Source organism: Onychomys torridus, chromosome 2 (assembly GCF_903995425.1).
Source record: "Onychomys torridus chromosome 2, mOncTor1.1, whole genome shotgun sequence".
Classification (NCBI taxonomy): Eukaryota; Metazoa; Chordata; class Mammalia; order Rodentia; family Cricetidae; genus Onychomys; species Onychomys torridus.
In genome coordinates this window covers 65,719,951-65,863,414 of record NC_050444.1, presented here as the reverse complement: position 1 = coordinate 65,863,414, position 143,464 = coordinate 65,719,951, and the positions used below count along the sequence as shown (strand labels likewise).

Here is a 143,464-nt window from a genome sequence, read left to right as displayed (position 1 = left end):
TGGCCCAAAAGAAAATGCCTGGTACAGTGCTTCTTGTGCAAATGTGAGGACTGGAGTTCAAGTCCCCAGAACTCCTTTAAAAGCTGAGTGGGCATGGTGGTGGTGGTGGCCTGCACAGGTGACACAGAGGCAGTGAGTCCTCTAAGCAAGATGTGAGCTCTGGGTTCACCAAAGGCTGCTTTGATATATAGAGAGCAGTGGAGGAGGACAGGCACCCCACCTCACGCCTCTCTACCCATGTGCACATGCACCTGTGAACTTGCACACACACACTCACCACATATGCAAAAAAGATAAAAACAGACAAGAAATACAACAACATAAACCAAGAAGGAAAAAGATGAGTTTCAGAAAACAGTAGAATTCAGATAGCAGAGAGTTTAGGGGAAGTGGACAGTGGCAGGACCAGAAGCAGGCAGCATATCCAGGAAACCACTATCTAGATGAGCTGGGAAGTGTATATTGGTGGAAATAGCCCTGTTGTAGAAATCTGAGTTCAGGGAATTTGATTTGAGTCTGACCAACATCCTTTCCTTTAAGGACTCACTCTTTATTCAATAGTAATCTTTTTATCTGAACGGTGTTGGGGCAGCTGATCCACCCACCTGATGGGCACAGAACTCAATCTCCGTGCTCTGGCCCCACCATCAGGATTGGTTCAGGGATGGGCATGGCCCCAGATAGGGATACTCAGTGTTTCCCTGTACTTCTTCTGGGGCTACTAAGAGAAAAGCAAAAGGGCTGGAGAGATGGCTCAGCCATTAACAGCACTGGCTAAATACCAAAGTTCAATTCCTAGCACCCACATGGTGGCTAATGACTATAACTCAGGACTCTGACCGCCATTCTGGTCTCTGGTGTACATATAAACATACAGGCAAAACACTGATGCACATCAATAAATAGATAATGCTTTTGAATGCCTTGACTCCAGTTTCTGATATTACCAACTCCCTGCCCCAGGACAAAACCACCATGAATAGTCACTGTAGTTTATTTGTAGGGATAACCATCAACACATGCATAATACTAGAAAAGTGAATGCTGGTTTAGCAATAGGACATTGTTATGTGCAGCCATTAAATGGTACAATAGACACCATTACAGAACAATGCTGTGGTAAAAAGGTCTTCAAGTATTGTAAGTAAAGGCAAGTCTTTAATCCCAACACTCAGAAGCAGAGGCAGGAGCATTGCCACAAGCTCAAGGCCATCCTGATCTATACAGCAAATTCCAACCCGGCACAAGCTATATAACAAGATCCTGTTTCAACAAAACTGAACAGAGGTTGATCCTAACTGACATAGCTTATAATGCTGCTTCCGGAATTCTAAATAGCTTTTCTCTGTGTGACCAGCAACTTTATTTTATCTTATTATTCTTTTTTAGATTTATTTTATATTACATACATGTTTGCTTTCATGGATGTATGTGCACCACACATGTGCCTGATACCCTCAGAAGTCAGAAGAGGGCATCAGATCCCCTAGAACTAGATTACAGACGGTTGTAAGCCACCATGTGGGTACCACCACTGCTATGTAAAACACCATGACCAACTTGGGGAGGGAAAAAGTCTTATTTCATCTCACAGCTTGTAGTCCATCCCTGAGGAAGTCAGAGCAGGAACCCTGAGACAGGAACCAGAACAGAGACCATGAGGAATGCTTCTTACTGGCTTGCTTAGTTTACTTTCTTATATACTCTATACTGTCCACGGATGGCACTGTCCTCTGGCTGGGCTCTCCCACATCAATCGTTAATCAAGAAAATGCCCCACAGACTTGCCAACAGGCCAATTGATGTAGTCATCTTAATTACACTTCCCTTCCCCAGATACATCTAGGTTTATGTCAAGTTGGCAAGAAAAAAGAAAAAGAAGGGAGAAAGGAAGGGAGGGAGGGAGGGAGGGAAGGAGGGAGGGAGGGAGGGAAGGAGGGAGGGAAGGAGGGAGAAAAGAAAGAGCGAGCCAGCACATGGGTTTCCAGGATGAACCCACATTGTCAGGCCTGGTGGCCATTGTGTTTAGCTTCTGCGCCATCTTGCTGGCCCTGGAAACACTTCTGAGTTTACCGCTATGAAAGTGTTTGTCTCTTTTGACAGACTGACAGGCTTCTCTTCCTCAGTTAACCCAAGCTATCTAACTCATCATGCATCTCTCTTCACCTCAGCTGTCAATAAAACATGACTTACTTTCAGTGGTAGGTCACAGCAACTCTTCCTACCGGTAACAAGCTCCATGGCTTCACTGTCCACCCTCCTACACACCTCTAGTTGTGGATTTCCCGCCTCTGGAATGTCCTCCCAGTTCAATCCACGGTGACATACACAACCACACCGTCCAATTACAACCCAACCTCACCGCCTTCCTCCCCACTCACACACGAACCCTCGCTGCTGGCAAAGCCCTCACACCATTTCCCAATGTGTTTTGCATCTTAATGCCTGAGCACTTTCCTTTAATTTTGTCTTCAGTTGGCTTTTACTGACTTTTATAATCTACTTATCATCAGTCTATCCTAAATGCTTTAAAACAAAAACAAACAATAAAAACAAAGACAGGGTCTCATGTATCCCAGGTTGGCCTCAGACTCACCTACATACCTGGAACTCGGTATATACATTGGCTGGCCTTAAACTCACAGAGATCCACCTGCCTCTGCCTCCTGAGAGCTGGGATTAAAGGTGTGCACCACACCCAGCAGCCTCCTCTTCTTTTTAAAGAGCCAGGCCATGTCACCTCCTCCATGAATCCACACCTATTAAACCCAGACAGACTTAATTTCTCTCCTGTTATAGTTTCTATTCCCCTCTATTAGGGCACTTAGCATGTTACATTGTAGTTGTTGCCAGGTGCACTTAGCATGTTACATTGTAGTTGTTGCCAGGTGCACTTAGCATGTTACATTGTAGTTGTTGCCAGGTACACTTAGAATGTTACTTTATAATTGTAAAAAATAAAAATAAGGCCAGGTGGTGGTGGCACACGCCTTTAATCTCAGCACTCTGGGGAGGCAGAGCCAGGCGGATCTCTGAGTTTGAGGCCAGCCTGGTCTACAGAGTGAGTTCCAGGACAGGCACCAAACTACACAGAGAAACCCTGTCTTGAAAACACCACCACCACCACCACCAACAACAACAACAACAACAATTTATTTTTAAAAAATGAAAAGTTTGAATTATCTGTAGGTTTATTTATGCAGAGGAACAAGACTGGTCAGCACCACAGAAAAAGAAGTGCTAAACTGAGCAGAGCACAGTGGCACATGCCTATGAGCCCAGCATTCAAGAAGCCGAGGCAGGGGAATCATGCTTTTGAGGACAGACTGGTCTCCACAGTAAGATTTTTATTGTTGTTGTTTTTTTAAAGCACCAAACTATAAATTAAATATAAAGTTCTGCTTTTTCCTTTTGAAAAACATCAGGCGACCTGGCAGTGGTGGTGCACACCTTTAATCCCAGCACCCAGGAGGCCGAGGCAAGCAAATCTCTGGCCAGCCTGAGTGACAGAAGTGAGTTCCAGGAAAGGTGCCAAAGTTACACAGAGAAACCCTGTCTCAAAAAACCAAAATAAATAAATAAATAATTTTAAAAAGAGAGAGAAAGAAAGGAAAGAAAAACATCAGGTATCAAATGTTTTCTGGACAAACTCACAGGCATGCAGGCAGTGTGTCTCCTGAGCGCGAGGCCCCGACCCTCTCCCTACAAAGCAGTCCCAGTTTGCCCTATTCCAGCAGCTGAGACTTAGGGGCTTGGAGTCCCCACCTCTGCCTCAGCTCTCCACACTGCTGTGTAGATGTGTAAGTTATTTAATTTACAGAAACAAATGACTAGTCCCATGTCTGGCCGAGGTCTCTTCTACACAAATCATGTCCTGGGAGAAGCTACATCAGTTACAAATCCAGACAGAAGGGAAAGAAGCAAGAGCAGTCTGATAATCACTTTGTACCTACCCAATTTGTTTCATTTAAACCCAGTCGCTAATGATCAAAGGCGAATTATTAGACCATTAGGCTAATTAATAAAACAAACTCTCTAATCTAAACCTATTATTTGTTTGCTTTAAAGTTAGTATTTCTCTTTCCTCCTGGCTCTCCTTTCTGTGTCTGTATTCTTCAGAGCACTTTGCAGGAAGATTTCCCTAAAGACTAAAATATGTTTACAAGTTCTCTTTTGTCTCGAGTCCAAACGTCTTCACATTTTCCAGTAAAACACCCCGTGGCTGCTGCCCCATCCATTACCACGGAGGCAGAGGAGAGGGTGCAGCGTGGACGGGCCCATGCGCACCACCCCACACCAAAGCTCAATGAACTTTCCGTGGAATCTCAGTTCACAGCAAGTCTATGGCAGGTTGCACGAGCGAAGGATTGTTAGTGTGGAAGTTCTTTTCATTGTTTGACTCCATTTCTTAGAAGCCTGCTGTGTGCGGAGGAGTCTGCCTCATTAGTAACTGTAGAGCCTCAGTTTTGTTGTTGGTATCTTGTTTTTTGTCTGATCCTGATTCCACTGTAAATCATCGTTCTCTGGGTCCCTGGTTCTCATCCTCTTCATTACTTAGGCATTCTGTTAATGTTAGTCTAATTGAGCTGAGCTTAGGGCCACCTGGATCGCCAGTAACCGTCAGGACCCCACGGTCTCGCCATTACCCTGTGGTCATAGAGGTAGACTGTAGATTTTCCCAGTCAAAGCCTGGCAACTTTGTCACAGCACCAGAGTACCTATCCTTAGCCACCCAGCATCCCCAAATGAAAGAGATTAGGAGTACCACATTGGATGAAATTAATTTTAGTTATTTAAAATGAAAATCCACAGACAACTTAAGAAACCTAAGTGCCATTTTGATTTGTATTTCCCTCTTGGGGATTTAGCTCAGTGGTAGAGCTCTTGCCTAGCAAGTGCAAGGCCCTGGGTTCGATCCTCAGCTCAAAAAAAAAGAAAAGAAAAAAAAGAAAAGAAAAGAAAATGAAAATCCAACAAAAACGTGCCCAAAGCAGAGGACTCTATTTTTTTTTTTTTTTGGACAAGGTCTTGCTATGTAGCTCAGGGTGTCTTACATTCACAATCCTGCTTCAGCCTCCTTAGTGCTGTGCCTATAAATGTGTACCCCCACGTCCAGCTAATTCTTAAGACTCACTTACACAATGATATGGGATGGTGCCAGAGACAAAAAAAAAAAACAAAAAAACTATAATTTTATTGGGAGAGCTATTTCAGAATTTGAAGAAGGCAGAGACAGAAGAAGAAAAGGAAGCAAGGAGGTATCTCAGCCTTAAACATGGCCTTTGGACCAAGAAAGTGAAAGGCAAGAAATACTCTGTGGTTCAGGGGATCAGACCGGGGGGGTTAGGATAGAATGCAAGGGCCTCTATGGGACTCTGAGAGCTGGAACTAATTACCCTGGGTAAGTACAGAAAGGGAGGCCTGGAAGGTGGACGGCCTGCCAATAACTATGGCGGTCTAATTATGCATGGCGCTCTATTACATGAAAGAGAGTGGAGGCCAGTCCAATGACCTGCTCTCTAAACCAAGGCTTCCCAAACTCAGTCTGCAGGGGAATATGGGATTCTTGCTAGAACTGGGATTCCAGAGCCCAGGCCCTGGAGATTCCGATAGAGTAGGTAAGTGGCAGGGCCCAGAATTTTCCATTTCAGCACCTGTCCTGGTAATGCTGCCATTGCTATTTGAGGAGCAGCCAATCACACAGGCCACCTAGTGCTCCCAACTCAAGGAAGTAGCCTGTTTGGAGGAACGGCCCACACCCACCCCCTGAGCTGGCTGCAGAGGGGAATGGACATCACACACCACCACTTCAGTTTTCTCTTCTCCATGCCTTACACCCACAGTGTGTTCACCTCTGTTTCCTTATACGTCTCCCGATCCTAAGCCTGGCACGATCTCTTGCCAGCATGTTTCAGTAGCTTCCTCCATGATCTCCTAGCACAGTGGTTCTCAACGTTTCTGAGGCTGTGACCCTTCAATACAGTTCCTCACGCTGTGGTGACCCCCAACCATGGAATTATTTTCGTCGCTACTTCACGACTGTAAATTTGCTCCTGTTATGAATGGTAACATAAATATCTGTGTTTTCCAATGGTCTTAGGCGACCCCTGTGAAGGGGTTGTTTGACCCCTGACCCACGGGTTGAGAATCACTGATTTAGAAACTGCCTATAGCTCAGGAGTGGTAAGCCATGTGCTAGCTTCATTTACTTATGTTAATGTCTAAGACTAAGGAAATGGGGACAAGCCCGAGACTGCCACTTCTCTCTATGGTTCAAAGCAAGACACAGGACCTCCCTCATATGACTCCCCAGCAGAGAGTTCTCTGCCCGCATCCCACCCACCCAACGTCTCCACATCCGAGAAACAAAACCACTGGTGTTAGAGATGGAAGCGGCTTGTCTGCCTGTCCCTGAGGATCAAACCGAGGAAAGCAGTGACAGTTCTCGAGCTGAGTCATTTCTCACATGGGACTAAGGGATTTCACACTGCAGCCATGGGCTGGTCCTCTCCAAATCAGCGTATGTCGGTGTTCTAGGCTCTGAAAAGGGAACCAGGATGTTTCCGGGTAAGAAATTTGAAGTTTAGACCTCAGGTATTTGCCAAAGCTATTAACCAGGTATCACTCCAGAACATGGAGTCCTTCGATGAGTCAGATTAAAGACTCCCCCATTTGACCCAGGGGACTGTATTGTTGGAAGGTAGAGAGTTTAAGCACACAAACCATTCAAAGTGGCGGTGGTGGCGCACACCTTTAATCCCAGCACTCAGGAGGCAGAGGCAAGCAAGTCTCTGTGAGTTCGAGGCCAGCCTGGGCTACAGAGCGAGTTCCAGGACAGCCAGCGCTGTTAGACAGAGAAATCCTGTCTTGGAAAGCCAACCAACGAAACAACAAAAACAAAGTGGGAACGAGAGAGGTCATGCACGGACAGACTGTGGAGGAAGGGAGAGTACTTGGAATTAATCTCAAGTCTCTTCGATGCCATGACCACTGTCTGAGCAGCCCTCAGGGCCAGACCTGGGCTGGCAGGGTGCAGGTCAGCAAGAACAGAACAGGAACAAGGCTCCAATCTTTTTTTTTTTTTTTTGGCTGGAGCTGAGGACCGAACTCTACCACTGAGCTAAATCCCCAACCCCGGCTCCAATCCTTTTAGTGACTTATTTGAAAAATTATTTTAAAAGACAGTGTTATATCCTCCTTCTTTTCAAGGTGACTTTGACTGAACTAATTTACAAATAAAGTGAAATTCAACAGTTCAATTCTGCTCCCAAGCTTGGGGCTCACCTTTCATCACTTAGATTTGATGACTGACTTTTATCATCAAGCGTGTGATCACTACCACAGTGTAAATCCCTCTGTCTAAAATCCCCAGGAGTCAAGAAGCTCTGAGACCTCAGTGTATACGTTAGGACGTAACCGAGGACTCTGACCAGTCTCCATCTGTGCCCCTTTCCTCCCTCACATACATACATATCTAGATATATCTTCTCACATTTATAATTAAAAGCCTTCAATATTTATTCTTTTCAAATACTTGTATTTTTAATTAGCATACAATTAAGTATTAAGTTTCATCATGTCATTTTCAAATATAACTTACTTTATTGGCCCTCCCTTCTCCCCCTCCCTCCCCCCTTGCACCCCACCACCCCAGTAGCCATTCTTTGCTCTCACGGTCCCTGTGTTCTCTTACTTCCTTCCTCAACAGTGTTTCCTGCCTCTCATGGACCCTTTTCTAGTTTCATGGCCTATACCCAGATGCATACCCACAAATGCACATGTATAAACATTAAACTTTTGGGTTCACACATGAGAGAGAATATGGGGGGGGTGTCTTTCTGGGTCTGGGTTACCTCACTCAATTTAAAAATTCATCCATTTCCTGCAAGTTTCACTATTTCATTTTCATCTGTGACTGAATAAAATTCCATTGTGTACATGTTTCACATTTTCATTACCCACGCATCTGTTGGTGGACAGCTAGGCTGATTCCATTTTCTTGCTTTGTGAATGGAGCAGCCACTAACATAGATGCAAAAGTATCTCTGTTGTAAGATACAGAGTTCTGTAGTTACATTGCAGGAGTGGTACAGCAGTCACATAGTACTTCTATTTTTGTGGGGGACCCCTTATATATTTTTTTTCTCTTACTCTACACCATGACAACCCTGTAACTATATTACCAGAATCCCTTGCCAAGTGAGTTTGGCCAGTGAAAGGAGCCAGTGGGATAGAAAAAAGCAAAACCTAAGAGATGCAGTATTGCTTAGTCCCTCTTTGCCCTTCCCCCACCTCAGCACCTGCTGGGGGACCCTCCTGCTGGACGCAGCTCTCACTGGAAACCAGGAATGCTGTTCCTACTCTTGCTGTCTAAGTTAGGGTTTCTATTGCTATGAAGAGACACCATGACCATGGCAACTCTTATAAAGGAAAAACATTTAATTGGGGTAGCTTACATTTTCAGAGGTTCAGTCCATTGTCATCATGGTGTGACATGGTGGCATGCAGGTAGACATGGTGCTGGAGAAGTAGCTGAGAGTCCTACATCTTTACTTGAAGGCAACAGGAAATGGTCTGAGTCACTGAGCGTGGCTTGAGAATATATGAGACTTCAAAGCCCACCCCCACAGTGACACACTTCCTCCAACAAGACCACACCTACTCCAACAAGGCCATACCTCCTTTTAGTGCCACTTCCTTTGAGGGCCATTTTCTTTCAAGCCACCACACTTACTAATCTCTGGGTTCCTCCAGAGCCCGGGGTGGTGCCCTGGACCCTGCCTAGGCCTCCAGAAGTAGTTCCTTCCTTAAAGTCTGCTGAATCACCTCAGATTCTTCATCCCATTGAGACTGAATTATAGACACCTTTCAGAGCCCTAATCCATAAAACTAACCCTATTGCCCAGAGAACAACTGTGCTGGTTGGTTTTTGTCAACTTGACACAGCTGGAGTCATTTGGAAAAAGGGAACCTCAAAAATACCCCATCAGACTGGCCTGCAGACAAGTATGTAGGGCATTTTCTTGACTGCTAACGGATGGAGGAGGGCCCAGTCCATTGTGAGTGGTGCCACCCCTTGGGCGGGTAGTCCTGGGTGGAGCTGAAGAAACAAGTCAGGAGGCAATCAATGTTCCCGCATCATCTCTGCTTTGGTTCCTGCCTTGAATTCACTTTGTGATGGACTACAACTAACTATAAGGTGAAATAAACCCGTTCCTCCCTGAGCTGCGTTGGGTCAGCATTTTATCACAGCAACAGGAGACTAAATGTCCACAGTCACAGTTCACTGATTCCTCACTTTTAACCTTGGTCACTCCAGCATTTATTGGCCTCCATTGTACCTTGGGCCCTGTATGTCCCAGATCTCGACCTCTGTGATGGTTTGTCTCCTGACTAGCTCCCATCTCTTGAGGCTTTCATCCCCATACCATCATAGCCAGCTACTGGGCTGAATCTCTGCCCCCCATTCTGATCACACTGGTCGGAGTGCCCACAGGCCAAAGCTCAAGGTCCCCAGCACAGGCTGCATGGTTCCTACCCATCTGTATCCATTTCCCTGTGTTTTGGCGCCTCTGACTCACAGCTCCCACCTAAACAAGACCTCTGTTTTTAAGGGGACTGTGGGAGGGAAGAAGATTCTTAAGGGAGGATGGAGAAAGAGAGGGGTCAAAAGAGTTCATGCAATAAGAAAGCAGGACTACCAGGCGGTGGGGCCAGCTGGAGCAGGAGAGGGGATGGAGTAGGGCTGTAGGAGAGCAAGTATGACACTTGTGTCTGAAGACACCACCATGAAACCCACTAACTGGATGCTAACCTAGTTTTTCAAATCTTCATTTTTGTTCATGTTTTATGCCTTCACCTACCTCTCCTCTGAAACTCTCCACACTCTGTTTTCTTGTGCGCATGCCCGCACGCACGCACCAGCGCGCACATGTGAACGCCAGAGGTCAACACCAAGGGTCCACTTCTATTGCATTCCAACTTGTTTTTTGAGACACGATCTCTCATCAGATTGTAGCTTATCATTTTGACCAGGCTGTCTGGCCAATGAACTCCAGGGATCCGCCTGACTCCCAACCACCCCCCAGCACTGAGGTTACAGATCCTTGCCACCGCACCCCCCTTTACGTGGGTGCTGGAGACCTGAATTCCTCATGGACCCCTCATGCACCACGGGCACTTCGCTGACTGAGCCTCTGGATGTTTGTTTCTATTTTCTTACAGAGCTAACCACTCTTCATCACTGTCTCTAGACCCCTTTCTTACCGCACCAACCATGTTGAACTTCACAGCACGGTGTTCTGTGTCCGTCTGTCCCACATCCACTCTAAGCGTCTTTCCCTCTTGTCTGGTAGATAGTGGGGCCTCCAATGGTGCACACACACAAGGCGGTGCAGAGCCGGTCTCAGCTGGTATGTCCCCGATAAATGCACGCATGAGTGCATCTAATCTAAGAGCTCCTCAGCACCTGCTGCCGTGTCTACCGTGTGGTTAGGCTTTTAAATATCTGAATGATGGACTGACTAAACAAGATAATGAATACTAAATGGACTACATAGGATCTGTGTATTTGCCTATTTTACACCACTATCTGACTATTTAACATGATATATAATACACACACACACACACACACACACACACACACACAATCATCTGCCATTGGGGAAAAAAAGCTCTCTTTGAGAAAAACAGTACCACATACATAAGCGTTTTTTAACTAAATGTGCCAAAGCCAAACAAGGGCCTGGAAGAGGTTTCTGAAGGGCAAGTAAATGTGTGCGGCTTTGAAATATCCTGCTTCTTTCCCATTTCCTATCAGTCAGTCCCATCCTCTCCTTGCATCCAATTTTGTTTAATGAGGCTACTGCAATGTATTTATTTTTGAGTGATTGAATTTAGAAAGACATTCATCTAACACGCGATTGCTGCTGCAAGCTGAATGGCTGAATCATAGCAGGAATGATGGCATTAACCGGAGGACAGCTGTTTCCTATCATCTCTCACGTAGGAAGAGCTCAGGCCAGGCTGGAGTTCCTGCCTCGGGGGCAGGATAGAACTGACAGGCTCTGAAGCAGAGGTTGGATGTGGGGGTGCACACCTGAGATGCTGGAGCTTGGGAAGTGGATGTAGGAGGGTCAGGATTCAAGGTCAGCCTCGGCTACAGAGTGAGTTGTAGGCCAGCCTGGGCGTGGTCCAGGAGACCCTGTCCAGATAGGAGCAACAAAGAAACAAAGGCTTCTGGACATATGGCAGGCAGCCGATGAAAGTTCCACAAGGGACTAAACTGGGATTTTCAGAGTGACCCATGATGTGTGAGGGTTGTTACTGATGGGGATGCTTGAGATAATCTAATTATGTGATAGCTTGATAAGGAAGCATTTGGGCAGCCATTAACCTCTTGGTACGTTCCCGAGTCTGCTGTCACTGTTTGCAGCTATTTAAGAACGATGTGGGCAACACTGGTGCACATTTGCATGGCACCGTATGGCTAACCACAAGCTTCCTCGCATTCCATCTCGAGATAATTAAGCAGCCACCCACATGCCCAGAGCTCACAGCCTGAGATGGTTTGCTGGTGTCCCCTACTTCGTGTGTTAGAAACTTCATCTCCAATGTCAGGGTGTTGGGAGCTGGAACACTCAGGAACAGATGAATGTCCTTATTGTGAGTTTTCCAGAGAGCGGAGCCAAACTGTTAGGAACGTGGCTTCCCTGTTCCCTGATGCCACTGTGTGTGTGTGTGTGTGTGTGTGTGTGTGTGTGTGTGTGTGCCTCTCACTATGACTCAGCAGCGTGAAGACCCTCACCAGAGGCAGAGGAAGTTGATTTCTCAACTTCCAGAGTTGTAAGAACAATGTATTTTCTGTATAAATTGTCAAGTCTATGATATCCGGTCACAGCAACAGAAACCGCACTAAGATGGGCAAACTGAGTGTGGCTCCCAAGGAGCTGAGGATCCCATTCCCAAAGCAATCTTTGCTGTCTTCAGGCAGGTACTTCCTCCCAGGCTCCAGAAATCCCCACAGCCCACACCTTCTCCTCTGCCAGGGTCTGTTCTTTCTGTATTTTACAGCTTGGAGCTGCTGCCCTCATCAGCCTCTAGCAGGAGCCCCAAACTGCTCCAAAATCCTGGGAGTGTCAGCCCGTTCCCCTCACTGGCAGGTTTGCAAAAACATGAGCCAGGCTTGCTCTTTCCTGGTAAGTTTCCACAGCAAGAGTCAGAGCTGTCTCCTGGGCCTCAGCTGCAGGCCACACAGCTCAGACTCCCAGTGGTCCTGCTAACATGATATGGGCTGATGTATGTCCCTTACATGCTGGGACCAGGAATGCCCTTGGCACACTAGCTGCTGCCTCCAAGAAATCCTCTTTTGGCCTTTGGCATAACCAGGATCCATGAGAATCATGTAAGCACGTCTGGCTAAATCTCGCTCAGAGGTCCCCCTGCCCGCTGTTTTGAGGATCTCATAGCTGTTGTAACCCACGTCCCCACAGAGAATCCCAGTCTAGTGGTGACGGGGCTCAGTGGATCAAGGCAAGTCTGGTGACCTGCATTCAATCCCTAGAACCGACAGAAAAGTAGGACAGCCAAATCCACAAAGCTGTTCTCTGACCTCCACTAGTGGTGGCATGTGTGCTCCCGTGTGCCTGGACACACACACACACACACACACACACACACACACACACACACACACACACACTTTTTAAAAGTAGACTTTCAGTCTAACACCCTGCCACAAGTCCCTCCTTATCTAGTGACTGAATGGTGATGGTCTGGCCTAGTTCAGGGTTTACCCGTTCCCTACCTCTTTTCTCACCTTCCTGAGACCAAACATTACATGTGAAGAACCGCTACTTCCTTCTCTCCCCATTTTTCCTCTGCACGAATTTCTGGCTACCATTTCAGATCCATGTGAGAAAGGGTTTGCATTAAAACAAACAAACAAACAAACAAACAAAATAGATAACAAGCAAACTGAATAGAAAAAAATCCAAATTGATAATAAATAATGAAAATGTTGGATGTCAGTTCGTCTTAAAAGCATAGGGGTTTGGTTTGGTTTTTTCATAGGAAGTGTGGAAACAGGTCCTTTGAGAGGCAGTTTCCTCAAAGTGCTGTGGCAAACACACTCTGCAATACTAAAGGAGAGAAAGCAGTTGATCTTGTACTTCTGGTGTGCAGGCCTTGAGCAGGAAACAAGCTGAGGAAAGGCAAGGTCAGGAGATGATTTCATTACTGCTAAAAACACAGCATTCCTGTACCATACTGCTGCATAGTATAAACACAGACACACACACACACACACACACACACACACACAAAGTATTTACTGAGTTTGAATAAATTATTGCAAATGAAAATGAAGCTACAAAGCCACAGCCTCAGCAGAAAGGACGAGAACAAACAGAACAGGACTCGTTTCCTTGTTTTAGTCACAAAGTGTGTGACCAGAAAACTTCAAGATCAGTTCAATCTCTTTGAAAAAAGGGGACTAGCCGGCAGTTACTGATATATCACAACTAACTTGTAATACAAATTTCTTGACATGCATTTCCTGAAAATGACCCCAATGACCATTTTCAAAACAAGGAGTTTTGACAATCAGATAAGTAGTTCATGGCTTCCAAGTGACTTTTTGTTTTGTTTTGTTTTACTTTTTAAAAACTCCAAACATTGTTGTAGTAGGACAAAATTGCTTTGAGGCAGAGGCTCTCACAGAACCAGAACCTTACAGTTTTAGCTCGGCTGGCTGGTGAGTTCTTAGAGCTACCTGCCTTTGCCCTCCAAGGCTGGGGTCACAGGAACATGCAACCATGTCGGACCTTTTACAAGGGTGCTGAGGATTCAAACTCGGGTCCTCATGCTTGCACAGCAATTGGTCTTAGCCACTGAGTCATGCCCTTCGTCCTATGTTTATTTTTGAGACAGTCTTGCTTTGCAGCCCTGGCTGGCTGGTCTGGTACTCACAGCAATCCTCCTGCCTCAGCCTTCCACTTGCTGTGATTACAGATACACACTCTGATTTCTGGATTTTCTGTAGCATTTACATTCAATCACATGGGAGGATACAATAAAAAGCAGTGGTTGAGAGGAGTACCAGTGCTCTGAGAGTTCCACAGACAACTGGAGCATCTTTCTCAAGTATCAGGTAACAGTTATTTACTTAACAGAGCCCTTAAATAATTACCTCAGGCAAGTTTTTGAAATAATCATGATGACCAATAGCTGTCAGCTACGTAGGTTTGTCTTTATGTCCAGCATTAGATTGGGGTACTTATGGGAATGTGTTATTTAACTCTCACAGTAGTCCCCGTGAAGAACGGAATGTTTTCCTTTTACACATGAGAGCCTCCTGGACCCACCTTCACCTGCGGGCCTGGGAGGGGGCGTACTCATAGCAGGCTTGGCTCTCCAGGATGCCACTGCTGCTTCCACAGGCCACATACTCCGACCTGGACGCACAGGGTGACTGTCCCACAGCCGTTCTGCCGCTTTGTGCAGAAGTGGAGGGGACAAAGAATTGCACCCTCTTCTGGAGCCCTTGGGGCCATTGGCCTGGTTTTAGACCTCCCACAGTCACCATGGCCCCTGTTTCAGCTGCAGCTGTCTCTTAACCGTCCCCTTCCTGAGATGTGTCACAGCACCAGTTCTAGACGTGGCATGAGAGTGACAAGTGGCCCAGGAATACGAGGTTCCCCCTCCTTACTATGCAGCCAACAAACACCTTCAGTCCACCAAGCTAATCCACCAAGACAGTGTGGCAAGGCCCCACCTGACTGCAGCTGCTTGGTTTCAGTTTGTGCTCCTCCGTCCCTGCAGAACACACTTCTCTTCCTTTCCTCTTTCCTCCCCCACAAACATCTGTTGAGCACCTGTGTGTCTCATGCGCCAGGTATAGGGACACACAGGGATGGTGGCTTGAGCCTGCCCTCAAGGATCCTCAGTCTGGTAGAGAAATCAGAAAAATAAACATAGAATTTGCCTTTGCCTGGAGTTCTAGCTCCTCAGATGGTTAAGGCAGGAGAATAAGTTGATCCAGGAGTTCAGGCCAACCTGGACAACATACTGATACCTCATTTACAAACACATGCATTCATGCATACATACGTTAAGCATTTGACAGCCGTGCTGAGTTAAGGATTGCACAATGGAGACAAGTGACAGGGTGAGGTGGCAGGAACATTCGCCTGAGAAAAATGAAACCGTTCCCATTCTTCGCTGTTTAAAATAAATTCTATCCCCACTCCAACCTGAATTATAACCCACTTTGGACCTCTGCCGTACAACTCTGCGGCATTGTAGCTTGTATGAGTTGCCTTGGGCTAGGCTTATCTCCCATTCCACTCTGTGCGTAAGTACTGTGCTGAGCTGAGCTGGGCGAGAGGAGAATGGCAAAGCCAATCCCAGAACCAGAAAGAAAGCTGTGCCCCAGGAGAGACGGATGAACGGTAAAGTGGAGGACGCTGTGGGCACAGATACAACCTTCAGAGGAGGCAGACACCATGGGATGCTTAGGTGAAGAGTGGCAATCCAGACGAGCATTGGGTAAAATAAAACCTCATGATGCTTCCCGGTAAATTTGAGAAGGTGAGAAGACCGGAAAGGAGCAAGACTGAGGGAGAGGCAGTACGGCATCACGGCTGCTGTACGGGGCCTCAGTATGACAGAACTCGAGGAAAGCCTTCCTAGACTCATTGGGGTGGATAATGCGGTTGGTAATCTATCTACATTTACTGCGTGGGCCGTGGTAGCAGCAAGTGGGAGAATTAAGTGGCCAACTCTGTTTTGCATGGATTGTGACTGGGAAACACAACAGGGAGAGTAGGAAAGGGTCATCTCAGCTGTCCAGGTGTCCGCTGTGAAAAAGCTGCTTTCTTTCTGGGTCCTGTAATATCCAGTGCTGTTTCCTGTCCCGGTTTCATACATGTCTGTGAAAATGAAACCACATTAAAGAATCGCTTTCAAAGGATGCATTCATGCTCTGCAGGTGTTTTATCCTTGCTGTTTGAACCTTGTCACCTAAGTCATCCAAGTTCAAGTCACAGGACATCCCTGCCCAAGCCTGTCATTATCCGGTATTGTGTGGCTCCTTAGAAAAGCCGTCAATTGCCTCATGTGCCATTTAAATTGGTCTGCAGCTGTCTGTACTGACAGACTTGGTTTCCTTCCTGGAGTCGGCTGGGACTGCCCCACCCTGTCCAGCGAGCTCAGTCATCTGGAGCATCACCCACAGGCTGTGAAGATTTCCGAGCACGCTGAGCTCCAAGGTATGCAAAGAATGGGCTGTCCTAGGGAGTTCTAAAGACAGAGGTCTTCTGGAACCCTCTACAAGGCAACTGTCCAGTGAACTCATGGTCTCTCTAGGCGAGCACTTCTAGGAAGGGCTGAATAATCTATAGGGGCTGCCTAAGTGTGACCAAGAGTTCTGGGTGAGGTCTTGTGTGTGTGTGTGTGTGTGTGTGTGTGTGTGTGTGTGTGTGAGAGAGAGAGAGAGAGAGAGAGAGAGAGAGAGAGAGAGAGGAGAGGAGAGGACAACTTTTGGGAGTCAGTTCTCTCCTTCCACTATGTGGGCTTCCAAAAATTGAACTCAGGTAGGCTTGGCAGCAGGTACTTTACCTGCTGAGCTGTCTTGCTGGTCAGGGTAGGATCTTTAGTTAAGGTGGGGCTGGCAAGAGGATTCAGTGGGTAGAAGGGCTTAGTATGCAAGCCTTGTGACCCAACCTCTGTCTTCAGAGCCCACGATGGAAAGAGAGAGCCAACTCCCAAAGTTATCCCTACACACACACACACACACACACACACACACACACACACACACACACATATGCACGCCTTCACTTACATAGATATCATACATACACCCCTACACACATAGTAATAATAAAATAAACATTTGAAAAATGGTCAAGATGATGTATTTGGCAAGTGACCCACCTCAGAAAAGGAGCTTAAAATTAGGGAGTTGATGCAGATGCAATCCCTCCTGAATCCACTCAAGTGCTTAGATTAAACTAAAAACATGACTTGAATTTAACCAAGATAATGGCTAATTTTTCCGAGCATTTCCTGTGTATACATCACTGCACCCACACTGGCTAGCATATTTTCTAAGCACTGTCCTTATATATTACTAAACAGGTCTAGTCCTCACAATAGCCCTGGAGAGGGCATCCTGCCATTAACCCATGTTACAAATAAGTCTTCCCCATACCTCATGGCAGGCAGGTGGTGGTGTCTGAATTTGAACCCAGGTAGTCTGACTGCCACACTGTGAAATGAAGCCCCCTCCTACCTTCTGAGTTTAGAGTGCCTTGTGCTCTCCTCACACTGACCATCAGGACTGGACAGTTTGAGTTCTTCCTGTAAGTGGCCCGGGGTGACCTGTGAAAATGGTTCCCTGCTCTCTTGACCCAGAAAAACCTATAAAGTCATAAAAGCATGCAAATGAAGAGGTTCACATCTTCATGTTCATTTTAAGGACACTTGCGAAACTGCCCAGGCCATCAAGGCCATGCGTATCGGAAAAGCCACCGAGTATCTGAGTGATATCACTTTAAAAATCCATGTTGTGCTATTCTTGAAGTGTAACTGTAGAGTTAGTAGGAATGTCCAAGCCAAACAGTGGGGCTGCCCTGACAGAGTGCTGACCTTTTGCTGTACACGCTTTAAAATGCAGAAGGTAATGCTGATTCTCTAGTCACTGAAACTCTCCAGGGGAGCCAAGCACCCAAGATGTGTGGCTGACCTTAAGATGCATGGTCAGGTTCACCTCCTGGTGGGCTCACCTGCCTCCCTGAGACAACCTTACTGAAAACCCACTGTCCGGAAAGAGGAGGCTGAACCGAAGCGAACTACATCCCCAGGGAACTGCAGAGCACAAACCTGCAGCACCAGAACAAATTGCACAAAATAAATACAAAGGAAAGGAAAAAAGGGAAAAAAGTTCAAATTATAACATCTTTTTTTTTTTTCTTGTAGACTTGAAGTTATTGAAGATCAGCACAGCACAGTGGCAGTATCTTGAGTTTTTTTCTCAAAACAGACCTGCCTTGGAAACCCAGTCCCATCACATATCAGTGACCACATTATGCTACTGAACACCTAAAGGTTTCCATTAGAGGTAAGAAATCCCCTAGCTTGTTGCAGGCAAAATGAGGTTCATAGTCCTGCATCTGGTGCAGCATGGGAGTTCAGTGCTGTCTGGAGAAGGCAACAGAAGACGTCCTAATTTATCCAGAAGTGATTAGCGGGTAAGACCTCTGCATCTAGGAGCCACTTAGCCTTAGCTTCACAGTAACGTATACTTCAGGACAATAAAACTTTCTGTCTCTCTCTCTGGCTCTCTGGCTCTCTCTAAAATAGGTCTCCTTATGTAGCCCAGGCTGGCCTTAAACTCATGACCCTTCTACCTTCCCCATGTTATTATTGTACCAAGTACCACGCCACATGGCCACCCCACCCCCAACTGTGGTCTCAGATGGAACAGATGCTCCAGTCTAGGATTTGGTTCTTGTTCCTACTGTGTCTGGCCCTGCTGCCCTGTGAGTCCACTTTTGGGGAACAAGGGTAGGACTGCACCCTGTTAACCAAGCCCTAGTCTCTGTAATAGTTTTCATGCCAGGTTTCAACACTTCACACCTGTGCTTGTCCTTCCTGTGGCCATATTCAATGAGTGTTGTACTTTCAATCGTGGAATTAAAACAAACAGACAAACCCCCTTAGCTGTGTGTCAGCACATGCCAGTAATCCCAACACTCAAGATCCTGCAGCATGAAGATCCTGAGTTTGAGGCCAGCCTACACTACATAGTAAGACCCTCCCTCAAAAGCTAATAAACAGCCCGGTGTGGCATGCACCTTTAATCCCAGCACTTGAAAGGCAGAGGCAGGGGGATCTCTGGGACTCTAAGGGTAAAATAACTGACATGAATGTTTTAATTACAAAGAAACAGGTGAATGGAATGGGATACGATCAGTGAAGTTCATAAAATTCTGACAGTGCTAAGTAAGATTGTCCTAAGCCACATGGGGCTCAGAGAGCCCCAGAATCTCCAGGCTGCAAAGTGTTAGCAGTTAGCATCAGTGAGCGACTTGGAGAGAATTAGAAATGAGATTGTCCTTTGAAGGTTAAGCTAGGGCATGGACACACAATGGATTAGAGCAGGTATCGGCTAAGTCACCTTAAAGAAGCCCTGGTTCTCCGACTGGGAAAACTTGGTGAACTTGGAAGGAAGGCTCATTCAGAAGGAGGCTGACTAGCCATGAGAGCATGAGGTCAGAGCAGCCATGGCTCAGCAGATCCCACGAAGAGCAGCTGAGTTCCCAAGGCACTCTGATGGCAGCGGAGGTAATTCTGAGACGAGTATCTTCTTATTATAGAGATGTAAGCCAGATGCCTCAAAACATTCTTTCAGTGTTTCCCCCGCTTAAATCCAAACTTACCAAGCAAACTAATTAGAGTTCTGATTCTCAAACTCTGGCTTCAGGTCCACCTACAGGACATGAATACACAAGCCGGTGGATGTGGGCGTCCTTCCCCAGCTGAATTTCTAACTGTGACTTGGCAAGTTGGCCAGTAATTAGAGAAGTGTTCATGTGGCCTGCCTACAGAGCTGAATGCCTCTTCTTAAGACTGGAGCATTTGACATCTTCGGCAATCCAAATTTTCTTTCCCTTTAGGAAGTTGGTCTTCAGGATATAGACAGCAACATTGGAAACTTAGACCACTGGATACTGGTGAATCACATCTCTGAGCCTCCTTGGCCAAAAGCCAGAGTCTGGATCCTGTGAGGTCATGGAGGTGAAGTCATTGGAGTAATATCCCACTGTGAAGCCTTTGGGAAACCATTCCAACTGACCTTTTCCTGGGGTCATTCAGTCCGTATCAGCATCCACACTATTCTTTGGGGGTATACAACAGAAAGAAATGAACCTTCCCTCCCCACCAATTAGCAATCAAGAAAATGCCCCCACAGACTTGCCGACAAGCCAATCTGGTGGAGGCATTTTCTCAACTGAGGTTCTATACTCCCAGATGACTCTAGCTTGGGTCAAGTTGACACAAAACAAACACAACAAACAGCAAAACAAAAAACAAGCAGCACTTGCATTTTCTAGCTTACGTTTAAATGCTGCAGTAAGGACATAGTCCCCAAGGATTTCCAAATGAAGGCCTCGGTTCTGTTCAGGACATTCTTCTTTTATAGGAAAAGCTTCCTGGAAGTCAGATTCGTTCAGTCTTTCATTTAATTCAGCCACTTAACAGTTATTTCCAGAATGCTCATATGTGCCAGGAAACGAGATTCAACGGCAGAGTCTGGCCATAGGGAAAGAAGTCAGTCACCAAAGAAACCATCGACTCCAGCTGTGAGAGTGTCATTGCACACAGTGTATGTGGTACCCTGAGATGACTGAAGTTGCCTTCCCAGGACCAAAACCCAGAGGAATGAGCTCAGAGAGAATGCTCTGGAATGCTCCCAGTGGCCCTGGTCACTGCGCCCACTCAGTAACTACTGTCCTGTCTTCAGATAAATACCAGGAATAAATTTACAAAGCTCTTTCCTCGGACTGTTGTCTAGCCCAGGCAGACCGCTCCTCATACACTAACAGCTCTCAAAGTAGGATGCAGTTTGCTGTCTTTCAGCTTTCTTAATCAGAGTTATATTCCTACTAGGCCATATAACTCCTCTGTTTGAAACTAATGTCCTAATTTTATTCTCAAAGAGAATTTGCACATCATGTTCAAGGAATTCTTATCTACCATCTGTGAGAAACAAAAATCTTTGTCTTGTTAATTGCTGTATCCCTGGTGCTATATGGATGCCTCACAGTAGATGCTCAGGACACTCACAGGATGATGTAGGATGGATTGGTATAGGATGAAAGCATGTAGGATGGATGGATGTAGAACGGGTAGATGGATTTTATTGTCTCATACAGAAGCACTCTAAAGTACAGAACTTGCCTAGGTCACACTTAGGATCCTCTGTCACTTTATCTGCCAGCATCCTCCCCATTCTTGGCTAACAGCTGCCTCCCCACGGCTCCTGGATTCTCTGAACCTGTGACAGAAACTCCTCTGCCCCAGGCTAGCCCCTCTGACACTGGTCACGGTGGTTAGTTTCTCTGGAGCCGCTTTACAGAGAACAGCATGCCAGTGTGGACTCCAGCATTTTGAAATACTTTGAAGTACTCCCCACATACTTCAATGGAGGACACACCCCTGTATAACTTTGTAAGGTATTATAAACTCCCTCTGGGAGTCACTGTGCAAGCTGGTTCTCTCTGTCAGGAACCCAGGCCGGAACTGACAATGATAGCAATAATTAGTGTTTACTTCACAATTAATTACCCTTTACCTGTTGAGCCACGTAACACGACCTGGATGTCGGTGAGGGTTTCCTGGCCTGTCCATGGTCAAAGGAATAAGGGAGAAGATCTTAAGGGTCCATGTATGTCTGTCACAGATGCTGTGAGGAGTAGAGTGAGGAGGTTTCAGTACCTGGAGAGCCATGACCCAGGCTGACACATCTGGAGTCCCCACTGGCCCTTCTTGACTGAGTGCACCACTTTGGGTCAACCTCATTATAACCAGAAGCCTGAAATGCTGCATTTTCTAGGACAGGAGGTCATGGGAGTGGTCATGAACCTCAGACATTGAGGGTGTACAAGGTACAGCTCTGCTCTAAGCTCTGTGTACTGAATTATGTCAAAAGCTATCCCCAAACAGAAGCCAGTGTTAGCTGGATAACTTTTTGTTACACATAGATTTTATTGTTGTGGGATTTGCCCTTGTCTTCTTAGAACGGGTACACTTGGCTCATAAAACAGTCTACTAAAGAAAGTGCATGGATTTTATCTTACGGATTTCATTTTTATTGTAAATACACAAGGCATTTCCAGTGATTTTTCTTGCAAATCTTTTCTTTACATTGGATTTTCAAATGTAAGGCTTTCTCCAAGTGTTGATTTTGATCTTTGTTCTCTCTCTCTCCCTCCCCCCTCTTCTCTGAGTATGTGGATCTGTGAGTGTGGGTGTGTATGCTTGAGACAGTGTTTATGTAGCCCAGGCTAGCCCACCATTCCTTACATAGCCCAGGCTGACATCATCAGGTGTTCTGCCTACCTCAACCTCCCCAGTGCTGGAATTATAGACATGAGCCACCCACCAGGCCTGGCCAAGCAGTGATTTTAGACATTTGATAATCTGGTGACATTCACATCTGGACTTCTCCCAGAAGAAAACACAGAATCAAGCCAGAGAAGTTCCATAGGTAAGGGTGCTTGCTACAAAGCCTGACCACCTGAACTTGGTATCTGAAATCCACACAGTAGAAGAAATCAGCTCCAGCAAGATGTCATCCAACCTTCACACACATGAATTTTAAAAGAAAACAAACTTATGTATGAGCAAAAGATTACATACAACTTCAGGTTCTGTGAACCTAAAGCTAAGGACATCTAATTTCTCATGTATGTTGTTGATGGGAATGAAAATTAGTAGAAAGGTTACGGAGGGAAAGTTGGCATTACCTACCAATATTATAAGCACACACACCCTTTGACACAGGACCTCTACTTTTAGACATTATCCTGCAAATACATTTTCATGTTGGCAAATAGGTCTGCCATGAAGACACTGCTGCAACATTATTTGTTATAGAAAAAGATGGGAGACAAACTTCCTGTCTCTCAATAGAGGACTGGCCAAGTAAATGTCAGCATATCCACAGACTAAATATAATGTAATGAATCACTCTTCTTTTAAATAAAGTTTTAAGTGTGTGTGTGTGTGTGTGTGTGTGTGTGTGTGTGTGTGTGTGTGTGCCTTTGGAGGTCAGAAGTGTCAGTCATTTAGACCTAGAATTATAAACAATGGGAGTCTCCCAATGTAGGTGCTGGGAGCTGAACTCATGTCCTTTGGAAGAGCACTATTCACCCTTAACCACTGAGCCATCTCTCCAGCTCCAATGAATCTTTTTTTAAAAGTGAAAAAATGGAGACTAAAGAGATGGATAAGTGGGTAAAATCAGTTGTTGCTCTTGTAGAGGACCCAGATACAATTCCCAACAGCTCCAAGGGATCCGATGCCCTCTTCTGACCTCCAAGAGCACCAGGCAAGCACACGGCACACAGACACGCATGCAGTCAAAACATTCATACTCATAAAATAAAAATGAACTTTTTAAGAATGCAAAGGTTACACGTGTATTGTTATGACATGACATCTAAAATATCCATGCATTCCATGTCTTGAGATGGTGACCATAATGTACAGAAAACATGGTCTACTGAAAATACAAACTCCATGGTAAGAGCCACAAACGTGGACATTCTAAATTGTAGGAAATAGGCATCATATCACCCAGTACATTCATGATAAAATCATATATCTCCTACAAATGTGTATATATGATGTAGAAGAAGCATGAAGTAATAGAACTGATCTTGTACAGGTCTTACTAACAGATTTACTTGGGAGTCACTAAGTCACACAAAGCAGAACTTATCTAAGGGAGCATTGCCTCTATAACACCCCAAAGACAAGCAGTGTGCTACCCAGGTCTGTTAGAAATGCAGAAATTTAGGATGCCAGGATGCTAATGTTTATTCACCAACATTGACCTCCACTGAATCTCCATTTCCATAACGAAGGAGACAGCCCTTACTTAAAACCAGCCATTGGGCCCAGCCCCAGAGAGCATACCTCCACAGGCAGTTCAAGGGGGCAGAGTCACAACCAACATTAAGCCCTGGTCTGCCGTAAAGCCCTCTTCTTGAGAAAAACACAATTCTTTCAGGTGGTCAAGATGACCCCAGGCGACAACTATCTGAAGAACAACACTGGCGTCTCCTCTCTTTAGAGGCCAGGCTGGCAGTCTCCGGTCTCTGCTTAACTTGTTCAAAGGAGGCAGCACATGCAGAATGCAGAAGCCTAAGGCATAGGGAATTCTCTATTCAAGGCTGGCCCCTCTTTGGGCTTTTAGCCAGAGCTGGACACAAGCCGTATTAAGGGATTTTTTTCCTTTATTCATCTCTAAGTACTTGGAGTGATTTCTCACTGGGAAGGTTTGTCGAAAACAATACTGACTATATTTGTTAAATCTAAGTCCTGCAATCAAAGCTTTAGGGGTTGCCATTTAGTTTTTGTGTAAAGTCACGGGAGTCTCACTTCCTTCTTTTATTCAGGCATTCAACAAGGTGAGTGCCCTTATACGCTCACTGCTATGCACTAGATGCTACTCTGGCCACTGGGGATATCATGGTAAGGAATAAAACAAAAATCCCTGTCCACGCACCAATTCTACTAGAGAGAAGCAGACAATAAATAAGAAAAATATATGTTGTGTCTGAAGGTAGTCAGTTTTGGGGAACCAGGAACAGGAAACCTGTAAACCAAATCGGGTATCTGGGTGGGCCATTCTATTGAAAGTGACATAGGAATTAAGACCTGAGGGCGGGGGTGGTGGGGTGGGGTGGGGTGGGTGGGGGTGGTCGGGTGGGGGTGGGGTGGGGAGAGGACTAGTTCAAACCCTATGGCTTTGGGAGTAGAGAGATGCAGGCAGAGTGACAGAGAGAAAGCAGAGGTGACAATTCTGGGGACGGGAGCAGATTTGGCTTTCCCAAGGAAAAGTCAGACCAGAGTTTCTGCAGCCAGTGAGCAAGACAGAACGAGCTGATGAGGTCAGAGAAAATTGTGACTTTCCTCTGAGTCAGATAAAAGTCCCGGAAGGTCCTGAATTTGCATTTTAACAAAATTCCCTGCCACCATGATGAGGATAGATTTGGAGGGCAAGAAGTAGAAGGAAGTAAGAGAAAGAATGGTTGAGCCAGGCTAGGAGCTGGGGGCAGGGTGGGGGTAGGGCAGGGGTAGGAAGGGAAGGAAGCTGTCCCAGTCTAGATGTAGTTTGACAAGATTTGCTGACCAGATTAGAGGTCGGGCATAGGGGAAAATGCTGAGTCAAAGATGACTGAGGTTTTGGGGCTCAGCAGCCTGGCGACAAGAATTAATTGCCATTGGCTGCATGAGGAAGTCTGAAGAGCTGTAGGTTTGTTGGAGGCAGGAGAATGAGAAAGGAAATAGAAGGAGTCAAGTTGGAGTAGTTTTAGTTTTTGCTGTGTGTGTGTGTGTGTGTGTGTGTGTGTGTGTGTGTGTGTACAAGCCACTCATGTGCCAGGGCACTCACACAGATCTCAGAGGACAACTCTCAGCCATAGATTCTCTCCTTCCGCTGTGTGGGTCCTAGGGATTGAACTCAGGTCACTATCAACTTGACAGCAAGTGCCTTTGTCTGCTGAGCCATCTCACTGACCCACGTTTGGGACACTTCCAGCTTGTAACCTCCAAATGAATGTATACACAGAGACATTATGTCGACAAATAGGTGTTTGGCCAGACATTCTGGTGTAAGGTTGAGGTGTAATAATATTCACCTATAAAACTGGGGTAATAATACGTAATACCCATGCCATAAGAATTATGGGAGAAATAAATAAGAGAGTGCCTAGAAATGTCTCAGAGCAGGCAAGGCCTAGAATGCAAAGATGTCTAAAGTGCATTTGAGCTGTTTTTATTAGAATTTAAATACTCTCTGAATTTCTGCCCTTACTATAAAGTTAGAGGTCTACTTGCCCTCCGGGTTTAACAAGATTGTTTTTTGTTTTCCTGCTGACAGGTCCAGGGAATGATTTGTAAATGAAAGCAAGAGTCTCTGGGGTCACCAAAGCGTCTGCAGAATTGGTTTCCAGGTTTCCCAGTTAAACTGCGGAAGGGTTTGCACGCAACTGTGGTCTTCACAGGGAAGTTACAGCAAGCTTCCTAACAACGAGCGAGTAACTTCATTGACCCAGAAATCATCCCACATTTGGGAGAGGGGTGGAGATGGAAAATGAGACCGTTCATTAAGGGAAAACGGAATACTAGCAAGGACCCTCGCGGGGAGATATTCCCAGCATGCTCCTGTGGCCTGTGTGACACAGGAGATTGAAGAGGAACAAAGCCTGGGAAGCCACTATCTTGTCTAGACTTCCATCACTGGAGATGCTATCTCAGGCCACAAATTTATCTAGCTCCTTTTAAAGTTGCTTCACAAAAGCCATGACCGGGGTTGTCCTGGGATGGCAAGCTTCTCGGAGAACTCACCCTGAAGGCACATGCCCTTGCTCTTTATTCACTTCTTCACTGCTCTTTAGTGGTTTCGTGTTGGAAAGATAGACAAAAGCTGGGGTTATTCTATTGTGCAATTTAAGATCTTTGGAGCCAATAAGAGCTTTAACATCACCACCTAAACCACAGGGTTTCTTATTATTTTTACATCTCTTTGAGTTCTAACTATAGATGCATGACCGTGTAATTCTCTTCTATGTCTGTGACAGGCATAAATAATTGTCTACTAATAATCCTGTTGTCTGCATCTATAGTCGAAGGAGAAAACAGGCTGCAGTGGTTCAAACAATGCAAAATGCTTCTGTAACAAACGGACGACGGTGTCACCAGATCACAGGCCCTGACTGGTGAATCAGCATACAGTACAGACATGGACAGAGAGTGATAGCAAATAGGAAAAAGGATTCCTTCCCAGAATCTTTATTGTCGTCCACCTTAAAGGTTGCTTCGTAAACGGAGCTGATGGCTGCTAACGAGGAGGCCTCTACTCAAGGAAGAGTCACAGGAACCAGTCTTGTTCCTCCTCCCCGATTCTTGTGTCTAATGAGCTCTACATTCCTTGTGGAGAGTTTGGTGGTGGCTCCCCGAGAAAAAGCCTTCCAGCCTTTTCCCAGGAGGCAGAAGAGACAGACACCTCAAGAAGTAACATTTTGGGGCTCCAGAGCCTAGTAGGATATGAGAGAACTTAGGGTCCCCCAGATCTATGATTCCCTACAGCACCCCGATCCGGCTTCTCTCTGACTGTGTGTCCCACAACTCCAGACTGAAGAGAGCTAAAAGATCCAAGAGCTGAGCATCCTTAATTGAGCCAATGAAGCTAAAATTGAAGACAGAAACAGTGAATTTGTACCCTATTTCTGTGTAATTGATTTTAAGCAATGTTCCCATACACGCTGAGGTAGGAAAGGAAAGAGTACCATTTGTATGCAGGCCTGGGGGTGACAGTGGAAGAAGCTAGCAGGAAGCATGGAGACCCCAGCATCTTTGTATCTTCAATTTTCAGAACTCAGGCCTGCCAGGAGAAGACAAGTGTTTTTGTTGTTGTTCATAAACAGTATTATAAGAATCCTTGTTCCAGGATGTTCATCCAATGGACCCGAAGTTTATCCAATGGACCTGAAGTTTATCCAAGCCGTCTCTAGCTTTCAATTAGTGGTCAGTGAGATAAACATGTAAAACTCCACTGAAGATAATAATGCGACCTAGAATTAGTCTCATCTGCCCATACAAACCAGGAGAGAGGTCCGAAGGACATTTGCAGAGTCCTACAGCAAGAGTAGGGTACAGACGGCCCTATCTAATTCTGCACTTGTGCCCAGTGTCCAGTGCATGGGCTGGGGTAGAGTGAGTTCCCAGAGTGTGCTGTACAATGACAAGTTGCTTCCCCATTTCCCTTGGCTCTGGGTTCTTAAGTGCCCATGGTTTCCTCTCCCTTCTAGTGCCTTGAAGGGAAGGAAATGCTGCCCATGACCCTCCATCATCATGTTAGACTAGGGTTCTGCTGCCAGCCCTCAGGGACTGGCGAGCAATTTTTTATCTCCCTAGTGTATTGCTGAGCCCAACAGAGCCTTCCATAACTCCAGGTGCTAGGTCAGGAACCAGGTTGAATTTCCTGGGTTCTGTTCAGCTTGGGAACATTCAATAAGACCTCTTACCTTCCAGCCTCAGGCTGTGTGCTAGAGACACAGAGTTTGAGTCAGATATAACCTTGAAAGGTCATGACTTTCGAAGTATAGTGATTAGTCACCACAGCTCTCCAATTGAACCACCTAATCTGTATCCTACCTCTACAAGTTACCCCATTGTCCAAGGGTGAACATTTAACCTTTCTACCCCTGAGTTTTCCACTTGTGAATACTTCCAGAGTACCGTTGTGATCACTATAGTCAATGACTTTGAACCATGCCTGACATAGAGTTCTCAGGAGTATTAACTATTACTCTTTGCACGTTTTGGCTCCTCATTCTGGGACTTCAAGCTTACTCCATTTTCTTTCACTCTTAGTTCTAGCTGCCACCCCCACTCTACCCCCACAAACACACACAGGAACTTTTATTTTGCTTCTATTCCACATCAGTGTTGGTCCTCTAAAGACACGTGGCCACCCTAACATTTGGCTGGTGCTTTATTTACTAGAATTCAAATTCAAAACCTTCAAGACAGGCGGCAAATGACTCACATGAATCATTGTGTACTATTTTTCTAAGGAACACCAGAACTGAAAGGAGTCGCCCTAAGCCAGGAGCCAAGATTCCCGAGGAAACCTTTGACCTTCATGTATCCAGTTCTTTCAAAGACATGGAAATTCTGGTTCCAGGGAACAGAACAAATCTTCTCAGAATTGTTAGACCATGATACTGTCCATGATGACTAATCCATGTTGTCTTGGAGGTCTTAACTAGCTGGTTAAGACCTAGTCACATAGTTAGGCAGATATTCTCTCATTCCTTTTCTTTGTGAGACAGAAAATCACTATGCAGCCCAGCCTGGCCTGGGACTCGCTATATAGTCCAACTTACTGAGATTATAGTCATGTCACTATGCCAAGCTAAATGTTTACTTTTCCTTGTACTTCCCAAGAAACCTTTAATGTACTTGTCAAAACCATGACTACTGTCCTTTAAAAACTTAGAACACCCACAGGCTGAAGCTGCTCTGGTCCTGGGTCCAAAAATGTGAAAGTCAGTATACAACAGAGATTCCTGCACATTCGTGTTTATCATGACTCTATCGGCCACAGTCAAGCTGTGGGATCAGCCCACTTACCAGTCAACGGGTTAAAAAAGTGTAGTGTATATACACACAAATTGGAGTTTTAGGTAACCATGAAAAAGAATGAAGTCATCTTTGGGGGAAAAAATGGATGGAACTGAGAAACATGATGTTAAGTGAAACAAGCCATCCTCAGGAAGACAAACACCTCACATTTTCTCTCCTTAGATAAAAAAAAAAAAGAAAGAAAGAAAACACATGGAAGGAGAAGATGGACTGTTAACAAAAGAAGAAAGTCAGCAGAAGGCATCACTGGAGAGTGATGGGGTGCATATGATCAAAATAGTGTATAAAATAAAAAACGAAAACCATTATTTTGCACAATCAATACACATCAATAAATTATTATTATAAAAATAATTAAGACCCATCTTTTAAGCTCCATGTAACCAATGATAAGGTAAATTTCAAAATAAATGACCCTGTTTAAAAATTCTAAATTTTTTAGAATTCTAAATTTCTATAAGTCGGTTGTCTATATCCTCAAGCTACAATTAACCACAGTTCACAGTTTCAACAGTCAACAGTCCAACTGAAGAGCACTCTGCCACGCACCAGGCGATACACCGCATCAATATGCAAGTGAATAGTTTCAGCGTTCAAAGTAAATGCTTAAAACTCTCAACTGATACACATAACAACTTCCCCCAAACATGGTCGTTATAGTACATGCCACACATCTGCCCACTCCAGCCCCTGGAAGTGATAGACTCCAGTTAGGTTCTTAAGACACCATGACGAGCATCTGTCCCCACAGCTCCCCACTTCCAGAATGCCTAGCATGGTTTCCTATTGCTGAAGACGTCTGCCAACCTGGAGCCAATGGTCCAGTTGCCACAGGTTCCCAAGACACACTTACTTGCTTGCTCCCACAGCTGTCCACAGACTTCACGCCAATCGCCACGCATAAATCCTGGAAGGAACTTCAGAGACTGCCCAATCTTCATTTTACAGACACAGACACTGGAACCCACAGGAGGGAGATACTTGGCCAAGGTCACGCAGCCCATTGATTCAAGGGCTGAGGATAGAATTGCCCAACTGGCGATTCACCCTGTGTGTCATCCTTCTCCCAACCCGTTCTTCTGCTCTCCACCCTCGTTGGCTTTCAAACACTTGACACACGGTCCACACCCTCCCGGGATATGCCAGCAGCCTGCCAGTCTCACATGGAGTGAACAACCCCAGCTGACCTGGGGCTCTTTACCTGCAAGGGAATGAGTGTGGATGTGTAAACACTGTGTAGGGTTACGAGAGATGTTGTGATCTATCCATCACTGTGTGTCTGCCAAATCTGTCATGCTGACAAGCAAGCAGTGTCTACCTGTTGTTTATGATCTCTGAGACTTTTCAGTTCTTCTCCCCTATAATTTCCAGTTAGCTTCCAATGAAAACTTCAGTACTGCCCCCTCCATCATTTGATGTAACAGCAGACATTTACTTAGGAGACACTGGGCACTTATCATTTGCTAAGCACTATGCTGGCTTTGGGGACACAAGAATGAGAAGGTATTATGGTGGGTGCTTTCATATTGTGACAGGACTAGGCATAAGTCCTATAGACACACAGAAACCATCACAGGCAATTGTATGGGAAGGCCAGATTCTTCTATCCTCCCCCTTATTTTCCTCTTCCTCCCTCCTTATCACCTCAGCTTCTTGCTTCTGTTTCTTGTGCTTCTTCTTTTTAAGATATTTTTAAAGATGGGGTCTCACTATGCACCCCTGGATGACCTTGAACTCACAGAAATTATACCTGCTTCTGCCTCCCAAATACTGCGATTAAAGAAGTGTGCCACCACACCAGGCTTTTAAAAGATTTTTATAAAACTTAGAATGGCCTAAGATGTGTGGCAAAGCCATGAAGGTAGGTCAGAGAATCCTGTGTACCCCTCAACTTGGCTTCCTCTACTATGAATATCTTATATAGAGGGGAACAATTTTTTTAATATAACTTCTTTGTTGTACATTGGTGTGTTAGTATCCTAGGACTGGAGTTACAGACAGCTGTGAACTGCCATGTGGGTGCTGGGATTTGAACCCAGGTCCTTTGGAAGAACAGTCAGTGCTCTTAACCACTGAGCCATCTCTCCAGCCCCCAATTTTGCTTTTTTAAAAATAATATTTGTTTATTTTACACTCTCTCTCTCTCTCTCTCTCTCTCTCTCTCTCTCTCTCTCTCTCTCTCTCTCTGTGTGTGTGTGTGTGTGTGTGTGTGTGTGTGTGTGTGTGTGTGTGTATAAGGAGGTTAGAGAGCAATTTCAGGACTCTGTTTCTCCTTCCTCCATGAGGGTCCCAGAGATCTAATCCATTAGGTTATCAGTAAAGGCCATTACCTGCTAAGTGGTCTTACCAATCCTGAAGTATTTTATATAGGACAAGGGCATTCAGAAACTTGTATTTAGAAATTTCATGTAGATCCCAGAGTGGGAAATGCACCAGAGGGGATAATACAGAGGAGTACCTGTGGGGTAGACTCAGCTAAAACCACAGCAGAAAGAATAAGAACAGAATGACTTCTAGACTTACTAAGGAGGTATAATTGATAGAAAATAGAGGTTAGTTAGAGGGCCTAAAGGTAGGGGATGAATCAAAGTCAACCAGAATCCTGGGTTTAGGAGTGAGTAGCAGTGACAGTTATTAGGCTATTCGACTGTGGTTTGAATGTGCCCCTCCCCCCATCAATTCATGCACAAAAAATTAATCCCTAAAGCAACAGTGGGATGTGGGGCATAACAGGAGGTGTTAGGTGTGTGACAACTCTGTTCTAGTGAATGAGTGAATGCCATTATAAGCAGGACTTTCGGGAGGGGCCTCTCTCTGCCCCTCTACCACACCTTGGTGCAAGTACGCAGCAAGCCTACCAGGCCAGGTGCCCGTGCTTTGATCTTGAACGTCTGTCCAAGATAGAACAAACACCTGTTCTTCCTAAATTACATAGCTTCAGACATTCTGGAGTAGTGGCCCTAAATGCACAAAGATGGAAGGGAAGATGATTGGTTCCACATGGAGAAGGTGATGTGTGGGGTGTACACGCGGACCAGCGGACAAGACTGTGAAGTCATGTCATCAGATGAGCCAGGTATGGTGACAGTCCCACACAATTCAAACACTTGGGAGTAGAGGCAGGAGGAACAGGAGTTTAAGCTTAGCTTGGCTACATGAGATCCTCATCCAGAATAAATCAGCAAAGACATTGGTTGTATAGGCAGGTCTGTGTTTCTGGAGAGAAATGAGCTAAAGCCATTTGGTAAATCACTAAGGATGATAGTTGAAGCCAGATTGAACTGTGTGTTGGTGTAGAGAGGAAGACCTAGGAAAGGACCTAAAAGAACACTGTCATTGAAGAGATGGCTAGGGCAGGTATAGAAAGGGGCTGCAGAGCATCGAGAAAGGTTGAAAAGATCAGAGGATGTGGCATCCCTCGCGTAAGGAGAATATTTTTTGGAAAGCACTGCATAACTAGAGGTGTCAGATGCCAAAGACAAGCCGAGAGCCTCTAAGTCCCTCGAGGTAGCAGTTTCAGAAGGGATGGAGCAGTTTCAGAAGGGATGGAACTGCAAACCAGTCTGTCTTTGGACTGCAGACTGAATAGAAAGTGAGGACTTGAGACTGTCGGCATCTGTCATTCCTTCAAATTTACTGGGAACTAGATGACAGTGATAAATGGGACTGGAAACATGCTAATAAATATTGTTGGTGTAAAAACAATTCTTGTTCCATTTTGAGTGTGAACTGAGCCATGATTTCCCTACTGAAAAATTATTTCTTAGTAGTGCCTCTCATTTATCAAGTGGATACCATAAGTCAAGCACTTGAAAGACCTTCTTTTATTGAGCCCTTTCAACAGCACTTTGACTGGGGACCATCGGCTTCTGTTACAGATGAAGAAGCAGGATCATAGGATCATATTTGACTCAAGCTTTCAACGTCATGGAAGGGCTAGAATGGAGACACAGCCTTTACTCCAGGAGTCTACCCTTCCACTGCAGGATCACCTGCATTTCATAGTTTGAAGATCAGGATTAGAATGGGTGGCCAGGGGATTCCATCTATCATGGGAAGGACTGTGGACTGAAAAGATGGATACCCGGGCACACACTTCTTGTTCCAGGACAGTTGCTGGGTAGGAATGAAGAGTTTCTGGCTTTGCATCCCAGAGTCCCAAGTAAGTCCCCTCTGAGGCTGTGTGTGCATGTGCACCGATGTATGTAGGTGAGGATGGAGATCCAGACAGCTCAGAGTATATGGCTCCATCATTGTTAAGTAGAAAAGTTAAGGTTGTAGGCTGGAGAGATGACTCAGTGGTACAGAGCAGTGGTTGCGCTTGTAGAGGATCTGGGTTTAATCCCAGCATGGTGGCTCACAACTATCTGGAACACCATTTCAGGGGATCTGATGGCCTCTTTTGGCCTCAAAGAGAATCAGGCACACAGTTGGCGCACACACATATGTGCAAGCAAAACCCTGTAACACCTATAAAAATAAACAAAAAGTTTAAGAAGGATAAGTTAAGGTTGTGCATAAGGGAAAATCCCAAAACTGTACAAGGATTTTGCTAAATGTAGTTTATTCTGGAGACAGCGTGTTTTAAGGAAGATTCCAGCCACCTTACAGAGCCATGAGGGAAGAGGAGACAATTTATGGCAGATGGTTAGGAGGACATACCTGGGGCTATTGTGTGCATGGTATGGAGAGACAGACAGAACTGTCCTAGAGAGCTGGGGAGTCCCCAGAACTGGAGATGCTCACCCAGAGGCAGGGGTGCTGAAGTCTGTAGCCAAGCACCAAAGACAGCCTCACTTTGTGTTCCCAATCTGAGCCTGGAGGTGAGCCTCTGGGGACATGTGAGGTACACATGTTAAACCTGGCCTTTGTTCTCCCCGATGGATTCCAAGTATTATGAAACGGAATGACCAGCATGCTGCTCCCTTCATGGGCTGTACAATATGCAGCAAACTGACTCTGATAGGCCAGGGAGTCGGGGGGGGGGGGGGGGGGGGGGGGGACAATAGTGGCTGTGTGATTATAGGAGATTGTTTTCTTTCTTACTTAATTCTATATTGTTATAACATAACTATGTGGGGCTGGAGAGGTGGCTCAGTGGTTAAAAATACTTGATGTTCTTTTTATTTTCTTCAATCCAAGGGTCTCACTATGTAGCTCTGGCTATCCTGGAACTATGTAGACCCAGGCTGGTCTTGAATTCACAGAGATCCACCTGCCTCTCCCTCCAGAGTGCTGAGATTAAAGGTGTGTGCCACTACCCCTGGTGACTTGCTGTTCTTACAGAGGGCACAGGTTCAGTTCCCAGCACCCACATGTGTTTTCACAACCATCCAAAACTTCAGTTCCAGTGGATCAAAACCCTCTTCTGGTATCTGAGAACAAGGCATGCATGTGGTACACATACATGCATACAAATTTGCCAAACACTCATACACATAAAATAAGAATAAATATATCTTAAAATAAATATGTACTTTTTGATTTAAAAATGAGTGATGAAAAGCATCATATGGGTTTTATATAATTATTTTGTTATAGATTAATAAAAGCAATGAAATTTAAGGTCATAGTTTGAATTGTCTTCATTTTATTTTTACATGTATAGGTGATTTGCCTGCATGTATACATGTGCAGCACAAGCATGCAGTGCTTGTGGAGGCCATAGGAAGGGGTAGGATCCCTAAAACTGGACTTACGGATGATTGCTAGCCACCATGTGGTTGCTGGGAATCAAACCACAGTTTTCTGGAAGAGCACCCAGTGCTCTTAACCACTGAGCCATCTCTCCAGCCCCAATAATACTGTTTTTTAGTGTGTATGTGTATATGTGTGGTATATGTATGTGTGTATATGTGCCTGTGTACTTATGAAGATCAGATGTCAATGCTGGATGTCTTATTGTTCTCCTATGTTTTTTACATTTATTTTTTATTTTCTGAGAACAGCTTGTGGGAAATAGTTTTCTTCTTCCACTGTATATCAAACCCAGGTCAGCAAGTTGGGGTGTAAAAACCCTCACTCACTAGGCCATCCTGCGGGCCCTCTTCACCTTATTTTTTGAGACAGGATCTAGCATGGAACATGGAACTCACTGTTTCAGAAAGACTGTTTGGCAGTGAGCCCCGGGAATCCTCCCTCTTCTCTGCCCCCCCCCCCACTGCTGGGGTTCCCGACTCACTGCATCCATCCTTTACAGGGAGCTGGACTCAAGCTCCTGGGCTTCAGGGTAAGTTTCCTTTACCCAATGAGGCATCTTCCCAGTCCCAGGGGTCGTTCTTTACTTCTGTAGATGACTAGAGTTTCCATAAACCGCGCGCGCGCACACACACACACACACACACACACACACACACACACACAAAATGAAGTTTTGTTCAGCATAAAGAAGAAGGGTGTCTCTTAGGACAATGGGTGGAACCAAAGACCCTCTGGTTAAGTAAGATAAGAAAGATTTAGAAAGACAAACGTGAAACTTCTCTCTAAAAATACATACAAATATACATACATACATATACACATACATACATACACTGATACATAGATACAACAGGAAAGTAGAAACTGACCATTTTATTTGGGCAAAGGAAGGAGCTAGTTTGAGAGTGGGCACAGGAGAGAGTAATGGGGAAAATATCGTAAGAGTAAACACAATATTTAAATGAGTATCATTATGAAACCCACTGCTTTGTATGATGAATATGAACTAATAGGGCTTTTTTTTTTTTTCCATTAAAAAGTATGCTGGGCAGATCTCTGTGAGTTCGAGGCCAGTCTGGTCTACTTAGCAAGTTCCAGGCCAGCTAGAATTATATGGTGAGACCCTGTATCAAACAAACAGTGAAAACATGACCCAACAGATGCTGACAAGCTTGCTGAATGAGTTTGATCCCCAGGACCCTCAGGCGTGGCCGCAATGGCACTTACCCACTGGGCCATCCCCCTGGGGCCCTGTTTTCCTTAGCCGAACAAACTAAGTTTACCAAAGATGTAAGAAATAAGTTCTTATATAGAAATATAATAAATACAATTTGGAATAAATTTCTTTTGGGAACTATTTCTTTCAGCCTAATACACACATGGCCATTCATTCACTCACTCAATGAATAGTGAGTTTTTTTTTTTTAAACAACGTATTTATTTCTATTTTATGTGCATTGGTGTTTCACTTGCATATATGTCTGTATGAAGGTGTCAGATCCCCTGGGAACTGGAGTCATAGACAGTTGTGAGTTGCCATGTGGATGCTGGGAATTGAACCCGGGTCCACTGGAAGAACAGCCAGTTCTCTTAACTGCTGAGCCATCTCTCCAGCCTCGGATAGTGAGTTTTTATCACATATAAGCATCTGCCTTCAATGGTTGGAGGACTTGAGAATGACCAGTAATATACTCCTTACACTTGAGCAGCTTCCAGGCTTCTTGGAAGATGATCATAAACTTATACATCATTCAGGTGGTGAAGGCCTAACTATCAGAGTGAGGGCAGAGTATTTTATAGAGAAGATGTCAGTGAGGTGAAGTTCATCAAAATTCACTTCATTCTTTAAAGTTCAAAAGGACCCTTTCCTGGAAATGTTAATCTCTCACGAGGCAGTAATTTCTGGAATACCTTATCTATTGGGTGAGGATTTGAGCATCTATCACAGAGCAATCTTCTTGTTGCTGATGTTTGAAACAGGGTTTCATTATATAGCCCCAGCTGGTCTGGAACCCACTATGTAGACCAGGCTGTCAGATCCACCTTCCTTTGCCTTCTGAGCACTGGGATCAGAGGTGTACACCATCATACCAGAGCAGTAAAATCTTTAAACATTTTTTATTATGTTTGTTTGCTCATTTATTTATTTATTGTTGAAAGCACCAGTATAGGGATCAGAGGACAACTTGCAGGAGCTGTCTTTTTGTGATGTGGGACCTGGGTCATCAGTCTTGGCAGTAAGCACCTCTACCCACTGAGCCCTTTTGCCGACCCCACACAGCACTCTTTGAAAGTCCAAGCCTCTTCCTTGTCCTGAATTTTTTTCATTCATTTTTGAGTCCTGTGTAGACTTCAAAGTCAAGTCTATTTTTATTATTTTTATTTTGGTTTGGGTTTTCTTTGTTGTTTTTTTTTCCAGGTTTGTTGTTAGATTTTATTTTATTTTAGAAGCATAAATATTTATTTGTAACAAAGGAGTTTGTGTACTGTGTTGAAAATCTACAACTTCTTGCTAAATTCACATTTGCACTTCTCTTTTAAACAAACATTTATACTCATTATTTTATACAGATATGGATATGTAAATACAACATCAAATTCAGTGGTCCTTCGGCATTTGCCACTTAAAATTTGAAACCGGAAAACATTTTCTCTGTAGAAAATAGGAAAAATGATAACATTTCCCAATAAGCCCTTTTAAGCCAAATGATAGCTGAATTATATATATAAATATTGATCAGATTCTGGGATACAGAAGAGACCTATCTTCATCTGTTCTGAGAGCTATGATTTACTTAAGCTGTGTAAGTGAGATTCCTATTCATCTTCCCCTTTAGTGTTTGATTTACGGCAAACATTTTTCTATAGGCTAATCCATAATCTAAAAAGATTTTAGCCTCCCCTCCTGAATGTACAGCCAGCATATCCTTTCATCAGCTTGATCCTTTCATCATACAAATTCTTATCCTAATAGTGAAATGTTTCACTAAAGCTTGCCCAGTGATTGGGCAAAACCAAAACTTGTTATAAACCACAGTCATCCTAGGGTTCCCCCTGCTAGGTAGCCTTCCTGGATCTGTGGGTTGAGGTCTGGTTGTCTTTTGCTTTATATCTAGTATCCACTTATGAGTGAGTACATACTGTGCTTGTCCTTCTGAGTCTGGGTTACCTCATTCAGGATGATATTGTCTAGTTCTTTGACATGAGGGTCTCATGTAGCCCAGGATACCCTTGAACTTGTTGTGTAGTAGAGGATGGACTTGAACTCGTAATCTTCCTCCTTCTATCTCCTAATAGTAGGAGTAAAGGAATGCCCCCACCACACACAGCCAACGTCTGGGGAGTGATGGGATGTGCTCCTCCCCTGAGGAATGAAGAAGAACAGGAATGGAGTGGAATAATAACCTAGTCCAGATCAGCTGCCATCAGGGGTGTGGGAATGAGGAAAGGGCTACTGCTTCTGGGTAAGCCTGCTGCTGGGTAAGCCTGCTGCTGCTGGGTAAGCCTGCTGCTGGGTAAGCCTGCTGCTGCTGGGTAAGCCTGCTGCTGGGTAAGCCTGCTGCTGGGTAAGCCAGCCTGCTGCTGGGTAAGCCTGCTGCTGGGTAAGCCTGCTGCTGGGTAAACCCTGCCTCTCCAAAGATGGAAAGAGCTCTCATTGTTTCTATTCTTATCTCCTGGGGGAGAACTGTCAATGAAGGTACTCATACAGCAAGATCTGCTGGGAGGAAATACAGAACTAGAGGTCAGAGACCCACCCAGGTCACTCTTCCCTTGACTAGCTCCTCTCTGGGCCCCGTTTCCCTGTGTGTGTTAAACAGACAAGTTGAACTTGTACCCAAAGTCTATAGTTTTCTATCGACCACAAAGCACAGGCTCATTGAGATTTTATATTGTGTTAATTCCTCAATCAAGAATCATCACTGAATCTCTGGCTGTGCACATATAAACTTCTCCCAGTGATGGAAATGAAAACACTTTATTCTCTTCCAGTTTGGTTGTACACTCCAAACACTTACACGAGAGCTGTCTGGGAAATTGAGTCAAAGGAAATGGCTCCTAAATCCCCTCTGGGATCTAAATGGAAAACAAGACAGGCTATGACATCAGCTGCTATTTCCTCTGTGATCAAACTAAAGAACACAAATATCAATATTAAATTATGTATGCATACTTCTTTATTTTTGCCTCTCAGGCACATCACAGCAAACCCTCTACTCTTAGCCTTTAGTTCATTATATAGAAAGAACAGGAAACATGGTGAGCTTGAAAATACAGCATTTTAAAGATTCAAGCAACTTCAAAGATGAGACTTCAAGCACTCAGCATCCAGATGAGGAAAAACTATTGAGGAGTTGAAGATGTGAAATGGCCCCATCCAAGGCTGACTTCTGGAGGCATCCTATTTCTTAATCTGCCTCACCTAAATCCACTGTGATTGTATGATACCCCACCTATATGCCAAATAAACAGATATATAAATAAGCACTATTTAAAAGCCTAAAATGGGGAGCCTGGTTTTAGGGGTGTCCTCCAAGACAATTAGAGGGGCCATGCCAAGGGAAAAGGCCAAGTTCACCAGGATGAACATCCTTGATGTAGTCCCTAGACTAGATGTAGACTAGTAAACCAGCTGGCTGAACAGGTCAATTGTTACCTGTCGTCACTCAAGATGGAGGCACCAGACCTTCCTAAGGCATCTTTATAGGAATTACATTACCCTGGGGCTGAAGAGGGGCCTCAGAAGTGAAGAGCACTTGCTGCTTTTGCAGAAGACCTGGGTTTGGTTCCCAGAACCCATAAGGAAGCTCACAACCATCTGTACCTGCAGCTCCAAGGGTTCAACATCTTCTTTTGACCTCCTTGGGCACCAGGCACAAAGATCCATGCAGGCAAAACCCTCAAAATAAAGTCATCTGTTTTGGATTTGTTTTATTAATGTGGTAAACACCATAACCAAAAGCAACTTGGGAAAGAAATAGTTTATTTCAGTTTACAGCTAGCTGTAGTCCATCCCAAAGGGAAACCAATGCAGGAATTCAAGGCAGGAACCTGGAGGCAGGAACTGAAACAGGGGGCATGGAAGAGTGCGGCTTACTGGTTTGCTCAGCCAGCTTTTTTACACAACCTAGTACCAGTTGTCAAGGAATAGTACTGCTCATAGTAAGCTGGTCCCTGCCACGTCAATCATGAATCAGAAAAATGCCCCCACAGACTTGCCCACAGGCCAACCTGATGGAGATGTTTTCTCATTTGAAGTTCCATCTTCCCAGATGACCCAAGCTTGTGTCAACTTGACAAAAATCTAGGCAGCACAGTATCTGACCATAAGTGATGATATATTGACATTCATGCACTCCAAATTATTCTGCCCCTGGTGATACAATCAGAATTCCAAATGCACAGATTGTTAGAACTGGAGGGTACTCCAGAGCATCTAACCATATCTCTCCCCTTCACCACCAAAACACTGAAGTCGCAACAAGAAAACTTGTCTCTGATTACCTGGGCAGTGGGAGCATGATCTCTCCAGGTTCCTTCCGCAACACTCACTCAGAGGGCTAGACTGGAGCTCTTCCTTGGGAGTCAGCCTCTCCCACACCAGAACTGCCTCTGCTAGTCCATTGTATGAATTATAGATGCAAGCTTACTAAAGCTTGAATAAGCAGATGAGGGTTTTTCCTCCCTAACCCCAGAGTCTTACACTCTGTCAGTCAGGAAAGTGGATAGATCTGCTGACACTATCAATTGCTCTCACTGTGAATTATTCTTATTTAACCCTAAATTCATTGTTGCTATGCAGCGCACCCTCAAGAAAAGACAATCTAGTGTTGAATTATGTGGAAAATTCAGTTATCTGATTCATGTCTGAGAACTCGAACAGTGCATTTGATTTCCTCTCATCTGTACAATTTAATCAGATTGAATTTGGCTCACACTTACTGTTTTCCAAGATCTGCATCACAATATGTAAGGATAAGCCAACTCCAAAAAGGAGGATACAAAAAACGGTTGGAGAAAGGTTAAAAGCTCAGTCTCTGGGGTTCTAGACGTCTAACTAGGTATGAAACTCACTAGTTGATGACCTTGAACTCTGTTGTTTGTTTGTTTGTTCTTTAGGGGGCTTGTTGTTTATCTTGGAGTTGTTTGGTTTTTGAGACAGCGTCTCTGACGCAAACTTGCAGTGGTTCTTCTGTCTCCTGAGGGCTGAGATTAAAGATGTGAGACATCATGAGCCTCTTCTTTCCACCAACTCTGTGCTGGGATCACAGGTGTGCACCACTGTGCTGGTTAGTTTTTGTCCTCTGGACACAATCTAGAGTCATCTGGAAAGAGAAAACCTCAACTGAGGAACGGCCTCCACCAGATTGACTTGTTGGTGGGTTCGTGGGAGGCATTGTCATGACTACTAATTGATGGGAGAGGGCTTAACCCACTGTGGGCTGTGCCACCCCCACCCCCCACCCCCGCAGATGGTCCTGAGTTGTGTAAAGAAGGTAGCTGGGGAGGCCCAGGGCTACCTGGTGGGTAAGGGCTGCATCTTTCTTGGTCTCTGGTTCAGTTCCTGCCTCTAGGCTCCGGCTTGAACTCCTGCCCTGGCTTCCCTGGATGATAGACTGTAACACTTTAAGTGAAATAAACCCTTTCCTCCCCCAAGTTGCTTTGATGGTGTTTATCACTACAGAAAACAAACTAACAGCTACCACACGAGGTTTATGCGGTGCTAGGACTCGAACCTAGGGCTCATGCATGCTAAGTAAACGCTTTGGCAAATGAGCTATCTTCTCAACTAACGTTTTCAGGCTGCTGCGTTTTAATTTACAAATCTAGAAATGAAGATCATAATGTGCAATTCACGAAGTACTGTCTTGGGTACTCCATAAATGCTAGCTATTAATATTTATGGTGGTTCATATGCACACACCTCCCTACTGGACAGCATAAAACAACTTTACAGGTGGCACGCCTGATTCCAGCCCCGCGACTATCTAAGAGACAGTCGGGATCCACCAAGGCTCCGAGATTTAAGACTGCGGCCGCCCCCTTCTGGTCCTCTTGCTTCAGACGCACGCGGGCTGGGTGAGGATTGTCCCTCGCAGGTTCCTGTCGCAGGACGGAAACGAGGGGTGGGACAGGAAGTGGAGTCTGGCTCAGTTCGGGTGCAAGGCGGCCAGCCACTGGAGGAGAGCAGGGTGCAGCGCCTGCAAGCTTTGGAGAAAGAGCCGCAATGTTCCGGATCGAGGGTCTCGCGCCGAAGCTGGACCCCGAGGAGATGAAACGGAAGATGCGCGAGGACGTGATCTCCTCCATTCGGAACTTCCTCATCTACGTGGCCCTGCTGCGAGTCAGTGAGTGTCCTTCGGGGCTGTGGCCGTGAGGCCACGCGTCCACCCCACCCCTGCACGCGCTCCTGAGTCCTTGAGCTGAGCATCCTGGGGAGAGCAGGGGCATGCATGTCCAGGGCGGCGCAACTGCGTGCCCTCAAGGGGTCTGCGAGTCCTGAGACTGTGCCAAGTGGTCGTGGTGGCCCTGGGCACGTGGTTAAGTCACCTTTGCTAACCCGACGCTTGTGCTTAAGGACCTTCAGGTGCTATCCCTTGAGCAGTACCCTCGTTTGACAAACCTAGAAACGGTCCCTGGGAAGTGGCTGACCCAAGGTCATTTGGAGATTCAGAATAAACCTGACGTGGAATCCCGAGCTCTTAACTCGGTACCAGGCACTTTCCTCCGGTGCTTGCCTTTGAAATCTGAAAAGATTTGCTTTCTTTGTGTTTGTTTGTGCAGAGGGTGAAGTAAATAGTTGGTTTTCCTTTTTCTGAAAGATGGAAAGAGAAGAGCGTCTGTAGAGCTACTGAGATGAGAATACCTCAAGTATTTGACTTAACCATTGACAAAAAGTTAATTTCGTTACTTGATCTCTCTTCCTTGTGCAAGCGAGAGCTTGAGTTCAAGGAGCACATCGGGGTTAAAAGACAGACTGACAGATTAGAAAGTAGATGGTTCACTGGGCTAAGGCACTTGCCGCCAAGCTGGGCAACCTGAACTGGATCCACATGGCGGGAGAGAGCCATTTCCCGGAAGTTGTACTCTGACCTCCACACCAAGGTATGCACAAACGCGTGCAAACATCACAGAATACACACAAGAACGTGGGTTTTTTTTTGGGGGGGGGCAGTGTTCAGATAGGATTTCTCCGAATAACCCAGGCTGGCCTTGAACTCTGAGATCTTCCTGCCTCTGCCACCCTAGTGCTGGGAATAAAGGCGTGCCCAGTTTAAAAATCTTATTGTCAGGCAGTGGTGGCTCACGCCTTTAATCCCCCAGCACTTGGGAGGCAGAGGTCGAAGGCCAACCTGGTCTACAGAGTTGAGATCCAGGACAGCCAGGACTATTTCACAGAGAAACCCTGTCTCGGAAAAACAAAACAACAACAACAACAAAAGATTTAAAAAATATTAGTTCTCGCCAGGCGGTGCACACCTTTAATCCCAGCACTCGGGAGGCAGAGCCAGGCAGATTTCTATGAGTTCAAGGCCAGCCTGGTCTACAGAGGGAGATCCAGGACAGGCACCAAAACAACACAGAGAAACCCTGTCTCAAAAATAAATGAATAAAAATATTAGTTCTCTGATATAACAGGATTAACTGACCCTCGAGTTCTCAATACAACACACTTCTCATAGCTCAGTGCTTGTTTGCATATAGTTGTCTGCCCTGTAGGTAGAGGCAGGAATGGTTCTGTAAGGCTTTCATTTGTCTGCCTGTCCGTGTGTGAACCATATGCCTGCAGGTGCCTGCACCATCCAGAAGGGGGCGTTGGCACCCTGGAGCTGGAGTTAAACAGGCAATTGTAAACTGCCAGGTGAGGATGCTGGATCTGAACTCAGGTCCTCCTTTGACAGCAGTCAGGCTTAGCTGCTGAGTCATCTCTCCCTTCTGTGTGTGACTTAGTATTCCGGACAGCTCTTGGTACACCCTTTACCAAACCAGCGCTGTGATGGAATGGCATGGTAACAGGTACAATCAGAGGAAGCAGTGGGTGCCGGCCTTGCACTCACCTTCCCCAGGTTTCCGTCCCTGTACCTTCCGGTTGTTCGTGTTCCCAGGACTGGGAAGTGAACCTAACGCCCCTTTGTTTCCTCTAGGATTTTGTTCTGTTTAGGCTGAATAAATCCCCAGAGCTAGAGGTATACCTTGGTAAAGTGCTTGCCTGGATTGTGCAAGGCCCTGGGTTCAACTCCCCATTTGGTGAAATAAGGAAAAGGTCCCCACAGTAAAGGACTGTGGAGTTGTTACAATCCTGGAGGAGAGCGCAGTAGGGTAGGGTGTGCTCTACGACCGTGGTGATCCAGTGACACTGAGTGGGCTGCTTTGCAAGGCCGTGACTCCCTTTGGTTTATGGTAGAGAGAGGCTCGATCACCATTTAGGAGTTGTTTCCAAGACCATATTTCGTAAAGTTTTTTCTTTTACACCCCAGTTTTATAATTTTGCAGTACAGCCTGTGGACTCATAGAATAAAACCTACTCTGGGGTTTCTCTTTCAGCTCCGTATATCTTAAAGAAGCTGGACAGCATATGAGGATGGGGAGTCACATGGATGCATGGCATGAAGAACCTGGCGACAGTCTCTCCTCCTGTCTGCAGATGAATTGGCCCAGGAAGCTGTAAGACTGATGAAATGGACATAAAAACTCTACTTGTTAAGAACAAGTTGAGCTTTGGGAACCGACCTTCATAGCTGAAATATAGAACTATTTGAGAAGTGCACAAAAGATGTCTTGTGGTCACGGTGTGCTCAGGCCTGTGATAGCCACCTCTGTGAGTGTTGATGGGATTGTCAAAGTGTCGAACTCTAAGGGGTTGGGTCTGAATGGCACTGTCTCTCGGCAGTCATTTCTGTTTACAGCTTCTGTTTCAAGTATATTTGTGAAGAGTAATGAAGTCCGCATACACCCACAATGACATCTGAGCACAGAACCGTCAGTCTATATTTTTAATAAACATTCTGATGAAAAAAGCTTGGGTTTTGGGTTTTTTTTTTCCCCACTTTTTGCTGGTGATGGCCATCACTAGTGAAACTGCTGCAATATTGAGACTATTGCGCCTATGGCGAGTTTCTTTTGAACTGTATGTAGCATTATGCTTCTTTGCCAAAATCTTAATCAACTACAACTTACTGCTTGATGCTGAAAATGCAAACACAGTGAAAGAAAGATGCTGTAGTTTAAGATCAAATAGTTCTCTGGGTTTGTTGGCTGAAGGGGGCAGTCCTCCACAGCCTCAAACCATGCTCACCTCTTTCACTGATATATGTGGGGTTTGTTTTTAACATTGTTTTTCGTTTATGTATGTATGTGTCTGCCTGCGTGTATGTATGTGTACCAGGTGGGTTCCTGGTGCCCGTGGAGGCCAGAAGAGGGCACTGGGTTCCCAGGTGGTTAAGAACTGTCATGTGGGTGCTGGGCCTTCTGTCAGACCAGCGACATTCTTAACCACTGAGCTATCTCTCCAGCTCCACCAGCGTGTCTCCTAGTAACATCACGGTGCTGTCATGATTTCTGTTTTAGTTACTGCCCGCCCGCTTGCTTGCTGCGGGGTGTATTGCAGGGACATGGGTTTCTTTCAATTTCCTATACCCATCATGCATGCTTGTCACCTGCCTCCTGTGTGCAGCCTTGTGTGACTGTGGTTAGTTAGTCCAATGGTTTTTCTGTTCCTACAGATTTCCCCTTTTAGCCCCTAGATTTAGTTTTCCTGTGAACTTTCCACTAAACTAACTTTTCACCAGGTACCAAAATTGTTTCCATCATTTGGTGTGATCAGGCACCACGCCTTCGAGTCTTCCTTAGGGAGTCTTCCCTGGAGCCTTGCTGTTCCTCTCTGGACTGTGTGTGGCTGTAATTTGGGAACAGCCTTTTCTTGTTCCGTGTTGGGTTCTCATTTGCTAATGTTTGTTTTCATGGAGCCCTGACTGGTGGATAGGAGTAAACGTTTTTAGACCTTTCTGACCTGAAAATTATCTTTTTACAATCACGTTTGATTCTTTGCTGAATATAGAATTTTGGCTTGGAACCTTCATGCTTCAGGATTTTAAGGCATTGAGACATTGGCTGTGGGTTGAATCTGAAATCCGAAACCATTCTGACTCCTGGTCTTTCTGTGAGGCCTAATTTTTCTCTCTGAGAAACAAGAATCTCTTGTGCTATTAGTCTTTCATTCCACAGGGACACACTTCAGTGTGTGTGTATTTAATTCACTGTGCTGGGCACTAGGTCACCCAGTTAAAACTTTAAACATACCATCCAGTAGTTCTCATAAGTTTTGAGGTGTGTTTTGTTTTATTTTGTGTGTTTGTGTTTGTTTGTTATTCAAGACAGGGTTTCTCTGTAGCCCTGATTGTTTTGGAATTCACTGTGTAGCCCAGGCTGGCCTCAGACTCAGAGATCTGCCTGCCTCTGCCTCCTGAGTGCTGGGATTAGATCCTTGCACCCCACCCAGCAATTTAGTGTATTTTTATTGGTGGTTTTCTTCCATTTTCCCTCTTCTCTTTGTAGAACAACATACAACTTTTGTGTTCTCTTTGTCCTTCATGTCTGTTGTCTAAAGTGTCTTTTGTCCGCTTTTCTTCATGATAGACACTTCACTTTTGTTAGACTGAGTGGATGGGGCTTGTTGGCCTTAGGCTCTTCCTAAGGGAGAGCTCTTCTGAGGTATTTAATTGGGAGGCAGGTCTGTGTCCATATCTTTAGGTATTAATATAAAATACCGTTCCTAAGAGAACATTCTTCCAGTCTTGTCCATGAAGAATGAAGGCCTTGCTAGGATCCTGGCAGTCAAGTGATACAGGAGGGCTGCTGTGAGGTCCAGAGCAGAGGGGATGGCCGTCTTGTGGAGGTTACTTAGCCTCTTGGGTTGCAGACCGCATCAGATAACTTAGACCTTCACTGGCTAGTTCTTAGTTTGTCTCTCTTCATTCTGCCCACTTGCAAAGGCACCTGAAACTACCAGTTCCCGAGGCGTGGGGATTCTGTGCTGTGGGATTCTTTTACTTTTCCTTCTGCTGGCTTTTTGCTTTCCAGATTACAGCTTTTTGAAGCTGTTTTGTCTCATTTTCTATCCTTTGAGATTTTAACCTTAAAATGGACAAAAACCTTTACTGTTATCGAATGGAAGTTCAGGAGAGAGTGGACATACTATATATTTATTCCTGTGTTCAGTCCATCATCTTTACCCAGACAGAATATATGTTTTTAACCATTATTTGGTGTTGTATGTAGTCACTTACATCCACTCCCCAGTTGCAAGCATGCAGTGTGTAAGACCATGGTTGTGAACACTGCCCCTGAAGTGGGGTAGATTTGGCTTTGGGGCCTGGTTCTGCTGCTTGAAGTGTATGCCTTTGAGTAGCTGAACCTCTGAATTAATTCTCAGCTGTGGAGTTAGGGTAGCAGACTGCCTGTCAAGGGGAATAACCTGGCACTATTACTTGGCACCTAGTAAGCAATGATTATTGATGGTTAGTCTTAAGTTCATTCACGTTTCCAGATGTGATGAGGTAGCATGCTGGTCCTGATGTAGTCAGACTTGAGGACTAGACACTAAATAGGAAAGTGTGGTGGCACCCACCTATAACCCAACAGGAAGGATTGTAGTTTGAGGCCAGCCTAGGCTGCTTGAAAACAAACAACAAAAACCACTTAAATTTATTATCAAAAAATAGCCTTGACCAGTCAGTATCTTTTAACAAATAGAGTTTAGGTTCAAGTTTCAGTGTGGTATCTAGAATAGCTTGCCAAGTCTTAGGAAACTTTTAATATTTGTGCGTTTTTCTTAGAGAAAAAGTATGGTTGCTACCAGAGATTATTGTATGTTCAGGCTGAAATTAAAAAAATGGGCTGGGTGGTGCCAGCTCACACCTTTAATCTAGCACTTGGGAGGCAGTCACAGGTGGATCTCTGAATTCAAGGCCAGCCTGGTCTATAGAGCAAGTTCCAGGACAGCCAAGGAAATCCTGTTTTAATAAGGGGCTTCTTTTAGAAGCGGAGCCTTGCTGGTAGGCAATCCTGGTGAACCTTGGACTTTGAATTCTGCTACCTCTGTCTTCCAAATCCTGGAGTTACAAGTGTGTAGTCCTGTGCCCAGACTGTTAGTAGCTTTTTAAATTCAGGCTATACCTACTGGGAGTGTTCAGTGCTTAGACTAGACGATTCTGAAATAATATATTAGAAAATAGTTAGGGGCTGGAGCATAGCTCAGTGGTTAAAAGCACTGATGCTCTTACAGGAGTCTCAGGTTCAATTCTCAGCCCTGCGTGGTGGCTCTCAGCCTTTTGTAACTCCAGTTCCAGAAGTTACACTCTAATGACGTCCCTGGACACAAGGCCTACATGTGACGTACACATACACATAAACACCAATAAGCATAAAATAAATACGTTTTTTGTTTTTTTAAGAAAGAAAGTATTTAGACAATGTACATAGTTGGAGTTTGTAAAGAGCAGATTGGCATTTTGTAAACTTGAAATTGAGGATAGTGGGGAAAATGGGGAACAGAAAACTTAACTCCTCCTAATTACTAAGGGGACAGGGCTTCTACAGCTAACTTAACGCTCTGGACTGCTGACAGGGCAACACTAAGAAAACCTTTTTCCTTTGCCCCTGGCAGTTACCGTTGAAATGGCAATAGCTTTGAAGTCGTACATTCAGTAGGCTTCGGTTGGCAAACATGAGCGTGCATTTGGAGTGAAAGGGGCAGAAATCTGAACTATTTGTTTGCTAGATCCAGAGAAATAACCAGCTGACATTTGACTATTATTTTGTCCTGTCATGATTGCTTCATGAATTCTGCATACGGCTCAAGCCATCAAAGAAACCACAAATGTCAAGACTGGCTAACTTGACTGCGTTGGGTCAAATGGTAACGATTTCAGGCCTTCCAGTCTGCACGGGCTCTCCTGTGCCAGGCTGGCAATTGTGACATGAAAGCAGTCAGACTGTTCCCAGTCACAGTCACACTTCACAGAAACAGCTGGCACCCGGCTAAAGTAAAGAGCATGTCACTAAATCACAGAGCTGTGACGTTAGAGATAAGCTATTTAGGGGTTGGGGAAATGGTTCAGTGGATAAAGATGCTCACTGCCAAGCCTGACAGCCTGAGTTCAATCCTTGTAACTGTATGATGGGAGGAGAGAACTGACTCCCACAGCTGTCCTGACCACCACACATGCCCCCGTGGTATGCACACACATTCAAATTCACGCAGGTACGAATAAAAGTAATTAATGTTTTTAACACTTTAATTGGATGTGTTTGTATGAGTGTGTGCACATGAGTGCAGTGCCCCTGGAGGTCAAAGGTGATGGATCCCTCTGTAGCTGGAGTTTTAGACAGCTGTGAACAGCCTAATGTTGGTGTTGTAACTGAACTCAGGTCCCCTGAAAGAGAAGTATACACTCTGGACCACTGAGCTGTCCATCCGACCCCAAATGTAATGCATTTTTACAGGTTGAACTATTTACTCTCTTGCTGGTTACATAAGGAAAATGTTTGTTATGGAGCCTGGGTTTACAAAGCACCAGAGATGGCGAATTCATTCATCCCAAGTTACCGAGCTGGTACTATGGACCCAGCATGGGCTAGGAGATGGGCATGTTGGACAAGGAGGCTGCCTTTTGAGGTCCGTTACCCACCCCTAGGGGACTGGATATCTGAAAGACCTAAGCTTGCTGGAGGCTCTGGAGAAGCTTCCCTGAAGAAGTGGCACCATCGGAGCCCTGAGGTTAGTTGGGATTCTTTTAGGGAAAGGCTAGGGAAGTAAGTAGTGGTTAGGAAAGGATGGTGCTGGAGGACAAGGTTCAGAGTTGCCCACTTCAAATGACATTGCACGTAAAGTGAGCCTGAGTTTGAAAGAGGACAGACGGATGCATGAGCAGAACATACCCTGGTTCAGGTGTGCCATGGGGAGGGAAAGGCTTGATAATGCAACCTTGAAGTAAGGCAAAGATGATGGCTTCATTTTCATACCGAAGTTGAAGTGTCTGTGAGTTGGATATATCAAGTGGGCATTTGCATGTTGTCGTAGGGTTACTGTGGCTGTGATGAAACACCATGACCAAAAACAACTTGGGAGGAAAGGCTTGGCTTGGCTTCTGTATCCTGAACCACAGTTTGCTGGGGGAAGCCAAGGCAGGGACTCAAACCAGGTGGGCATTAGAGGCAGGGTTCACTGGCTTGTCCAACCTGCTTCCTAAAAAGTGTTACTCAACCTGTGGGTCACAGCCCCTTAATCTATGACTGTCTCTACCCTTTCTCTGCTCTCTCCCAAGCCTATGTATATTTTTAAACACACTGTAACCCATTTAGAGTTTTTTTTTTTCCAATTTGGATCTGTCTTTGTTGCATATTTGTAATCTTTTTTAAAAATTTTTTATTTTTTATTTTTTTTGAATGAGCAAAACTTAAACTCGCCATGAGGCTTAGTTCATGGAATGCTGGTAGAGCTCACTCTGGCAGAGCTTGCTGGGAGACTCGTCTGTGTATCTCAACAGACATGAGACTAGAAAGCCGAGTTTGGCTCCGTTTTTTGTGTTTAGAAACTTTTTAAAGCTTTCTCAGGTCTTATGTGGATGTAGGTGCCAGATGTTTGGGTACCATTTGTAGGTGGAGTTTTCTTGTCCCAGCAGCCACTCCCAAATAAATGACACGGAGACTTAATATTAATTATATAATTGCTTGGCCAGTAGCTCAGGCTTGTTACTAGCTTAACTCTTATATTTTAAATTAATCCATTTCCATCTCTTTACTTGCTGTCATGTGGCTCATGGCTTGTTACCTCATTTTGTACATGTCCTACTTCTCTACACCTGCCCCGAGACTCCTCAGACCCTGCCCTCAGACTCTGCCCTTCTTCCTTCCAACACTCTTTCTGCCCAGAAAATCCTGCCTAGCTGTTGGCTAACCAGCTTTTTATTAACAATGAGAGCAATACATATTTACAGTGTACAAAGATTGTTCCACAGCATGTCTCCACTGTTTCCTCAGTACAGGGTACACATTCCTTAGATTTTCCATAACTTTACTTCTCTATGAGGTCTTTGTCGAAAGGGGTTTTCTCAGCAAAGCATTATTAACTCTTTTGTAGACAACAGGGTATTTCAGTTTGTGAAGACACAAGCCTTCACACGTCTGTGCATTACTCTTTTTTTTTTTTGTCTTTCGAGACAGGGTTTCTTTGTGTAGCTTTGCGCCTTTCCTGGATCTCACTCTGTAGACCAGGCTGGCCTCGAACTCACAAAGATCCGCCTGGCTCTGCCTCCTGAGTGCTGGGATTAAAGGCGTGTGCCACCACCGCCTGGCCGCATTACTCTAAATTTTATGTTACACTTTAACAATTAAAAATTACAGCTGGGGTGGTAGTGGTACTGCTGGAGAGATAACTCATCAGTTTAAAGCACTTGCTGCTTGCAGAGGGTCTGGGTTTGGTGTCTGGCATTCACATCAGGTGTTCACATCAGGCTATTAACTCCAATTCCAGAATACCTAGCACCCTCTTCTGGTCTCCACTGGTACCTGTGTGAAGATGGTGCATAAACATAAACTCAGATACACAGATCCACATGAACTAAATCTTAAAAAAAAATTAGTCTCTGCTGTATGTATACTCCATCTTCCTCCTTCCCTGCTTTATCTTTATCAATATCATTGAGTATAATTTTTCTTGTTAATTGTATGTCTCCCCTCACTAAAAATATGCTCTATGAGAGTAGAAGTTTCTGTCTACTGTGTTCACTACTGTATCCCAGACCTACATTTGTTGAATAAAGGAATGAGGGGATGGGGAGTGAGCAGGGTTAGAGAGATGATTCAGGAGTTTAGAGCACTTGTTACTCTTGCAGAGGACTTGGGTTCAATTCCCAGCATACACGTGGTGGTTCCCAACCATCTCTAACTCCAGGTCAGAGTAACCAATGCCCTCTTCTGACCTCTGCAGGCACCAAGCATGAATATGTTGTACATACATACATATATACATACATAAAATGAATAAATCTAAAATAAAAAAAAATGAAAGTGCAGAAGCATGAAAGTCAGATGACCATAAGAAGCATCTCAGAGGATGCTGATGGCAGGGTTAAGATCTGTCATGACTTTGCAGTCTCTGGAGATGGAGTTTTTCCTCCAGCTCTGCTGCCCAGAGGCAAACCTATAGAAGGCGAGTTGATGCAGCCATGATTGAGGCTGTGATGAGTGGATGACATGAATGGACAGAGACAGAGCACCTAAGGTAAAGCTCAAGTCATCTACACTGTGTGAGGAGGGAAAGCAGGGAGCTAATGGCCAGGAAGGAACTGACTCAGTCCTGCTTGGGCAGCTGCAAAAGCAAGGCCCAATGGGCAGGTAGGTGAAGACCCTTTATACCCTGAGTGAAAACCTTCAGTACAGAGAAAAGTTTCTGTTCTGAGAAAGGCAGGGCCCATTCATTGTTTGGTTTCTCACAGAGAGAAGAGTTGTTTGAGGCAGTTACCAAGAGAAACAGTATGTTAGAATCTATTGGGTTCACAACTGAGTGTGTATGTGGCAATTTAGATAGGACTTATCTGACCTACCACTAAAACTATGCTGTTCATTTAGCAACTGTTTCATATAACCAAGAGCCTGATTTTATGGGACTGTGCTGGAGCAGTGGGGAGATATAACACAGCAGTGTGAGCTTCCATGGGGCTTTTCTTTTGTCTTTGCATGGTGCGGTGTACATATGTATACATGATTATGCAGGTGCACAGACCTATACCAACCCAGAGCAGGGTGTCAGGTGTCTTTCTCTCTCTGTCTTGCTGTCTTGAGATGAGATCTTTCACTGAACACGTTTTCTGCTGCAGCATGTGCAGCTATTCCCAGATTGTTCTGTGAGTGCTGGGGATTTGAACTCAGGTCCTCATGATTGCAAAGCAAGCATTCTTTCCCACTGAGCTATTTTCCCCAGGTTTCTCTGATGCTTTACTTACTGAAACTCAAGTGGCATTGCTTTTAATTATTTAATCCATGGGAAACAAGTACTATATGATCAGATGATTGCTGGGATAATCTTCACTGTGTGAAGATTTGATTCTGTCCTTCCTCGCCTGCCTAAGGCACCTTCTGACTGGTTTAATAAAGAGCTGAATGGCCAATAGCTAGGCAGGAGAGGATAGGTGGGACTTCTGGGAGAGATAGGAACTCTGGGAAAGAATCTGAGGTGTGGGAGATTCGCCAGACAGACTCAGAGGAAGTTAGACCATATATGGTACTGAGGAGAGGTAACGAGCCATGTGGCAGAATGTAGATTTGCATAAATGAGTTAATTTAAGCTCTAAGAGCTAGGTGGGAACAAGCCTAAGCTAAGGCCAAGCTTTCATAATTAATAAAAAGTCTCAGTGTCATTATTTGGGAGCTGGCAGTCCAAAGAAAGATGATAAAGATAGTGGAGAAAAAGTTTTGGGAGTGCAGCAGATAAGAATAAAAACTCAAAGTGGTCGCTCATTGATAACTCATTTCACATTGGCTCCTTCCCAGTCCCATGTGAAAATAGCATAGCAGATTTCATTTTCCATTCACTTGGTTGTTTTTTGAGGTTGGTTTATGTATCCTAGGTTGGTTTCAACCCCTCTCTGTAACCATGGAAGATGATCTTGAACTTCAGATTCTCTTGTTTCTTCCCCCTCCCAAATGCTAGGATTACTGGCATATGCTACTGCACCTTGATTTGGCAGAGCTGGGGATAGAACTCAGGTCTTCCTAAGCAAGCACTTTACAAACTGAGCTGCAGCCCCAGCCTTGTCTATTTTAACTATTCGTTTTTCTTTGTTGAAAAACTCTATTGCAAATGTACCTTTGCTGTGACCTACCTAGCGGAGCTTCTGATCACATCCTATGGATAATAAATAGGCACCAGAGGCCATATACCTGCAAGTCAAAGACTACCTACACAGAGGGAGTTGGAGGGGTGATTATACACTGGTACACCGGGTGGTAAGCTTCCCATGAGAGGAGAGGTTCAAGTCAATAAAGAAAACAGCACCTGTACTGTTACGTAAGTTTCAGACGTCATGTGCTGAGGTGCCTTCCAAAACAAACCACACGCTGACGTCACCTGGGGAGCATTGAACAAAAGGCCTATCGAAGCAGAATCGCTGTGGATGAGACCCAGAAATCTGTCTTTCATAAGCATTTAAGTGATCTCATTGGCTCAGGGTCTGCTCTGGATAACTGATACATTTATATTAACTTACGATCCTTTCAAGTTATAAAATTACATGACTGTTCAGGACTGGGAAGCAGCAGGAAGAATGTTAGTGGTTGTGGATTTCATGTGTAAAATCGCAGCATTGCTGGACAGGGCTGCAAACACCCGTACTTCCAGCATGTGATAGACAGAGGCTGCTGGGGGTTCCTGCATGTTTGAGGTCAGCCTGAGCTGCATCGCAAGACCCTCTCTCAAAATAAAAAGGTCCTCTGCTCTGGCAGATGCTTCAGGACTAGCCATCTGGCCACAGGTGAGTGGGGTGGTTAATGCTGGAGGACCAGGAACCAGGCTTCCGGAGGACTGACTGCAGGTGCATGGCCTGCAGATCTATCTTAGGTGCTTGAGAAGCTGGGAATTTTTGTTGTTGTTGTTGTTGTTTGTCTGTTTAGGCGGGGTCTTTCTACACAGCCCTGGCTATCCTGGAACTCACCATGTAGACCAGGCTAGCTGTGGTCAAAGTCACAGAAATCTGCCTGCCTCTGCCACCTGAATGCTGGGATTAAAGGTGTGCACCACCGTGCTTGGCTGAAAAGCTGTTTGTTTCTAATACATCTCTTTATTGTGTGTGTGCGCGCGCACACTCGAGTGCAAACACTTGTGGAGGTGAGAAGACAACTTTGTGGAGTTGGCTTTCTCCTTCCACCACCACGTGGGTCCAGCTGAACTCAGAACCTCAGGATTGTGAGCAAGCACGGGGACCCGCTGAACCATCTTGCAGGCTCTGGAGAGCTGTTTGTACACAGGAGGGGGACTGTCTTTTCAAAGAGTAATTCTCTAAAAAGGCAGAGTAGGAGCACCATAGTGAAGCTAAGAAGAAGGGTGCCGTCCTGAGTCCACAGCAGTGACCAAGACAGGCCGGATTGGGGGCAGTCTTTCACTTGAAGTTAATGCGTATACTCTGGGAGAGGGCTGGGTGCAGTAAAAACACTTGCCATTGTCTTTTCCCTGTTTCCAAAAACTAAGTTCTGTCCCTCATTTCTCTGTTACATCTTAACGAAAGGATCGAGTAAACGACAACTTGAATTAAAGGGGAAAAATACTGACTTTGTGGGTGCAGCCTGACATCCAGGTATCAAAAGCCATCACTTAATGGGATGCTTCACATTCACAAGTATTTCTCTCATTGCCTGCTGTACACCAAGCATCAATAGGTAGGAGGATGACTGAGCGAACTCAGCCATTGACTTAGGGTTTCTATTGCTCTGGAGAGACACCATGACCACGGCAACTCTTATAAAGGAAAACATTTAATTGTGTCTGGCTTACAATTTCAGAGGTTCAGTCCATTATCATCATGGAGGGAAACAGGGCAGTGTGCAGGCAGACTTGGTGCTGGGGAAGGAGCCCAGAGTTTTATATCTGGATCAGCAGGAAGCAGGAAGAGAGAGGGAGTCACTGGACTTGGCTTGAGCATCTGAAACCTTAAAGCCCACCCCCAGTGACACACTTCCTAAAGTGCCACTCCCTATGAGTCTGTAGAGGCCATTCTCCTTCAAACCACCACAGTCGTGGCCTCGACCTTAACAGGCTTGTAAGGCGGAGAGAGGGCTCAGTGGTTAAGAGTAATTACTGCTCTTGCAGAGGACCAATATTTGATTCCCAGAACTCACAATGATGCTCACAACCGAATTACTCCAGTGCCAAGGGAATGACATTTTCTGGCTACAGGCTCCTGCATGCATGGTTGCACATAAATTCACATGGGCAAACACACACAGATAATACATTTTTTTTATAAAGAGAGGCATATGCCACGCTTTTAATCCTAACACTTGAGAGGCAGAGGCCTGTAGGCGTATCACTGTGAACTCAAGGCTACATAGTGAGACACTGTCCCAAAAAACAAAAAAGAAAGAAATGTTTCATGGAGTCCAGCAGACATTAATTATATCACCACCCCCATCACTTCATTGCTGATTACCTCATTATGTAAATACCTGTGAGAACCAAGTGCAAGCAGGTAGGAGAGCTGGGACCCTCTTTGGTTGGGAAAGAAGCCGAGAAAGCTCTGTGCAGAAGATACAGCAAATGTGAGCCCTTAGCACTTTGCCAGAGAAAGAAAGGAGAGCGCTTGAGAAAACTGAGCCAGTGGTTTCTGAGGAGACAGGAGGCAGTGTGGCTGAGGCCAACTGTGGAGTAGAAGAGCAGGAAGCCCCCAAGGCCTTCAGAAGTACACTGATTCCTGTTTACATGCTTCACTCTCAAGTAGAGTCCGTGCTGACATCTGCTGGCTGGTGTGTGCACTGCAGTTCCAGATTCCACCGTACAAGAATCCACAGTAAACCATCACCAGGCTGGCTTCAAACTCACAGAGATGCACCTGCCTCTGCCTTCTGAGCGCTGGCATTAAAGGCATGCGCCGCTGCCCCCGCCGCCGCCACCACCACTACCACCCGACTCATGGGCCTTTCTATTAAAGACTGTAATAATAAATTTGAAATGAAACAGTCTTTCAGGCCAGTGAGATGGCTTGAGAGTGAAGAAGGCACATGCCGCCAAGCCTGAAGACCAGAGTTCCACCTCCAGGGCCTGAATGGTGAAGGAGAGAACCGACTCCTGGTGGTTGTCCTCTGACCTCCCACCACACACCACAGCACCCCCCCCCCCCCCACACACACCACATACACATACAAACACAAAAACATGAGAAGGGAAACAAAGTTAAAAATCACCATACTCTTCCCCTACCTGCTTTGTGGCCTTCCCTGGAGTCTAAGTAATTGCTGCTTCCATGTTTTCAGGATTTAAGTCTGCTTGTATGGTGCCAGCTGTCTGCATTAGTACAAATTCACAAAACATAGAAGCCACATGTAAAGGTTGCATGGACTTGCTAGGAAAGCCTTAGAACAATTAAAAAAGCATTCACACAGCTTGTCTTTTGTGTAAGAATGTGTGTGCAGGGTCTGGAGAGATGGCTCAGTGGTTAATAGTGCTTTGTGCTCTTGCAATGGACTGGAGTCCAGATCCCAGAACCCACATCGATGGCTCACAACCACCTTTCGTTCCAGCTTCAGGGAGCTGACAACACTCTGGCCTCCAGAATACCTATACACACAGACTCATAAATAAAATAAAATCTTTTTTTAAAAGGTATTTGCACAGCAAGCACGTGTATGTGGTTTGTGTATACTTGCATGCTTGTGCACACGTGAATACAGGCCTGAAGGTGAAATGGGATGTCTTCTTCAATCGCTCTCCTCATAGGTTGAGGCAGAGTCTCACTAGTGTTTGGACTAGTTCTGCTAGCCAGCTTGCTCAGGAGAGTCTGCACTCTTGGGCAGCAAATGCTTCACCTCCAGAGCTACCCTCCCAACCCACCTTTTAATCCTCCAGAGCTACCCTCCCAACCTAATCCTCCAGAGCTACCCTCCCAACCCACCTTTTAATCCTCCAGAGCTACCCTCCCAACCCACCTTTTAATCCTCCAGAGCTACCCTCCCAACCTAATCCTCCAGAGCTACCCTCCCAACCCACCTTTTAGTCTGATATAATGTTCTTAAATTGTCTCTTTAGAATAAAACATGAATTAGAGAGGGCTCAGTGGTTGACTGCATTTACTGCTCTTGCAGAGGACCCAGGTTTGTTTCCGTGGACCCATGTCCTACTGTTCACAACCAATCTCACTCCAGTTCCAGTGAAATCCAAAAGTGCCCTCTTCTGGACTCCACGGGCAACTGCATGTGTGCACATGCCCACTTACATATTCACACGCCCATAATTAAAACAATAAACCTTTAGAAATAAAACATGGAAGGCCTGGCATGGTGGCACACACATTTAATCCCAGCACTCAGGAGGCAGAGGCAGGCGGATCTCTGTGAGTTTGAGGCCAGCCTGGTCTACAGAGTGAGTTCCAGGACAGCCAGGGCTGTTATATGAAGAAACCCTGTCTTAGAGAAAAAAAAAGAAAGAAAGAAAAAAAGAGAGAGAGGAACTTGGAGAGCTGCCAAGCTGCATATTGATGCAGAAGTTCACCCCCAGTGGCATGTGGGAGCCTTTCAGAGACATTATGACTGGTATTACATCAAGTAATAACGTGGAAAGGCATCATCTCGGGGATTAACATGGTGCCAGCAGCCTACGTGGTTTTCAGCTACTGCATTTCTTACAAGGAACTCAAACATGATCTGCGATGAAAGTACCACTGAAAAAGGAAGGATCCCTAAGGAGGGCACTGCACACCTGAGCATAACCGCCTGCCCCACTCCTGGCCATGGAGAATTCAACTGTGGCTGAATCTTCATAGCCTAAGAACTAGTGTCCAATAAAAGGTGACTTACTGGTTCATGTTTAAAAAAAAAAAAAGAGTTGGGCTGTGGTGGTGCACTCCTTTAATCCCAGCACTCGGGAGGCAGAGCCAGACGGATCTCTGTGAGTTTGGGGCCAGCCTGGTCTACACAGCAAGTTCCAAACAGCTAGGGCTACACAGAGAAACCCTGTCTAAGAAAACAAAAACAAAATCAAAAGACAAACAAACCAGACACAGACTAACAAGATGGATGCAAAAACAGGATCCATCCTTCTGCTGCTTTCAAGAAACACACCTTCACATCAAGGGTAGACATCACCTCAGGATAAAGGGATGGAAAAAGATATTCCAAGCAAATGGACCTAAGAAATAGGCTGGTTGTAGCCATTTTAATATCTGACAAAATAGACATCAACCAAAACTAATCAGAAGCGATAGGGAAGGACACTACATACTCATCAAGAGAAAGACCCACCAAGAGGACATTTGCAATTATTAACATCTGTGCACCAAACACCCAAGTTCATAAAAGAAATCTTACTACAGCTTAAATCACATGCTGACCCTCACACACCGACAGTGGGAGACTTCAGTACCCCATTTTCACCAACAGACAGGTCATCCAGACAAAAACTAAATACAGAAATGTTGGAGCTAACAGATGTAATAAACCAAATGGACCTAACATATTTACAGAATATTTCACCCAAACACCAAAGAATGTATGTATCTTCTTCTCAGCACCTCATGGAACTTTCTCCAAAATTGACCACATACTCAGACACAAAGCAAGTCCCAATAGATATGAGAACATTGAAACACCCCGCTTCCTATCTGAACCCATTGATTAAAGCTGGATATCAATAAGAACAGAAACAGAAAGTTTGTAAACTCATGGAAACTGAACAAAACTCACTACTGGATGAAAAATGGATCAGGACAGGAATTAGGAAAGAAATTAATGTGCTGGATAGTTTTATGTCAACTTGACACAGCTAAAGTCATCTGAAAGGAGAGAACCTCAATTGAGAAAATGCCTCCAGAAGATCTGGCTGTAAGACATTTTCTTAATTAGAGACTGATGGGCCCAGCCCATTGTGCATAGAGCCATCCCTAGGTGAGTGGTTCTGGGTTCTATAAGAAAGCAGGCTGAGCAAGCCATGAGGAGCAAGCCAGTAAGCAGCACCCCTCCATGGACTCTGCATCAGCTCCTGCCTCCAGGTTCCTGCCCTGTTTGAGTTGTTGCCTTGACTACCTTCAATGATGAAGAGTGACAGGGAAATGTCAATCAGATAAACCCTCCCTCCCCCAAGTTGCTTGGGCCATGGTGTTTCATCACAGCAATAGTAACCCTGACTAAGTCAATTAGAGACTTTCTATATTCCCCAAATTATGGGACACAATGAAGGCAGTTCTAAGAGAAAAGTTCATTCATTAAGTATCTACATTAAAAAGATAATTGGGGAGATCTCCTACTAGCAATTTAACAGCACACCCGAAAACTCTAGAACAAGAAGAAATCACACCCCAAAGGAGAAGACAACAAGAAATAATCAAATCCATGGCCGAATCAATAAAACAGAAACAAACAAAAACAACACAAACAATCAATGAAACACACAATTGGTTCTTTGAGAAAAACAATAATCCCAACAATGAAAGAAAATTACAGACCAATTTCCCTCATGAACATAGATGTGAAAATTCTCAATAAAATACTTGCAAACTAAATGCAAGAACATATCAAAAAGATCACCCACCATGATCAAGTAGATTCATCCCAGAGATGCAGGGATGGTTAAACATTCATAAATTGATAAATGTAATCCACCATATAAACAAACTCAAAGACAAAAACCACATGATCATTTTATTGGATGCAGAAAAAGCCTTTGACAAAATCCATTACTCCTTGATTATAAAAGTCCTGGAGAGCTTAGGTACACTAAGGGCATACATCAACAAAGGCAGCTTACAGCAGGCCCGGAGACAACATCAACTTGAATGGAGACAAACTTAAAGCAATTCCACCAAAATCAGGAACAAGACAAGGCTGTCTACTATCTCCGTATCTATTCAATATAGTACAATACAAATAGGAAAGGAAGAAGTTAAAGTTTTTCTGGGTTTTTTTTTGGGGGGGGTTCGAGACAGGGTTTCTCTGTGTAGCTTTGCACCTTTCCTGGATCTCGAGCTGTAGACCAGGCTGGCCTCGAACTCACAGAGATCCGCCTGGCTCTGCCTCTGAGTGCTGGGATTAAAGGCATGCGCCACCACTGCCCGGCTTAAAGTATCTTTATTTGCCGATGATATGATAACATAAGTGATCCTAAAAATTCCACTGGGAAGCTCTTCCAGCCGATAAACTCTTTTAGCAAAGTGGCTGCATACAAAATTAACTCACAAAAATCGGTAGTCCTCCTATAGACAAAGGACAAACAGACTGAGAAAGAAATCAAGGAAACAACAGCTTTCACCATAGCTTCAAATAATATAAAATATCTTGGTGTAACTCTAATCAAGCAAGGGAAATACTGGTATGACAAAATTTTCTAGTCATTAAAGAAAGACACTGAAGAATATATCAGAAGATGGAAAGATCTCCCATACTCATGGATAGGTAAGATTAACACAGTAAAAATAGTCATCCTACCAGAAGCAATCTACAGATTCAATGCAATCCCCATCAAATTCTAACACAGTTCTTCATAGATCCTGAAAGAACAACTTTCAGCTTAATATGGGAACAGAAAAAAAAAAAAAAAAAAAAAAAACAGGATAGCTAAAACAATCCTGAATAATAAAAGAACTGCTGAAAGTATCACTATCCCTGGTTCCAAGTTTTACTATAGAGCTATAATAATAAAAACAGCGTGTTAATCAATGGAATTACATTAAAGGCCTAGACATAAATCCACACACCTATGGGCACCTGATTTTTGACAAAGAAGCCAGAAAAACAAACAAACAAACAAACAAACAAAAAAACAGACAAACTGGGAAAAAGATAGTGTCTTTAACAAATGCTTCTGGTCAAACTGGATGGTAGCATGTAGAAGAATCCAAATAGATCTATACTTATCACCCTGCACAAAACTCAACTCCAAGTGGATCAAAGACTACAACAAAAAAATCAGGTACACTGAAGCTGGTAGAAGAGAAAGCAGGAGTCAGGCAGTAGTAGCACATGCCTTTAATCCCAGCACTTGAGAGGCAGAGGCAGGTGGATTTCTGAGTTTGAGGCCAGCCTAATCTATAGAGAAGTTCCAGGACAGCCAGGGGCTACACAGAGAAATCCTGTCTCTGGAAGAAAGAAAGAAAGAAAGAAAGAAAGAAAGAAAGAAAGAAAGAAAGAAAGAAAGAAAAAAAGAAAGAAAGAAAAAAGAAAGAAAGAAAAGAAAGAAAAGAAAGAAAAGAAAAAGGAAGAGATAAATAAAAAGAAAAGAAAGTAGAAATAGCCTTGAACTCATTAGCACAGAAAAAGACTTTCTGACCAGAACCCTGTTAGCACAGGGACTAAGACTAAGATCAACAATTAATAAATGAGACCTCATGAAACTGAGAAGCTTCTGTATGGGAAAGGACACTGTCATTTAGGCAAAGCAGCAACCTACAGAATGGGAAAATATCTTTACCAACTACACATCTGATAGAGGACTAACATCCAAAATATATATAAAGAACTAAAAAAAACCCCTAGACATTAAAAAAACAAATAATCGGGGTTGGGGATTTAGCTTAGTGGTAGAGTGCTTGCCTAGCAAGCGCAAGGCCCTGGGTTCTATTCTCAGCTCAAAAAAAAAAAAAATCCAATTAAAGTATGGTGTACAAAATTAAACAGAATTCTCAAATGAAGAAACTCAAATGGCTAGAAATAAAGAAATGTTCAACATCCTTAGCCTTCAAGAAAATGCAAATCAAAACTACTTTGAGATTTCATCTTAACCCAGTCAGAATGGCTAAGGTCAATAAAACAAGTGGCAGCTCATACTGGCAAGGATATGGAGTAAGGGGAACACTTATCCGTGTTGGTGAGAAGCAAACTTGTACAGCCACTACAGAAATCACTGTGGTGGTTCCTCAGGAAGATGGGAATCAATCTACCTCAAGATCCAGCTCTGCAACCCTTGGGTATATACCCAAAGGACACTTTATCCTACCACAAGGACATTTGTTCAACCATGTTCATCGATACTCTATTCATAATATCCAGAAACCATAAACAACCATAGAACCACTGAGTGTAGGTATGGAGTAAGGGACTAAGTGTGATAGATCTCCCTAGGAAAGGGAAAGAGAATAGATAGTTATGGATCATGGGGTGGGGGACTGGAATTGGAGGATCAAGTAGTGATGGGGACAGGAGAAGGGAAACAAGGGGAAAGACAGCAAAAATTAAGGCCATTTGAGGGGTAGTATGAAAACTTAATTATGAAGGCAAACTAAATGACATTGACAAATAATGGGGAGATAGAATCCCAGCTGGCCATCTCTTGTCACCAAATGAAGCTTTGAGTATTGGGATTGGATTACATCTAATTGAGTTGTTGGCCAAAGGGGTCCATGGGAATCCCCAAACAACTCAGGATGTTGCCAAGACTATAGGTTGCTCTTCACAAACTGACAGCAAGCCCATTGCTGAAGACAACATCAACACAGCTCATCGAACACGGAAGAGTCAAACTGGTGCCTACATAAAGCCTTTCCTCTTACATTCTAGTAGCTTTGATACAGAAAGGTACTTTGCATGCTACCAAAAGAGAAATGTAAACATCAAGTCAGCCACAAACCCTTTGATATACAATGGTGTTCTGCCTGCAAAATATACTAGGGCAATAGTGGCACAAAGCTTGTGGGAGTAACCAACCAATAACTGATTTGACTTAAGGTCCACTCCATGAGATGAAACCCATACCTGACACTGCTTGGGTGACCAAGAACCAGAAACTAGATAGCCCAGGGACCTAAGGTAAAACCAAATACTACTGGTCTTAAAAAATGTAGTGATAAAATGACTTCTAGTGATATTCTGTTACGCTTTATAGATCAGTGCCTTGCTCAGCCACCAGAGAAGCTTCCTTTGGCAGCAGATGGGAACAAATACAGAGACCTACACACAGACATTATTTGAGAGTGAAAGACCTTGGAACACTCAGCCCTAAAAGGAATGTGTACACCAAATCCCTCCCCTTAGGGCTCAGAGAACCCCTTAGATGAGGATGTGGAGAGTGTAAGAGGCAGAGGGGATGCACCAAGGAAACAAGGCCCTCTAAACTAACACGATCAAAGCTCATGTGAACTCACAGAGGCTGAGGCAGCATGCACAGGGCCTGCACAGGTCTGTTCCGGGTCCTCCGCATACATATTATGGCCTTCAGCTTACTGATTTTTGGGGATGTCTGAGTGTATGAACAAGTGGGTCTCTGGTTCTTTTTTGTGTGTTTGTTGTTCAACTCTGATGTGGTAGTTTTTGTTTTATCTTATTATATTTTATTTTGTTGTTATCCCTTAGGGGGGAAAAGCCTCTTTTTTTCTAATGAAAGACAGAAGGGAGTAGATCCAGGTGGGAGGGGAGGCAGGAAGGAAGTGGGAGGAATAGGGGAGGGGAAAATGTGATCAGGATATATTATATGAGAGTAAGTTATTTTCAATAAAAGGAGGAAAGGAGAAAAATAAAGGTGGAGAGGGATAGAGAAAGATGCTCAATGGTGACCTCTGCCCCCCATACACATGCACACACATGCACAAATAAACATGCACAAATATCACACACACACAGAGAGAAAGAAGAAAATCACAGAGCAGATGCATGTGTCTGCCTTTGAAACTGGATGTTCCACTGACAGCCGCCTCCCTGTGCAGCCACTCAAAATGTTTATTTAAATCTTCCATAAAAATTCAGTTAAGAAACTGATACAAGAGCTGTCAATATATAATGTAAATATTGTGGATTGTTGGAACACGGAGCTATGAGTGTGGAAAGAACACTAGAATCTGGAGTTCACAGTCCTGGGTAACAGCTTCAGTGTTTTAATATAAATTATGTGAGTCTGAATTTTTAGTTGTAAACATCAAAATCCAATTTTGGCAGTAGTAAGGAAAATATTTCATTAAAAAGATAAAGGGAATTTCAGGATCACCAGAGAATCAGGTTTCCTGGGAGACCGGGCAACTGGAACATCTCTGTTTGTCTGTTGACCATTAGGTACCACCACTTACTCAGGGATGCAAGCTCACAGCTTTCACGGCGCCCAATGAGGCTTCACATCAAGTTGCTGACAACGTTCCAGAGATGTTGTTATATAGCATGTGGGTCTCACTTCTGTAGCGGGAATATTTATTTGTAAAATTAGAATTACATGGAAAGACAAAGTATCGGAGTCTTCACCTCCCCAACAAAACACATGGTTTGCTTCTCAACAAGCTCATCGGTGACAAACCCCCAAACGCAGGAAGAAAGCTGAGATCTGCGGACGGCCAAAAAAGATGACAGCTGCTGTGTTTTGGGACAAGTGACTGTTCCGGAGTCTAATCTTCCCATACAGAAAAGGTTCAGATGGCTGAGGAGACTGCATATTCACTTTTCCATTTGCCACAAATACGAATTACGTGCCAGGCTGCTAAGATGAGCAGGCCCACTCTAGTCAAATGAAGAAGAGTCAGGTGACAGAAGGGGAGAGCATGGTGTACACCGTGAGGTGGAAGGCTGTCCTAGAGAGCTTGGGGCAGGAAAACAGGAGCAACCAATGCCTGACAAATGTTGCTCTTGTGCACCGACATATACGCAGCCAAATCACCCCCCCACACAAAATAAAACAAATAAACCTTAACTAAAACACCACCGTCTTGACATGTAAAACCCCTCGTGTGGCATGTGGCACCTGTAGCACTAATGAAGGGGACAGACAGCATGCTGTGGTAGACAGCCACCAGACAGATGTATACTGTGGTAGACAGCCACCAGACAGATGTATACTGTGGTAGACAGCCACCAGACACTGTTCTCCTTTGGAAGTCCTGACTCTTTTACAGAAATGCCAAAATAAACAATAATGTTTGATGGCACAAATCCAGGAACTCGGGATTTTAATTGCTTATTGAAATTCATATCCAGCCTGCTGGTTTCATACAATGGGGGCACTTTTCAAAGGATTAGACATGTGATGGGTTTACCAGTCATCAAAAGCGAGCAACATCACCAAGTTTATTGTAATGTGAGTTCACCCCGTTCTGCGCTGGACGTCTTGACCTAAGCATGGCCTTTTCACCTCACCTGTGGACGACAGCTCTCAGTCTTGAAATTGTTTGTTGTTTGTACGGCTTGGTGTTTTGTTTAGGCTTTAAATAAATAAGTAGTTGAGGGCTGGGTTGTCGGTGAAGGGGAGAGCCCTTGCCCAGCATCTGCAAGCCCCTGAATTTGTTCCAACCACTACATAAAACAAATAAAAACCCCTACAGCTACATGGTAATGTAGGCCTCACCCCATCATGCCAAATTCATCGTATAGTAGTAATAGATGGAATTCATTTTAACAGACTATTTTTTTTTTTTTTTTTTTTTTTTTGTAGACCTAGGAGTTGGCAGAGGTCAGGGAGACTACAGGGGTCTGGTGTAAGAACTTCTCAACATTCGGGTGAGTTAGGTTTCTGCACTTGACAGTCTCTTCTGTAATTCAGAGGTCTGAGTCCAGATGCTTTAAAAACATTCTTAAAATTATTTTATGTGTATGTGTGCTTTCTCTCTATGTGAATGTTTATGCACCATATGTGTGCCTGGTATCCTAGGAGACCAGAAGAGGGCATCTGATCCTCCCTGGAACTCAGGTTATGGAAGGTAAGGAATGATCTTATGAACGTTGAGAATCAAACTTGGGTCGTCTGCAAGAGCAGACGCTGGGCTGTCTCTCCTGCCCACCTCCCAGCTGCTTTTTAACACCAGTCACCTTGGCGCTACAAAGGCACCACAACTTTAAGAAGTTCAAAACTGAATTATTGATTCTTCCCTTCTATCCATGTTCCCCTTACAACACACTCCCAGAGCTGTGGTAGTCCGTCAAGCTAGAAGACTAGATTCCCCCTAGCTTTTCCACAACAACCCAAATTTGACTCTACTACAAAACCGTCTCAGATCTGTGTGTCCCTATATCCACTACCAGTACTCAATCCGATTTCTTGTCTTTTCACTCCAGAGTAGCAGTGTCAAAACACCCACATTCTCCACCCCTTCAATGTCTTCCATGTACATAAAGGGAAACCTTTATCATGCCTTATGAAATACTAATGACCTCTAATACCCGTTGATCTAAGACAGGGGAGGTAGTTGTGGAGGGGGGGAGAGTGTGCAGCACATGGCTGCACAGTCAGCTTAGCAGTTAGGAGGTGTATTGCAAAGGATCCATTTGGCGGCTCAAGGCTCACAACGTCTGTACTCCAGTTCCAGCAGATCCAACTCCCTCTTCTGGCTTCCAGTAGCTCCTGCAAGCGCAGGGTGCACATAAACTCGGGAGCACACTCATACACATAAAAAAAAAAAAAAATGTTGTTAAACACACACACACACACACACACACACACACACACACACACACCACTTTGTATTTCTCTAAGGAGCAATCTTGCCTCCCGTGGCTCATGAGCCTTCTCACACAGACTTTCCCTGCCCTTTTCCATATGGCTACTCCCATCACGTCCCTCAACCCACGTACTGCACATACTTTTAAATACACATGGACTTAAATAGCGCCTCATGTTTACCATCTCCACTAGAGAATGGATTTCAGAACAGGAGCCATCACAGCTCTGTTCTCTCGGGCCCATAACTAGTAGCTGGAGCAACAACTACTACACATCATTTACATACATCCCGCATTGCTATACCAAGAGCTTTCCCGTGGCTCCAAGGTTCCTCCTGACTTCTAGCCAGGGTCAGTCTGTTTGCAGGGTGAACCCAGCTCCTATGTGCTCATCCGCGTGGAGCTGTTAGGCTAACAGTGCAGGGAAGGATCCGCGTTGACCCCCTGGGATCTTCCTGCAGTTCTCACCCACGGGTCGCTATTCCTGCCCCCTTGGGCGGCCACGATCGCCCTCCGCCAAGCCCCGCTAGCTCCGCCTCCCCTCCGGGCTCCGGGCCGCGCGCTCACTGCCGAGCTCCACCCCCGCGTCACGTGACAGCCGTCGGGGGTGGGGCTCGCGGCGAAGTCGGTCTTCCTGGCGGCGCGGCGCCGCAGTCCTCGGGCAGCCCTGCGGCTTCCAGGGCGTCGCGGCCGCGGCCCCGCAGCGCCGCTCCTTGAGGTAAGAGCGCGGGTTCCTCGACGTACCCCAGCGGCTTAGCCCGCTCGTGCTCCAGGCCTCCGGCCTCTCGCTCCTGCCGCGGGGCCAAGCCTGTGGCTGAGGTGCGGGGGCCCGGCCTGGGGCTGTGCGGGGGTGGGAGAGGGCTTGGCCGCCCGGGAGCTCCGGGAGAGCCGAGCCTTGTCCGCCTCCCCTCCTCCCGGCCCCCCGGGCCACCCGCGGTCGCCTCCAGCCCCAGGCTTTGCGAGTATGCAAGAGAATTAATTCTACTTTGCGGTGTGCAGCCTTCACGTGGGGATGCAGGAGTGAGTGTGCAGTCGCGCACCCAGTGGGTCTGGTTTTAGCAAGTAGCGGAGACTCGGTTTCTAAAATCTTTGAAGGAAGAGGGATAACCCCTGCCGGGCCTCCCTCCTGCACCGAAGAACTGATGGCAAAGCCATTTGGTGAGCCAGAACTCTGGAGTTGGTTTTAGTTCCATCACCCACTAGCCAGGCAACCTTGAGCCACGTCGATGGCGCCTCTGTTGAAAGTAGGGATGAGTACTTCGGCCAGAGGCCGCTGTGAGGATTGAGTGTGAAGAGACCACAGTGCGGGCCAGAGGGCTCCTTAGAGAGTGCTCTCAGTATGAGCATTATTAAAATAGCAAGCTAGAGAGGGCTCCAAGAGAGACGTCGTTCTTGCAGTAAGCACAGCGTCCACTGTGTATGTGATCCTGAAAACAGTGAGGTTTTTGGCTGTAGAACCCTCTCCCCTTTCCCAGGCCCCCTTTGCCTTCTGGTTCACATTGGCATGGGAACCTGTTGTTCCTACCGAATGAGTCAGGCAGGATGGGAACGCTCATTTACTTGAGCAGATGGGTATCAGATTCCCTCTGAGGGGAAAGAAAACTGCCAGGCATGTGCTCCCACCAAAAAAAGCACAGTAGAGTGATTGACTGTCTACTGGAAGATGCCTGGGAGCCCATGGAATCCAACTGTCTGCTGCACATAAAGGAACTGGACCCAGAACGAGGCCAGGACTTTGATTTTGCTCAAACTTCAACACTGTTGGCGCTGGGTAGTAGAAAGAATGCATGTGCTTTCCTGTGTTCGTTTATTGGGGCTGCATGTTTGTGCATCTCCAAGAAACTGGATGGAGAGAAAGCTCTGAACCAGGCAATGGTGTCTGCCCCCGTGAAACTGTTTCCATAGCTGACTGTTAGTTTGAGGTTATATAAAAGTCTATTTTGTGCACGTGTGTGTGTGTGTGTGTGTGTGTGTGTGTGTGTCCGTGTGTCCCTCTGCTGAGTCTCAGTATGTTTTAGGATAACAATAAGTTCCAGCTCCCAGAGAGCTTGCCTCATAGCAGCTGGCCCCAGGGGACCAGCACAACAGAGAGGCTTGAATTGCTTCATGAACCTTGTCAGGTCTCCAGCCCTGGTGGAAGCTCGATGAGATTTTGAGTCTGAAGAAAATGGTACTTTGTTGAAGCTTTAGGAAAAGGATTTCCTCAAGCCTAGAACGCTGCATTTCTTTGTTTCTCTGGTTTCTGGCCTCTTATTGTTTTTAGATATCTAAAGAGAGCAGCCTTCACCATGGTGCCTTCATTTGGTTTCCATGGTTATCAGGGGAATTACATTTTCATGATAGCACCAGTAGCTGTGGAGCTGTGTGGCCAAGCAGCAGTCTCTCACCCATTGAGCCCTGCTTCCTGGTTTGTTTTGTTTTCAGTTGTAGTGCAGACGTGGTCCCCCTTTTCTCTGGTCCTTCATTGCATCCTTCCCTTTAACGAGTGGCAGTGTGAAGAGGGATGGGAATAAGAACAGAGAAAATAGAGACAGACCTTGGCCTGAGAAATCGGAGAATCCTTTTTTGGCCTAACCCATTGCTGCTGCTGCTGCTGCTGCTGCAGTGCTGTGCCTTAAAACTGAGGGCGTTGGCTGGTGGGTGTCAGTGGCAGGTCAGTGAACCTCTAGAAAGGTGTAAATGGGGAGCCAGCAAGAGCTCTCCTAGGCAGAGTTACAGCACCCTGGTCAACAAAGAACACCTCACCTGCTTTTCAAAGGAGATGTGGAAGAAACTTGTTCCTTTAACGGGCCGCAGTCACACAGGGACACTGGACAGCACAGTGGCCAGTGGCATTTTCTTCTTCGAGTTTGCCTTAATGCATGAGCCATCTCCTCTTGAGTCACCTGCCATGGTGCTGTGTGTGAACGAGCTGCTGCTTTCCCTTTTAGCTCACATGATAGGATTGTCAGCAAAAGGGGGCTAGAGAAACACCTGTTTGGGATCTGTCTCTTTCAGCTTCAATGTTTAACCGGTGTGTCTCATTTCTCAAGTTGGGCACTAGTGCAGTCACACATTTCTTTGTTTTTTCAAGTATCTCCCAAGTCTTCCAAAGCCCTCATTAGTAAGGATTCTAAGCTCTGTAGAGGCTTCTGTAGCCCAAAGAGGTCCTTTCAGAGGAGAGAGAGCAGTGAGCGAGCGAGCGAGCGATGCACCCAGATTGTTCTCTCTGACGGCTACGTGGTGTCACCGTGGAAGAGTTTCCTTGCACAGTTCAAGGATGTGTGGTAATTCCTGCTCAGTGCCCTTTAGGGACCAGCTCCACACCAGCAACGTCCCCTGCTTGGACTCTGAGGTTAGAGCTTTTTTTAGGTCACGCTCACGTGCTTAGCTTTGTGTTTCCCAAAGCACCACTTGTTGGGCCTTGCATTGAGTCTGCTGCTAGGCTGGCTTTTTCTAGCCTTCTGGAGTCACTGTTGACTGCTGAGATCCTCCTTTTTTCAAGCCTTTTATCGGAATTTAAGGGGCTTCCCTAAGCTTAACCCAAGTCCCTTTAGTAAGCTGGTTCCACTTTATCACCAGGGTTTTTCCTAAGCAAAGATTCTCAGGAATGGCAGATTTCAGGAAGATGCCATCCTAGGCCTTTGGGCACCTCTTCAGTCTTGTTTTTCCAAGTGTAAGAGGGGTGGGTCCTTGGGTGATTCTTGGCAAAGGCTACGTCTGTTCCCAGGTGACTGTTTCCACCTGCAGTCCTAAGAGGTTAGGTAGTTGCAAACATCCGCTATTTAAGCTGGGGTGGTGCATGCTTGCAGTCCCAAGGTGTAGGCAGGAGGGTCAGGGGTTTAGGTCCACCTAGGCTACATGAGACTTTACTTAAAGAAAAATGAAGAGAAATAGGCTTTACTGAAAGTAAAAATGTATTTGGTATATATTTGGAATTTGGAAAGCAAGGTTTCAAATTAAAAACAAAGGACTGTGGTTGGCAGTGTGATACTGTAGCTCTTGAAAGGCTGAGGCAGGCGGATTGCTTGGACCTAGAAGTTAGAGTCAGTGTGGCAAGATCTCAACTCAGAAACAAACAAAAAGCTGTTTACAGTTGTTTTGTTTTTAATGACAGTTTTTGTGTTCTCAATTTTTCTAAGAATCAGTGTATTTTATTTTGTTACCTTTGTTTTGGATGTTGTTGTTGTTGTTTTTTACTCGTAAAGATAAAATATACAGATGGGGCCCACAAATGCATAGTTTAGCAAATACTTATGGGGGAAAGGACAATGTAAAGACTGTAACCTCAAGAAATGGAGCATAGCGCCTCCTTCGGACTCCAGCCTGAGCAGCTGTCCTCTTGACCGTAGATGAACATCATCTCTGTTCCATTGTTTGTGTGCGCGTCCCTACACGGTACCATTTAGTTAAACTAGTTTAACTTCATCCCTGTGAGATTACCCTGTCTGCATCGTGGGTTTTGCTTCTTTTGCTCGGTGTATCTCTTGGCATGTGTGCGTGTGGTAGCCTCATGTCGCTCGGCCAGCAGTAGGCGAACAGGTCACAGTAAGTTCAGGCAGAAGTGGATGGACAGTGGCTTCCCAAGAACATTCTCAGACATATTCTCTCTCAGTTGCATTTGCTCGTCTGTTTGTTTAGTGGCGGGGAGGCATGCACATGGCAGTTCTCTGTGTAGATTCCCAGGATGGAACTCAGATCATCAGGGTTGCCTCCTGAGCTATCTCTCTGGCCCTCCTCAGGCACATTCTGTTGTGCATCTGGACAGACTTCTTTCGGTTCCGTTCATCTAAATAGAATCGCTTTGTTGGTGGTGGCGGCATGTGCTCTCTCTTCTCCCCCGACACACACCTTGATTGATTGGTTTGCTTTTTGATACAAGACCTTACTGTGTAGCTCAAGCTGTCCTGGAACTCAATATGTAACCAAGACTGACCTGGAACACACGGCAATCCCCCTGCCTCCTACCTGTAGCCGGAATCTGCAGGTGTGAACTGCTGTACCTAGCTTCTAAGTTCCTGTCTTACCGGCAGTTTGCGAGCCCTACTTGCTTCCGACCCTTAGAGAGTCTTGCTTTGGTCAGTCTATTTAACTGTTCTTGTGTGTGTAAGTCTCTCGAGGCTCTAACTTGTTTTCCTTATTAGTCACTGACATTGAGCACTTTTTTTTTTAATGGTTAATAGGATAGCATCTTGGTGGAATACTCAAGTCATCAGGCTTGTTTTTTAATGTGGTTCCAAGTTGGAAGGGTTGACAGGCACTTTATCCAGAGATCCATTCAGCTGGTCCTGCAGGGACTTGAAATTAAACACACACTAGATCCACATATACATGAAAACATGCACTGTTTGTCTTTCTAGGCCCAGGTTGCCTCACTTAGTATAATTTTTTCCAGGCTCATCCATTTATTTCCTCCATTTACTTTCATTGTCTATAGGTACCATGCTTTCATTATTGATGGACATCTAGGCTGTTTCCATGTCCTATCTATTTGTCAACAGAGTAGCAGTGAACATGGAAGAGCAGATACCTCTGTAGTAGGGTATGGAGTTCTTTGGGTATGTCTGGGAATGGTATAGCTGGTCATGTGGTAGGTGTATTTCTAGCTCTTTGAGGAACCTCTACATTGATTTCCATAGTGGCTGTACCACTTTGCTTTCCCAGCAACAGTGAATGAAGGTTTTTTTCCCCTGTACATCCTTGCCAGCATTTATTCTCATATGTTTTCTTTAAAAAAAAAAAAAGACTTATTTATTACATATTCAATGTTCTGCATGCATGTATGCCTGCATGTTAGAAGAGGGCACCAGATCTCATTATGTGGTTGCTGGGAAGTGAACTCAGGACCTCTGGAAGAGCAGGCAGCGCTCTTAACCCCTGAGCCATCTCTTCAGCCCCCTCATTTGCTTTTTACTGTTAGCCTTTCTTACTGGGGTAAATGAAATGTCACTGTAGTTTTAATTTGCATTTCCCTGATGGCTAATGCAAATGTTAAGTACTTTAAAAGATGTATCTTAGATATTTGTATTTAAGTTTTTTTTTTTTAAACTGGGTGTGAGTTTGAAATATGTTCCCCATAGTCTCAGGCATTTAAATACTTAGTCCCCATTTGGTGGCAATGTTTGGGGAGGTTTAGGAGGTGTGGCTTTATTGGAGGAAGTCTGTCACTGGAGGTGGGCTTTGCGAATTTAAAGATTGCTTGTGGTTTAAGATGTGAGCTCTCACCTTGCTGTTCCAGACATCACTCTAACTGTGGACTCTAACCCTATGGAACCACAAGCCCAAATAAACACTCTGTAGTTTCCTTGGTCATGGTGTTTTTATCAAAACAATAGAAAAGTAACTAATACGCTGGGTTTCACTCTGTATCCCAAGCTGACCTAGGATTTGCTTTGTAGACCAGGCAGGTCTTGAACTAACAGAGATCTACCTGCCTCTACCTCTCAGATGCTCAGATCGAAGGCAGATGCTACCTTGTGTGCTCAGTGGCTGTCACTGTCATCATCTTCTCCTCATCTTCTATTACAGAGAGAGAATGCGCACATGCGTGTGTGCATGTGTGGCGGTCAGAAGACAATTTTCAGAAGAAGGTTCTCTCCTTCCATCTGTGGGTTCCAAGAATGGAATTCAAGCTGTCAGATTTGATGGCCAAGCCCTTGCCTTCTAAGCCATCCTGCTGGCCCTTGTTTCTCCTTTCTTCGGTTCCATTAAAATTAGGTGGTGTGTTTTCTTGCTGTTTAGTTTTCTGAGTACTTTGTATATTCTGGACACCAATTCTCTGTCAGATGAATATAGCGGAGGTTTCCCCACACTCTGTAGGCTGCCTCTTCAGTTAACAGCTTCCTCTGCAGTCTAGAAGCCTTTGAGTTTCATGAGGTCCCTCATGTTGATTGTTGGCCACTGGGGCCCCATTTAGAAACTCTTTCCCTAAGTAAGTATATCATCAAGTATACTCCATACTCTCCTTGTGAAGTTTCAGAGTTTCAGGTCTAACATTGAGATTTTGACCTATTTAGAATTTTGTGTAGGGTGACAGATGAGGACTAATTTTCCCCCACAAGATCCAGAGAACATCTCAGAAGAAGGAACAGAAAGATTCTAAGAGCCAGAGTTTGGGGAGGACCAGGGTGAAATAGTATCTTCTGGAGGCTGGAGAGATGGCTCAGAGGTTAAGAGCACTGACTGCCCTTCCAGAGGTCCTGAGTTCAATTCCCAGCACCAACATGGTGGCTCACAACCATCTGTAATGAGATCTGGTGCCCTCTTCTGGCCTGCAGAGATATGTGCAGACAGAACACTGTATACATAATAAATAAATCTTTAAAAAAAAGAAAGAAAGAAAGAAATAGTTTCTTCTGGATATGACAGGACTGATGGACACATGGGCCCAGCATGGAGTGGGAGGGCCTTCAAAGGAGGAGCTATTAACAGCTGATGACTTCTGCTGGAGGGTGAGTCAGTTTTCTTTTAAAAACGTAGCCTCAAAGCCAGGTGGTGTACACCTTTGATCCCAGCACGGGGAGGCAGAGGCAGGCGGATCTCTGTGTTCAAGGCCAGGCTGAGTTCTAGGACAACCAGGACTACACAGAGAAACCCTATCTTGAAAAACCAAAAATCAAGCAAACAAAAAAAGTAGCTTCTGATAGGTTGACGGTGGACTGTCCCACACCCATGCATATATGGGCAACTCAAATGTCACACTCATCTGCCGCTTCCTCCCAAGTGCTGGGACTTTCCTTTTTTGGAAAGAGAACAAGGAGTTAGCTGTAGGTTAGAGGACATATCTGGGAGGAGTGGAGGATGAACAGGGTCAGATACATTTGTCTCAGTCACTGTTCTATGGCTGCGAAGAGACGCCATGACCAGGGCAGCTCTTACGAAAGAGCATTTAGTGGAGGGCTTACGGTTCAGAGGGTCAGTCCGTGATCATCATGGCGAGTAGGTAATGGCAGCAGACACGATGCTGGAGAGGTAGCTGAGAGCTCACATCTCATCTGCAAGTTGCAGCAGAGGGGGAAACAGACATAGAAAAAAAAGACACACTGGGCCTGACTGGCGTGGGCTTTTGAAACCTCAAGCCCACCCCTAGGGGCATACCTCTTCCAACAAGGCCACACCTCCTAATCCTTCCCAAACAGTTCACCAACTAAGGACTAAGCAAATATTTGAATCTGTGGGGGCCATTCTTATTCAGACCACCACAACACTATATACATGTATTAAATTCTCAAATAACTAATAAAAATATTTTTTTAAAAAAATCTCAGGCTAACAAGATGGGTCAGCATGGTACTTCCTGCCAAATCTAACAACCAATCCAATCCCTAGGATCCACATGGTGAAGGGGAGAACTGATTGCCCTCTGACCTCCACAGGTATGCGATGACAGGCACCTCCCTCCAAAATAAAGTAAATAAATGTTTTTGAAAGAGAAAGAAAATGTCTTTGTCTCTCTGAATCCCTTTCTTGCTTGCTCTAGTTTGGCTCCATTCCGTAGTCCTTCAGGTGATGTCTCTTGAGTTTCCCCATTCCTGACAAGGGGCCTAGATATGCTGTCTCCTTTGGATCAAATATCTATTCCATGTGGTACCTTGTCCTGGCTAAGGCACTGTGAGTGACAGCCCATTGGGACAAATGGACTGGACACAGCTCTAAGAACAAGTGCTAGGCCTGGTGTTGCAGGCCTGTGATCTCAGCAGCTTGAGAGGCTAAAGAGGAGGATCACAAGTTCAAGGCCTGCCTGGGCAGCAGAGTGAGCTCAAGAGCAGCCTTGGCAATGTAGTAAGACCTTGTCTCAGAAGGGGATGGGGGATGTAGCTAGCACACGAGGCCCTAGGATCGTTGCCACTACCATACAATGAATGAATACAAATGAGGAGCATACACTGCTGGGGCTTGTGTGCAGAGGTAGACTGAGGCCACCTGAGGCAATACAGCAAGACGCTTTGTGAAAACACAAAAGTGAAAAGCTTGGTTACGTGTGTAACTCAGTGGCAGCAAGCTCGCTTAGCGTGCACAAGGCCTTAGGTTCAATCCCTCGTGCCACCAGAAAAAGAATGTAGAGTAAAAGTGAAGAAGATGGAGCGAGTCCGTTGGTGTGACCGAGGGCCTTGAGGCCGCAGGAGTCCACACTTCCCACTGAGCTCTGGAAGGCAGGCCCCGGCATAAGGTCCTCCAGTCCTTACCATTCACTCCCTAGGTAGTACTTGAAAAACCAATTCCCTAGAATTTGACATTGGGAACTTGGGGGCCATGCCCACCCGGGTGAATTTCTGCTGTCGATGCTATTCTAATCATCCTTGGGAAGAAGAGAACTTACTCTCTTTGCCATTTGATGGTCAGGACCCAGGAACCTCCTTCCCTCAGTTACAATAAAGAATTCTTGGGACTGGAGAAATTACTGCTCTTTCTGAGGACCTGAGTGCTGTAGCCCTTAGTAACTCCAGCTCCAGCTCCAGAGGACCAATGCCCACTGCTAGTGAGCAGCTGATCATAGGTCAAGGCCATGGAGAGTCAGCACTATTCCCTTTGCACTTCAGACATTTTTGTGACTTTTTTTTTTCCTGTGTAGCCCTGGCTGTTCTGGAACTCTGTAGCCCAGGCTGGCCTCAAACTCAGAGACCCCGAGTGCTGGGATTAAAGGTGTGCGCCACCACCATCTGTCCACTTCATTTTTATTCTTCCTAAGATGCTGAGAAAAAGTGGCTCAAATGTGGTGAAGAAGTAGAAGGGCCGTGATTTGGTAAAGAGAGGAAGTCTGCCATTTACTGTGTGTCAAGTCCTGGTAACTGCTTCCCAGACATCTTTCATCGGCCCAACAAGTCCCTAGGGTAGTACTACCTCCAATTTTATAGATGAGAGGGAAGGCCAGAGACCAGTCTGACTCCATTGATGTGTAATGTCACCAGTAGAGTAGCAATCACTTGGTGTGGAAATTGCCTCAAGCTGAGCGTGATTAAAGAGAAGCAGCTAGAGCGGCCGTGGCAGGTTGGGAGGCAGATGACAATCTGATTGGTAAAAGTTTAAGTGGTTGGGGTCTACTCACCCTGAAGGTAAGGTGCCCTGGGTTTTTGTAGATTCTTGACTTGAAATCCTAAGTCTTTACACTAGGCTTCCCAGCAGAACACCGTCAGTCCAAATTAGACATTTTAGGATGCTCAGTAATAATTGCAGGACCAACTGAATCTTTCTTATGGTCGGTGAGTGTATGCACACATCTGTGATGTGTGGCCAGGGTGCTGTACCATCACCTGCCGTGAAACCCAACATTGTTAGAAGGGACCCGGGCAGCAGGTGGCCGTACTCCAGGGACTTTGGAATCCATCCAGATACACTGCTGCCAGATGCTGGGGATGAGATGTGCAGTGCAGTTTGTGTTGTGAGTGCTCTCCAAGATGACACAGCTCCTGAATAAGTAAGCCCTCAAAATACCTTCCTGGTGGGTGTGGTTAGCCACGCTTTAATCCCAGCACCCAGGAAGCAGAGGCAGATGGATCTCTTGAATTAGAGGCTTGCCTGGTCTACCTCTTGACTTTCCAGGCCAAGCAAGGCTATCTTGTGAGACTGTGCCTCCCAAAACAGAAACAAACCAACCAAACCCCCAAAACACTCCCTTCCTAACCCTTTCAGCTTTGCTTGTTAAGTTTGTGAGAATCGGGATGAAGGGCCAGTTGAAAAATTCCCTGATGTGTGTTCTATCCTACATCAGCCTCAGTGAACAGGCCCTGGGCTGACAGACAAGGGTAAGGGAGGCCCTGTGGCCTGAACCGCTCACGCTCCTGACTTTGATCAAGCACACAGTGTTCTGAATTACAGCATCTGGTTTCAACGCTGCAAATACCGTTCCTTAGGTCGAAGAGAACTGAGGCCTGAAGGAACGATGGAATGCCCAACTGAGACACTTGCCACCTTCAGAGTTTATGTTTTTTCTCCTTTCCGAAATCCGTGGATGTGTGTGGGTCCAGGCCTGTGTACAGGCTTTTTGTAGCTCAGATTTCCCTGTATTGTATTAGAATGGATTTGAACTAAAATCCACAAAAGTAGAGACATATCCTTTGATTTGAGATTTTTAAATCATTAGCCTATTACAGTTGCTCTGCTGGACGGTTTGTTCTTACTTAACTTGTGCTTTGTATGCCTCACAATGTGGGTAGAAAATCTAGTTTTCCCTCTACATGGATACTAAAGGTTTGAGCTGCCCTGGATCCTTTATTCTGATTGATTTTTAAAACTTAATCTAATCTCCCACCACTTTGAAACTAAGTAGGAACTAGAAATTGGTTTTGTTGTTTGGGTTTTATTGAGACACAGATCTTGTCTACAGCCCAGACTGGCTTCAGACTCACTGTCCTATTTGCTACCACCTGAGTGCTGGGATTGCAGGTATGTGCACTGTTTCTGGCTTTATCTGATCGTAGAACATGAAATCAGAGTTCAGGCACCTGCCCTCAAGGTTAGCCAGTAAAGGGGAGGCAGAGCCCAAGCTAGAGTGGGAGCCCTCAGGTCCTTCTTGGAGGAGTCACTTTGCTATGATAGGTAGACTCAAGGGACAGTTTACCATGATAGGCAGAGACTCAAGGCAGCTCCCAAATTAACTCGTGACTAGTTGAGGTGTCCATGGGAACCAGCTGGCTTTTCTGGCTGACCCTGGAACTATATCAGTCTAAGAACGGCTTCCCCTCCAGGCTCTTACTGACACCTGGCTTCTCCACAAACTTCCTTCTGTTCCTCAACAGGTTGTCTTACTTCTATCCGAATTTCAAGTGTTCACTCACCGTGAAGCTGGCTTGCCCCACTCATCCTCTCCTCCCCAGCAGTGACTCGGGCACGTGATTCGAGTTCTTGCAGGCTGACTTCCTTCATGTATCTGTAAAATGAAGCAGGACTGCTTTAATTGAATCTTGGGTGTCATCACATACTTACTGTATCAGGGGTGGCCTTTTAAACATTTTTATCTCTTTACATGTGTGGTGTGTTTGTATAAAAATATGCCTTATCAGGGAAGGTGTCTGCAGAGGCCAGAAGAAGATGTCAGCTCTCCTGGAGTTGAACTTACAGGTGGTTGTGAGCCCCTGTGAGGTTCTGGGAAACGAATCTTGGATTCTCTGCAAGAGCAGCAAGTACTTTATTATTTAAGTTTTACTTTTCAAGACAGGGTTTTTCTGTCTCCAAACTGGCAGTCCTGGAACTCACTCTATAGACCAGGCTGGCCTCAAATCCGGAGACCTGCCTGCCTCTGCCTCCTGAGTGCTGGGATTATAGGTGTGGGCCACCCACCAAGAGCAGCAAGTACTCTTAACTGCTGAGCCATCTTTCCAGCCCCAGATATAACATTTTAACAAGTTCACCAAGGAACTTGTGTGGACTCTAAGCTTGAGAGACTTAAAGGGTTTCCTTCCTGTCACACAGGTGTCTATGTGGCTGGGCTTTGAAGCCTCAGCAGTACCAGTCATGTGACAGTTTGCTCATTCCGTGTTGAGTGCCCACCACAGGCGGAGTTCTAGATGGATCACACACAGTAATCCAGAGTCCCTGCCCTTAAGGGGCTTGCATTCCACTCAGGAAAGGTAAAGAGGAGGAGGAGGAAGTCTCCAGATGGTCTGTTTTGAGGAGTGTCTGTCTAAGTGGGCAAGCTGGGGTCATGAACTGAAATATCCCAGGTTCTGAGGCTGGGGCTGACAAAAAGCAGTGGGAAGACAGACAGAAACCCAACGAAGCAGAGCCTTCATTCTAGCACTTTCCATGGGGAGAGTGCTCCAGCGCTCTACCGGTCATGTTCACTTCCCCCACGTCCTGTACCTGCTGCACTGGCCTCCGTGACAGGACTTTCTTTCCTCTGTCTGCATTCTGTCACTAGTAACTCATCTCACGCCAGGTCTCTTCTATTCAGGGGCACTTCCCCAGAGACTGTCCCTGACAGCCTGAAATAGCTCCCAGTAGTTGTTCACACTGGCACACAGGCAACTCCGGCTTCATTTCTCTGTAGCGTTTGTATTAACTTCATTTCTTGCCTGTCTCTGAGGATAGGGCCTTCGCCTCCCTTATTGCTTTCCAGCACTTGGAATAGTGTCTGGCTGGTAGTGGGCAATCAAGTGTTTGTTAACCAGATGTCACTGTTTTTTTTTTAAGAAGAGCCATCTGGTGAGTGGTATTCGTCCTGGTTCAGGGGTGAGGAAATGGGCTCTGAGAGGTTCAATCAAGGACCTGCTTCAGGCCACAGGGCTGGGAAGCAGAAGTGCCTGCTTGCTGAGAGCTAAGTCTTGTGGGCCTCCCTCCGGGGAGGAGTTCTCTGCCCCTCTTCCTGAGGCTGGGGACACCAAGGGGCTCTCTCCAGTGGGAGGCTGGAGGAGACCACAGAAAGCCTGAGCTCACCTCTTAGGAACACGTTAAATATGGAGGTGCCAGGAACCTACCTCACGACCTGCTTTCCTACACATTGTTTTTCCAGTTCTTACAGACGTCACGCTACAGGTTCACAGGCCCTGGGGACTGTTGTTGCTTTTTAATTCCGTGCTCAGAGGCCCCAGTGGCAAAAAGGAAAGGCAGAACTTAGAGGAGACACTTTTTAAAAAGTGTTACCTAGTTAGAGAAATCCCTTGCTGCGTGGATCCCTGTGGACTGCTGTGAAGCTCATGTACATAGAGCCAGATAGAACAACAGAGAACTGACAGGGGACTACTAGGGAACTCTATCTGAGCTTCAAGGAGCCTCGGAGGAAGAACTATTGGCCTCGGCCCCTCTAGACTCAGACCCCTGCAACTGGGGACACAGGTGAGTCTGGAGTGGCCAGCAGCTAGACTGTTTGCTTCCTGAACCCCAAACCCAAAGCCCTGGTGGGTTCTGTGTGGGTTATGGTCTTTGATCTTCATTGTTTTTCATTGATATAACAAAATGTTTGAGCACAGATGATTAAAAAAAAAAAAGCAAAATAGATTTATTTAGCTTATGTCCAAGAGCATGGATACACATAGACACATGGGATGTGCCTGTTCCTAGCTACTTGAGAAGCTGAGAGGAGAGAATCAGTTGAGCCTGAGAGTTCATCTTGTGTAACACAGCAAGACCCTATCTTTAAAAATTAAATCTAAGAGCATGCTGTCAGCATCTGCTCTAGGAAAGGCCTCCTGTTCTGAAGTTAAATGGCAGAGACCATTGCATGCTGAGATGGCCAGTGAACAGTCACTAACACCGTCATGGGCATCTTATGCTAACAACCTCGTCTAATGGTGATTAGCTCCCAAAGGCACCTTCAGATGCCACTGGCATACGACTTTGGAGATTAAGTTTCTATCACACAGATTATTGCAAGACATACTCAAATCATTACAATGCCTTTGCCCAGAATTCCCCAGGTAACCCCACATTCTGAGGGGAAAACGTTACCATTTAATATTTGCCAAGTTGGGAGTTCCTGCCTTCACTGTCCCACTTACATCTTCTGGGTCTGTTAAAATACAGCTCTGCTCAGGCCACGCCCCTCCTGAGAAACCTGTGTTTGACACTCAGGGCCTCTGCCAGTGTGGACTATGTAAGCGTGTAGAACATGAGTGGTTCCAGGGAGGCCCGAGTGAGAGCAGCCGGGGAAGTAATTAAGAGCTAGGCACCTGCTGGCTTTGAGAAGAGCACAGCACTCCCTGTGGAGCATCCATGGAATGGACGATCTCAAGGTTTCCAGAGGCTTTGCCTGTGCCGTTGGAACAGCGGTTCTGAATCTGTGGCTCTCCTCTACCTCCAAAAATATCTGTGTTATGATTCATAGTAGTAGCAAAATTACAGTTACAAAGTAGCAGCGAAATAATTTTAGGGTTGGGGGTCACCACAACATGAGGAACTATATTAAAGGGTTGCAGTGTTAGGAAGGTTGAGAACCACTGACCTAGAGCATCATGTGCTCCGGTGGGCAAGGACTGGCCTTTCCCATAGTAACAGGCTGGCTCCCAGGGTCTTAGCATCTTCTCTCAAAGAGAGACACAGTCTCAGGTGTAGATCAGGCTGAGAGAACCAGACTGAGATCTGTCTGCCTCTGCCTCCTGAGTGCTGAGACTAAAGGGGTGGCCCACCCCTCCAGGGTTTTACTCTTTGATTCCTTATTCACATTATTGCTGGAAGATTTTCTGTGTAGCAATTTCTAGATCAGTCTCATTATGCATAGAAGGGGGTTCTCAAAGCTATGTTCATGTGATAGGTTTATATCTGGTTGAGGAAACAATTTACCTAATAATTGGGGTGAAGACTTCGTGGAGATTCACCACTATCTGTTGACTTATTTATAACTAACTAGTATAGTAAGCTTGTATTTTGTGCTCACTTTTAGATGGGTTTTGCTGTAGTCTTTGTAACTGAATTGTGGCCTAGGGCTTCCTTCCTTCCTTCCTTCCTTCCTTCCTTCCTTCCTTCCTTCCTTCCTTCCTTCCTTTCTTTTTGTTTGTTTGGTTTTTTGAGACAGGGTTTCTTTGGAGCCTGTCCTGGAACTCTCTCTGTAGCCCAGGCTGGCCTGGAACTCACAGAGATCCGCCTGCCTCTGCCTTCCGAGTGCCACCACCACCCAGCAGGCATTCTTTCTTAATAGGCTGCTATCGTAAAGATAAGAAACCTGTCTGGGACAGAAATTGGCATGCTGGGTACTGTAGTATGTCACATGGGCTACACAATGAGTTGTCTGGGTCAAACACTTTATAGTAAGCTAGGTTGAAGCTGTACTTAGTATGACTAGTGGCTATAATTTGGGTAGTTGTGATTTGGATGGCTTTTAACATCTCTCCTAGGAATGGGATATTAGCACTAGATCCCAGAGGGACCCTTGTGGACAGATGTGGCAGGCTATATACATTAGGATTAAGGTCTCACTTGAGAGCACCTGCCAGTAGTCTTTTGTAGAAGCAAGGGACTCAATGAATACGGCATCTTGGGAAGTGCACTCCTAACATGCAGTGCCCCGGAAAGAACAGTACATGGGTAACTCAGGAGAGCCAAGATGAGAATGTAGGGCGTGGAGACAAGGAAATGGGTGTAGAAGTAGGTCAGAGCCCCAAGGAGTGATCAGAAGATACTCTCTCTTGATGCAGCACTCAGGCCTGATGCAGATGAGCAAGGCTCTTGGAGATGTCTAAATGATGAAGTTACATACTTCGACGAGAAATTTATGGGGCCATGGTAGTTCTGATGCTTTTAAATTGAAGTCACAGATAACAAAGGAAAGTGAAGTGAGAAACAGCCAGTAGAGTCTTGTAAATGAGCTTCTCTCTGTAGGGAGGGAGAAAACAGAAAGATAAATGGTGTGGCAGGGGGCCTGTCAAGTGGGAGGAGTCTGAGCTAGGAAGCGGAAATGGAGTGTGTGAGTGTCAGAGCTAGGCAGAAGAAAGGAAAAAGTGTGGTCCCAGGAGGTGAGGCAGAAGGTTGCAAACTGATATCCTGCCTGGGCAGCTTAGTGAGACCTTGTCTCAAAATGAAAAGCAAGGAGTAAAGCTCAGTGGTAGAGCACTTGCCTGGCATGTGTGAGGCCCTGGGTTCGATCCTCAGCATCGGGGGTGGGGGTGGGGGGATGAGGGCGGGGGAGGGAATGGGAATGAATGAGAATTCGAATGCGTATGCACAAGAGCACTAGCTCTTGGTATTAATAGCAAAAATTGGATGTGGTCAGCTTATGCCAAAAGGAGAATATTTACTTATTTGTGACAAAGTCTCATAGCCCAGGCTGGCCTTGAACTCCTGATACTCCCAAGTGCCTGGATTAGAGTTGTGGGTGACCACACCCAGTCCAAAGGGGAATCTGTTAGAGGGGCATGGAGATAACTAGCATTCAAAGGCCACGGGTAAAGCTGAACTCTCAGACTGCACCGTGACGGACAGAGAAACTGGGATGCACTTTGCGCCCAGTGCTTTCTGTGGTTCCTTCTCTCCGTGCAGCTCAGCTTCTATTTCCTGTTTGCCATGGAAAAATGATGGCCAGCACCTACTCCAGAGTTTATTGCTTAGGAAAGAAGTTGTTGGTGTCCCGTCATCCGAGGAAGAAGCCAGCTACTAGAATATCAACTCATGTTCATCTAGAGAAGGTCTCAGTGTACCGTGTGTGTCAGTTACAGCCAATCAGATGCAGCCAGAAGGCTGGGTACCATTTTATATTTTTCTTTAGAGACCCCTGCCTCTGTAATCGTGGGGTATAAATTGTTGGTAAGGGGGAAAGGTGTTTCCCAAAAAAAGCAAGGAGGTGGACAGTGGGGCAGCCAGCTCAGTAGATGGTTAGGACATTAGGATTATTCCATCAGGGAGTGGCTGAGCCAGGGCCAAAACCCACACAGCCTTCCTTAGGGAAACAATGGTGATTAGTTGATCTGGAAATGATAAAGGAAAGACTAATAGGTACTTAGTTCTCATTTGTATTTAGGATATCCAGACTCTTAAGACCATTGAAGTCAAAGATGACCTCCCTCTGTATGAATCTAAACTCTATTAGGTAGATCCCAGGGGTATTCCAAGGATCTGGATTCTGTACTTCCTGGATACATGCACCTGTCCTTACCTTTCTTTCTGCCTTGTCTTCATAGTTCATCTCTAATCCTTCCTGTGTGGTTGTTAACACTTGCAGTGATTTGAATGAAAATAACCCCCACGAGATTCCCTGTTGGTGGCACTGTTTGGGAAGGCTGAGGAGGTGTGGCCTTGTTGGAGGAAGTATGTCACTGAAGGCGATCTCTTAACTGTAACCCCTTATAAAAGCAGATCACACACTTCCAGCATACAGTGGCACCCAATATAGATTACTGTTCCAGAAGGAAGGGAAGGGGCACAGTGAGGAAACACTGGGTCAAAGCAAGGCTGCTACCCAGCAGGTAAACTAAATCCTGCAGCTGCGTGGCTGGCGTCAAAGGGCTCAGACGGCTCCGTCCTGCTTTGCTGCCTGCAGCAATACCACCAGGTTTTCTTCACAAGGCGGGGATTCCTGTTGCCAGGAGTTCTGGGATCATATTCTTAGAGTGCCTGACTGGGGAGAGTGGAGACCTACCTCCTGATGGCAGGTATTAGGGGGAAATCCCCACCCGGTCTATAGTAGTGACTTTTCAGTCATTCTGACCAAAACAGTCTAAAAGAATTACTTAGTTTGCCTCCTGCTTTCAGGGTTGACAGTGGCTTTTAACTATATGTAGTTGGGCAGAATATCAAAATGAGAGAGTGTGTGGTAGAATAGAAGTTTGTTTGTTTGGTTGGTTTTTCGAGACAGGGTTTCTCTGTGTAGCTTTGCGCCTTTCCTGGATCTTGCTCTATAGCCCAGGCTGGCCTTGAACTCACAAAGATCTGCCTGCCTCTGCCTCCCGAGTGCTGGGATTAAAGGCATGCGCCACCACCGCCTGGCTTGTTTGTTTTTTTAAGACAGGGTCTCACTGTGTAGCCCTGGCTGTCCCAGAACCCACTCTATAGACCAGGCTGGCCTCTAACTCAGAGATCCACTTGCCTCTGCTTCTCAAGGGCTGGGATTAAAAGCACCTGCCATGTACCTGGCTCGTAGAATACATTTTTAAGAAGGTATTTATTGCCGAGCGGTGGTAGCACACGCCTTTAATCCCAGCAGAGCCAGGCGGACTTCTGTGAGTTCGAGGCCAGCCTGGTCTACAGAGCGAGATCCAAGAAAGGCGCAAAGCTACACAGAGAAACCCTGTCTCGAAAAACTAAAAAAAAAAAAGGAAGGTATTTATTTTTATGTGGAAGTCTGTATAAATATATGTTCTTGTATACCATGTAGTGCATGTGCCTGTAGATGCCAGAAGGTGTAGAATCCCCCTGGGGCTGGGATTCAGGTGATGTTGGTTTTGGGGTCTGAACTTAGATCCTCTGGAAGAGCAGTAAGTGCTTTTAACCACTGAGCCATCTCTGGCCTAGAACAGGTCCTTTACCTAATTACGTATGGAGGCAGAGGAAAGGGTATTACCAGAAGAGACCAGGGCAAGACACAGCTCCAAGGCCATGCTACCCGGTAGCAAGGCCCTCCCTTTCAGTACTTCTGATAATGCCATCATATTATGAATCTATCAAGGGATGAGCACTTTAATTCTGTCAGAGTTCTCCTGACCTTTTTAATGTCTAGAACTGCATCACAGACTCACCCAGAGGCATGTTTCACCAATCTTTTAGCAGGTTTTTTGTTTGTTTTTGGTTTTTGTTTGGGGTTTTTTTGTTGTTGTTTTTTGCTTTTTTTGTTGTTTTTGTTTTTGTTTTTTGTTTTTTGTTTTTTTGAGACAGGGTTTTCTCTGTGTAGTTTGGAGCCTGTCCTGGATCCCACTCTGTAGACCAGGCTGGCCTTGAACTCACAGAGATCCGCCTGGCTCTGCCTCCGGAGTGGTGGGATTAAAGGCGTGCGCCACCACTGCCCAGCTTTTGCTGTTTCTTAACCTAACCAAGTTAACAGTCAAAATTAGCCATTGATAGATTCTTATTGAGGAAATGAAGCCCTCTAATTGGCTGTGCCTTGTTCACTTGCCCATCCCTGGGATCAGGAAATGTTCTTTTTAAAAAGGAAACAGTAAAAGGGGAGTAGACAAATCTCCTTTTGTGTCTTTCTCCCAGGTGACCATGGAAACGGGTGGCCTCCCCCTGGAGCTGTGGCGCATGATCCTAGCCTACCTGCACCTGCCTGACCTGGGCCGCTGCAGCCTGGTTTGCAGGGCCTGGTATGAGCTGATCCTCAGCCTTGACAGTACCCGCTGGCGGCAGCTGTGTCTGGGCTGCACCGAGTGCCGCCACCCCAACTGGCCCAACCAGCCTGATGTGGAGCCTGAGTCCTGGAGGGAGGCCTTCAAGCAGCACTACCTGGCCTCCAAGACCTGGACCAAGAATGCCCTGGACTTGGAGTCCTCCATCTGCTTCTCTCTGTTCCGCAGGAAGAGGGAGCGCCGCACCTTGAGTGTTGGGCCAGGCCATGAGTTTGACAGCTTGGGCAGTGCCTTAGCCATGGCCAGCCTCTATGATCGAATCGTGCTGTTCCCAGGTGTGTACGAGGAGCAAGGTGAGATCATCCTGAAGGTGCCAGTGGAGATTGTGGGCCAAGGGAAATTGGGTGACGTGGCCCTGCTTGCCAGCATTGACCAGCACTGCTCAACCACACGCGTGTGCAATCTTGTCTTCATGCCAGCCTGGTTCTCACCAATCATGTATAAGGTGGGTGCACATTGGATGCCGTCAGGTCCTGACCCCACAACCTTGGCCTCATTCATTCCCTTTTTTGGTTAGAGTTGAGAGTTTAGTAATTAATTCCTGTGCACATACTCCCGAGAGAAGTGGGCACACAGGTCAGTATAGTGCAGAATTATGATTTGTACCTTATTTCCTTCAAAGCTGCATTAGAAATGAGAGGTGGGCAAGGGACAAACATTTTTATTCCTCTTCTATTCCTAACCAGATCAGCTAAAGCACCAGCTAGAGCAGGTGGCAAAATGTGCAGCATGGGGTCAGGACATTGACTGATCACAGCAGCGTGTCCAGAGAGGGGGCAGTGTCTCTCGGCACCTGCACCCTCATCCTGTGCGGGAGTCGTTGCTTCTCAAGGGCACCTGGAGGGAAAGTCAGGAAATATCACTCCAGCACGGCATTCGGCATTCGGCCTCTAAACAGCACATGTGGAGGCAGGAACTGTGGTCCTGCGACATGGCGTGGAGCCTGTGCATCGACTAGAAACGCGCCTGTTACAGCCAGCCTCGTCTCTCTTTATGATGCTCAGCGCCTCCCTGGCCATTTGTGACTCTCAGTGTGCACCAGGCGTGTGCTTTACAGCATACCTCACTTCCTCTTCCCCACAGCCCTGAGAGGAGGTTGCGTCACCTGGCTTTATAGATGAGGGAAACCGAGGCCCAACAACAGCAGCATAGCCGAGGTTTCAGGCTTACGGGCAGAGCTTAGATCAAAGCCTTATTAATAATCCAGACAACCTTCCATATAACCAGACATCTGTGGTGATCAGTAGCTGTGGTTCCCTTGGGCACATGAGGGGGATTAGCAAAAGTCAGAGATGCTAGTAAGTTTCCCAGGTGGGTGATTAGTGAGGTTAGAGCTCAAATCCAGGCCCTTTGATTTGTAAAATTACATCATGCCAAAGTCTTTAGGAGCCCCAAAGCCTGCTTTTTAGCTCTTGAATGTTTCAGAAGGAATAATGGTGTCCCTGTGCTAGTCTGCAGACCTGGAAGTAAAGTTTGCTTCTAGAAGCAAGGCTCCATACCCTTCATGCCTTGAAACCCATCGGTTCTGAGGGTAAAGGCTCACTCAAGACTGCTGCTGCCTCAGAAGTGCAGCTGTAGCTCCTCGGGAGACAGACCTGGCTGCGGGCTTCTTTGCAGTTAGCCTTCTGGCCTGGTGCTTCCCATAGGTGAGTGTGAGGTCCGTGATTGTCTTTCAGCTAAAAAGGCCCAGAGGTCTGAGATGTCCTTGCCTGAAAACTGAAAATGCCGGGACGATTTCACAGAAGTTCTCAGTGGTCTCGTAAGAGAACGTCAACGTTGACTGCACCTCCAAGAACTTGAGAGGACCAGGGAGGAAAGATAGCTTCACTGGTAGCAGGGAGGTCAGGGAGCTGTAAGGAAGCACCTAGAGTCCCAAGGTTAGGGAAGTCATCTTCCTCCGAAAACTATCAAGGCAGGTCACTGATAGAGAATGTTTTTAACTGCTCAAGGGGGTAGGTCTGTCCCGGTGCTTGATTAGACTCATAGGGTGCTCCTTTATTTTGTGGTTGAGATGTATCTGGTGGAGTTTATGTGAATCCAGAAAAGGCTATAAAGCAATTTGACCTCACCAAGCTTACCTGTCGTTCAGGCCCAGGGTCGCAATTGTATTAACAGGTTCAGTGCTTTCCCATCCTTCCCCTAGACTCCTGAAGTCCTTCCTTGTGTCTTTGACCTCAGATCATAATAGCTAACTGTCACTAGACAAGCCCCATGCTACAGACAGGGAAACTGAGGCTTACAAGGGTGAAGCCATTTGTCCTGGGTAACGCACTTGGAAGAGACAGAGCCTCCTCCCATCCCTGGCAGCCGTCCTTGTCTTTTCTCTTTGAAGATAAGACCTGTCATTTGCTTTATTCCACCACACACCAGCAGCTGCACAGACTCGACTACCCTAATGCCTGTGGCTGGGCCAACCCCACAACCTGCCCCAGTCCAGGAAGTCCTCGTTCCTCTCCTGTGCCCTTTAGAAGGACAACGGAATAGGAAGGATGCAATGATTGGCAGTTTTTCTCATGCCTCTTTGATGGGGACCTACTCCCCAGTTCCTTTGAGTGACAGCTGACACCAGCCTTTTACAGAAGAGTAGGAAGTGAAACCAAGAGCCTCTCTGTCTCTGCCCTCCTTGAAGAGTAGCTTGGGTGGTGGCCATCCAGACAAAGTGTAGGCTTCTTACCATGTCTTCTCCTTCTTGTCCCCAGACCACATCGGGTCACATCCAGTTTGACAACTGCAACTTTGAGAATGGACACATCCAGGTCCATGGCCCGGGTACCTGCCAAGTGAAATTTTGTACCTTCAAAAACACCCATGTCTTTCTGCACAACGTGCCCTTATGTATGTTGGAAAACTGTGAATTTGTGGGCAGCGAAAACAACTCTGTAACTGTTGAGGGCCACCCCTCGGCAGATAAGAACTGGGCCTACAAGTACCTGCTGGGCCTTATCAAGTCCTCTCCAATCTTGCTCCCTGCAGAAGACCATGAGTTTTTAATGTCCTTGGACCTAGAGAGCCGGGACCAGGCCTGGAGCCCAAGGACCTGTGACATTGTCATTGAGGGCAGCCAGAGCCCTACGAGCCCAGCCTCTAGCTCTCCAAAGCCAGGCTCCAAGGCTGGCTCCCAGGAGGCAGAAGTGGGCAGCGATGGGGAGAGGGTGGCCCAGACTCCAGAGAGCAGTGACGGCGGCCTGAGCCCCAGCGGTGAGGATGAGGATGATGAGCAGTTCACGTACAGACTGTCCTACCAGGTGCAGGGCCCTCGCCCTGTCCTGGGCGGCTCCTTTCTGGGCCCTCCACTGCCAGGAGCTTCCATTCAGCTGCCCAGCTGTCTAGTGCTGAACTCACTGCATCAGGAGCTCCAGAAGGACAAGGAAGCCATGGCGTTAGCCACCTCTGTGCAGGGCTGCCTCATCCGCAAGTGCCTCTTCCGAGATGGGAAGGGTGGCGTCTTTGTCTGCTCTTATGGCCGAGCCAAGATGGAAGGAAATATCTTTCGGAACCTAACTTATGCAGTGAGGTGTATACACAATAGCAAGGTACTTCCTAAGGACCAACACTGTAGCCGGAGGCCTCACTGGGTGATCACTGCCGAGAGCATGAGCCGTGCTTTGTGAGAGGGCTCCTGTGGCTGTGTGGGAAGGGTGTGATGAGATATTTGCATGTTTCATGATTTTTTTTTTTCAAGTTTATTAGATACACTTGACTGCCTGTCTGTCATCTGACTTGGATAAGACAAACTTCTCATTTCCCAGAAAAGAAAACAGGAGAGGGAAGGGGTCTTTGGTTTTTCAAGACAAGGTTTCTCCATGTAGCTTTGGAGCCTGTCTTGGAACTCACTCTACATGTAGCCCAGGCTGGCCTCGAACTCACAGAGATCCGCCTGCCTCTGCCTCCGGTGCTGGGATTAAAGATGTGTGCCACCACCGCCCGGTGGGAAGGAGTTTTACTCGGGGTCATTGAGCAAGTTTGAGACAGAGCCCAGGTCTTGTACCTCCACTGACTGGATCATTCTGCTTCTCAGACATGCTACCTAGGTGCTTGTAGAAGACATACGTTTGTTTGTTTGTTTTTTGTTTCTCCCCCGACAGGTCAGAGAAGATTTAGAGAGACATGATCACTGACGTCATTTTAGAATCCAGTGGGATAGTTGAAAAGGGGTTTCTGCAGGAGCGGGTGTCTGAGCTGAGCGGGATGAATGGAGGAGAGGGGCAGAGCAAGTGGAGCATATGTGATGAGGAGAGGGGGAACGTTCTAGAAGCGAGTACATCTGTTCTGGGCCTGTTTGTGGGGTTGATTCACCCATGCAGCTGGAACACGTTGAGAGGCCGTGGGGCTGGAGAGATGGTTTAGTGGTTAAGAGCACTTGGTGTTCTTCCAGAGGACCCAGGTTTGGTTTCCAGCACCCACATGGTGGCTCACAACCATCTGTACCTCCAGTTCCAGAGGACCTAAAGCCCTCTTCTGAACCCCAAGGATGCCAGGCAAGCACATACATATACACAGGGAAAATACTCATACACATAAAATAATAAATCCTTTAAAAAGTTAAGACAAAGTTTCTGTAGAGAGCAAGCAGGAGCCATCTTGTCCTGAGTCTAAAAGGGTGAACATCACGCTCCGTGCAGCCCGCCAGCCACTCATGAGAGGACTTTCTTGGGACGCAGGCCCATTGGATGCTGTAGAACAACCTCCATGTCCATTAATGGTTGGTCCACAGGGTGTGAAGGGTGAGCAGGCCATGCAGAAGGAAGCATGGCTATGCACCTGGAGGGTCTTCATTCTCCACCGTGACACTGGGAATTACCTGCACCACCACTACCTCCTCCTCCTCCTCTTCCTCTTCTTCTTTTATAATTTATTTAACTTTACTTATGTGCACTGGTGTGAAAATGTCAGATTCCCTAGAACTGGAGTTACAGACAGTTGTGAGCTGCCATGTGGTTGCTGGGAATTGAACCCAGGTCCTCTGGAAGAGCAGTCAGTGCTCTTAACCACTGAGCCATTTCTCTAGCCCCACCTGCACTTCTATACTGTGGAGAAGAGTGTTACAATGTGGCTTCTCTCTGAGGTCTGAGGGCCTGGTGCCCTAACATTAGCAGAGGTGCTCAGTAAACCCATAAGCATTGTCCAGAGTCCAGTGTGGGACTTAAAGGCATCTAGAATGGTTAATTACAATTGTATTTTAACTGTATATTACCAGGCCCACTTCCAAGGGAGGTGTTAGGTGGTGTTACTATGAAAACACCAGACTATAGTATATTATAAGCAGGAAATAGATTTTTTTATCTAAAGGAAGAGAGGGACTAGCATGGTGTGTATATCTGGAATCTCAGTACATGAGAGGCTGAGGCAGGAGGTTCACCACAAAGCCAAGGCCAGCCTGGGTTACATAGTGAGACCTTGTCTCCAAAGGAAACAGACGTGGAAGGAGGCTAGTTTACTTCCACGGGTGCCAGGATGAAAGGATCCATCATGAGCCCTCAGGGAGGACTTTTCACATAGTTATCGATGGCATGGCTGTTGAGCAAGATTCTGGTTCTGCTGCCCATGCTTCCTTAAGGTATGGTGAAGATGACTAGCAAGGTTACATATGCAAAGTAGCAGGTTGGTCCTGGTGGTGCGTGCCTGTAAGTCCAGCACTCAGGAGGTTAAAGCAGGAAGATGGCAGATGTGAGGCCAGTCCCCACTGTGTATCTGGGCCCTGACCCCAAGAAAGAAAGGGGGGGGCAAAGGGAAGGAAGGAGGGAAGAGGCAGGGTAGGGGAGCTCAGCGGTGCACCTGGTATGTACTCAGTACTCAGTAAGCCTTTTTCAAGGTGATAGCAGTCTAGTTGAGAGGTTCTCTGATAGACGTGCCGGGGTGTGGTACAGGAACCAGAAGTGAGGGCACCTGACCCACCCTCAGGGAGCCAGGACAGGTCTCCTAAAGTAATGCTCAAACTGCAGGAAGAATAGGAGTTGGCAGGTAAAGTCTCCAGGACAGGAGGTGAGTGAAAGAGCCTGGAGTCAGGACGCAGCACCCACAGGGAGTTGTGAGTGCCTTGCCAGCTATGGCAGGTGGGGGAGGGGGCAGGAGGGGTCCAGGGAGGGAGTCTGGTGGAGCTGCAGAGGTTGGAATCCTGTTGCTGAGCACTTGGGGAGGTCTTGCGGTCAGATCTGCCTCAGCAAACTCTGTGGGGCTCCTAAAGATGGAAGGGAGGGGAGCAAGGCTGGAGGGCTGGAGGTCACGTGGTCCAGAGATGGAGAGGAGAGCGCAGAAACCTGGGAAAGCAGGGCCAGGGGAAGGCTAACCGAGAAGCCTGAGTGTGCGAGGCAGTGGTGGAAACATGGAGGTTAGGGTGGGAGGAGAGAGGAGACTACCTCTGGGCATATGGAGTTGGAACAGGTGACATCTGGCAGAGGTGCCATCTTCTCAGTCCGGAATGTGGAGAGGTGTGTGCTGATGTGCTGGGAGCCCCCGGGAGCTGTCAGTGTGCAGGCCATGGTTGGAAGCATGGCCAAGGACAGATGAGAACTTAGGTGGCCTTAACTGCAGCTGTCTTGAGCTCTTGCCTCAGGAGACATTAGGCAGGAATTACGCGGCCAGAAATTCCTGGTCAGTTTCTAGCAAAGACTCTAGAACTGATTTCCAGGGATTTTGACTCAAAAGGAAAAAAAAAAAAGTCAACATGTGTTTGGAAGTCACCATTATGCATGCTGAGTGCCATAAACACAAGCCAGGGCCCTAGGTGGGAATGTGGGGCTTGCCAGGCAAGTTCCTGAGTTGGGGCCAAGGTTTTGATCAGTGGCCAGAGGGCTTGCTACCACTTCCCTGGTCCTAAAATATCCCAGCAGGGTGACAGCTGGCAGAAGCAGCCTGGTTGCTTGGGGCTCCCAGAAGCCCGGTGTCTTTGTGTAGGTTGTAATTCCTAGTTGGAAGTCAGTCATCTTGGATAGACACTGGAGATGGAGGTAACTAGTACTGTGTTTGGAAATGGGCATGCCTCTGGGGTCTTTCTGGGGTTAGGCTTGGCAGGAATGGAGCTGGTTTGGATGGCATTGTGATTGGCTTCAGTTTTCTTCATTTTTGCTGCCTTCTGCTTTTCTCTGGATCATTCCTTTGCATCTGTCCCCCATGCCCCCACCCCTGCTGTGCTGCGTGATTGGTGTTTGTCAGCCTGCGCAGGAGAGCCTGGCAGTGGCAGGGTTGTCCGGTGTTGTGTTTCATCCTTCCTCTGGGGAGGTAGTATGTCCTTGGGTCTTGGGAGAGACCCTGTCAGTGACCCTGTCTCATCCCTAGCACTAAGGGCTTTCCTAGTGATCGGGGACCAAGCTGACTTTCCTCCCATAGACCACAAGTCACAGGCAGGACCCAAGTCTTGGGCCACCTGTCATCAAATATCCCGGGGGCATCCGAAAGTGTCCAGGTTCTTGGGTCCCACAACAGAGAATGGGACCAAGGTCACGTAGTTAGAAACAAAAAGTGTGTGCTCCAGAAGTGCTGGGCTGTGACCACGTGAGCCCTTACAGGCCATTTGCCTAGCACTGTCTCTCCCATATCTGTGTGGTGGGGCTTTCCTTGATTGTGTTCTATTCTTCCCCCAGGTGGGGGAAGGGCCTCCAGTCTCTGTCACCCAGCTGCCACACCTGGGGTAAAGTTGGCTTTCATTTTCCCATTCCCCTCTTTCCTAAGGGGCCTGGGGTGGGTTCCCTTTACCCCAATACTTAAGGCAAGTTCTGAGGAAAGTTAGAGATGGGTCCAGGACAGGTGTGCTGGCTACTTTTCTGTCAGCATAAGCTAGAGTCAGCAGAGAGAAGGGAACCTCAAGTGAGAAGATGCAGCTATATGACTGGGCTATAAGCAAACCTGTAGGGTATTTTCTTGATTAGTGATTGATGTAGGAGGGCCCAGCCCATTGTGGGTGGTGCCATCCCTGGGCTGGTGGTCCTGGATTCTATAGTAAGAAAGCAGGCTGAGCAAGCCATGGGGAGCAAGCCAGTAATCAGCACCCCTCCATGGCCTCTGCATCAGCTCTTGCCTCCAGGTTCCTGCCCTGTTTGAGATCCTGTCCTGACTTCCTTTGATGATGAACTGTGATACAGAAGTGTAAGTCAAACAAACCCTCTCCTCGCCAACATGCTTTGGTCACAGTGTTTCATCACAGCAATAGGAACCCTAACTGAAAACAGAGGGCGTGGTACCTTACTCAGTGTCTGCCCTGCTTGCTCCCAAGCCTGCCTATCCTTTTATGCTTCGGAACAGTTTTTGTGGTTGAGACACAGTCTCACTGTGTGACCACAGCTGACCTCCAGTTCACAGAGATCCTCCTGCCTCTGCCTCCCAAGTGCTGGGATTGCAGGGGTGTTCATTCCTCCACACTCATCTCTGCTAGAACTTTACTATAATGAAATAGTTTATTAGTAGAATAATTTATCTTAATATAAATTTTTTAAAAACAATATGAATATGTTTATACTTATTAACAGGAAACACATCCTTTTATGTGGGAACTACCTTGTGCTACCTTGTTTAAAGAGACTTCTTTATTTTATTATCTATCTTATTCTAATAGTGAAATGTTTCATTGAGGCTTGCCCAGTGATTGAGTAAAACCAAAACTTACTATAAGCCACAGTCATCCTAGGGTCCCCCCTGCTATGTAGCCTGCCTGGATCTGTGGGTTGCAGTCTGATTGCCCTTTGCTTTATATCTAGTATCCACTTATGATTGAATACATACCATGTTTGTCCTTCTGGGTTTGGGTTACCTCACTCAGGATGATATTTTCTAATTCCATCCATTTTCCTGCAAATTTCATGCTGTCATTGTTTTTCTCTGCTCAGTAGTACTCCATTGTGTATAAGAACCACATTTTCTTAATCCATTCTTCATTTGTCGGGCATCTAGGTTGTTTCCAGGTTCTGGCTATTACAAATAATGCTGCTATGAACATAGCTGCGCATGTATTAAAGAGATTTTTTTAACACGTGAATTTCTGACACTCTGGTTTGGTGTAGGAGGCCTTTCTGTCAGGCCACCAGCTCCCCAATAATGACACAGAAACTTATTATTAATTATGAAGGCTTGGCCTTCAGCATAGGCTTGTTCCCAACTACCTCTTATAACGTAACCAGTTTTTATTCATCTACATTCTACCTCGTGGCTTTTTACCTCTCTTTCATTTTGGATGTCTGACTTCCTCCATGTCTCGCTGGCGTCTCCCTCACACGCCTAGATTTATCCTGAGTTCCTCTCTCTGCCCAGAAGTCCCGCCTGACTTCTCCTGACTAGCTATTGGCCATTCCGCTCTTTATTAAACCAATCAGGTGCCTTGGGCAGAGTCACATCTTTACAATGTGTAAAAAGATTATCCCACAACAGTTTGGCGTATGAGTAGTTTTTGCATACCAGTGACCACACCAAGAAAAACTCATAGTGAGAAAGAACGGGCATTTTTCTTATAAAAATGAATTTGTGTGCGTGCACACATGTGTGCATGTGTGCATATGTGCAGGTGTGGTTGAACTCAGATCCTTTCATCCATGTAGCTAGCACTTTACTGACAAAGCCATTTCCCCTTCACTTAACTAATAGTTTTGGTTTTAAATATTTTCATTAACTACTTTTTGTTTTCTGGTTTTCTTTTGTTTGAGACAGAGTCTCACTACATAGCCCAGGCTGACCCCTAGTGTACCACCTTCCTTCCCTCTCCCCAGGGTTTTAATCGCCAGGGATTGAAGGCATGCATCACCCTACTCAGCTTTAACTAAATGATATTTCTTAAATTAAGAATTGGCCGTGGGCCAGAGTGGTGGCACATGGTGGTAATTCCTTGCACCCGAGAGGCAGGAAAGCCGGTGAATTCAGGTCCACTGATATGTTACATGAGCATCCTGGTTAGCCCTTTGTCCTAGGGTTGAGACCTAACAAAGACCACTGAGTGTGTGAGCATCTCTCCATCCTGTCATCTGATTATGAGGCTTGAGCCCAGGACCAGGATTCTGAGTTTTAGTAAAACCCTAGCATGAAGTAAACAGCACACAGGGCAGTGTCCTACTGGATAGGGAGATTGTATCCTCTGAAACAAGAGTGGGAAGATGTGGTGCACTGTAGTGATATTGTGTTCCCCAATATATTGCGCACCTTAATAAACTTATCTGGGATCAGAGAATAGAACAGCCACTAGATAGACATAGAGGCCAGAAAATGGTGGCACACATGCCTTTAATCCTAGCATTCTGGAGGCAGAGATCCATCCCGATCTCTGTGAGTTCAAAGCCACACTGAAAACAACCAGGCATAGTGACACACACCTTTAATCCCAGGAAGTGAGCCTTTAATACCAGGAAATGATGGCAGAAAGCAGAAAGGTATATAAGGTGTGAGGACCAGGAACTAGATCCTGGTTAAGCTTTTAGGCTTTTGAGCAGCAATTCAGCTGAGATCCATTCGAATGAGGACACAGAGGCTTCCAGTCTGAGCAAACAGGATCAGCTGAGGAATTGGCGAGGTGAGGTTAGCTATGGCTGATTCTGTTTCTCTGATCTTTTAGCATTCACCCCAATACCTGGCTCTGGGTTTGTTTTTATTAATACGACCTGTTAAGATTCATGCTACAGTGCACAGAGAGGTGCCCCTCTTGTGAACTGTGAACTGCTGGGACTATGTGGAAAGGAAAAGACTTGCATGCTCTTCTTGTAGGGTTTGTTATTACTACACAGTGTGTGTGTGTGTGTGTGTGTGTGTGTGTGTGTGTGTGTGTGTGTGTGTTTGTTCATGTGTATATGGTGTGTGTGCTGTGTGTGTGTTTATGTGTATATGGTGTGTGGACTGTGTGTGTGTTCATGTGTATGTGTGTGTGTGGTGTGCGTATGTATGTGTGGTCATGTGTGTGTGGTATGTATTGTGAGTGTGTGTGTGTGTGTGTGTGTGTGTGTGTGTGTGTGTGTACATGTACCACAGCATGGGTGTGGAGGTCAGAGGACAACTCTGGAGAATTGTTTCCCCCCCTCACACTCTCCTGGAAATTGAACTTAGGTTGTCAGGCTTGTCAGGTAGTGCATTTACCCCCTCAACCATTGTCTCTGATAGTTTTTGACCATCCTTTGACTTTGTCTTTCCTCTGTTCTGCTTAGATCGTCATGCTCAGGAATGACATCTACCGCTGCCGGGCGTCAGGCATCTTCCTACGATTGGAGGGTGGAGGCCTGATAGCGGGCAACAACATCTACCACAACGCAGAGGCCGGTGTGGACATTCGCAAGAAATCCAACCCACTCATCCTGGTACTTTTCTCCATCCTGTGGCCGTTCAGCCTGGCTCTCGGTTTTTAGAAACTGTGTCTGAGGGTGTTTAAGTCTCTCAAATTGGTTCCTGCCCATTTTTGTGTGTCCTTGTGACTCGGTGTATTAGTGACTTTGGAGAAGTCACCTCCTGAAATTGTCACACCAATAGGTTTACTGGACAGCAAGTCTAGCCCAGTTGGTGAGTTCCAGCTTCCATGAGAGGCCAAGCCTTAAGAGGAAAGGTACAGAGTGATGGAGGATGACACTCCGCATCAGCCTCTGGCCTCCATGCACATGCACACATTTATACATGTGCACACACACAAGCACATGCACAAAACCCTTGCACAGGTGACCAGTATATGAGAGGCTGGTTCCTTCTATGTTCTGGCTTTTCCAGAGATTTCCAGAAACTGGGGAATCTTGAGTTTACAAAGGTGGTAGGCATCGTGAAATGTATGCTCATTTATATACCGGATGCTTCTGAAGCTCTGTAGATATTGGTCCTCCTATAAAGGAGAATGGTTTTCTAGGTGAAGATGTGGGGTGCAGAGGGGTGAAGGGCCTTGCTGGCTACAAACTGGACTAGGATTTGAGTTCAGGCAATCTAACTCAGGATGGATTGGCTCAGCTCATTCTAACCAAACTGACCTTGAGGATTCTGAGAAGAGAGTTCATAACGCACTTAAAATGACACACACAGCCAGTGACTTCTGCCCATCCCTTCCCCTCACAGGCCGATGCTGTGCATCTGGTGGGGTGGTGCACTTCTTCCTCCTAGGAAGTTCCTAACACTGTTACTGGAAAGATGCCAGGAGTCTGCTGGCCGTGGGGAGGGCTGCTTCAGCAGGCAGAGCAGGGTCCCAGCTCAGTGCAGTGAGGCAGGAAGTCCTGTTGCAGATACCTACCTCTCTAAGATTTTCAGTCTTTTGAAGGGCATCTTGGGCAGTGGCTGCCTGTGAACTAGCCAGCCCTGTAGTTAGAGTTTTCCTGCCTGGCCCACAGTCAGGACAGATGTCTCTCACCCGCCAGATGCTCAGACCCAACCAAGTAAACACACAGAAACTTATACTGCTTACAAACTGTATGGCCGTGGCAGGCTTCTTGCTATCTAGTTCTTCTATCTTAAATTACCCCATTTCTGTTAGTCTATAAGTTGCCACGTGGCTCGTGGCTTACCACTACCTTACATCTTGCTTCTCATGGCAGCGGCTTGCAATATCTCTGCCTCGGCCTTCCTGTTCCCAGAATTCTCTTCTCTGCTTCTCCCGCCTATACTTCCTGCCTGGCTCCTGGCCAATCAGCATTTTATTTACACAGAGCAATATCCACAGCACAGCCCCTTCAGAGATCTCGAAAGAGGGCAAGTTAGGAGAGCTTGTAGCCCTGTTACCTGCTGTGGTGGTTACCTCTTAGTGTACAAAGTCAAAACAAGTACAGCCAGGACACCTGGGTAGAGAAAGGCTTAGCTGGGCAGCTGTGAAGTGAGTGTGAGGTGTTTCGAGGATGACTCCCTCCCTGAACAAGGAAGCACGGGACTTTAATCCAGGAACTTTGTACATATTCATGTGGAAAATACTTCAGGGGTGGGCACTTTTCCAAGCATGCTCACTTAAGGCTGCATTTTAGTTTAAGGTCATAATTTAAGAAGAAAAGATCATGAACACACTTTAGACATGCTTAGCTCAAGGTCATGGAGCACATGCTCAAAAGGTTAAAATGATGGACAGAAACACCTGGACATGCTTTGATTTTGTCATAATTTTGAAGATAAAGGAAAGAGTATTCTGAAGGTGCATTAATATAGGAATTTTCCTACCTTGATTAATGGCTAAAAACAAGATGTGTTTTAAGTCTCTGTGACATTGTTTTGTTTGTTTGGTTTGGGTTTGAGTTTCATTTTGTTTTGTTTTGGTTTTTTTTTGTTTTTTTTTTTTAAATAGGGGCTTGTTATATAGCTCTAGCTAGCCTTGGACCTGGGATCCTCCTGCCTCAGTGCTGGGATTACTGCTCTGTTCAAGCTGGGCAACCTGGATTGTTTGGAAGGGCTTGTAATCTCAGCACTGGGGAGATAGAAATAGGCAGATCCCTGGGGCTCACTAGCCAGACAGCCTAGCCTACTTGGAGAGTGTCAGTCCAGTGAGAGTCCCTGTGTCAAAACCAGGGTGGGTAGCTACTGATGCATGACACCGAGTTGACCTCTAGCATCTACACTCATTCACACACCCGTACATATAGGCACACACATATACTTACACACACATAAGTAATTAGAATGAGAAAATTTTACCAAAATTTTTGTGATCTCAGATTATGAAATCTCTGCCCTAAGAGACAGCAAAGCTAGGTTTCAGATCAGCGCTCTCATAGACATTTTTTCCAGACTCATGCCTGTTCCCTGTTTGTACAGAGAGGAGTCAGAAGTAAGTCTCCTCAGCATCCTGCACTGACAAGACCTCCTCTGGTCTTTCTCCATGAGGCAGGGAGCCCCTCTGTCCTGTATCCTTTCACGGGCCTCCTTTGAAAGAGGACCAGAAGCCAAGTGGTTCTTACCCCTCTGTGGAGGTAGCCTCCATGGGACTTTCACTGGCCCACATTCTCTTGTACTGAACTGATGACCTGGCTTGAATTAGGGGTGGGGGGCTCTGGAGAGGCTCGGACACTTTCCATTGCCTCCTGCCTTAGAAAAAAGCACAGAACGCCTCAGTGGCAAAGGCCACATAGCTATATTCCAAGGCTACAGAGAGGAGCCCTTCATCTTCACATCCTGCCTACTGTTTGCGTACACACAAGGAAGGCAGCCGCAGAGCTTCGTCCCTTATTGTGTGCTAGGGAACTTGTGGTGGTGTCCTCATCATGGTTGTGTCCATCTTGGTGCGGCTGCTCTGACATCTGTCTGCCACTTTCACTTCCAGTGTAACCAGATCCACCACGGTCTTCGATCCGGCATTGTTGTCCTTGGCAATGGGAAAGGCGTCATCAGGAACAACCAAATCTTCTCAAATAAGGAGGCTGGCATTTATATCCTGTACCACGGAAATCCAATTGTGAGGTAGGCACTGCTCCGCCCAGACTGTCTGGCTCTTCCACGGTCCCCACTCCCCTTCTCCATGTCTTCTTCCATCTGAAAGCCTGTTTGCTCACTACAGCTGTGCTGTGAAAAGACTCTTCAGCCGTAATCCCACCCCAGGACCACAGCTGCCCTGCTTCCAGCTAGCTGTGAGCAGGCATTCTGTTTGGTTGGCAGGCACTACTGTGCACTTCTAACAGAGACAACGAAGGCACACACGTGCCAACTGCTCCCCGGGGGCTGACTCTGACTGGAATGAGGAAAGGCACTTGCCAACGAGCCTGACAAGCTGAGTTTGATCCCAGGGACTCAGAGTAGAAAGAGAGAGCCAACTATTACAGGTTGTTCTCTGACCTCTATAGATGTGCTGTTGTATATGTGCCCATACACAGAATGAATGAATGAATGAATGAATGAATGAATGAATGAATATATAAAAGAAGATGAACCTGGCTGTGGGAGTCCAACTTCCACCTTTTGAAGGGTTCTTGGTTAGAGGAGAGAGGAATGAGGAAACATTAGGTAGAAAGATAGAAAGAGATGATAAGAAAGAGACACAGGATAAGTTTGGGAGGGCCCTGGGTCAATATTCAGCCGCCCAGAGCTTTAGTCAAAAGGACTTTTTATAATATTCAAAGGGGAGAGGCAAAAGACCTCCCCCATGCAAGATCAAAGCACACTGTACAGCCAAATGCAGACCCTTCCAAACACCTGGTAAACATGCCCCTGGCCAAATCATCCCATTATATAGCCATGCTGGGTAAAGCAAGCTCAGATTCTCTGACCCTGAGTAATTTGGGCCTCCACATGAATGCATGCTATGATCTTTAGGTCATCAGTAGGAAGGGAGGGGCAGTATTGGGTGTGTCTACCATCTTGGCAGTAGTTGTGGGGCAGACTGTGATAGGTGCCATTGGTGCTGTCAATAGGAAAGAACCATTCTGACTAAGAGCACGTAGGAAAGCTTTTCACTAGAAGTGCCATTCCAGTTGATTTCAATGGCTGGGGATAGCGCATCGAAGAAAACTTGCCCAGCATGCACTAGGCCCTGGAAGGCTCAGTCTTCCATGCTAAAAAAGGAGGAGGAAGAGGAAATGGCTCTGTTTTTAAATATGGGTAGGACTTGAACTCTCTCGGAGCTGTAGCGGCCAGTCCTAGGAACAAGAACAGCAGGAGGAGAGGTGACCAATCAGCCAGGGGCCCTCTCCAAGAGCAGCAAGTGCTCAGCCATCTCTCCTGTGCCAATCAGTGTTTTAAAATGGAGGCTGTCCCAGTGAATCAGTGCCCGGTGGGCCTGTAGTATGACCTTCTGTACCCACGGGCATGCCTCTGTCTCCGCCATGCAGCGAAAGAGTGGAAAGAAATGGCAGAAGACCTTGTACTGATGCGGACAGGCCGCGCAGCCAGCCTGAGGAGGGTGGGCTGAGATTCTGAGCAGAAGCCTTGGTTATGTCGGAGCATCAGGAGAGCTGGCTTCCGTGTGCAGCAGATGCGCTCTGCGGTGCTTTTCCCGGCCATTGTCCATCCGAGTTTGTCTAAACGTTGTTGGGTGGCACTTAGCTATGTCACTTGGGGAAATTACAGGTCATAGCCATATCGTTGTTCTCCATGTTTCATATAGTCCTCCTACTTTTAGGCAAATAGTATCCATTGCTGAAGACAGCTTACATATGCCTAGGGTGTAGACATAGTGTACCTTGCTTGTACTGGGAAACCATGAAAGAGTTTGAAATGAAGACTCCCAGGTCAGTGTTACTGTTTTTTAAAACACAGTCATCCTGAGAGGGTAGGCTGTGCTTTTATTCCTCCACATTTCTTTGTTTTAGGAGGTGGGTACGGAGGAAGGGAGGAGAGGGGACACAGCAGGGTCCCTGATCCCCAGCTGAGGCACCACAGCACTGAGCACTGAAGAACTCTGATGAGTCTAAGAAAGCCTGGTACAGCATCCTGGGAATTCTTCATGCTGCCAAGACTTGCCCTGTGATACATGCACCGTGGTGACATCAGTGTTAGTGATTTGTGTGTTGACTGATGCAGCACAGAAAAGCCATAGAGAGTTGGATATTATTGTGCTTGTCTCCAGAGTTGTGAGTTTAGTGTTGGGTCAAGCTGTCCCAGGGCAGATCAGGATTTCCAAGTGCTTAGCTTATGGGATTTCAAACGGTGTCTGTTTCCTGGGATGTGAACTTGGGCCATTAGGAAGCCTACTAAGGAAGGAAATGGGGCAGGTGAGGGGTCTGTAGGTAAAAGCACTTACTATGTAAGCCTGATGACCAGAGCTTGATCCCTGGAACACGTAAGTTGTGCTCTGATCTTCACATGTATGCTATAGCACTTGTGCACCTGCACATGCACACACACACACACACACACACACACACACACACACACACACACAGACATGCATGCACTCAAACAAGTAACATTTTGAAAGTGTTTTAGAGGAAGGCTCCTTGAAGTATGACACAGGTGTCTTGTCTCACATCTCTCCCTGTCTTGTGTTTTAGCGGAAACCACATCTTTAAGGGCCGCGCAGCTGGCATAGCGGTGAACGAGAATGGCAAGGGCCTCATCACAGGTATGTGATAGGAACTACCGGAGCCATAGCCAGCCAATGCAGCTTGCAGCCAAGCCACCATCCCCTGGCATCACCCCACCGGCTTCAGGCCCTTAGGCACTCCTTTGCCTACCCCAGACCTCCTTCTGTGATTAGCAGGTGGGCATTCAGGGGTGCCAGTTCTATGGGGGTCATGCTTTTCATAGGAGGGCCCAGCATAGCGCAGGGGGAGTACCCCCTCGGCCAGCTGCTGGCCAGCCAGCTCACACCTCCAGCTGCACCAATTAAACAGGTGTCTGAGATTTCCACACTTCAGTGTGAGCTTCTGCCTGCTCTGCAGGTCTGTCTGCCCAGTTCTTACGTGTCTGTGATGTCTCCACTCATGCCACTTCCCGTGGGGAAGCCTGCCCTAGCTCCCTCATCCGTAGAGAATGCCCACAGTGCCCAGGACACCTCCTCTGTTGATCATTTACAGAACTTCTTATGCTTTGTTTTGTCTGTCTCCTCTGGCGCCAGGCAAGGATCACATCTGCCTGCTAGATCATTAGAGCCTGGCATTTTCTTTTCTTGGTTTTTTGAGACAGGGTTTTTCTGTGTAGCCCTGGCTATCCTGGAACTTACTATGTAGACCAGGCTGGCCTCAAACTCAGAGATCTGCCTGCCTCTGGGATTAAAGGCATGCACCACCACCTCCCAGCATGGAACCTGGGATCTTGATTTCATGTAACCATCCTTTACCAAATTCTCATAACTCAGTTGTAGACCACGTGCCTAGCATGTGTGGGGCCCTAGATTAGATCCTAGCATTGAGAAAAAGGAAAAGAAAACAAACAAACAAAACCACTTATTGAGCACCAACTGTGTGCAGCCCTTGTTTCAGGAGCTGGCCATGGGGTGAAAAAGGAAGCAGACACCCACTCTGCTTTCAGTTAGAGGTGAAACCATGTGAATACGTGAAAGCATATGTAGACAAACCGCCCATCGGAGAGTGATGCAGTCATTTGCGGAAGTTGGTAGGAGGACGGTGTGGGCACTTGAAATTGTCTCATTGTCGTAGACCTCAAGGAGGACACATAATTCGAACCTGAGCGATGGGAGGGGTCCAGCTCTGTGTGCAGGGCCACCTGTGGAAACAGAGTCACACCTAAGAGGTGAAAGGTATGAGATAGGGTTGCAGAGGCAGAAAGAGCCCATCACACAGGGTCTAGAAGTACCTCAGCCGAGTGGTGGTGGCACACACCTTTAATCCCAGCACTCGGGAGGCAGAGGCAGGCGGATCTCTGTGAGTTCGAGGCCAGCCTGGGCTACAGAGTGAGTTCCAAGACAGCCAGGGCTACACAGAGAAAAACTGTCTTGAAACCCTCCCCCACCGAAAAAAGAATGTGTCCCAGTCCCTGGAACCAAGTCTGCCTTGTCACGGTGCTGAGGTAGCAGTGTCCAGGACCACCCTTCTGATGTGAGACTCGTCTAAGTCCTAGGAGAAGAGGTAGCCCCCAGGGATGGGGCAGGACAGTGAAGTCAGAGTGCAGGCCTAGGCTGAGGACAAGCAGTCTCAAGGCTACTGGGTATTGTGGGTATGGAGACACAGGGGTGGACAAGACAAACAGACTTTGTCCTTGGGAAAGCGGATGAGTCCCTGAGGCAGCCAGTGAGTAAGCGTCAGGGTAGTGACTGCTGGCGGCCTAGGTGTGGGTGTCCTGCTCGGGGTGCAGGTTGGGGAGTGCTGTCTTTCAGCTGTCCTAATCACCATGGCCTGCGCTGGAGGTGGCTCTTGGGCACTGACCTTTCCACATCTCCCCATAGAAAATGTCATCCGTGAGAATCAATGGGGAGGGGTCGACATCCGCCGTGGCGGCGTCCCTGTCCTCAGGAGCAACCTCATCTGCTTTGGCTACTCGGACGGTGTGGTCGTGGGCGATGAAGGCAGAGGACTGATAGAGGGAAACACCATCTATGGTGAGGAGCCTGTCCCCGGGGCGGTGGTCTGCAGCAGCCCAGCTTTCGGTGCTAGCTAGTGGGTTCTGAGAAGGTAGTCAGTTCCTCCAGGCCTCAGAGACATCCTGTGTAGAACAGACACGGTCTGGGGCCTCTTAGCAGGAGGGCCCTTACACCTCCTGACCCACCTGAGCCCAGAGGTCAGTAAGCAGTGCTCCATGTGAGATAGTAACAGGCAGGGTGTTATCTGCTACGGTGGCCCATGTGAGCTCCAGTTCACGGGCATCAAACTCCTCCCAGTCCCTTTGATGCAAACAATGGAAGATTTAACAGAAAAACAGGGTTATTAGAGAAAATATAGTTCTCACCACGTGACTTGAAGCAAAGTCTTAACTTTTCTGGACTGTATCTAATAATGTCTGTAGCTAGTGTTCTTCTAGCTGTGTGTGCGTTGTCACATTTAATCTTCAAGACCACCTTGTAAATGTACAGTTATCAACCCCAACTTAAAGATGCGGACACTAAGGCACATGAGCCAATAGCTCACTTGGTCCCTCCTAGGAAGTGAAAGGATGGGGGTTCACACCGAGCCTGCTCCTCCTAGGACGTGGAAGAACGGGTTCACACCGAGCCTGTCCCTCCTAGGAAGTGGCAGGATGGGGGTTCACACCGAGCTTGTCCCTCCTAGGAAGTGGAAGGACGGGGGTTCACACCGAGCCTGTCCCTCCTAGGAGGTGAAAGGACGGGGGTTCACACCGAGCCTGTCCCTCCTAGGAAGTGGCAGGATGGGGGTTCACACCAAGCCTGTCCCTCCTAGGAAGTGGCAGGATGGGGGTTCACACTGAGCCTGTCCCTCCTAGGAAGTGGCAGGACGGGGGTTCACACCGAGCCAGTCCCTCCTAGGAAGTGGCAGGACGGGGGTTCACACCGAGCCAGTCCCTCCTAGGAAGTGGCAGGACGGGGGTTCACACCGAGCCTGCTCCCATGCAGAAGCACTGATGTCCCCTTTGCACTGCCCCATGGAGCTTTGCAGTTCATACCCTGAGGAAATGGTCCCAGATAGTGAGTCGGACTGGTCATTGTCCCTGTGTCTGGAGGAGAAGCCCATAGCCAGAGCTGTGAGGTGGCTTGTCTCAGTACATTTTACTTCTCCTTTTGGGGTGACACTGGGTGCTGCTTCCCCAATTCTTGGGTATCAGTGACAGGCTCGTTTTTACTGTCCCAGCTAACAAAGGCTGTGGTGTGTGGATGATGTCCTCCAGCCTGCCCCATGTCACCAGCAACCACGTGAGCTACAATGGCCTGTATGGAGTGGCAGTGTTCAGCCAGAAAGATGGCTCTGGTGAATTTCCTGGAGGCCATGGGGCCCAGGAGAACTTCAGTGAGGATGGGGATGCCATCCTCTGGGAGACAGAGCTGGAGAAGGAGGATGACCCACTGCGGCGGCCCGTCACCATAGCTCTCGTGGAGTCTAACAGTATTAATCACAATGGAGGTGAGTGGCCCAGCCCTGTGATACCTTTCCGTGTCTCCCACTGCCCTGGGGCTCTCCATGCACTGGTCCCAACCTGCTCTTCTAGCTTCATTAGCTCTTGATGAATAACTCAGCCCTGGGACTTTCTCCCAAACCCAAACCCATTTCTTCTTCCTCTGCCCCACTGACTTCCACATGTGTTGATTTTGCCTGAAATCCATTTATTCCTATCCATCCCACACCAACAAGGTCTTTCTAACTGCAAATACACCCCTCATCCTTTCTTCCTTGGATTTGTGCCCTGACCCATACCCAGTATGACCTGCATGTGTATCTGTATGCCACATTCATGCTTCGTGCTCATGGAGGTCAGAAGAGGGCATTGGATCCCTCTGGAACTGCAGTTACAGATGGTTGTGAGCTACCATGTGGGTGCTGGGACTCGAACTGGGTGATCTACAAGAACAGCAAGTGAGCTCAGTAACAGCAGCCCCAAGGGAGTGAGTTCTGCCAGCACACCCCCGGTGGAGGACTTCTTTCATGAAGCTCTGCTGCCTGGTAGCACAGGCTAAGCCATGCAAGATGACTCATCCAAGCTAGGGAAACAGCCCCGGTGCTACCAAGAGGCTGGCTTGGACAGCTGAAGCGGCCCAGGGCTGTCTTCGCACTGCCCCTCTGGAGCTGGCTTGGTCCTGTACTACTGCAGCCCTCCTGCCACGGTAGGACGAGGCTATGGGAGACCTGGGGTGGGAGCGTGGGCCAGAGGCCTGTTGGGCCCAAGGAGTCTTCTTACAGCCCGTGTCCCTGGCCGCCTTAGCAGGGACTCCGTGCTTTTCCCCTACCATCCTGGAGCGCACTTCAGGCGAGGCTGTTCCTCCTGACTGGCATTGTCGGGGTTGACCCTGGGATGGATCACCTATGCTCTTCCCACTCCCACACTCTGTAGCATCAGGACTCTTTGTCCAGAGCAGCGAGGCCCTGCAGGTCATCACCAATGTGATCCATGCCAATGGGGACAGAGGCATCACCATTGTTCAGAGCAGCCAGCTCACAAGGGTGGCCAACAACAGCATCTCCTGCAACCGCCAGAGTGGGGTCAAGGTCGAAGCCCAGTGCAAAGTGGAGCTCCGGGGCAACGGTATCTATGACAATCGAGGCCATGGCATCATTACCAAGGGTGACAGTACTGCTGTTGTGGAAAATGACATCATTGGCAACCGGGGCAGTGGACTGCAGTTGCTGCCCAAGTCTGACACTAAGGTAAGTGTAGGATGTGTATGATGCAAGGTACCAACGGGGCTCTGGCTTGGCTTGCACACTTTGCTGAGAAACAGAACCATCAGCACTCAGAGCTGTAAGGAGAATCAGAGTTCAGTCTGGACGACGTGGTCCACAAAGGGGGAGTGTCACCAGTGGGGAGCGTATAAACTGGGCCCAAAGAAGGAACAGGAGTTCTTAGCAGGAAGCCAAGAGAGTGAGTCATGGTGCTGGGAGCCTTCTGGGTGTCTTCGTGGTCTCTGTGTCCAAGTCCCGGCTATTTCAGCTCTTTGCTGACAGAATAAGCCTGCACTGGACCATTGTGCAGTAGACACTTGCCAGGAGAGAGTCCGTCGGCCTTTGCACACACTGTGGTCTGTATGAGGAGGCCTCTTGGCCATTCATATCCCCACTGTCACATTTTTAAGGAAGCCCTGCTAAGTCTCTTAGGCTATCTGAAGTGCTCTTTTTAGGACCTTCGGGGCATCGGCCCACAACCTCCTGAGCACTCCTCAGAGCTTCCTGTTTCTTTACCTGTCCTGGCACATGACCATGAGCTCTGGGCACCTTTAGGTAAAGTACTGCATGGTGCTAGGGCTTCATGGTAGAACCAGACACAGCCACTGCCCTGTGGACTGTCCCAGAGGTTCTCGGCTCTGTAGCTCCACAGATCCGCACTGCAGGCAAGGAGTAAAGAACTGGACACTGAGTCCCTAGGAACAGAGCAAGAGGGGCACACTGAGCTCAGTCAGGCTGCAGGTAGGCACGGCTTCTGGCACAGTACCCGTCTCTGGTAGGCCTTTACATGCTGCTCCTTCTTCTGGGAAGAACTGTCCCCAGCTCAGCCCCCTACAGCCTGTCCATCAGCTCCAGGACACCAGTGGCTCCAGCAGGCTGCCCTCTGCACTCCGCCCAGAGCTCCTCTTGCTCCGTGCTGACCTCTCCAGCACACCTAGACTCTATGGTTTTGTAACACTCACTTGCCTAGCGTCCACCAGTCTCTGAGTCTCTGTGACAAGCCCTGGCTGCTTTTCCCAGGTACTGAAGAACCGGATCCACTCCTTCCGTGCCTACGGCATTGCAGTACGGGGCCGCGCTAAGGCCCTGGTTCAGGAGAACATCATCTTCCAGGGCAAGGCCAACAAGACCATCTTCCAGCAGATCACTAACAACCGTGAATGCATCATGCAAAACAACAAGTTCCTGGTCTTCAAGAAGAAGTAAGTGGGCTGTGGAGACGGCCCCTGGGTAAAGCGCTTGCTTTGTGAGTACAGACCTGTGTGTGGACGCCAGCACCCACGCAGATGCTGGTCATGTTGTCCCTTGAGCCTGTTCCTTCACTTAGCTGAGTGCAGTGTAGCTGGCCTGGGGCATTGCTTGTGAGTCACTCACTCTTTCCTGTACTCCTTTTAGGCTAGCATGCAAAGCAGCAGGTTTTATTATGGCATTTTCATCCATGTGTCATTAATACGGCGCTCTCCCACTGCCTGTCCCCCTTATTATCCCAAAATAGTCCCCCATTCTTCCTGCCTTTCTTTTTAGCTGTTCTGGATAATTTATTTAGTTACCTTAGCCCTCTAAGATGAGGAATACAGACAAAACTTTGGCATATGGTTCATGCCTTTAACCCCGGGAGGCTGATTCAGGAGACCACCAAGTATAAGGTCAGCCTGAGTTAGACTATCTCAGAAAAAGTGTGCAGATACGTTTTGATCCATTTGATACTGTGACTAATGCTGTCCAGTTCTCAGGGCCTGAATTTCATTCAAGACTGTCAATGTTACTAATTCTCTTCTGCTACCTCTTTATGAATGGTCTCTGGGAAACAGTAATTATTTTAACCTTGTAAATGTTTGGGAATATGTTGACCTTGAATGTTTTAATGAAATTCCAGGTTCAGTTCCATCTGTAAGTTTTATTGGACTTTAGCTATGTTCATTTGTTGATACGTTGTCTAAGTCTGCTTTTCACACACAATTGCAGCACAGTTGTAAAAACAAGACACTATAAACTGTCTTAGGGTTTCTTTTGCTGTGTACAGACATCATGACCTTGATAACTGGTGGAAAGGAAAACATTTAATTGGGGCTGGCTTACAGTTCAGAGGTTTAGTTCATTGTCCTCATGGTGGGAAGCATGGCAACACACAGGCAGACATGGTTTTGGAGAGGTAGCTGAGAGTTTTACATCCATATTTGAAGGCAGCAGGAAGAGACTTTGAGACACATTGGGCCTGGCTTGAGCATCTGAAACCTCAAAGCCCATCCTCAGTGACATATTTTCTCCAACAAGGCCACACCTACTCCAACAAGGCCACACCTCCTAATAGTGCCCCTCCCTATGAGCCTATGGGGCCATTTTCTTTCAAACCACTACATTCCACTCCCTGCCCAATAGACCTGTCACCATATCATGATGCAGAAATGCATTTAAGTCCAACTTCAAAAGTCCCTATAGTCTATAACAGTCTCAACCCTGTTTCAAAGTCCAAAGTCTCTTCTGAGACTCAGTGGAATCTCTTAACTGTAATCTCCTGTAAAATCAAAATGAAAATACAGTCATATACTTCCATTATATAATGGCACAAGATTACCATTCCAAAAGGGAGAAAAGGAACAGAGTGAGGAAATACTGGACCAAAGCAAGACTGAACACCATCTGGGCAAACTCCAAACTCTGCATCTCCATGTCTGATGTCAAAGCACTCCTCAGATCTCCAGCTCCTTTCAGCTTTGTTGACTGTAACACACTTCTTTCTCTTGGGCTGTTTCCACTCTCTGTTAGCATCTTTCCTTGGCAGGTATCCCACGACTCTAGCATCTCTAACATTTTGGAGTCTCTAGGATTCACCTTCACTGCTTCACTCCATGGCCCCTCGAGGCCTCCATGCAGGGACAGCTCTGACATTTGCCTGGCCTCAGTGGCTTCCTTAGTCTCTGAGGGAGATTCTATAATTTGTTTCTTCTGTCCTTGACTCTAAACTCAGAACCACATGGCCGAAGCTGCCAAGTTCTGCTGCTTGTTGGAACTGGAACGTGACCCCCACCTTCCCCACCCATGCCCCTTGTTCAACTACATCTTCACCAGCTTTCTGTTTTTGATGGTTTCCTTGGCTGCCTAAATTTGGCTGTCCTGGAACTTGTTCTGAAGACCAGGCTGGCCTTGAACTCTGAAACTTGACTGCCTCAGGCTCCTGAGTGCTGGGATTAAAGGTCTTTCGTTTCTTTTCACAAGTTGGAAGCTTAGCTGGAAGGGATCTTACCCGATGTCACCACTCCCTTTACACCACCTAACATCAGGCTTTTCTTTAATCTGTTTATCCCCTTGAACACAGGACTTAGCTCCATCCCACTTCCTGCTGCCCCTTTCGTCTCAAGCTGTACACTTCATATTTTTCCTTGCTCAGCTTGCTCCTTTTTATTATAGACCTGCATAAGAGTGAACACTAATAACCGCATGACACAGACTCTTTTGAGATTTCCTCTGCCAAAGCCATCAATCCAAAACCCTTCAATTTAGCCTCAGACAGATTTTCAGACATGGGCAAAAACAGCCACATTCTTAGTCAAAATATCACAAAAATGGTCTCTAGGCCACATACAAATATTCTTCTCCTCTGATCCCTCTTGAGCCAGGCCTCCACAGTTCAAATCACCGTCAGTATCACTGTCTTCCATGCTCCTACTTATATGGCCCATTAAGCTCACTTAAAGTGTTCAGCTGCTTTTCTAATCCAAAGACCCGAAGTTCACATTCCTCCAAACAAAAACATGGTCAGGCCTATCACAGCAATGCCCCAGTCCCTGGTAACAGCTTTGTCTTAGTCAGGGTTTCTACACCATGACCGAGGCAACTCTTATAAAAAAGGAAAGCATTTAATTGGGGCTGGCTTACAGTTCAGGGGTTTAGTTCTCTGTCCTCGTGGTGGGAAGTGTGGCAGCATGTAGGCAGATGTGGTGCTGGAGAGGTAACTGAAAGTTCTAGATCTGAAGGCAGCCAGAGGAGACTGAGACACACTGGGCCTAGCTTGAGCATATGAAACCTCAAAGCCTGCCACCACAGACACACTCCCTCCAACAAGGCCACACCTCCTGATAGTGCTGCTCCCTATGGGCCTGTGGGGGCCATTTTCTCTCAAACCACCACGTAAACCTAAAATATTTACTGTCAGGGCCATTATAGGAACTTTATAGACCTTTGGTTTTAAACAGCAAAGTCCTAAACTTTCTGGAATGTTCTGAGCTATTCCAAGATGACTACTATCTGAAAAACTGCTCTTACTTTTAAATTAACAAGTACCCAGCCATATGCAGTGCACAGCTGTCGTCATCTAACCGTATGCAGTGCACAGCTGTCATCATCCAGCCATATGTAGTGCACAGCTGTCATCATCTAACCATATACAGTGCACAGCTGTCATCATCTAACCATATGCAGTGCACAGCTGTCATCAAACCATATGCAGTGCACAGCTGTCGTCATCTAACCGTATGCAGTGCACAGCTGTCATCATCTAACCATATGCAGTGCACAGCTGTCGTCATCTAACCGTATGCAGTGCACAGCTGTCATCATCTAACCGTGTGCAGTGCACAGCTGTCACCATCTAACCATATGCAGTGCACAGCTGTCATCTAACCATATACAGTGCACAGCTGTCGTCATCTAACCATATGCAGTGCACAGCTGTCATCTAACCATATGCAGTGCACAGCTGTCGTCATCTAACCATATGCAGTGCACAGCTGTCATCATCTAACCATATGCAGTGCACAGCTGTCATCATCTAACCGTATGCAGTGCACAGCTGTCATCATCTAACCGTGTGCAGTGCACAGCTGTCGTCATCTAACCGTATGCAGTGCACAGCTGTCATCATCTAACCATATGCAGTGCACAGCTGTCGTCATCTAACCGTATGCAGTGCACAGCTGTCACCATCTAACCATATGCAGTGCACAGCTGTCATCATCTAACCATATGTAGTGCACAGCTGTCGTCATCCAACCATATGCAATGCACAGCTGTCGTCATCTAACAGTATGCAGTGCACACCTGTCATCATCCAACCATATGCAGTGCACAGCTGTCATCCAACCATATGCAGTGCACAGCTGTCGTCATCCAACCATATGTACTGCACAGCTGTCGTCATCTAACCATATGCAGTGCACAGCTGTCATCATCCAACCATATGCAGTGCACAGCTGTCGTCATCCAACCATATGCAGTGCACAGCTGTCGTCATCCAACCATATGCAGTGCACAGCTGTCATCATCTAACCATATGCAGTGCACAGCTGTCACCATCTAAGCATATGCAGTGCACAGCTGTCACCATCTAAGCATATGCAGTGCACAGCTGTCACCATCTAACCATATGCAGTGCACGGCTGTCATCATCTAACCATATGCAGTGCACGGCTGTCGTCATCTAACCGTATGCAGTGCACGGCTGTCATCATCTAACCGTATGCAGTGCACAGCTGTCGTCATCTAACCGTATGCAGTGCACAGCTGTCGTCATCTAACCATATGCAGTGCACAGCTGTCATCATCTAACCATATGTAGTGCACAGCTGTCGTCATCCAACCATATGCAGTGCACAGCTGTCGTCATCCAACCATATGCAGTGCACAGCTGTCATCATCTAACCATATGCAGTGCACAGCTGTCACCATCTAAGCATATGCAGTGCACAGCTGTCACCATCTAACCATATGCAATGCACAGCTGTCACCATCTAACCATATGCAGTGCACGGCTGTCATCATCTAACCATATGCAGTGCACGGCTGTCATCATCTAACCATATGCAGTGCACAGCTGTCACCATCTAACCATATGCAGTGCACAGCTGTCACTATCTAACCATATGCAGTGCACAGCTGTCACCATCCAACCATATGCAGTGCACAGCTGTCATCCAACCATATGTACTACACAGCTGTCATCATCTAACCATATGCAGTGCACAGCTGTCATCAACTAACCATATGCAGTGCACTTTTAGCTCCTCTAAAAATGGTAGCTGGAGGTGTAGCTCAGTGGCCCTTGGTGTAAGTCCATTGCTGCTCTATCCCCCAAAGCATAGCTGAACTTAAGCATTCTCTAGAATTCTACCATAGCTCACAGTGATTCTCTAAAACAGTTAATTCTCCTTCCCACCTGAGCTGAAGTGTTTACTTAAGACTACCTATGAAAGGGACTGTGTGCATCACTCAACAAGACAGTGAAGTCCTGCTGGAGCAGTGTTTACTGTGCACACTGTTATGGGCTGCTGCTTCCTTATGGGGGAGGGCAGGGTGGGGTGAAGACCACCGTACTTTGAAGTCATCCTGGGCTGCCATGTCCAGAAATTGGCAGCTAGCTCTTCTGCACGTGCTTGGAACTCCACAGGACAGTCAGGTGGAGGCCACCGAGGAAAGGCCCCTCATTCATCTCTCCTGCATTCTCTTCCCCCCCCACACACACATGGTCCCTTTCCTTGCTGATGTCACAGAGTACCTGACAGAAGCAGCTTTGGTATGGCAGGGGTTATTTTCCCTCACGGTTTGAGGGTGGAGTCCGTCACAGTGGGGAAGCCATGGTGGGGAGTCAGCTCAAGCTGTGTCAGCAGGAACACAGTTTGCGACAGCTGGTCACATGGTGTCTGCTGTCAGGAAGCAGACGGATGAATGCCAGTGGTCTTTTGATCTCTCCCCTGTTCTGTCCCCCTCGGCCCTTAGGGTGGTACCACCCACATACAAGCTGTGTCTTCCAAACTCCTCAGACGTCTAGGAATACCTCCCTCACCGATACACTCACAGACAGGTCTGTTTCCTAGGTGTGAGGGCTATTCTTGGCTGTCAGCTTGAGTACATCTTGAATTAACTAAAACCCAAATGGCTGGGTACACCCGTGAGGGATCAGTCTTTAATTCAATCTTCTGAGGTGGAAGATACCCTTTATCTGGGCCACACCTTCTGGTGACAGTCTACATAAGGACACAAAGGAGGACGCTTTCACTCTTGGCCTGCTTGCTGTCGCTGGCAAGCCCATTCCTTCACTGGCATTAGAACCTACTTCTTTGGGATCTGGCATGTACTGAAGACCAGCTGAGATATCCAATTTCACTGACTGACCAACTTCTGGATTCTTGGACTTCTGTTAGTAGATGGCCGTTGTTGGACTAGCTGGACCACAGCCTGTAAGCCAGTCTAATAAATCCCATATATATGTAGAGAGAGGGGGGGTTAATACATATTATATATATAAAGAGAGAGGTCACGGAGGAAATGAATGTGTGTGTGTGTGTGTGTGTGTGTGTGTGTGTCCATGTATATACATAGATCCATTCTGTTAAGTTCTGTTCCTCTACAATAAGTTAATCTAGTCACATTGACAATGAAGATTAGTTATCATAGTCTCTTTTTTACTTTCACGATACCATCCCCCCCCCCCCCATACACACAAAGGCACTTACAAACCTAAATCTAGCTTCTGCAGGAAATGTGGTATTTGACTGAGTCTGGCTTCTCACACATGACGTAATGATCTCCGTCCCATCCGTTGTCTGCCAGTGTCCTGTCACTCATCCACTGTGTCTCAGCTGGTGTCCTTTGCTGGCTACTGTGCGTCGTACAGCAGTGAGTGGGCCTGCAAGCGTCCCTGTGGAGGTTCCAGCTTTAGCTGTTGTTATTTTATGTGTATATGTGAGTGTCACATGTGTAGCAGGTGTGTCTGCATCATGTGTGTGCCTGGTGTCTGCAGAAGCCAGAAGAAAGTTGGGTCCCCTGGAAGTCATTCAATTTGTTTGTTTGTTTGTCGATGGAGACAGGGTTTCTCTGTGTGGCCCTGGCTGGCCTGGGCCTCGGTAAACTGGGATGGCTGGAGTACTGGGATTAAAAGCGTGTGCCACCATGCCCGCTTCATTCGTTCCTTTCCGGTGTTGAATGGTTTCCATGCACTGATGTGGTAGCTTGTTTGCCCGCTCATCACTGATTGGCTGAAGGGCTTTTAGATGGTTCCTAGTCTTGGGTGATGATAAATAAGGCTTTTATATCATTCATGCTCACAGAGCTAGTGTGTGTGTGCATGGCATGGGGGTAGGGAATAGTGGTAAAACCCACTGATTCATATCCATATCCAGAAATAGGGGGAAATTGAGGACCCCAGAGGAAATGTGACCGAGGCTCCATGCAGAAATGCAGCAGAGATCTGACCCTCAGTTTCGTGCTCCACCTCATTGGGCAGTCACTGACTTAGGAGATAAAAGCCACACCTAGATTGAAACACCTAGATCCAGAGAACTGACTGTTCGCCCAGTACTCTCAGCCTCCAACTCACTGGCTTTCCTTCTGTACCTACAGGTCTGACACCTGGCGCCTGGTCAATCCACCAGCACGGCCTCACCTTGAGAACTCAGGCAGGGGCTCCTCTGCGGCCCACAGTGGGCATAAGGTGACAGCCATGGCGACCAGGATCACAGCCCGCGTGGAAGGTGGTTACCACAGCAACCGCAGCATCTTCTGTACCATCCTATAAGCAAGAAGACCTGCCTCAGACCCAGGCCCCAATGGCTAAGTCTCTTGGGATGGAAGTTATGCCTGGGGAGACTCCGAGCCCCATCCCCATCCTGCACACCACTGCTCCTGAAAAGAGGGTTCTAGGCCTCCTGGGGACTAAGAACATGGTACCTCTAAAACCCTTCAATTCCACAGCCTTCAGCAGGGAGGAAACATTCCCCCAGGAGAAAGGAATAGCAGTTGGGGGTGTTTCCAGCCGCTCCAGCACGCAGAGGTTATGAAGAACCAGGGAAGTTTAAATGGCTTACACGGATTTAGGTCAGTTATGCCAAACTGCAGAGGACCTCACTTTACACAGACCAAACCTAGACTCTTCTCAGGGAAGAGCGTACTTCCGAGCAAGGGCAGTAGCTGTGGTGAGGTGGATAACTGCCCCCTTTCCTGGACTTGCCCCCCTTGGTCCCTCCAGGGACTGTACAAGCCTCCCAGCTGCCTCTGGGGGCTGCAGTGATTTCACTAAAGACAGTTCTTGGACTGGCAAATGGCCCTGTGAGCAAGGAAGGGGCTTGGAGCAAGGAGTCCCTCCTGAAAAGCTGCCCCAGGAACGCCCAGGGGACATGCTGTAAATAAGAGGGACAGGTGGTGCTGGGCCATCAGGTGTGCAGGCAGGGCCGGGCCGGGCTGTGTGGGGGTGAACACAGCCCCACTATCCTCAAGGAGCCCCCCAAGTTCAGAGCATTAGCTCAGTGCCTGCCACAGGATTCAGTGTGTGTGGACACGCCTTCCAGCTGCCCCTGCAGGCTCCAGTCTGACTAGCTGGAGGTGCCCTCTGCCATGTCCTCATGGATGATCAGCTGCCTTGACCAGCCCTACCATAGTCCCCACTTGTGCCTTGGCTTGAGCTTGTTCATCCTCCTGGCATGCCCTTCCCAGCCATCTCCGTACATGCAGGCCCCACGTTTTACCAAGGTTTAGCTCAGACACTGCCATCTCCATGTGACTCCCCTTGCTGCAGGTGATATTGTCCCCCCAAACCCAAGCCTCACCAACCCTCTTGCTCCCTCTCAGGGCACTGAGCACTTTCTGCCTTGCTTTGGAACTCTCTGGGTCCATACCCTGTCTTGCCTATTTACCTGTGACTCTGTCTGTGTCCTTAAGTCCCAGCCCAGAGCCAGAGTTGAGTTAGTGGCCTATGTGATGAGAAGGCCAGCTCCCAGAGGGCTTCACTAGACTGTACTGTGAATGTGACAAGCTTTGAGAGCCAGGTGGGCTTGGACCCCATGCAGGGCCAGCTCCGCCTTGATGATCCCTTTCCCTCTTGGCCTTTACTGCAGGGTCCTCACCAGCCTTTGGGGGTCACTGTCCTCCTGGGCCAGATCCCATGCTGGTTCTGTGGAGCCCTGGGTGCTGCTGTTGGGTGGGTGGGAGGGCGCTGACTTCTCCCTCAGCACTCTGGGAACAAGAACACTGGTCTTTCCCATCTGTAGTACTGTCCATTGCACTTGTTTAGTGGCCCCAGTGTGAGGCGCTGTATAAAATGCTGCCTTTGTTATTTTGTAAGAAATGACTTTTCTGTGAGCCAAGTACTTTAAAAATTCTCAGTAACCAAAATAAAGTTCTATATATTTTAAAGGAGGTGCTTCCGGGGTCTTAACCTGTCCACACGTTTGCTGGAGTTTCAAGTGACCAGCTGTCCCCCCACAGGTGCCTCTGCCTCCACTGAGACAGCAGGACTCAGGACTCATCGGATCAGCTTGCTCCCACCGTGCTGAATTAAAAGCTGAAGGGCAATATCCAGGGGCTCCATGTCATTCAAAAGTTGAACTCCAGTCCTGCCTAGGGGCCTTTCTGAAGACAAATGCTAACACTACTACCTCCATGCAGATCACCTGCTGAGCAAAGGGTCCTCAGATACATGAACATGCCTTCCTGGCCTTGGGTCACTCCCTCAGCATCTTAGCTTTCCTGTACCCACCTCAGCTCAGGCTTAGGTGATGAGCCCGGGCTTAGGACTGTTTTACATTAGTGTTTTGTTTGACTGTGTGTGTGTGTGTGTGTGTGTGTGTGTGTGTGTGTGTGTGTGTGTGTGTGCGCGCGCGCGCGCGCGCGCGTATCACACATGTAGAGGTCAGAGGACAACTTTGGGGGAAGTTGGTTCTCTGCTTCTCCTGTGTGGGTTCTAGGGAGTGAACTCGGGGTCAGGTGTGGTGGCAAGTACCTTTACTGAATACTAAGCCATCTCCTGGCCCCAGTATTAAATACTTCTGTCAGTTTTTTAGTCTCGTTTCCTTTCCTTAGAAAAGGGTTTGGTTTAACTCTCACGAGCCCACCCCTGAGCTAAGGTAAATGCATGTTTTGAACTCTTCTCTAGGCAAGGGATGGTCAGGGTGCGCTCCCTCTTACAGACTTCCCTCATGGGCTTCTTACCGACTGCTTTGTTTTTCAAGCTGTCATGTTTAGCTGAAGCAACCTCTCAAATGCAGGGATTACAGGAATGTGCCACCACTCCCAGCTCAGACGAGACCTGATGTTGCTGTGAGCTGCTTTATGTATCTTTCATCCGTGTTTCTCCTTTGTGTAGTGTGTGTGGGTTGTGTGTGGAAAGGCCAGAGTATCCAGTGTCCTATGTGACTGCCTTCTTCCTCTGAGTCAGGGTCTCTCCTGGAACCCAGTGCACATGCTTTTCAGGGAGGCTGGCAGCTAGGAAGCCCAGTGGTTCCCCTGCCTATGCTTCCCAGTGTTGGGCATGGGGTTGTTGGGCTGGAACTTAGGTGTTTGTGGGACCTTTAACTGCTGAGCTCTCTCCAACCCCCAAAGAACTGTTTTGTTGTTTTGAAGTCCTGCTGGTGCGGATGTGTACGCGTCACAGCTCATGAGTGGAGGCAGGAGCACCTGCTTCTGCTGGTTGCCCCTCTCACCGTGTGGACCATGTCAGGCTTCCCAGCAGCCTGTCTTAAACTCATGGCAGAGTCATGGCCACAGGATTACCTGGTTAAAAGACTCAAGCCTCTAGTGCGGCTCCTCTCAGGTCCCAGGAACCAGTGGGTCTGTCAAGGCCTGAACCAAAACCAAGTGAGACCCCATGGTGATCATGCTTTCCATTTGCATTCATCTCCAAGTCCTCACTCACTTGGCCAGCCAGGCCCCCCTGCGTGGTCTCCACAAGGAAGAAGAGCTGCCCTTGTCACTTCCTGATCTGGCTCTGCTGTATTGTAGTAGCTGTCATTTTAGATCCACCGCCCACCCCAGCAGAGCTGGGAGCCTCCTGTGATCCCTGCTCTGCTCGGTCCTCCTCCACCTACTGCGGGGCCTTCTGGGTCCTCTTTATAAATCTTCATCCTTTCTTTAGGCTCTAAGTTGAGCCTGATGTGATCCTTTGACCCAGACTTCCCCAGAGCCCCCCAAACCCTGCACATGACCCAGCAGGAGAAACATCTGCCATTTGTAACCACAGCAACACCAAAGGAGTAGGATGGAGTCAAACCTGGGCCATCGCTTTAATTTCTGCATGAGAGGTAAAACTGGAATGCTGGCTTCAGGCATGATAACATGTGTAAGGCCTAAGGGGTGGTGGAGCACAGCGGAGCACAGCAGAGCACAGCAGAGTCCCAGGCGCTGCAATTCTGCTGCTGCTGCCTCAGCCTCCTGAGTCCTTGGGTTATAGCTAAGTCCCACAACATCCAGTCTGCTTCTTTTTTCAGAAAATAAAAAGGAGTGGCCAGAACAGTCCGTCTGGAAACACCTAGCTCATCTTCTTCCGCTTTGAGCGGTCTGAGGTCTGGACTGGAGGCAGGGGGACAGACAGAGTGCCCAGTCTGTGATCCTCTTCCCTGCCGTCTGCCAGGGTCACCTTTCTTTTGGAGATCTTCAGCCTCATGGCTTTTGCTATCTCGATCATCCTAGGGAGGAAACAGAACACATGGAGAGGGCCCTGTGTGTGCCGTTCAAGTCTGACGGGCAAAGAGCACACTGCTCTGGACCCTGAAGCTGGGTTGTTCTCCCTCCACCCCGCTTCACCCCACTTCACCCCTGGCTCCACCCCTGGCTCCAGGGAGGAGCCCTCCCCAGTCACAGCAATTCAAAGCACACAGGGCTACTCAGAGCGGAGAGCTGTGGGAGGCTCAGGCTAAGGCCCAGACACACTTTTTGGGAGTGAGAGCTTGAGAAAGTCAGACCTTAGATTCTTGTTATTTTTTGGGAAATCAACCAGGGACTGTGAATGAATTCAGTACCATGCTTTGCAAGGAGAAGGCACTCAATCGTTCAATCCTTGAAAACAGTCTTCTGGTCCCAAGATATCTCCATGAGACCTGTCCCTTGACCACCCCTCAGCAGGGCCTCGTGCTCTGGGCAGGAGTGGGGACCCACCAGGCGGCGGCAGGGCCCAGCATTACTCTGCTTTGCTCACCTCTTCTCACTGAGTTTCAGGTCCCCCTGCAACACTGTCAGGTCTATCTGGAAGTTGTTTATGTGCAAGGCAAGTACGATTGCATACGCAGTGATCTTGGCCTTCATAGAACTTGAAATTAAGTTCCGTAAACTGCAGAGTCAGAGGCAACAGAGGAGAAATGAAATTAGATTCCAAGTGCTATGGAAGAACGCCAGAGCCTTATCCTAACTCTACAGTCAGTGTTCCCAGTTTGGGGGATCAAGCCACACAACCTGTTCCTTCCAAGGCGCCCATGTCTCACAGTGAACAGGGAATCAGCCCGTGTTTCCCCTGACAGACAGACGGAGCCCGGCGCACGTTTTCCCCAGGCAGTATGGTAGCATTGTACTCAAGAAAGCCCTCCGTGTGAGTCTGGAACCGTCTGCTCAGCAGGCCGACAGGAAGAACCACCCAGCTCAGTGCCGCCCTTGCTGTTTCCAAGCAACTCAGGAGCAGGAAGCACAGCACAGCCCCTCAAACAGCAGCAAGTAAGGCCAGGAGACTACTGGAATCAGCGGCCTCTAAGTCACCACGCCCTCTAAGTCACCATGCCGTAGCAGGCCGTCATCAGTGAGCACCTCACTGCAGGGTGCCCCACAGCCCAAGACCAATGGACACTTCCAAGGGGGACAGTGTATGATGCAGGTGTGTCCCCGGGAGCCTGCCAAATGGCAGTCAACTCTTTGGTACTGGATGTCTGGACAAGGAACTGCACCTGAGCCCTCCCCTTCCCCGCCACCGTTGCCAGCCACTCTCCCTCACCTGCCATTGTTGTAAGTCAGGCAGGTGAAGTGCTTCAGCAGCTTGGTGTTGATGATGTGGGGGATTCCAGGTCCCAGGGCACCTAGAACACAAAGTTGCATGGTTCATTTTCCTGGAAAGTCCACAGGCCACACATCCATAAGGGGGTGGGGGGGGGCTGTAATGGCCAGAACCCCATGATAAGAGGAACAGGGGCCCCTTCAAGATCCAACGCAGCCACTTTAAGGTCAGACGCACACAGAGGTGTTTGTGAAGGGGTGTGAAAAGGTAGACAAAACAGGCTGAGGAGGACTGAGAACACACAATAAGATGTTGGAAAATAAAGTAGATTGCAGATGGAGCCAGTGAGATGGCTCAGTGGGTAACGACGTGCTACCGGGTTCCATCCCCAGGATTCTCACGGCTACAGGAAGAACTGACTACAAAGTCGTCCTTGACCACAGATACACTAGGCATGCACCCTGCACAATCTCCCACTGGAGAGACTGCAATAGGCAACACGAGAGTCAAGCAGGTGGGCACACCTCCACCCTTGGTGCCTCTCCCAGTAACAGTGAACACACACAGCTTATGCTGAAAACCCCAGGTGGCTCCCGCTGGCTTTCCAGCTTGGGGTGGGTATGAGAGAGTGACCAACACATATGGCCCTAGAAAACAGGTGGAACTGAATTTTAAACATTCAAACTAACTCAGTGTGAAATAAACTGCCACAACACCCCCCCCCACCTCCAAAAAAAGAAAGAAAATGCCAAGCATGGTGGTGCACACCTTTAATTCCAGCACTCAAGAGGCAGAGGCAGGCGGATCTCTCTGAGTTCCAGGCCAGTCTGAACTATACAGTGAGTTTCAGCCAAACAGGGCTGTGTAGTGAGACTATCTTAAAACAACACCCTGCTTCAAGCTTCTTCCCAAGCAACGCCCTGATTTCTCCTCTTTCTCTAACTGGTGTGTGTTCTAACAGCCTCCCTTAAATTATTCATCTCACTTGACCCGGATACTGTGCTTCACCTAACGAAACAGAAGCAGGGAATGTGCTCTCTGGAAGCACCCTTCCCCTCCCAGAAGAGAAGAAGGAAATACAAAGAGGAGAGCCCCACGAGGCTCAGGAGGAAGGGCAGGCTGCTCGGAGGACCGGACAGACATCTACGGGATGATGAGAGAACTACGGACAAGTACCACGTGGACAGAACGAGGGAGAAAGGACGGGGGGCTTACTTTTCCCCTTTATCACTTTCTGAGCTCGAAATCTGACGAGGGCATCTAGAAACCAGATGCTCCGGGCCTGCCGGTCTCGACGCTCCTCATCTGACGGCAGAGACTTCAGCATTTCTATGACGAAGGAACAGTGGCTAAAACGAGGAGGGAAGAGCAGCACATGAGGGACAGACAGACAGACAGACAGGCTGTCAGGAGGCCGCCAGCACACGGTCCCCACCCTCCATACACTGAGCAAGGTGGTTAAGGAGACTAGCCCTAGCAGGTGCGCAGGGTTTGAGTGACAGACTCCGCCCCACTGCACAAGGTAGAACAATAGGGAGTAATTCCCAAGATCAACCCCAGAGCTCACATGTACACGCACCCCTACACAAACACCATCGCACACAATCACACACATAAAATCTAAAGTAAAGCTAAGAAGAGCAGGGCTGGAGAGATGGCTCAGCAGTTGGGAGCACCTGCTGCTCTCGCAGAGGACCCTGGTTTGTTTCCTAGCACCCCCACTGGGCCACTCACAACTGCCTGTAACTACAGATCTAGAGGACCAGTGACATCTTCCACTGGCACCCATGCCCATGCCATATAACACATACATAATCTTATAAAGAAAAAAAAGGAATAATTAGAAGACTCTGAACTAAGAAATAATCTAACCATCATCAAAAAGTTGTTTTAAGAGGGTTAATCTCTGTTATTGAAACTAAATACACAGTATTTAAAATGTGCACATTTCTGTCACAGAGAAGCTATCACTCTGGCTAGCACCCACACCAATGCCAGCCTCTGGGCATTGCCAGTGACACTCAGCGTCACCTCAACAGTAGCGTCCGGGCCCCATTACAGGACCCTGCCACCATCTCCAGCTGTAGGCTCTGCACACATAAGCCAGTCCTTCCCGCTGAATCCACCCACAGCTCCTGGAAGCCTGGTGTCAAAGCTTGCTCCTTCATTCCCTGGCTGAGCAGACCCCTCCCCACTGACTCTCGACCTTCTGAGTGGTCTCAGCACTCAGTGTTATGTCAGGTTGTTTCCCATCGTGACTCACAGACGCCCCGTCTGCCCACCAATACCTGTTCTCTTCAACCATCTTCAGTATGTCTTCTGATGTGACCTTTCTGAAGGCTTCAGATGGGCTCTCGAGAGCATCATACTCAGCCGGGGACAGAACTGGTTGCAGGTCAAGGACATGACTGACCACAATGGAAAACCACTGAGCTAGGCCATCTCACAGGGCCTCATTTCCCAGGCAGGCAAGCTAGGACCACAGAGAAGGGACCCACAGAGGACGTAGGTGGAGCGCAGAGACTCGAATCTTAGACCCCAAGTCCAGGGGTCACTTCCTCCCTGGACCCTTCTCTTCATTACCAGAGCCTCTGTCAGCATTCTCCAAATTAGCCCGACCCACTGAGCAGGAGTTCTGTTCCAACCCTTCTTTCAGTAGGTCTGCTCTAGACTTTGACAGCAGCCAACTCCAAGGCTATATTCTGATGATTTGTGGAGAACGGCTCCCACAGAGCTAAGCTGTTGCCCCTCTGTCCTGTTACTGAGTGGTGGGTTTGATTCCCAGGAGTGGACCCCTCTGCTGATGAGAAAGCTGAACTGACCAATCTCTCGCTAACAGCACTGGGCCATGGGAAAAGGTCTGGATGTTGCGTTTATTAATGTCACAGGACCAGGACCACCCTTACACAGCCTGGCTCTGCCAATGTGCACAAACATCATAGCCTGCAAATCTGGCACCTTTCCAGCTGCAAGGATACTGTCTTCGAATCTGTACACGTCTTCAGGCGAGGGTGCATCAGCATGGCAGGGAGGGAGGTAGAGGGAGACATCCTGCAAGTCATCCTGCATGGCATCGCTGACCAGAGCTGTTAATGGAGGACAATTAGTGTGAGTGGCATCCCGCCTGGCTGCAGGCTCTGCCTGGCTGCAGGCTCTGCAACACTCCACGAACCCCATACAGTGGAGAATACACAGTCCAAAACTCAAATCTGACACCTGCCAAGATCTGAACTGCCCGTCAGGCTGATGCTCCAGGAGTCCCAGCCGTGCAGAAGGTGGATACAGTGCGTTTGCCCTCAAGTAACTCAGAGTAGAGTTAAGAGACTCTGATAATAAATAATCACTACACAACACCAGAGAGGCTATGGCCGTGCCCCAAGGGCAGGGCTTACACACGTTCCTTCCCATGCCTGTCTCCTCCCCTTGACTGCAGACAGGACAGTGTCACCACCTGCATCTGTGAGGTGAGTGACAGATGTCGTCTTTGCGGGCACACTCTTTACCCCGAGCTCCTGCTGCTTACCATTCACACCCTTTGTATCAATGATGTTCTCTGCAGCTTTAGTTACTGTGAGATTCAAAGATTCGCTGCCAACTTTGTTCATTCTCCTGGAGTTCAGGGACCGCTTCTGCTTGGTGCTTCCAAAGGCTTCAATGCAAGAATCCAACTGTGTAAGAAACAAACTCAATCACTAAGGACAGGCTGGGCAGCACGGCTGTTCCCAGGTATGTAAGCACAAGCAAGCTCCCTGAGTCAGGATTACCTCACCTGTCAACAGGCCGAGTCCTTTCTCAGACCTGTCTACCTCGAAGAACTGCTCCACATCAGGACTGAGGTTTGCTGAACTGACTCCCACTTACAAATCTATAGTTAGCTTTCCATCAGTACAAAAGGACAACCTGACTGGAATCGGGGTGGGTAAGTCTGTGGCACAGAGCCTACCAATCTGCTGCCATCTGCCCCAGTAACAGACATAGCCAATAAACAACTCACTCTCCCCGAACCACAGGGTCGTCTTCTCTCTGTGGTGGTCCAGGCAACACCGAAAGCTCAGGCCGCCACCCCAGGCGACATGACCTCACTAAGAACTTCCTTTGTTTATGTGAGTCTCCAGTACAACCATTTTCTACATAGTGGACCAAAACCTCAAAAGCTTTCTGCTACACCAGCATCCCAGAGACCAGGGTGCAAATGCCGACATCAGCGTGTCACCTGGCCAAGGCTGCAGCTGACCTGCTCCCTGGGAGACCGGAAAGCCTCTGTGGGTAGCAAGCAGGCAGAGAACCTTAACTGTCACTCACCTTTTCCCTGAAAGTCTTGGTCTGATTCTCCTGAGGAGGCTCATACTCAACAGCATCTTCTATAGAAACACAGAACAGGAAGAAAGCGTACTGTGAGGCTCACAACATTGAGTATTTATTTGACTATTTTTTTAATGGGCTCTCACTATGATGCCCAAGATGGTCTTAAACTTGTGAGTTCAAATGATACCCTGGTCTCGATCCCACAAGCAGGGGGAATGCAAGCATCAGCCACTGTGCTCAGCTCTGCAAGGCCTTAAAAATATTAATAGCGTTTAGCATTTATTTGGCATTAATCTAAGAAAACCAGACTTCCTTATTCCGAGATTTCCCTAACATGAATGTACACTGTGACTACTGACTGCATACCTCAATACACAATTAGGAGAACCCGAGAATGGGTGTCCCCTGCTTCAACCCCTTAGTCAGAAACAAGGAAAAAAGAGGCCTGCAGACAGTCACTGGCCTGGGCATTTTCCCAGGCCAAGCCAGAGGGAACAGAAACCAAGTCCTTGGCTCTTCCCATAAGATTTGCTTTTCTGGTCAACTGTAAACATAATGCAGATTTTCACATGACACTCTCCAGCTTCCCACAGAGTACTCAAGTAGTGGGTGGGATAAGCCGGTGGGTAAGAACACAAGCTCTGCAATGGCCCTGCCTGAGTTAGCTCAGCAGCAGGTCACCTGACTCAGCCAAGTTCCAAGGCTGGTGACAAGGGAATAACAGCGCATAGGGAGGAATTCTGTGGTGCTTATGAGAGGTATGCACAACAGGAACGAACACATAGCAAGGACCCACAACTGAAGCTGTGCATGTGCTGGCCAGAACAAGCCTGCTCAGAGCCAACAGACACAATGTCTCAAACAGGTAGGTCAGGACAGCAGAGCTTCTGCTCTGACCTCCATACGTGTGCTGTGGCATGTCAATACCTGTACTCACACACATGAAGAATTAAGAAAAGTCTGTAACGAAGAATGTAACTACGAGACACCTCCCTTGACATTCTGTACTGATGACGACTCGCCCTGCCTTAAAGGCTGGTTTCTGGGACAACCATCTGTAAATGCTGAAGAGACGGGGTCTTACTTGCCATACACAGTCCTTAGCTTAGTACTTGAAGCATAGTATGGAATCAAGAAGTGATACATTTAAAAAATATATATCTAGGGGGCTGGAGAGATGGCTCAGTGGTTAAGAGCACTGGCCACTCTTCCAGAGGTCCTGAGTTCAATTCCCAGCACCCACAGGGCAGCTCACAACTGTCTGTAACTCCAGTTCCAGGGGATCTGACACCCTCACACAGACATATATTCAGGCAAAACACCAATGCACACTAGATAAATAAATATTTTTTAAATATTTAACTATATATATAAAACTTTTCAAATTAAAAAAAAAAAAAAAAACACGTGGCAAGAAGGCACCCTATTATGCTGAGGATAAGCTGTGTTTGCCGGGTAGACACCAAAGTTCACACCCCTTCACCAGATTAGCCTGCGTGGTGACACACACCTGAGTCCAGCACTCAGGAACTGACAGCAGGAGGACCAGAAGTTCAAGGCCATCCTCAGCTACCCAGCAAATTCAAGCCTAGCCTGGGCTACATGAGACCTTGTCTCAAAAGGGTGTATGTGGGAAGCCATTTAGAAAAAATTACAAATGCCTTTCAGAAAACAAAAATGAACTAATTCAACAAACCCAAACTATGTAGCTTTTCAGTGAGTCTTCATTTCTGAAACCTACCAGCAAAGAGTGGCTGCATGTTGAACAACTCAGCATCATATACTTCCATCTGGCCAGAGGTCTTATTAAGAATTCCCACAAAGTGTCTGAGTGAGAAAGGAATAATTCAACGGTAGGTTATTCAAAAGGTTATTGTTTACACAATCCTCTTTTTTCCGGTTTACAAATTCCTAGCTTCTTTCTGCCAGAGAAAGGCATCTACTTGTTCACATGTAACAACAATCCTTGCATGGAGGGGGAACAGGAGGTGAGGAGAGGGGAGGGGACCAAATGGTTGTGGATTGAAAGAGCCACCAGACTTCTGATAACCGGTCACATTTAGAGCCACTGCTGTTAATGGAAACACTTCTGAGGTCATAAGAATCTAGAATCAGATAGAATTTAGGCACACATGAATTTTATGGAGACAGGTAAAACCTTGTTCCTTCTGGGGAGAAGATCAAACTGAAGCAGGGCATCTTTTTGAGGGGGATGCAGTGTTAAGATTTAGCATACTACGTTACTCTGCCTTCAGGCTGGAGCCTAGCAGGGACTCTGAAAGGCCTTCACTGTTGGCCATCATGAGATCCCATCTGCACTGTGTCAGCCTGTGAATTAAAGACTCTTAAGCTGGATGATGCTGTTACACAGAGGACACCAGAGGTGTGCAAAGGGCAAAGTTGCCGAAGTCCTTCACTTCACCAGTGACATAGCTGGGTTCCTTTGTTCCAACCCAGAGGCCTTGAAGATACCAAATCCTCTTGTGCCAAGGCAAGCTTGAGGCAAGCTTTGACCTACTGATCATACATTCTAAATCAGCAGACACAGCTGTCTTTTGGGATAGCCAGTCACAAATAATGTCATAACAAATGAGGTCTTTAGGAACTTGCCAAACACAAGCCATCTTTTCCTTTCTACGGGCATCTACACCAAGTGTAAGGAACTTGTGAGTCTAGAAACACAAGGTCTTAGTAAACCTGCAGGTCCCCCCAGTTCCCCAAGTTAAGACTGAAGATGGTGGTGTCACTGTCACCACTGAAACCCTCTTAGCATCTCTGTCACTGCCCAGCTGTCCATTACCTGCAAAGAGTGTTGCATTTGAGGGCACCAGTCCCAAAATTGTTCCCAACATAGGAGAGCCTGTCTGTTTCAGCTGCCTGAAAAACAGGGAGTGTTCCATTTACAATCAGCATTGAAGGGTACTGAGCATGGTCTCTTTTTGACATGTGCAGAAACCTTAGAATCCAGGACCAAAACGTACCAGCCTGAGATAGCCCCTAGGAGGTGATCTGGCCCCATCACATCTACAGGAATCTAGGGTGTCGCTGGGGTAAAGGCAAGAAAACTTTAGAGAGGGGATTCCAAATACCACACGGAAGCTTCGACGTGACAGGTGAAGTTCTTGGGGGAAGACACCCTGACACCCTGGAATGCATGAAATTGAAAAGCTTCTTCTCAGCAAAGCAAATCCTACCCAGAGTACAGAGAACAGAGATGGGGCTAAAACCCCGCCAAGGACAAGAATATTCATCCAACAAGGGATTACTATTTAGAATATACAAAGAACTGTAAAAATTAAATATAAAAACCACCCTCAAATAATCTAGTCAATAAGTGGGCTGATGAGCCACACAGAGAGTTCTCAAAGGAACTGATGCCAACCGCTCAAAACATTTGAGAAGTGCTCGAGACCCTTAACCATCGGAGAGATACAGATGAAAACCGCTGGAAGGTCTGCTGAGCTGGCTCCGGGGAGAGAGCTTGTGTGGGTTAGAGGATGGATGACCTGAGTTACAGCCCCAGAATCCACATGGTTAAAAGAGTAGATCCAGTTCCCTAAGTTGTCCTCTGACTTCCACATGCATACATGTTCACACTCACACTCACACACACACACTTTCTCCAACAAAATAAACTTTAAAAATACAAAAACAAAAAACCTGCCTTGAGGGCTGGCAAGATGGCTCAGTGAGTAAAACTGGTTACTACTAAATCTGATGACCTAAGTTCCACCCCAGGGCCCACATGTTAAAAAGACTCCTCCAAGTTGTCCTCTGACCTCCAAATGTGCCTCACAGCATATGTGCACTCATTCCTCTCTCCCCAAAGTCACACAAATAAGAAAAGTTTTTAAAAAATGCTTAGAGCCGGACGGTGGTGGCACACACCTTTAATCCCAGCACTCGGGAGGCAGAAGCAGGTAGATCTCTGTGAGTTCGAGGCCAGCCTGGTCCACAGAGCGAGTCCCAGAACAGCTAGGGCTACACAGAGAAACCCTGTCTTGAACACCGCGCCCCCCAAAAAAAACTGCTTAGTGATTCCATCATACCCCAATCAGAATGGCCATCCAAAGAACACAACAACAAACACTGGCGAGGATGTGGGGAAAGGAACCCTTAGTCACTGCTGCCGGAAGTGTACGCTAAGTTGCTGCCACAATAAAAGTCAATGTGGACGGTCCTCGGAAACTAAAAAGCAACGCCCCTAGGAGGCAGCTGCACCACTCTCAGGCATCCACCCAAAGGACTCTTCTGCAGTCACACTCCGTATGGATATGTCTACAACCATGTTTATTGCTACACTACTCACAACAGCCAGGAAATGGAACCACAGATGCCCATCAACAGGAAAACAGAAAAAGACAATGTGGTACATGTGCACAATGGAATTTTTTTCAATCATAAAGAAAAATAAAACCACAATATTGATGGGAAAAATGAATAATTATTAAATTAAGTTAAATAAATCAGACTTAGAAAAACAAATACTGTTCTCTCTTACATGTAGAATCTAGATTTAAGTGTGTGTGTGTGTGTGTGTGTGTGTGTGTGTGTGTGTGTACACACACATGGACACATTCACGACATGAGAGTAGAAAGGAACCATGAGAAAGAGTAGCAAAAGAAGGGGAACGAGAGGGTAATATAACACGTATGTAATGAGATAGTCACGTGCTTGCATATATGCATGCCTTAGTTATGCAGTGCTGGTGGAGGCCAGAAGAGGGTGTTGGATCCCGTAGAACTAGAGTTACAGACAGTTGTTGCCTCTACGTGGGTGCAGGCCCTTCGGAAAAGCAGGAAGTGCTCTTAACCATTGAGCCATCTCTCCAGCCCAGTAGGTACGTCATGAAAGGGAGAATTATTTAGGAGGAAGGCAGGGGACCAGTGGGAGGGAAATGGGATATGGGGGGAAGCAGAAGGCAGTGAGAATACAGATACAATTTTATTTTAATTTATTTTTATTTTATGAGCATTAGTGTTTTGCCTGCATGCGTGTCTGTGTGAGGATGTCAGGTCCCCAGGAACTGGAGTTACAGACAGTTGTGAGCTGCCATGTGGGTGCTGGGAATTGAACCTGGGTCCTCTGGAAGAACAGTCAGTACTCTTAACCACTGAGCCATCTCTCTAGCCCCCAGATAAAAATTTTTAAAATGAGAGAGAAAAATATAAAAGCAAGCCGCACCACAGAACCGGACAGGGAAGTCTTGGTCTTCCGGCACTTGTGGGTACAATGGTTCTGTGAGTAATTGTCTTGGCCCAAGCCAAGCTTTGCCAACCTTTCCGACATCAGTTCTTCCTATGCCCCAGACACTGGGAATGGCTGGCTGATTTCCCAATCAGACAAGCTTTCCTTCTTTTCACTTTGGCTACCAAACTCCAGCTGTCCAACTGTCTCCCACTCTTGCAGAGCTCAACTCTGATGCACCCTTCCCAGGAAGGCATTCAGACAAGTGGAGACTTCTTTTCCTCCTGAGCTCCCCAGGCCCTAAACCCTGAGCTTTTTCTGCTGTACACCTGTACTACCTAGACAACTTGCATCTCTGGAAAGCAGACATTCTCAACCTTCGAACCTACTGGGTAGGGACCAGAAAAACTATTAAGCAGTGGAGCCAGGTGGTGGCACACACCTTTAATCCTAGCACTCAGGAGGCAGAGGCGGGCTGATCTCTTGAGTTCAAGGCCAGCTTGGGCTTTAGAGCGAGTTCCAGGACAGCCAAGGTTACACAGAGAGCCCATGAAACAACCCCCCCTCCAAAAAAAAAGCATCCTGTAATGCACTCACCCACCCATAACGAAGTAACACCCAGTTCAAAACATCAATAGTGCTGAAGCTGGGAGCTGGAGAAAAGGCTGTGGAGTTGACAGCGCTCCTGGCTCCTCTCCCAGAGGACTGCATTTGACTCCCAGCACCCAATGCCACCTTCTGTCCTCCACCAGCTACACACACACACACACACACACACACACACACACACATACATGGTACACAGACACAATGAAAAACACCCATACACATAACAGTGCTGACGCTGAGTCTTGAAGATTTAGGCGCTTCTTTAGCTTGCTACATTCGGACACAGTGAATATTCAGTAAGTTCATGCTAGAAAAACAAATACATGAAGCCAGGAGTGGTGGTGCACACCTTTAATCCCAGCACCTGGGAGGCAGAGACAGCCAGATTTCAGAGACAGAGGCTAGCCAGTGACGTCTACACAGTGAGTTCCAGTATAGTCAGAGCTACACGGGAAAATCCTGTGTCGAAAGGCAAAACCCAAATACGTGAAAAGTCATCGTTTCACCCAAAATCTTGCACATCAGTGCAGCCACAGTTCCATTTGCTACTCCTCCTTTTCTCCCCTCAGGACCTCTCAGATCTGCCCACAAGAAGGGCTTTCTGAGGCCTGCAGAGCCCTGGAGAGCCCAGACAACCTGTACCTGCAGCACTTACCAGGATCCGCTGATTCTTCAGCCTGGGGTTTACCAAGTCGGTGCTGTTGTACAAGGTGAAGCGCATGTTGCCTGGATTCTGCAGCTTCCCATTGGAGAACTGGACTGTAAGTGTAACCCAAGAATAAGATGAGCAGGACCAGCAGGGTGTAGTGGGGAGCAACTGCATTGTGGTTGGGGACCCGTGGCGATGGCAAGGGAGCTCAGGTCCGACTTTTAGGGGGACTGAAGAAAGTCCTGGTCCAGTACTAAAGAGGGAGATGGGGGTGTAGCCTCTGGGCAGAGGTTATGACAAGAGAAAATTACCGCGGGAATGTCATTAACCGGCAAAAGAGAGCAGGAACTCTGCTCCGTGGAGGGGGGAAGGGGCGAGCGAATGAGAGACCTGGTGAGATGGCCAGGTCCTGGGCACTGCCCTGAGAAGTGTCCCCGCGTAGCTGTGAAGTCATGACAGAGGAATGGGAGGATGGCTGGGGCTCTCTCCCAGCTCCAGGCAGTGGGCAAGGGGGCTAGGCGGTGCCCAGACAGAAGGGGATAGGGCTAGGCGGAAGTCCGCTCCGGTCCCGCAGTCTTTACCCAGCACAGCTTTCTGCCTGTCGTCAGGCTCCCCACAGTACAGCCACCTTGCACTCTGTTGCACCTCTGTCTCCATGTCTTCAGTCTGTCCGTCCAGCATGGCAGACGCCGGCGTAGCCATGAACTCGCCTGCTCACACGCGGACGCACACACCGGAAGTGACACTGGCACCGCCCAGAGTACGCAGCCGCGAGATCACGCCCCCTCGCGTGGTGGGGCTTCGTCCCGGACCAATCTTGGCTCCTTCCGCGCTGGCCACGCCCCCTGGTAGGAGGGCCTCTGCGAGATGCGGTACCTGATTGGGACACTGCCAGTATCACAGCTGGCCAAACGCAGGAACGCAGCATCTTCAGCCTAGGTTTTGCATGGAGCTACCTCCAACTTAGCATCATCTAGGTAGAGGACTGTCTTTCCTCTCACCCACGAAAATACCTTCCCAAGACCGGAAGAGGCCAGGTTGAAACTTAGAATCCTCAGAAGTCCTAAAGCACCAAGCAGATGCGGTAGTGGGACAGCGGCTGCTCCATAGAGCTTCCCATCCACACGCTTGGAGAGCAAGCTCTATCCATCTCCCACCATGATACCTCCTCTGGCGGAGGCATTAATGCTCTGTGTCCCAACCAACTCCAGAAGGATAGGCCATAGGGAGAGTCACGGAGAACTCAGGTCATTTTGAGGAAAGCTTCTGACGTGGAGTAGGAGGAAGAGTCTCGGGTAATGGACAGATTCAACAACTCTTTCCTCATCCTCGTGGGGAGCTGTCATAGCAAGAGAAGCATAGACCTAGGCCAGAGCCCCTTTGCCCAATACAGGTCAAGGCTGATGCATCTTTGTTCTCCAAAATACTGTCTTTTGAGAACCTCATGCCCACTTCAACACCCAGACAATTACAGTGACCCTAATGCTTTCATGAGCCTTTGCCTCGCTTTCCTAATTACTCCATTATAGAAATGGCAACATACAAAAACATTGTGAGCCCAGCGGCGGTGGTGCACACCTTTAATCCCAGCACTCCAGAGGAAGAGGCAAGCAGATCTCTGAGTTCGAGACCAGCCTGGTCTACAGAAGAGTTCCACGACAGTCAGGGCGACACAGAGAAACCCCATCTTGAAGAAAAAACAAAAACAAAACTGCAAGTACATTACAAAGAACTTCTCCCCTGAAAATTCAAATTGTCAATCTGATAAGCCACTCACCACTGAAGACTAGACTTCCCTATGGACAAAGGACTTGTATCGTTTGAGTGTATGTAGACTGTCCTCCAAATACCTATGTATTAAAGACTTGTTCCCTGTGGCCGGAAACATGACTCAACGGTCAAGAGCACTTGCTGTTCTTAAAGACTACTCAGGTTCAGTTCCCAACAACCATGTCCCGCGCAGCTACCGGGAACTCGGGTTCCAGGGAATCCTACGCCCTCTTCTGGCCTCCTTGCCGCCTGAACACATGTGATCTGCACAAGCACATTCATACACACAAAATAAATACATCTTTTAAAAAATCCTTTAAAAGCTGTGCAACAACAGGGGCTGAAGAGATGGCTCAGAGGTTAGGGCAATGGCTGCTCTTCCAAAGGACGGAGGTTCAATGCCCAGCAGCCACATAGCAGCTCACAACTGTCTGTAACTCCAATTCCAGGGGATCTGGCATCCTCACACGGTATGCATGTAGGCAAAACCTCAATGCACATAATAAATAAACAAATCTTAAAAAAAAAAAAAAAAAAAAAAAAAGCTGTCCAACCCCCCATGAAACTGTTGGAGATGGTGGAAGCTTTAAGACTTGGGATGAGTCTCTTCAAGACACGGAAGGACATGGGCTCAAAGAGGATAGTGGAAGCCTTCCTCCTCTTTCCTACCTACCAGATGAACAGCTTTGCTTTTGTGATATACTGCTCACCCCAGGCTCTAAGCTATGGGACCAATCAGTCATTGAAAATGTCCAAACCTATGAACCAAAAGAAAATAAATTGTTCCCTTTTATGAGTTGTTTGTCTTCATTTTGTTGTGTTGTCTTAGACAACACTGCCTGCCTGCCTGAGTGCTTGCGTGCGTGCGTGCGTGTGTGATCCTGGCTGGCCTGGAACTCACTCTGTAAACCAGACTGGCCTCAAATTCACAGAGATCTGCCCCCTCCCCCAGCTTTGTCTAATCTATTTTGTTATAGTAACAGAAAAGACTGAATGAAGCAGGGCCTCTCCTTAAGCAATTTCAATACAGCTGCCGGAATAAGAAAATTAACATTGCCACAACTACATAATCCTCCTTATTCAAATTCACTACTGTCTCGATGCTTCTTCACAGCTAAACAATCCTATCAAAAATCCTGTTGCAGCCTGGTGCTATGCCTTACACTTGTGATCCCAGAATTTGAGAGGCTAAGCTAGGAAGACTGTTGTGAAGTAGAGGGCAGCTTGGGCTCAAGTAAGAACTGCCACACACACACACACACACACACACACACACACACACATACACACACACATACACACATACACACACACACATACACACATACATACACACACACATACACACACACATACACACACACATACACACACATACACACACACATACACACATACACACATACACACACACATACACACACACATACACACACATACACACACACACATACACATATACACACATACATACACACATACACACACACATACATACACACACACACATACACACACACACATACACACACACACACATACACACAGCTTTGCTTTTAGCTGCCACAGCTCTTTGACTGGAAGGTTACTTTCTTTGCCCCTACTCAATTGTTCTCAGTTGATTGTTTCCAGAAAGGAAAACGAATAAGATGAAAAGGACTTCCTTGTCTAATTATTCATCTGCTGCTTCTGTCAACCATTTTTATCCGAAGTTTCTTTGAAGTTAATAACTAATTTTGGAGCTAATTAGAAACACATTTCATTTTTAAATTATTTATTTATCTGGTTCCCAAAAAGGAATGTGTGTAGAGCAAAACTGCTCATTTGGTGGACAAGTATGAAATGGAGGAGGGGCTGAGGTTCCCCTCTTCCCTTTAGGCTCAGGATGCTTTCAAACTCCACCGACAGTGTACCTGAGGGTGACCACACACTCCTCACCCTCCTGCCAAGTGCTGGCATTACATGCACCATCACACCCAGCCAGCGAATTTCTCTCTCTGCTTTTATTTCTGCACCTCCAGCTCCTGGGAGGTCCTATAAAAATGGAGACTTTCAAGAAATGTTGCTTGAGAAAGCGGGCACAATAGCTCCATGGACAAAGGCTTTTGCCATCAAGCTTGACGGTCTTCATAGGACACCCCCCCCCCCCGTGGGTAGGACCCACCTGGTGGGAAGAGAGCTTACACAGTAGCATACACTTGCACACGATCACAATAAATGAATATGTAAATAGATGTGAAACAAATTAGTATTGAATGAATGAGTGAAAGGGTAGGTAATAGGTCACTAATCCTTGGAGCCTAGAACATTCTTAAAACCAGTTAGCATAGGGTTTATATATAACAGATACTATGTAAATGTTCGCTGGTTAAAAGCAAATGAACAGATATATCAAGGTTAAAAGGTGCCAAGAAGCTGGGTGGTGGTGGCGGCGGCGGCAGCGCCGCCACACGCCTTTAATCCCAGCACTCCGGAGGCAGAGCAAGGTTCGAGGCCAGCCTGATCTTCAGAGAGACATCCAGGACAGACACCAAAACTACACAAAGAAACCCTGTCTCGAAGAATCAAAAAACCAAAAACCAAAAACCAACCAAACAGCCAAACAAAGGAGGTGCCAAGGAAGACCTCAGTATAAGCAATCAAGTACAGTTCTGGAGGTAAGAGTCTTGACCCTCTATAGGATAGGGACACTGTGGCCTTGCTACTCAAAGTGCCATGTTCTGTGGAAACAACATGATTACCCGGGCCCATCAGATCTTCTGACTGGAAATCAGCAGGTAATGAGGGTACAGTGGGAAGCTCTGTCACACCAAAGTGACCCCCTTTTAAGGAACCTCTTTGCCAGTAGGACATGGTCACTGAGAGCCCTTTGCATTGGCTGCTGGGTTACTGGTGGGAAAGTGATGATTTTACCTCAGGCAAGACTTCAAAAGATTGACATTCTGTCCAGGAAAGGAAGTTTTACAGATGGGGAGCTGGGTCAGAATTGTGGTGTACCTCAGTGTTGTTCAACTAGTTAACAGTGACTCAAAATGTACAGACAACATATACATATGCGAACATTAAATAATAACTGAAATGGGACAAGATGCTGGGAGCCTTGCAAAGCCAAAAATTCACAGTGGCCTCTTCTGGATTAAAAGTGTGGATTACTAAATGTATGCAAATTTTACCATAAGAATCTTTACTTCTTTAATTTAGTTGGAGATTCAGAGATATTTGGGAAACTCTTTTGGTGTGTTTTTAAGAAAAGGAAAACTTGAATGGGGGGGCTGCAAATTTCTCCTTTTTCAGGGCAATATCTCCATCTGCTGGTGTTTCGGGATACCGCTATGTCGCTAATGGGAAGAAATGCAAGGGAGATCCTGGTTTGGGTGGTTTACCCAGCACTCCAAAACGCTGCCCCTCCCCCATCTTATTTCTCTCCTCCCTTTCTTGCACCTCTGCCTCTCTTTGTCTTCCGTGCTCTTCCTCTGTGACACCCCGCTTCTGAACCCTCCTCCATCCTTCCCTTTTCTTCTGTATCTCTTGACGCAGGCTGCTCGAATGCCTATCGGCGGCTCTCGGCTCTGGGAGGCCAACTTCATAGTGGGCAGGCTTTGTGTGTTTCCTTTGCACAGAGCTAACCGTACTGCAGCTTCAACCTATACCTGTAATCCGGGTTCTGACCTCCAGGACCATGGAGAGACCAACTGGAGCCTTGCAAAATCTCCCTCCTCCTCCTCCTCCTCCTCCTCCTCCTCCTCCTCCTCCTTTTCTTGGTCTTTCTCCTTTTCCATCTTCCATGCTTCCATTCACCTGCCTTAGCAACTCCTTCCAACCTCTCCACTGTTCCTCACACACCAGCACTTGTAGATCTTTTTTTATCCTGGTTACCTCTGTGAGCCACATGCCAATATACCTAGATCTGATGTCCCACAAGCATCTGGACCCATCCCTGGGCTGGGCAGTGCAGAACAGAGTCCATCCTTCACATGCCACTATGTGCATTGTTTATTTACTTGTTTGTTTATAGACAGGGTCTTGGTACATACCCCTGGCTGACTTAAAACGCACTGCAAAGACCAAGCTGGCCTCTAATTTGGGGTCATAGTACCTCTGCCTTCTAATATGTGGCTGATTGTGTTCATTTCTAAGTATCTCTACTTCTTGATTATCTTTGGGACAGCAGTAAGCCAAACAGTAACTTCTCTTCGATAGGTTCTTTCTTTAAGGCTGCCCTTACACGTACTAGGTAGCCCAGGTTAACTCAGAACTTGAGATCACCTTGTCTCTTCTGCGAATAATCAGGATTACAGGTATGTACCAACAAATTCAACTAACAACAACAACAACAACAAAGTGACTTTACTTCTCTTAAGTCACAGCATTCTTGCGATATTTTAAATTTATTTATTTAGGTGTTTTTTGGAGACAGGGTTTCTATGTATAGCCCTTGCTACCCTGGAACTCACTCTGAGCCATCTCTCCAGACCTTATTCTTTCTTTTTAAAAAATAATTTGAACAGAAAGAAAGGCCCCACACTGGGGAACAGTGCTGCTCCTAGAAGATGGATTTTTAGATAGAAATCTCAGTGCGTGGCAATGCTTATTAGGTATTGATCAGCACGGTCTACATAGAGAGCTCCAGGCCATCTAGGGCTACATAGTTAGACCCTGTCTTAAAAAAAAAAAAAAAAAAAAAAAAAATTCCAGCCCTGAGTGGGGAAGGACCCCCAAGGCTGAGGAGCTATTGGCAGTTGATTGGCTGCTGGGGGAGGGGAAAGGGGGGAGGGAGGGAGGAAGGGAGGGAGGATCACTTTCCTTTAGGATTATGGCCATTGGCAGGTTCTCCAAGCACAGTGGATGATCCCACGGCCCTGTGGTACTGGACTCAGTGGTTTAAATGAGAAAGAAAGCCGTTATAAAAGGAGGACATGTTAAGGGATAAGATGAGGGAGTCCTGGGGGAGCTGGGGAGGAGGTGAGTCATGGGTAGGCTTGAGATAAATTGTATACATGTATGAAATTTTCAAAAAAATAAATAAATACACATCAAAATTAAAAATACAAAAAAGAAATTGTACTGAATACAGTGGCTTATACCTGTTATCTCAGTGCTGTGGAGTGGGAGTGGAGGGTCAGAAGTTCAGGGCCAGTGGCTCTTGTAAATGCTTTCTCAAATCTTCTGTGACAGTCAACAGAAACTTGCCACAGTGGTTACACATCCAAACGCATGTGTGAACATTCAGGCTATTTCCAAAATGTTCACCATTATCTGCATTATCTCAGAGATCATTTTGCACAGAAAGCTTAGCAATTTTTTCTCCCCCACCCCTTTCATCCCTCCCGCCCTCCTTCTGCTCACCTCCCCCCCTTCTTTCTTTCTCTGAGACAGGATCTCCTGTTGCCCAGGCTGGGCCTTATCTCCTGTTGCCCAGGCTGGACCTTGTACTGATTCTCCTGCCTTTACTTTCAGACTGTTGGAATTACAGGTCAGCATTTTTTGTTTGTTTGTTTTTAAGATTTATTTATTTATTTATTATGTATACAGTGTTCTGTCTGCATGTATCCCTGCAGGCCAGAAGAGGGCACCAGATCTCATTACAGATGGTTGTTAGTCACCACATAGTTGCTGGGAATTGAACTCAGGACCTCTGGAAGAGCAGTCGGTGCTCTTAACCACTGAGCCATCTCTCCAGCCTCCCCAGTCTAGGGTTTTAATTAACAGTTGAAAATCAAATATTTTTGAAGATTCTTTTTTTAAAGGAACTTTTATGGCGGCGGTGATGGTGCACGCCTTTAATCCCAGCACTTGGGAGGCAGAGGCAGCACGTTTATCTTTGCACCATGTGCCCCACAGAAGCCAGAAGATGACGTCAGACCCTTTGGAACTGGAATTACTGACAGATGCAGGCTGCCATGTGGGTGCTGGGAATGGAATCCAGGTCTCTCCAGGCTTCTGCAGCAGATGCTATCCTGTTGTGGAGCTATCCTATTGGCTCTATATTCTGTCTTTTTGTTGTTGTTTTGAAACAGGGTCTCTTTATATAACCCTGCCTGTCCTGGGACTCACTATGTAGACCAGCCTGGCCTTGAACTCCAGAGATCAACCTAGTGCTGCCTTCTGAGTGCTGGAATTAAAGCTGTGCACCACCACACTTAGCTCACATTCTGCCTTTTAATATTGAGTCAGTCTCTGTTTTTTGTTTGTTTTAATGAGTCTGATAAATATCTGCTCTTTTAGTCTTTTCCTTTTTATTTTTCCCCCTTTTTTGGACAGGGCTGCAATATTGAATAAAAGTAACCTGATTAAAAATGATGGCACAAATATAAGAGTAATCACACAGCAGATTTCAATATTGAAGAACGAGGAACAACTGGGGAAAAACTCTAGAAGGTACAGAAAAAAATGTTTAGTTGTTTTTTTTTTTTTTTTTTTTTCAGATAGGGTCTTCGTGTTGCACAGGCTAATGGGCCATTTCTGGGCTCAAATGATTGTATTACCTGAGCCTCCTAAGTATCTGGGACTAAGGTACACCCCATAAACCTACACATTATTTAAGATGTATTCTATGTGTATATGTATGAGTGTTTTGTCTTCATGTACGTATGTGTGCAGTGTGCCTGCCTGATACCCTCCCAGGTCAGAAGAGGGCATCAGATCCCCTGGAACCAAAGTTATGGATGGCTGTGAGGCCCCGTGTGGGTCCTCTGCAACAGTCACAACTGTTCTTAACCACTATACCATGTCTCCAGGCCCAGTCCAGGTAATGTCGTGATACAAGTGAATTCTATCAACAGACATACCAAACTGCCTTCTATAGAGCTCTACCAATTTCTGCTCCCACTAGCAATGAGAGAGTGAAGTTATTTTGTGCACAAACTATGTTAGCATGATACAAACTATTTTTTTTCCAACCTGAATTGCAAACCGGTGATGTCATATTGTACTGTTTTTGAGGTTTTATTTTTATTTTCTATGAGTGGATGTTGTTGCCATCACGGATGTTTGTACACCACATGCATGTAGTGCTCACGGAGTTGAGGTGTTAGACCTCCTGGAACTGGAATCCCAGATGGTTGTGAGCTGCTGAATTGGTGCCGTGAATTGAATCCTGCTCCTCTCAGAAGGTGAGCAGCCTGTGCTCTTAGCAGCTGAGCCATCTCTCCAGCCCTAGATTGTGCTCTTAACAGCTGAGCCATCTCTCCAGCCCTAGATTGTGTTCTTTTGTATGAGATAGGAGATAGAAGGAGAATCTTTGGTACACCTGTGAGTTATCTGTATGCCCTTTCTGTGAGGTGTCTCTGTGTTGTTTTCTATGACATCCCCACCCCCTACCAGTGGAAGCATTGAACCCAGGGCCCCATCCAGCTAGGCAAGTGTTGTACCACTCTCAGTCCACGCCCAGCCTTTTTTGAAAATATCTTTTTTTTTTGAGATAGAGACTCACTACATACACCTGGCTGGCCTGGAATTCACTACGTAATCTAGGCTAGCCTGGAACACAGAGATCACTTGCCTCTGCCTCTGCCTCCAGAGAGCCAGGATTGAGGGTTTTCTACCACTGAGCTATACAAGTTCCACCCCCAGGCTCCCAGTGAAGGTTATTAGTTTTATTTATTTTGGGGGTGCTAGAGACAGACTCACATGCATGTTAGGCAACATTCTACTACTGGGTTAAAACCCCAGGTGGCCCTTGGGTTTTTGAGAGAAAAATCTCACTCTGTAGTCCAGGAAGGCCTCGGACTTCTGATTCACTTGCCCCTGCTTCCAGAGTGCCGTTAAAGGGGGTGTAAAACCACTCTACCAGGCTGGTTTTATTTTCTGTGTATATGGGTTCACTAGTGAAGAGGAAGGCATTATATGTATATACCAATATTTTAAAGCTCTTGTACACACATTTAGATTGTGTCTCTCTTCTTTCATCTGTGCTTTCCACATTTTTATTTTTTGGCTGAATGTGTTTTTAGAAAGAAATAGCTGGCAAGAAGAGAGTGTATAGTTTACATTTTGAGACCTTTCTTCAAAGAGAGCATTAATGATAGTCCCACCCCCCAAAAAAGGAAATGACCTGATTTACAAGGTTTTTTTAACCAATTGGATGATATGAAATATTATCTAGGTTACAGAATTACCTTAAGATCCACATATGCGAAATGCTTTGTCATTAGTGCCTGGCTTATTGTCACAATTCCATATTGTCCTAGTTAGTTTCTATTGTGGTCACTTGGGAGTAGGGAACCCGAATTGAAGAAGTGTCTACATCAGGTTAGACCGTGGGCAAGCCTGTCTAGCATGATCTAGATTGCTTGCTAACTGATTTAGTAGGACCCACCCGCTGTGGGCCTTACCATCCCTAAGCAGGCGGTACTGAGCTGCACAAGAAAGATAGCTGAGCCTAAGCCAGGAAGCAGCATTAGTCTATGGCTTCTGCTTGAGTTCCTTCCACGGCTTCCTGGAAAGACGGCGATCTAGGAATGTAAGCTAAATAAAGCCTTTCTCTCTCCTAAACTGCTTTTGGTTAGAACGTTTTATCAAAGTATCAGAAAAGCAATCTAGAATACATATCTTGGTTTTACTGCTCGATGGTGTACCTATATGAGAACTATAAAATGTCAAGAATTGTCCATATTTTATCAAGGCCTTAAAGAAAGAAACCCACAGGCCGACACTTTCAGGCGGGGACGTCGGAAGGGACTCGCTGGACATGGTACTGGACGGTTCTGAAGGTGCCTTTAGAAGCCTGTGCCGCCTCCTGCGGTCACCCTGCTCACAGCCCGGCGGCACTCGCCAGCCTGTCTTTGTCTCTAGCACGGAGCTGCAGGACAGTGATCTGAGAGGACAGCCACCCCTTCCCCACCCGGTCCTGCAGACCCTTGCGGCATTGCCAGGAGGGCTGGGCCCTTCAGTTTTAAGGTGGTGGCGACTGTAAACTTGGCCCTGGAGCCGTGATGGGCAAGCGTCGGACTTGGAGTTGGGACCGGCCCGTGGCTATGCCAGGACGTCCGGGCAACCAAGACGAGACCCGGGCGACGACCCGCCCAACTACCATTAGACAGGCAGCGTTTCTACTCATTGTGAAGCTTGCATTTGGGTTCCATTCGATTCAAACGGCTTCTTGGGATTTCGTTTTTCTCTTCTCCCAAATCTACAAGTTGGGAGCTACCTTCGGGGCGCTGCGCTGCGTGAGGGAGCCCCCGGTGAGGACCAGCTTCAGACGCCGGGTCACGGCCGGACCTAGGTGGGAAAGCTGTCAGCACCAGCCAATGGAGGGACACA

At 46.9% G+C, this 143,464-nt stretch overlaps 3 protein-coding genes and 1 long non-coding RNA gene across 4 annotated transcripts; 2 read left to right on the top strand and 2 right to left on the bottom strand.

The window, feature by feature from the left end:
* The first annotated feature begins 41,781 nt into the window (after window positions 1-41,781).
* Tomm5 (translocase of outer mitochondrial membrane 5) lies at window positions 41,782-44,664 on the top strand. Its single transcript, XM_036179132.1, has 2 exons — window positions 41,782-41,993; window positions 44,191-44,664. Exons 1-2 carry the CDS (start codon window positions 41,873-41,875, stop codon window positions 44,223-44,225), a joined length of 156 nt encoding a protein of 51 aa, XP_036035025.1. The 5' UTR covers window positions 41,782-41,872; the 3' UTR covers window positions 44,226-44,664.
* Window positions 44,665-56,390: 11,726 nt separating this feature from the next.
* LOC118577202 lies at window positions 56,391-64,912 on the bottom strand. Its single transcript, XR_004944180.1, has 3 exons — window positions 64,395-64,912; window positions 56,615-56,698; window positions 56,391-56,455 (listed from the first exon to the last, which is right to left on the bottom strand). It is a non-coding gene; the product is annotated as an uncharacterized LOC118577202 (long non-coding RNA).
* Window positions 64,913-67,358: 2,446 nt separating this feature from the next.
* On the top strand, window positions 67,359-118,123 carry Fbxo10 (F-box protein 10). The gene is made up of 11 exons (XM_036178986.1): window positions 67,359-67,465; window positions 86,284-86,874; window positions 89,129-89,962; window positions 97,541-97,690; window positions 100,606-100,742; window positions 103,268-103,338; window positions 105,121-105,273; window positions 106,478-106,747; window positions 107,673-107,986; window positions 109,022-109,203; window positions 116,336-118,123. The coding sequence occupies exons 2-11, from the start codon at window positions 86,290-86,292 to the stop codon at window positions 116,508-116,510; spliced, it is 2,871 nt and encodes a 956-aa protein (XP_036034879.1). The 5' UTR covers window positions 67,359-67,465; window positions 86,284-86,289; the 3' UTR covers window positions 116,511-118,123.
* Window positions 118,124-119,959: 1,836 nt separating this feature from the next.
* Window positions 119,960-133,177, bottom strand: Polr1e (RNA polymerase I subunit E). The gene is made up of 12 exons (XM_036177153.1): window positions 133,015-133,177; window positions 132,440-132,543; window positions 128,788-128,864; window positions 127,729-127,814; window positions 125,985-126,043; window positions 125,206-125,350; window positions 124,661-124,768; window positions 123,971-124,067; window positions 122,898-123,031; window positions 121,683-121,764; window positions 120,900-121,031; window positions 119,960-120,390 (listed from the first exon to the last, which is right to left on the bottom strand). The coding sequence occupies exons 1-12, from the start codon at window positions 133,133-133,135 to the stop codon at window positions 120,234-120,236; spliced, it is 1,302 nt and encodes a 433-aa protein (XP_036033046.1). The 5' UTR covers window positions 133,136-133,177; the 3' UTR covers window positions 119,960-120,233.
* Between the last annotated feature and the right edge of the window lie 10,287 nt (window positions 133,178-143,464).

What these genes read in the sequence shown, in the direction of transcription:
- Tomm5 (XM_036179132.1), top strand. Translation starts at nt 41,873, where the DNA reads ATGTTCCGGATCGAGGGTCTCGCGCCGAAGCTGGACCCCGAGGAGATG. An exon ending in CGTGGCCCTGCTGCGAGTCA is followed by an intron (nt 41,994 to 44,190) that starts GTGAGTGTCCTT and finishes TTTCTCTTTCAG; the next exon opens with CTCCGTATATCTTAAAGAAG.
- Polr1e (XM_036177153.1), bottom strand. Translation starts at nt 133,135, where the DNA reads ATGGCTACGCCGGCGTCTGCCATGCTGGACGGACAGACTGAAGACATG. An exon ending in TGAAGAATCAGCGGATCCTG is followed by an intron (nt 128,865 to 132,439) that starts GTAAGTGCTGCA and finishes CCTGTTTTTCAG; the next exon opens with GCAGCTGAAACAGACAGGCT. An exon ending in CTGACTTACAACAATGGCAG is followed by an intron (nt 121,032 to 121,682) that starts GTGAGGGAGAGT and finishes CTGACTCTGCAG; the next exon opens with TTTACGGAACTTAATTTCAA.
- Fbxo10 (XM_036178986.1), top strand. Translation starts at nt 86,290, where the DNA reads ATGGAAACGGGTGGCCTCCCCCTGGAGCTGTGGCGCATGATCCTAGCC. An exon ending in TCTCACCAATCATGTATAAG is followed by an intron (nt 86,875 to 89,128) that starts GTGGGTGCACAT and finishes TCTTGTCCCCAG; the next exon opens with ACCACATCGGGTCACATCCA. An exon ending in TTCCTGGTCTTCAAGAAGAA is followed by an intron (nt 109,204 to 116,335) that starts GTAAGTGGGCTG and finishes CTGTACCTACAG; the next exon opens with GTCTGACACCTGGCGCCTGG.